At 50.7% G+C, this 138,815-nt stretch overlaps 3 protein-coding genes across 3 annotated transcripts; all 3 read right to left on the bottom strand.

Annotated features, from left to right (window-relative positions):
* Window positions 1–5,208: 5,208 nt before the first annotated feature.
* Window positions 5,209–28,565, bottom strand: LOC135892630 (unconventional myosin-Ie-like). The gene is made up of 28 exons (XM_065420427.1): window positions 28,560–28,565; window positions 26,805–26,942; window positions 25,095–25,184; window positions 21,456–21,550; window positions 20,619–20,706; window positions 20,389–20,478; window positions 19,583–19,714; window positions 19,344–19,478; window positions 18,597–18,729; window positions 17,763–17,959; window positions 17,411–17,491; window positions 16,926–17,012; window positions 16,235–16,321; window positions 15,553–15,720; window positions 14,650–14,735; window positions 14,129–14,210; window positions 13,168–13,274; window positions 12,736–12,834; window positions 12,018–12,162; window positions 11,661–11,775; window positions 10,130–10,299; window positions 9,548–9,693; window positions 9,136–9,282; window positions 8,318–8,475; window positions 7,997–8,077; window positions 7,222–7,417; window positions 6,483–6,664; window positions 5,209–5,285 (listed from the first exon to the last, which is right to left on the bottom strand). Exons 1-28 carry the CDS (start codon window positions 28,563–28,565, stop codon window positions 5,209–5,211), a joined length of 3,318 nt encoding a protein of 1,105 aa, XP_065276499.1.
* Window positions 28,566–49,337: 20,772 nt separating this feature from the next.
* PI4KB (phosphatidylinositol 4-kinase beta) lies at window positions 49,338–103,192 on the bottom strand. The gene is made up of 13 exons (XM_065419844.1): window positions 103,129–103,192; window positions 91,024–91,993; window positions 64,097–64,324; window positions 62,099–62,326; window positions 60,987–61,096; window positions 59,591–59,695; window positions 58,716–58,839; window positions 58,359–58,624; window positions 57,492–57,624; window positions 56,832–56,952; window positions 52,268–53,081; window positions 51,118–51,249; window positions 49,338–49,919 (listed from the first exon to the last, which is right to left on the bottom strand). Exons 2-11 carry the CDS (start codon window positions 91,963–91,965, stop codon window positions 52,900–52,902), a joined length of 2,439 nt encoding a protein of 812 aa, XP_065275916.1. The 5' UTR covers window positions 91,966–91,993; window positions 103,129–103,192; the 3' UTR covers window positions 49,338–49,919; window positions 51,118–51,249; window positions 52,268–52,899.
* A 14,211-nt stretch (window positions 103,193–117,403) lies between these two features.
* Window positions 117,404–138,065, bottom strand: RFX5 (regulatory factor X5). Its single transcript, XM_065420266.1, has 10 exons — window positions 137,777–138,065; window positions 134,765–134,899; window positions 132,002–132,035; window positions 131,396–131,478; window positions 130,800–130,922; window positions 129,822–129,938; window positions 125,879–125,960; window positions 124,742–124,940; window positions 119,398–119,495; window positions 117,404–118,913 (listed from the first exon to the last, which is right to left on the bottom strand). Exons 2-10 carry the CDS (start codon window positions 134,881–134,883, stop codon window positions 117,615–117,617), a joined length of 2,154 nt encoding a protein of 717 aa, XP_065276338.1. The 5' UTR covers window positions 134,884–134,899; window positions 137,777–138,065; the 3' UTR covers window positions 117,404–117,614.
* Between the last annotated feature and the right edge of the window lie 750 nt (window positions 138,066–138,815).

Below are 138,815 nucleotides of genomic sequence, written 5' to 3'. Positions count from 1 at the left end.
TCGGATTGTCATGGGCGGTGGCTTCCCTTCATTGGAACAGGGCAGTTAGTCGTCCCTACCCAGCGTGTCCGCGGGCGTTGTCTCCCAGTTCAGAGGGCAGCGCTCCGGTGCCAGGATGTTGTTTGCAGGCTCAGCTGCTTAACGGTCACCTTTCCTGAGCCGTGTTTCAGCTCTTTCTGACGGGAGCTTCCCCCGCTTACTGGGAGTTTGCCTCTCCCACATTCGGACTTGTCCAAAGGGAGTCCTTTCTCTCCAGGAGCGCTGATGTGGGGACAGGTCGGGGAAGCCCCCAGCCGCCTCCTAGGACAGGGAACCGCCTGGGAATTTAAGTTACTGTGTTAAGATGTTCACAGCAGGATCCAACTTTTTTTGGTAATGTTGCTTATTTTGTATTTTCATCTGGAGCTCCGGGAAGAAATCTTGACCTGACTCTCGGTTAGTTGCCTGGTATCTTAACTGACAGCATCGATCCGAGTTTTTGTGGTTTGTTCACTAACTATATTCACCCACTGAATGCATGTGTTATGAATCCTCTTCACAGGTTCACTTGCACTAACTTAACGCGATTCTGGGTTTTGTACTAACTGAAATATATGTACAGGGTTGATGGCTGCAGGTGGCCTGGATTTAAAAGGAAACATTTGGCTATGACGAGCAGAACTGCACAACTCTGTGTGCGTGTGTGTGTGTGTGTGTGTGTGTCTTGAAAATGAAAGCAATAACCTCAGGAAGTGAGGTCTGGCAGGGAAATGGACTGAGAGTCAGGGCAGTGCAGTTAACCCTGCATGTACTATATAAAGGGTGTCTGAGAAGCCAGAAACAGCTTAGTTTGATCCTTGCCTACCTCCCAAGGCAATCCCTCGAAATCACCGAGGGGTGATTAGTCCTGATTAAGTTTCCCCCACCCCCTTGCTAGCGTTTGTAACAGTCTCTGCTTGTGAGCTTTTCTCTCTTTACCAAGAAGTGAACCAAGTTATCAGTGAATACTAAATCTCTTTACAGCCGCGAGGGTCAAAGAACAGTTGATCAAAAACAGAGATTTTGTTGCAGGTGGGGATTTTATTTTTGGGTGGGTGGGGGGGAAAATCAGCACCCAAAAGGATGCACCCGAACCCCCCTTCCCCCAGATGTTATTGGTTGAGGGCTGGGCTTGAATCTTATCTCTGGGATGAGGTGGAACTCCGTGGGCCCTGATCTGTGCTGCTTTTGCTTGGAAATGCTGTTTGCCCAGGCTGAGTAGTGAAGAAGCAGAAGGATCTGGGAACAGAAGAGGATAGCGACCCCATTTCCTTGCTTGGGGCTGCCAAGAGAACTTGGATCTTCAATCCAAGGGAGTTGAGACTAGTCTGTTCAAAGCACCTGCCAGGGTTTTCCAGCCTACCATGTCCTTAAAAGTCCCAGCTGGTTGTAAATAACCATGGTAATTTAGAGGGTAAGAGAACGTGCTTTGTTAGAAGCAGAAGGGGAAATTAAACCCTCTTCTAAAAAAATTATGCAGAATTCAGTTCTTAGATTGACGTAGATGCTTTCATTCCCCACCCATATGCACCCACAGGCCTGTTGGACCGACACACACTTAAATCATGGCAGCTGGCATTGCAAACTCTGCAGGGCCTCAATCCAAGATCCGCAGGAAAACCCCCACCCCAGGCCAGGTCCATTGATCAGAGCAAGCACTGCCCTGAAACTCCCCCTTTGGGTTCAGCTTTCATCTCCCCCTCCGCTTCGGGTTCTGGGTCCCTCACTGCCACCCACTGACAGCGCATTCCTGTACCATGTGACCAAGATCACAGCCAAGTTAAGGACTCGGAAGCATATTTATAGCAGTTTTGGACCGTCAGTATTGCAGCAACATCCACAAGAGTTTTCAATATTGTGCAAATGGCTGAATCCCTAAATCATGTTTGGAAAAACGATTTCGACTTGTTTCGTTTGTTGCTTTGGCTTCTGTGTTTCAGTTAGGGTGTTGTGTGAGTAATTCTTATTTCGGTAACTTAACTTTGGGTTATTTTTTTTTTTAATGGTGAATAACTTTTAAACTGTGTGTAAAAAGTTCTGTAACATACACTAAAAAAAAAAAAGCTACTGTTGTGATTTATTTTTTCTTGTTTAGAAAAAGGATTTGCTGTTTTTAAGTTCAACGGGATAACTTTCTTCCCCCTCCGAAGATGGTTCGGTTGAAAGGAACAAATGCGGTGGTTGTTGTTGTTTTTAATTCATAGTAAACAATTTTTTTGATCCAAATGAATGTTTACGCAGCAGCATTTGAGGTTTAAAAAAAAAACAAAAAACCCCCACACCTTTTACTGTATAAAACTGCCATCAAATATTCCCAATGCTTGTTGTTACAACCTGCCTTCCAACAGGGTCAGGAGCTGCAGTGGAGTGGTAACTATATTTTTAAGACCTTTAGTTCCACTAGCAAGAGTAACCCAGCTGAAATGAAGGTAACTACATATTTTAAATTTCCTCCCAGTTTTTTGCTTTGTCTTAACTGTCTCTTCTCCCACCCCGAAAAACCCTACACCTTTTAAAAATGTATTCGCTTGGAGCTGTGAACGTGTAAATGCTGTTCAATAATATAGACGAACCTAAAGTTTCTACCGTTTTAGAGAGGAAGAAAAACAAATTGCTTTGTAATCTTATTTCCCATGCACTTCAGTGCCTTTAGATTGACTTCTGTTTTAAAACAAAAAAAAGTGAGACTCTGCATTTTGTTTTTAGAGGGGGTTTGTGAACGGATGATTATGCTACATTAAAAATATGGGCGCTGCAAAAGGCTCTCAGGTATTCTTTATTCTTGTAGTAATAATGCAATTAAAACTTTTAGTGGTTTCACTTCTGCTGTACATTGTGTTAATTAAACGGTTGCCACGGTTTTAACTAGACAGAGTCACGTTCCATGGAGTCGGTTTTGGGGCCTGGTTCTGAAGCCGGTTCCAAATGTGGTTCTACCCCTGTCATTCTGGCGTGTGTCACGTGGCCTGGGTACCAAATGGCTCACTGCCAAAGTGGCTTGGTTTGTGTTGTATTAAGGCATAGAGTGGGGGGCAGTCTTACCTCTTAACACACTATGTAAGAACCTGGAGGGATGTTACCTGGTGGGAACACGGTAATCCGGCAAAGACCATATTTGCCTGGCAATAAGGGTTTAAAAATTGCATCTTTTTTGTATAGGCTTCAGGATCTTCCGGTGAGCAGCAGTACAATAAAAGGAGGGATGAACTTTGGCTGCAGGAAAGTAGACGTGTGTGTTTTTTAAGGGCTAGCAAAGAGCTTGCTACACAGGCCAGCGTTCCCTCTATGCTACTACCGTTGATCTAGTTAAAATTGGATTTGAACTACGGGTGCGTAGCCAGCTGCGGCGCAATCAGGCTGACTTTCGTCACCAGGGCAGGGCTCAGCTGAGCTGTTAAAGACTCTCTACTTACAGGATTTTTTGGAAACTTTCCCCCTTTAACCCAGGTATGTGGCATTTGCACTGTCTACATGTGAGTTTTGTGAGCTAGGGATGGTGTAGGAATGTAGTAGATAAATGTCCCAGAGGCACAGGACAGGTTGTGTATGAAGCTGGATAAAATGTGGCACAGGTTCCTTTAAACTAGTGGTTCTCAAACTTTTGTACTGGCGACCCCTCTCACACAGCAAGCCTCTGAGTGCGACCCCCCCCTAATAAATTAAAAACACTTTTGTATAAATTTAACACCATTATAAATGCTGGAGGCAAAGCGCGGTTTGGGGGTGGAGGCTGACCGCTCATGACCCCCCATGTAATAACCTTGCGACCCCCAGTTTGAGAACCCCTGATTTAAACAGCAGTTTATTACTGGGACGCGGAGGGAGACGTCACAACTATACAAGCTGCTGTCTTCGGTTTTTACAGAATATACAAAACGAGAGGATTTATACTGTCTGGGACTGAGCTAAGGAAGAGGCTCGTTAAAGTCTCTCTTTCAGACAAGTAACGGGGTAGGAAACTTGCTGTTCTTTTAAGAAGATGGGTTTTCATTCTAGATTGCAGTCCGGTGGCTAGACACGTCAAAGCAAACACTTGGGAATGAAAGCTCCCGGCAGTCTCAACACAGGGGAAATAATGTGATAATGCTGCCTTTTAAAAACAAATGAAATCTGGAGCAGCGTCCATCTCCCCTGACACGGGCTTCAGCGTAGGCGACTCGTGTAGCTCTTCCGTTACCGAACCAGCCCAGTTCTGCCATCCACTTGCTGTTGCCTTTGTTTGAAGGGAAAACTCATTCCACTATTTGCCTAGGGTTTTAGGAGCATCTGAGTCTTCCAGCTATTACCTAGCTACCTGGGAACGGAGGGGACACCTCCCTGCAGAAGCCAAACCTCTGCTGGGTCAGGTAAAAAGCACAACACATCAGCTGAACTTAACCCGGGAAACCTGCTCTTCGGTCATTCCACTGATGAGTTTCCTGTGTCCTACTCTGCCTGCCAAAATGGTGCATTTGATTATGCAGCAGTTTTGATTACATGGTGCAATTGATTACATGGCAGTTTTCCTTTAGTAGTAGCTATTACCGAAGAGGAATTGGAGGCTTTCAAGGAAATCTCTTTAAGGTAGCCAGGCAGCCTTCTACTGCCCGCTGGCCTTGTCTGATAACACCTGAGGAGAAGGTTAGGCTCCCCAGTTCAAAATGGGAGCTGATGAAAACATCGACTCAGCTTCCACCAGGCTGGAGGCGTGCTCGCTTTGGTGGTACAGATTTGAGTTAAAAAGCTACAGCTGTTTTTGAAAGTGGAGCAGAGGTTAGTGTAGAAAATAAACCATCAATTTATTCTTTTTATACAGTTATGGAGGAAGATTTTTTTAACCCTGCGTAACAAGACCGAGCGGCTGGTCTTGTCCCGGTGAGTCCAAGCAGTAGGTGCTGATTCCTGAGAAGGGAGGCCCAATGCCTGCTGAGTTACTCCTCGTTCAGGAGGACAGACAGGCTAACCTGCATCCTCCCCCATGCACCCCAGAGCAGAAGGAAGGCAACACGCTAGGGGGCTAAGATTCAGAGGAAGAAGGCTCTCAACATGATCCAATCGTCGTCCTCCCACTCAATTGCCTTAAATTAGTGGCCTCAGTCGAGCCCGGCAGCAATGTATAATCCAGGAGCAAGGCTGATTGGATCCTGCAGACACGTCTCTTCCCTCCTAGATCCCCGGGTCAGAATCGGAGCAGTGAAGCTGGCACATCCATCAGAGTTTTTCCACATAGTTCCCGGGGAACAGCCCTTCTTTCCCCCGTATCCTGCCCCGCCACCAGCCTGAGGGGTCTGAAAAGGAAAAGAGGGCAGGCAGCAGTCACCACCGGCTGTACAGAGAGATTGATCAACCCTGTCATTAGCTGGTCTCAAGTGTGATGGGGCAGCAGCCGCATCCACGTCATACCAAGAACGGGTGCTTGCATTGCAAAGTATGGATAAAATGCTACCCAGTCAGCCTGGTAGTGATTACACGCGGGGCCCGTGGTCAGGCTGCGGGTCCAGACTGGGGAGAGATTTCTGATAGTAGGCACCTCTAACCCTGCAGCAAAAGACAGGAGAGCCAGCAGCTGGAAGCTAGATAAAACCTGACTGGAAATAAGCTGCTCGTTTTGAACCGTGACAGCTCTAAAAACTACACTCTAGTTCAAAGAGGAATTTGGGCCTAGCGTGACGCGAGTTGTGTTACACAGGAGCTCAGCTGAGATTATCATCATCATCATCCAGTGTAGCTTTAAGAGCTGCACCCAGCACTGAGTGCCCGAGTTGGGGGCTGTCAGCCAGGAGCACCAGGCCAGCTGCTTGGGCATGCAAACCCCCCTCCTCAGCACGGCATTGCTGGGGGGCTGGTGTCTGCCCATCCCTTCCTTAGCTTGCCCCATGCAGCGGAGGGGGAGCAAGGTTCAGAGGTTGCGGTGCCGAGGGATCTAAGCTACACATGCTCCCGTGACGGGTAAAGTTCTCGCTGGGGTATTTTTTAACCTTGTTGGGCAGCATCTCTTTGCACTGACAAGTTGAGGGGGCCCAACGCCCTAAGCCGGGTGAGGGAGATGTGGGAGTTGGAGGCCTGGTTCCCAAGCTTCAGTGATCGGAGCAAAGCTGGAAATGGAACCCAGGAGTCCTGGCTCCCAATCCCCAATCTAAGCTACACATGCTCCCGTGACGGGTAAAGTTCTCGCTGGGGTATTTTTTAACCTTGTTGGGCAGCATCTCTTTGCACTGACAAGTTGAGGGGGCCCAACGCCCTAAGCCGGGTGAGGGAGATGTGGGAGTTGGAGGCCTGGTTCCCAAGCTTCAGTGATCGGAGCAAAGCTGGAAATGGAACCCAGGAGTCCTGGCTCCCAATCCCCTTTGTGGCAGCGTAGTCACACCCCTCCTCAGCCCTTACTCTAACCTTTGTACTTTGAGGAGTACAGCCCCGTGCTGCCTCCCCCCATTGCTGGAGGAGGGGTGGGCAGGTCCAGGGGCAGGTGGGGGGAGTCCGCTTACCTTCTCTAATGAGTTCAATGTATTCGTCGGCATTGAAGCTGAGCTCGTCTGTGTCCTGGGCATCGTAGGCGTAGAGGGCGCGGCACTGGGGCAGGCGCGGCTGGGGCTTGGGCTTGGGTTTGGGTTTGGCTCGGCCGCCTCCGGGGATGGGCTTGGCTTCTTTGGAGAGCCTCCGCTGCCAGCTAAGGAGAAGGGAGGAGGAGATCAGCCCGCTGCATTCCTCCACCTGTGGGGGCTTTCGGCAGCCTGCAGGGGCAGGCGCTTTAAACCCAGAGGTGCTCCGGCAGAGCATTCCTGCAGCAGAGCCCTTAGGAGCCAGGGCTCACTCCTGGGGCAGGCTCGGGACCTCCCAGGCAGAGCACCCCTGCCTGGCACCAGCGAGGGGAAAGGCAGTGCCTCTCCCGTCCCCTCTGGACTAGCCCAGCCCGGAGCAAGCCAGGCTCTGTGAGGCTGCCATCTAGCGGGTGCTGGGGGAAGCCAAACACACAGCTCAGGAGAAGGCAGCAGAGGCGCAAAGGCCACAGCTGGGCCAGGCAGGGCTGTGATTCATGCAGGGGGCTGCTGTGCTCAGGCTCCTGGCTTGGCTCAAGGAAGGGGGAGCAGGAGGCATTCGGTGCTGGAGTCTCCCTGCACCACTGGCTTCTGCTGCCAGGTTGGGGCTGGGGACTGGCTCCCACTTGTCCGGGGTTAACCCTCAGCCAGGGCCCCATAACCTGACCCAGCACCCTGGGGCACTTACCCGGCCACGCCCTGGTCCGGCACGTTCATGAAGTCTAGGTTGAGCTGGGCAGGGAAGGCTTTGGCCCTGGGGCTGGCTCCATGCCTGGGCAGGGTGGGCTGTTCCATGCTGCCCTGCCGGGCAATGGAGAGACGGTGCTGGAGAGGGGCCCGGGAGCCAGGGCTGCTACGCCGGCTGGTGTCGCTCTTCTCTCTGCCTGGAAGGGGGGGGGGGGGGGGGAAAGAGAGTCACTTGGAGCTGAAGGAACCCAGGCATCCTGCATCGGGAACCCTCCCTGGCCCGGGGGGGTGGGGGGTGGGGTGTGGGGTGTGTGTGTGTGTGTGTGAGAGAGAGAGAATTAACCCTTTCATTTCCGGGCACCTCCTGGGGCCTCCTCTGCTGTACCTGCTACTGACCCCAAAGGGAAGAGAGCAGCTGATGACCTGCGACCGCCGAACCTCTATTAACCCTTCCTGTGCTGTACAACCAGGCAGCGCTGACCAAGGGGAGGATGTGCCCCGATAGCCTTGAATGCATGGCCCTGGCCGGAGTCCAGCTCCTGGGGGTTGGGGCTTGGGTGGGGTGTCTGTAGGCCCCCTTGGAAAGCAGCCGAGCTGGCCCTGTGGGCACGGTGAGGAAGGCACCCTGTGGCCAGATCTCCTTCCCCCCCGGTGGGGTGATTGACGGTGCATGTGGGGCGATGGGATGCTTGGGACTCATCTGCCCCAGCGATCCCCCCAGCCCTGCCCCAGCGATCCCCTCAGCCCGCCCCCATGCTGCAAGAGGAGCCTTGTACCTGCCACAGGGGGGTAGTTCCGGCCGGCGATGCTGCTGCTGTTCAGGTACCTGCTCTTCCTGGTATCCCTCCGTGTGGGCCCTGCAGTGGGAACGACCACGATTAGCCCTCCCGCGTGCTCTTCCCCTTAGCCCTCCCTCAGCTCCCTTCCCCCCACCCCCAGGGCAGGGTTGTCCCCTGAGGAGTCGTGTCCAGGGCTCTGCCCGCTCGAGATCAGGTCCCATCCGCAGCGGGACTCTGCCCCCTCCAGAGCCGAGGGAGAAAGCCAGCAGCTAGGGCTTGCTCCTTGCAGCCCGTTCCCCGCTGCCCGCAGACACTCACGGGCGTTCCTGGGCAGCCCGGGCCCGATGCTGACGATCAGCACCTTCCCGTTGTTCCGGAGCAGTGCCACGTCGCCCTGGCAGATCTGGAACTGGATCTGGCGGGAGCCTGCTGCCCCCCAGGGGCCCCAGCCGTCCTTCTTGACCTTGAACTGCAGCCTGGGAGAGAGAACGGAGCGGGAGTGAAACCAGAGGCTGAGATAAGCAGACGGGAAAGCACTGGGCTCAGCAGGACCCCATAGGGGCCCCAGCGCAGGGAGGGGGACCGAGAGCCAGGCCCCGGCTCGAGGAAGTTTTGTGGCTTTGGATCCAGGCAGCCCTTGGTACCGGTACCAAGCAACCAGCCGCACATCGCCAAGGTGAGTTGGGAGATCATGTGAGACCCAGCCCCCACCTCGAACCGGGGGCCTGCACTCAACACAGGGGCAGGAATAGAACCCGGGAGTCCTGACACTCCCCCACTATCTCCCCCCCCTTTAATTAGACCCCATTTTCAGACTGTAAGCTCCTTGGGGCAGAGGCTGTCTCTTTGCTCTGTTTGTACAGCGCCTAGCGCCGTAGTCCATGGCTGGGGCTGCAAGGTTCTATGGGTAGATAGTTAATAGGAATAGTTCCCCTCCTAGGGCTGGGAATGGAACCCAGGAGTCCGGACTCCCAGCCACCCCTGCTCTAAGCACCCCTCATTCCAGGGCAGGGAGAAGAACCCAGGAGTCCGGGTTCTCCCGGCCCCTTCCCCCCCCAACCTGCTAATAAGCAAACACTGCGGCCTGGGCCAGCTCTGCCCAGCGGGGCCCCCTGCTGGCGGCAGCGTGGACTCACTGGTTGCTGAACTTCACGGACAGCTGCTGGCGGGTCCTCTCCTCGTAGCGTTTACACAGCAGGCTCAGCAACTCCGTCTTGAAGACGGACTCCAGGACGCTGTCGTACTGCGGCTCGTGGACGATGAGGAAGTCGTCCTGCAAGGTGCTGCCGGGGGTGGGGGAAGCAGAGGCTGCGTCAGCCGCAGGCATACTCCCCACGCTCTCTCCGAGGCCGGAGCCAGCTGGGGGCGGTGCACGAAGCAGAGCGGTCTCCAGAGCAGGCCTGGTGCTGGCCGCGTGAGAGGCGGCTCTGGCTGAGCACAGCAGCCTGGTGCCGCAGCCCCCGGAGTGGGGCTTGGCCCCCCAGCCCCCCTGCAGCTGGGACAGGGCTGGGCCGAACCAGCCCCCAGGGACAGCCACCGGGCTCCTACCTCAGAGACACCGACTGGATCCTCTCCAGCTCCACCTGCCGCTTCAGCACCTCCTTGATCGTCCCCTTCTCGGGTCCCTGCTTCACCTTCTCCCGCCCGATGAGGTACAGGAACCGGGGCGTTAGGATCAGGTCCCGCTTCACCGTCTGCGTGGGGGGAGAGAGGGGCTGAGCAGGGGGCCAATGGAGGGAAGCAGGAGCGGGGGGGAGCCAAGGGGGGCAGGGAGGTGAAGCAGGGAACGTGCGGGGGGCTGAGGGGGAGGTGGGGCAAGCCCAGCAGAGCCTGGGGGGCGGCAGCACACATTGGTGCGTGGCCTGGGGTAGGATGGAGACAAGCACTTGGGGGAGGGCAAAAAAAGTGGGGAGGAGGTGGAGGGGGAAGGGCTGAGAGGAAATGGGGGAGCAGAGCCCAGCCCACAGGCAGGAAGAGGGAGGCTGGGGGGGGGGCTGCAGAGAGCCGGTGCAGGGGGAGAGCAGAGCCTGGCCCTGGGGCAGGAGGAGGGGAGCTGGGGGTGGGGGAGAAGAGCAGAGCCCAGTCCTGCTGTGGGCAACAGAGGGGGCCGCCGGAGGGCCCCGCGCTCACCTTGAAGCGCCGGTCGTACTTGATGACGGTGTCGGCGAAGTCCACACGGTCGCGCCGGCCCACAAAGCGCCGCAGCTCGGGCCGGCTCTCCAGCCCGATGTAGTCGCCCACGAAGTTGCGGTTGAGGCTGTTGCGCCGGCGCTCCTTCTTGTTCAGCAGGATGTTGGAGGCTTTGGGAGGGGGAGATACGGGGGCACTCGGAGTCAGACCTTGTTAAACCTTGACGAGCGGGGTGTATCCCTTCCCCCCCACCCCGACTCTGACTCAGGCCTCGTCCACATGGGGATGGATTCCAAGTGCTGGACTCAGGTCCCAGACAGGACCATTGTGACCAGCCAGTCCGACCCCCTGGCCACCACCGGCCAGAGCCCTGCCCGCAGCTAACTCCCGAAGCAGAGCTCAGAGAGCAACATCCGATCTGGATTGAAAAATTGTCAGCGATACCGAATCCCCCGGACCCTGGGGAAACTGAGCCCAGGGTTCATTCCTCTCACTGCTGAAAACCTACGTGTCCTTTCCGGCCAGAATTTGTCTCGCTTCAGCTTCCAGCCCCTGGAGCGTGTTTAACCTTTCTCTGCTAGACTGAAGAGCCCGTTCTTAAAGACTTGTTCCCCACGTAGGTAATTAGCGACTGGGATCCAGTGGCCCCTTATCCCTCTGTGTTAAGCTAAATCCATTGAGCTCCTTGAGTCTCTCACTCTAATCCTTTAATCCTCCTCGGGGCTCTTCTCTGGCCCCTCTCCAATTTACTAACCTCCTTCTCAAGGGGTGGGCACCAGAACTGGACTCTGTCCTACCCGGTCCAGCTGGTGTCCCAGGGGGGACAAATTTTAGTCCGCAATCACTGATCGAGGCAGCAATAGCGGAGCTGGGGGGGGGAGGGTAATGGGGCATTGGTGGGGCCACTTTCAATTTACACCCACTACCACATGTACACCTAAACGTTACCGGGGGGGCAGTTTCCCATGGTGGACAAGCCCGTACGCCTTTGTCCCACGCACAGGCACTCTCAGTTTGCCTGGAGTCCATCCCTTACCAACAGGAGCCACCTCTGGCCCAGCCTCAGAGCATGGGGGTCATGCCGGCTTACCCAGGCCGGTGTACCTGTGTGCGCCCCCCCCCATGCACAGCGACCAATGGAGGGGATGGCTGCATCGCTCAATGGGGAAACCTCAGGATCGCTGCCACCTCCAGGAGCACAAGGAAGGAGGGATGGGTTTTGGGGATGACCCTGGGCAGGTCACTGCAGCTCCGGGCCTCAGTTTCCCCAACCGGAAAGCGAGGGCAATGCTCCGTCCTTTCTCCCAGCCTGGGTCTATTCAGCGTGTGAGTGCCAAGCTGCAGGCACCGTCTCCAGCCCTGGGTCCGTGCAGCGTCCGGCACATCCGGGCCCTGCTCTCCGTTCAGGCCTCTAGGCACTACCGTAATGCACCTGATATCTAAGCAGTGGCTGGAGGTGGCCGGGCCCGATTCTGCTTTTCCCCAGGGCTGGGCAACCAGAGGGTGTGAGGGGGCGGTGCACGGGACCCACCTTCCTCCCTCATGCGGATGTACTTGCGCACGGCCACATGCTTGCGCCAGGCCTTCTGGATGACCCGGGCGTATCCGTCGTAACGCCGCTCCCGCATCTCTTCCAGCAGGAACAGCTGTAGGGGCAGGGAGCACCGGCTTAGGGGGGCTGCCAGGTGATTCCCCGCCCCCAAATGCACGCCAGGCCCAGCCTCCCTAATCCCCAACTGGAGCCAGCCCCCTGCTCTGCAGAGTGACAGTCCCCCTCCCCCACTCAGCAACTTCAGGGTCTGGCCCCTCCACGACTCCAGGGACTGCCTCTCCCATTGGCCTCTCCCCGCCCCCACAACCAACTTCAGGGACTCTCCCCCCCACTCACCGACTCCGGGGCCTTGATGAAGACCTTGCTCTGGCCCAGCTGGTACTGGTCTGGGTCCATGTTGACAGAGCGCAGCAGGTGCACCACGCCCTGCTTCTCGTCCCCCCGCCAGGCAGGCCATGTCTCGGGGGTGAGGATGGCGTACCTGGGGGGAGAGAGGGGGGACGGCAGGTTGTCCTAGGGGCTCAGTAAGAGAGCAGGGGGGTTGGGGGAGAAGCTGTGGAGGGACATCTCCCAGAGGCAGCAGCTGGCACTCTGCCCTCCAGGGGCAGCCCCCGGGTATCCAGCGAGACGGGGTGCGATGCAGGGAAACCCTGGCCTTGCCCCCGGCACGGTTCCTGGACCAGAGCCTCCCTACTGAGCCCACGTGGCATCACACAAGCCATCAGAGCAGCCACCACCCTCATGGGCTGGCCCCCGGCGCTGGGATCGAACCGGGGGCCTCCAGAGCCCATAGCACGAGCCTCTCCACTGCGGGGCTCCAGCCTCAGCTGCCTCTGACATGGAGCAGCCACGGGGGGCAGAGGTGACCCAGGGCCACTAAAGCAGCCATGGGGAGGACCCCTGCGTCAGCATGGCTCATACCTGCCTCCCTCCTGGTTCCCTATTAGGGGGGACGCCGTCTCCTCCCCCCGGTGCCCCTTCCCATAGCGGCAGCGGCAACAGGCCGAGGCTTGTGCCCCATCTCCTCCCCGGCCCATGGGACGGCGGCTCCTACCTCTGCAGGAACTTCTGGAAGAGCCGCCGGTAGGCGTAGCCGGCCCGGCGCACCCGGATGTTCTCCCGCAGGCCCAGGTATTCCACCTGGTGCTTCACCCTGGAGGAAGCCGGAGGGGGAAGAGAGACAGGTCTGAGCAAGGGAAGGGTAACCAGACACCCTGCTCCCCCACCTGTCTCCTCCTGGCTGGGCAGCAGATCCCATCCATGTAGGGAGATGAGGGCCCAGCCGCCCCCAGAGCCGGGAGCTGGAGGCACTTGGAGAGACCGACCGGCCCTACAGAGCAGGGAACAGTCTGGAAAGGAATGAAGGGGAAACGCCCCGGGGGCCGAGGGTGGAATGGCCAAAGGCTGGGAGTGAGGGGATTGGGGGGCAGGAACAGCAGCTGCCCAAGGGGGAAGGGCGGAGCAGCCCCTGGCTCGTGGCCCCCACCTGCTCTCCTCCCAGTCGCGGGGTCTCTTGGTCTCGTTGGGTTTGATGCAGCGGATGTAGTGGGGGGTACACTTCGTCAGGGTGCTCACCAGGTCGTTTGCTTGTTTCTTCAAAGGAACAAACCAACTTAAGCCCCAAAAGATGGAGGGTTTCTATGGTAACCGGACCCCCCACCCGCACTCCCCACCTCCATCCACCCCTTCCCCCCTTCATCCTTTAAATGGGGTCACAGCTAATATGGCTGCCGAGCTAGGCACTCAGATACCGGGGTGATGGGCGGCCGTATTACCCCTCTGATGACAGAGACATCCCACTGCTACAGCGGAGTCGCATCGTACGCGGGGGTTAGGTTCTAAAGTCAGCGCGTAAAGCGAAAATCGCGTATAGTCAAAATTACCATTGCGTGTAATGGCGGGCGGAATCGCCCGCACTACAGGTACAGTATTTAAATTGTTATTTTTCTTTTCTTTTCTTTTTTTTGCCGAGCGCGTAGAGTTAAAATCGTGTAAGTTGAATTCGCATATGATGCGACTCCCCTGTACTATAATAAAGCTCAGATCTACTGTCCCATGTTTCGATAGCACCTCCCCCAATCTCTCAAACCCCTCTCCCTTACTAAAAGGCCCAGCCAGGGATCGCTGAAATGCAGCTAGCTCTGGGGTGGGGCGCAGCCGCTGTCTGGCAGCGCTAGGCATCCTGTGTCCAATGGAAACTGTAGGAGGGTTGGGGGGGGGGGGCAGTGGGGGATAAGACAGCTGAGCATCATTAGCCAAAAACCAGCCGAGCGGTGAGGGGGAAATCTGCCGAGTGGAGCTCCCGAAGCTGCCCCAGCCCCTCCAGCACAGGAGCCAGAATAATCCCCCGACAGCTCCAACCGGCCGGGGGGAGGCCCAGAGATGAAGCAGTGAGATCTCCATGCTGGGAAGGGACGGGGCTGCCTCCCCCAGCCTCCCTCAGGTACCTTGATCTTGCTCCCAGCTGTGGTGGGGCGCCCTTTCTTCTCGGCATTGATGTTCTCAGGAAAGCGGTCTCGGATGAAGAGGCTAAGGTGGGGAGGGAGGGAAATGATGTCAGTGCCCTGTGGGGCAGGGAGGGACTGGCTGGGATATGGAGCCTTTTGCCCTCTCCGTCGCCAGCTGGAGGCCAGCCCAGGAGCAACCCAGCATGGGACGAGTTTGTTGGGCCTCAGCTCAGGTCCAAGGGGACGAGCGTCCACAGCATAAAACCCACCGTGCCATTCAGCCGTCTCCTCAGCAGCGGGGCCAGGGGCTGCCATCCCCCCCCCACCCCCAAGGGCCGCCTCCAGGGCAGGGTAATTGTAACGGATACATAACCCAAAGCAATGAAAACATTCAGCACTTATCAGCGTTACGTCCTAAAGCAGCAGAGCTGGGGATAGAACCCAGGCGTCCTGACTCCCAGGCCCCCCTGCTCTAACCACTGGCCTGCACTGCCCTCCCGGCCCGGGGAGGTGGCACTCACAGCTCACTGCTCTGCATCAGCTCGATGAGGTCGGTGAAGAGCACGTCGCGGTTTCGCTCACAGAATCCCTCCACGTCGTAGGAGACCTGAGGGCCGGAGAGCCGGGGTCTCAGGCAGCAGCCCAGGGAACAGCCTGGAGCTGGCATGCTGGGGGGGCTCCCTCACACAGCCTCCCCGAGGGGAATGATCCCCTCCCCATCACAGAGCTCACGTCCGCCATCCCCCCCAGAGGGACCCAGCCCGGAGCCAGGCCAGCCACGAACAGGGAGCGCCAGACTGGGGCACGCGCAGGGGTGCCTAGAATATGCAGCTACTGGGGCAAAGCACCAGGTTCCCCCCCCCAATCCAAGCCCACTCCCCAACTATGACAGTCCCCCCAACCCTGACCCCCTTTGCCCTCCAACCCAGCCTCCCCTTCCACTGGAATCAATCCCTCCCGCAGCCCCCCCACATACCCCTCCCCCAGCCTCCCCTTCCACCGGAATCAACCCCTCCCCCAACCTCCCCCTCCACCCTAACTTACCCCCCCAGCCCCCCCACATCCCTCTCCCCCAGCTTCCCCCTCCCCCCAATCTACCCTTCCCCCAGCCCCCCCACATACCCTTCCCCCAGCCTCCTCTTCCACCGGAATCAACCCCTCCCCCAGCCTTCCCCTCTACCCTAACTTACCCCCCCAGCATCCCCACATCCCTCTCCCCCAGCACCCCATCTACCCCTCCCCCAGCCTCCCCTTCCACCAGAATCAACCCCTCCCTCACCCCCTCTATAGTAATTGTACCCTGTCCCCAGCACCCCCCTTCCTTTTCCCCTCTACCCTAATGTATCCCTTCCCCACCCCCCCTCACGCCACCTTTACCCAGCCCCGCCCCATAGCCCACCCCAGGGCACACACCCGGCGCTGACCTTGCCAGCGTAGTGGTGGATGATGAAGCCCTTGTTCCAGCTGTTGAAGTGCTCGTGGGTGCCCACGGCCATCTGCAGCTTCTGCAGCAGGCTCTGGTCGGCGCCCTCACCCTTGGCGTGCATGGTGGCGCACACGTCATCCAGGATGCTCATGAGCCCTGGCGGGTTCTGGGGGGGGGGGGGGGGGGGGGGGGGAGAGACACCAGACTGCTCAGCCAGGAGGGGGCGCCACTCCCCAGCCCCTCTGCTCCCAGCGCTGGCCAGCAGGAGAGCCAGCACCCCCTCCTGGGCAGCTCTGGCGCTGCAATGAGGCAGGGTTTGGGGTTCCCCCACAGCACTGAACAGACCCCGATTAAGGGAGAGGAACTGGGGGTACCCTTGGCTCTGGGGAGATCCCAATTAAGGGGCAGCTGGGGGGGTCCCCCACATTGCTGGGAGACCCTGATTAAGAAGGGGACTAGGAGAGGTCGCCAGGGAGACCCCGATTAAAGGGGAGATTGGGGGGCAGAGCCCCCCCCCACCTCAGAAGGAAGCGGGAGGGGGGCAGTTAGGGGGATCCAGGTTCCGTGGGGATCAGAGACTCAAGGCGGCAGGGGTCCCAGGCTTGGGGGAGGGGTCACACAGGTTGTCTTCCCCCGAGGCCTGAGGTATTTGGAAGGGGGGAGCCCGGCCGCTCGCTCACCACTTTGCTCTCGATGAGGTCGCAGACGATTTTGTTGTTGAAATAATCGATGGGGCTCCACCGAATCCCTTCCTGGACGTACTCCTCCTGCGGGGGGAGGGGGGGGCGGTTGTGAGGGGGGGCTGGGATCGGGGCAGCCCCAGATCTTGTGGGAGAGCGGGGGTTGGGCTCTGCCCATGTCCGAACTCCGGGGGGGGGGGCGCACCCCCAGCTGCGAGTCAGTCGCAGGTGCTGGTAGTTGCAGGTGCCGGCCACCAGAGGCAGACACGAGTGCTTAGACTGCACAGCCCACAGAGACTCCAACAGGGCCGGGGGCTGTGCTGTGCCAGGCGCTGTACAAACACCGAAGGGCCCAGTAGGCAACAGGCGGCAAGGGAAACTGAGGCACAAAGAGGGGAAGGATCTTGCCTCAGGGTCAATGGCAGACCTGGGAACAGCACCCAGGGTCCTGGGCCCCAGCCCAGTGCCTCGTCCACTGGGCCACGCTGCCTCGCAACCCCATTGGCTGACCTCCCCCACCCATTCCCACCCCACACCAGCTCCTCCCCCACCCCACTGCCTACTCCTCCCCCACCCCATTCCTCCCCTTACCCAACCCCTGTCCCTCATCTGCCCCCACTCCCACCTCATCGCCTGCCCCTGCCCCTCCTCTTGCCCCCTCCCTTTTCCCACCTCACCCCCTGCCTCTCACCTGCTCTGCCTTCAGCGTGAGCTCGATGAAAATCTGCTGCAGCTTCTCGTTCACAAAATTGATGCAGAATTGCTCAAAGCCGTTTTTCTGCGGGGTGGGAAGGCGGGGGGAGAGACAGACAGACCCATCAGGCACCCAGGGGCCACGCTGGGCAGGGCCGTGCGGCATGGAGGGTCCCCCACCCGTGGGAGGCAGAGCGCGACCAAAGGGGGCTCTGGCTTGCTCAGAGCAGCGGAAGGGGGTGTCACAGAGAGCTGAGATGGGCCGAGGGCGGCAATGGGGCATCCTTGGCACCGAGCTCACGCGCTGTCTGTCGCCCCCCCATGACCCCCAGCCCCTGGGGGAGAAGGGGTTTGCAAATGGTTGGTGGAGGGGGGATCCCAGATCTTCTCAACATGCTTCTCCTCTTCTGCTGGCCCGAGCCCCCAAAAGCTGGGGAGCCGAAAGCCCAGGATGGTCTCTCTCACGCCCCTGCCCTGTGGTACCTGGAAGATCTCGAAGCCGTAGATGTCCAGCACCCCGACATTATATTCCTCGTAGTCCTTCTGCATCGCTTTGTTGACGGCCTGGGGGCAGAGCAGAGAAAGGGGGGATGAGGAATTCAGGGGCTTGCCTGGAAAATTACAGGCCAAAACTCCAGCCCCCGTGTGTGGGGGGGTGACAGAGACCTGGAAGGGTCACTGGTGTGCGGGATGAAGTGGGGTGAAGGGGGATCAGACACCAAGTCCCCAGAGAGAGAGCAGGTGGGGCCCGGCGGCTGAGCTTGGCAGCTCGACACCGGGTGTAGAGGGTTCGCTGGGCGTGCCAGGGCTGGGGCCCACGGGCCGGGTGACTCACGTCCACCAGGTAGTCGAAGAGCCGTGAGTAGAGCGCCTTGGCGAGGGCGTCACGGGTGAAGCTGGCCTGCTCGGCGTTGAGCGTCACGTCGATCACCTCCGACTTGCCGCCCCACCGGCTGTCCATCTTACGGCTGGTCAGCTTCTCCTTCAGCCGGCCCTGGTCGATGCCCAGGAGGTAGGAGGGGAAAGCCAGGACTGGGGAGGGCGAGGGTAACCGGGGAGGGTGTCAGGGGCAGCACCCCAACCCTGTCTGCCTCTCAGCAGGGCTCCCCCCCCTTCGCCCCAACCCCGGCTGCTGGATTCGCCTCCCCTCTCCCTCCCGCCTGCCTCCAAGGTGGGTGGGGTATCGGCCTCCTTGGCCCCTGCACATCCAGAGGGGCCGGTGGAGCCCCATCCCCACGGGACCCTCCTCCCCAGAGGGAGAGGATGGGAGGGGGGAAGGAAACAGGAGAAGGTGGGGTCCCCCAAAGGATGGAGGCAGATCCCTGGGGCACACAAGTCAGGCCCCACCCCCACATCAGGTGCCCGACAGACCCCCCCACTGAGGTCCCTTCCAACCCTGATATTCTACGATTCTATGATTCCAGATCCACTCTGAGCCAGACCCTGACAGGGCTGCCCCAACCCCAAGCCAGGCCCCAGAGGGGGCACCCCCAGGTCCCGAGCCAGGCTGCAACATCCCCCCAGGCCCCACGGCAGGCCCTGATGGGGACCCCCCTACACCCATCCCCACCCCAGAGCCAGGCCTGACAGACCCCCGCACTCCAGATCCACTCTGAGCCAGACCCTGACAGGGCCCCCCACCCCAGTGCCCTCTGGCCCCCCCACTCACAGTCCTCGCTCTCCACGGCGGCGTAGTTGCCCTCCTCCCGGAAGCTGATGTTGCCTAGGTGAAGGATCCCAGCCACGATCTGCAGCACCAGGGCCTGCTCCTCCCCGGAGAGCCCCACCACCTCCATGGCCGTCTGGGGACAGGGAGCAGGGGAAGGCGTCAGGCTGGGAGCGCTGACGCCAGGCTGGGAATGGGTGTGGGGTGTGGTGGGGGGATGGGAGCTCAGGGGCCCAGGATGGGGAGTTGGGGGAGCACCAAGATGGGGGGAGCACTGGGGGGGGGATGGGGAGCGCCATAGCAGGGGGGCACCAGGATGAGGGTTGGGGGATGGAGAGCAGTAGTGGGTTGGGGGCTCTATGGTGGCAGAAGCAGGGGGCAGCAAGACGTGGGTTGGGGGATGGGGGCACTGAGATGGGGGGCACCAGGAAGAGGTTGGGGGCACTGGATGGGGATGGTGGAGGGCAGCAGGAAGTGGCTTGGGGGATGGGGGCACTGAGATGGGGGGGCACCAGGAAGGGGATGGGGGCACTGGATGGGTGTGGTGGGGGGGCAGCAGGCAGTGGGTTGGGGGATGGGAGCACTGAGATGGGGGACACCAGGAAGTGGTTGGGGGCACTGTGATGAGCGTGGTGGGCAACAGGCAGTGGGTTGGGGGATGGGGGCACCAGGATGGGGGGCCTGGGGACACCATGGGGGGACGTGAGCGCCTTGCACCGATCTGGCTGTGTAAACACCCCCGCCCCATACCAGCGTCTCGTGGAACTCCTGCCGGTCGTTCATGTCGTCCACCTTGTAGGACGCCGACTGGTTGAGGTAGTAATAATAATCCGGGCTGGTGATGCCCAGGTTCTCCCGCTGCTCCGGGGAGGCGCCCTCCAGCAGCTGGGCAGGGAGAGAGGACAGAGCGGGAGGGTCACGCGCTGGCGGCAGGGGGGGGGCTGGGCTCAGCGCAGACCCTGCCCCCCCATCCCAGCCCCCCCACGCACCTGGTAGTAGATGTGGAAGCTCCTCTCGCTGGGGTTCTGGCTCACCACCCGCGACTTCTCCAGCAGGAAGTTGGAGATCTTGCCCCCGTCGGGCTCCCCGCCCCGGCTGAACTGGATCTCGAAGTACTTGCCCTGGGGCGGGAGGAGAGGCCAGGTGAGCTGGACCCCCAGGCTAGGTCCCCGCAGCAGAATCGCCAGAGCATCCCCCGCCCGGGATGTGCTCGAGACCCCGGAGCCTAACGGGCAAAGGGTCCATCTGGCCTCCTCCCCCTCTGAGCAGGGTCTGGTGGTCAAGCCAACTCCTGGGAGCCAGGACTCATGGGTTCTGTCCCCAGCTCTGGGAGGAGAGTGGGAGCTAGTGGGTTGTGGGAGGCTGGGAGTCAGGACTCCTGGGTTCTGTTCCCAGCTCTGGGAGGAGAGTGGTGTCTAATGGGTAGAACAGAGATCTGGGAGCCAGGACTCCTGGGTTCTAGTCCCCAGCTTTGGTAGCAGAGTAGGGTCTAGCGGCTATTGCAGGAGGAGACTGGGAGCCCGACATCTGGGCTCTACTCCTAGCTCTGTCACTGACGCATTGTAACAGGTCCCTTTCCCTCTCTGTGCCTCAGTTTCCCCTTCAGTAAAGTGCAGCTAATGGCCCTAAGCTGCAGGGAGGGGTTGCGAGGCTGAGTTGGTGAGTGGCTGTGAAGCGCTCAGCGATGGCCAGCTGGCAGGGGGCAGAGGGCAGGCTGTCTGCCAGGCCCCGGCAGGTGCTGCCGAGTGCCCCGATCAGGAGGGACTGGCAAAGCCCCTGGGAGCCGGGCACTCACAAAGCGGCTGGAGTTATTGTTGCGAACGGTCTTGGCGTTTCCAAAGGCCTCCAGGAGCGGGTTGGATTTCAGGATGATGTCCTTGACGTGCTGGGGGGAAGCAGGGCGCTCGTTACATGAGGCCATCGGCTCCGCTCCGGTCCTGCAGGAACCCCCACCCCTACTGCTCCCAGCCAGCCAAGGCTCCCGGTCCCCCACCGCTTCCCTGCTGCCGTCACACCCTGTGGTACCTGCACTTTGGGGCCCCCGCCGGACACCTTGGAGATATAGCTCATGATGTATTTGGCTGCCACGGTCTTGCCAGCGCCGCTCTCCCCACTGCAAGAGAGAAAGGCAAACGCTGGCTTCTCCGCCCCGCCAGGGAGGACACCCCACCCTAGCCCAGCCCCTTCTGGAGGTCAGGGAGCCTGGGAGGAGAAGCTGGTTCGTTGCATCTACGTTTTCCTGTCCTGCTCGAAGCCAGACAGCGACTCTCCTTTAAAGGAGGCAGGATGGCCCAGTGGTCAGGGCACCACTGCTCCGTCAGTCCCTTAGCCTCTCGGTTCCTCAGTTCCCCATCTGTAGCCTGGGGGGGAACAGCCCTGCCCCACAGGGGGGGTTACTAGGATAAATACAGTAATGACTGGGAGTTGCTCTGGTAACTAGCCAGAGAGAGAGTCTTCTCCCCGAACGTGGGTGAGGAGGGTGGGTGTCGGGACCTGCCCCAGCAGGCATCAGCTCCTGCGCAGCGTCCACACCCACCCTGCCAGGGCTGGCAGCAGGGACTGCAGGACCGTGCCTCAGTAAAATGTAGAGACCGACGCTAGGTTGTCATGGGGGGACGGGGGAGGGAGGGGCTCTCCCAGAAGTCTCTGCCATTGTGCTGGAGGGCTAAGGCCAGCCAGACACAGAGCCCCCGGTGTGTGACCCGGGCACCAGGAAAGGTCTTAGAGCTAAAACTTGGCACATGCCCAGATGTGGACCCTGTGTCCGTCCCCCTCCCCTTCCGGGCTCCAGATGTGGACCCTGCTTCTGCCCCTTCCCTCTTGCCCGAGTGGATTCTGCCCCTGTTCTCGGCCCCGCCCTACCTGATGATGACGCACTGGTTCTCCCCGTCGATCAGCATGTTGCGGTACATGTTATCGGCCAGGGCATAGATGTGGGGCGGGTTCTCGTACTGGGCCTGCAACCAACGCAGCGGCAGGAGACTTGGTTATTCCACCGCACGGGACGTTTGTACATAGGGAGGTGGCAGGGGAGGAGATGTGGCTAGGCTGGGACCCCCTTCAACTCATTGCACTGGTGAGCCAAGCCAGGAGGCGACCCCAGCTCTCTAGTTATTTGTCTCGGGTGGCACTGGGGAGCCCAATTCTGGGATCCCTGTGGTGGTGGGGGGCTGTACAAACACAGCGAGCACAGTTCCTGCCCCAAAGAACTTACAATCCATGTCAGAGCTCCAGGGACCTTTGGTTCCCTTCGTTCCACCCGCTCTGGTGAGCGCTTGGCAAACAAGGGGACACAGTGACCGCGAAATGACACAGGGCTTTGGGGGCAGAGGACGAGGTCTCCCAAATCATGCTACCCCCTTGCCTTCCTCCCAAGGATCTCAAAGCACTTCACAGACCTTAATTAACCCTTGCCGGGAGGGTAGATCAGTGCCACCCCTATTTCACAGATGGGGAAACTGAGGCCCGGAGCAGGGAAATGACTTGCACAAGGTCAGCGGCTGAGCTGGGAAGAGAACCCAGGAGTCCTGTCTCAGCCTCCCTGCACATCCCTAGGCCAGCCTGCGTCCCCGGAAACAGCCTTGATGGGAACTAGTGGGCTGATCTAGCCAGATCTCCCCGGGCCTCTTGCAAAGCCATTGCTTAGATCTCCGTCTCAGTGCCCCCACAGCTACGCCGGGGGATAGCTCCCGCCACGGATCTGCCCACAGATCTCGAGCCCCGAGCCGCACCCCTGGAGAGGAGACGCCAGCAGATCAGGGGCGTGGTGGGCGCATGGTCCCCTTGCACGGCTCAGCACACTGCCTCTACCGGCGCCCCAGTTCCCTAGGACAGCGACAAGGCTGCTGGGTTTTCAGGAGGGGAATCGGGAACTGCGGTGAACACAGGGGGCTGCTGCTGAATCAGCAAAGAAACCAAGCACCGGGATGCCTCCTTGGGATCTAGGATACTGAGCAGGGAATGTCTCTGCACCTGCCACGAGGGGGCAGGCTGGGACCAAGGCAGCTCCCATGGGGAGGGGCGATGGGGTGCTGCAGGCACTGGTGATCCAGTTGCTGATCTCGCCTTGCTGGAGCAGGGCGTGGATCGCACACGCCCCCTCGGCCTCCGGGCAGCAGGGCGGGGCTCCCAGCTGAGAATTCCTGCCTGGGTGACTCACCAGCTTCAGGAATTATCTTCCCCTCCCAGGGGCAGAAGGGGACTTTCCCAGCCGGGATTCACTCCCAGGGCTCCTTGTGGGTCACCCCGCCGGATGCACCCCCTCGCAGGCCGGGCACTGATGGGGAAACCCTTTTCCAAACTACAGCCAACCCCCACCCTGCTTAGCCAAGCCAGGCTTAACCAACGTTTTCGCTCAGCATACGCCCGGGGATCTGCCTGGAACCTGCTCCGGGAGACACCAGAGCTGGGCGGCCCTGGGTTCCATCCCATTTGGGGAGCAGACCCCACTCTGCTACATAGAATCATAGAAGCTTGGGGCAGGAAGAGATCTCAGGAGGTATCTAGTCCAACCCCCTGCTCAAAGCAGGATCAACCCCAACTAAATCATCCCAGCCAGGGCTTTGTCAAGCCTGACCTTAAAAACCTCTAAGGATGGAGAGTCCACCACCTCCCTAGGGAACCCATTCCAGTGCTTCACCACCCTCCTAGTGAAATAGTGTTTCCTAATATCCAACCTAGACCTCCCCCACTGCAACTTGAGACCATTGCTCCTTGTTCTGTCATCTGCCACCACTGAGAACAGCCGAGCTCCATCCTCTTTGGAACCCCCCTTCAGGTAGTTGAAGGCTGCTATCAAATCCCCCCTCACTCTTCTCTTCTGCAGCCTAAATAACCCCAGTTCCCTCAGCCTCTCCTCGTAAGTCATGTGCTCCAGCCCCCTAATCATTTCCGTTGCCCTCCGCTGGACTCTCTCCAATTTGTCCACATCCCTTCTGAAGTGGGGGGCCCAAAACTGGACACAGTACTCCAGGTGTGGCCTCACGAGTGCCGAATAGAGGGGAATAATCACTTCCCTCAATCTGCTGGCAATGCTCCTACTAATGCAGCCCAATGTGCCGTTGGCCTTCTTGGGAACGAAGGCACACTGTTGACTCATATCCAGCTTCTCGTCCACTGTGACCCCTAGGTCCTTTTCTGCAGAACTGCTGCTTAGCCACTCGGTCCCCAGCCTGTAGCGGTGCATGGGATTCTTCCGTCCTAAGTGCAGGACTCTGCACTTGTCCTTGTTGAACCTCATCAGATTTCTTCTGGCCCAATCCTCCAATTTGTCTAGGTCACTCTGGACCCTATCCCTACCCTCCAGCACATCTACCTCTACGGACCAAGGAGGAGCCAGAGAGGTGCAACCCAATGGCCCATCTAGTCCAGGATCCATCCAGCCCATCACTGGATGCTCCAGAAGAAAGGAGAACTGCCCCCACTGTCTCCTCCCCCCGTGCATGAGCAGGTCCCCTCTCTCTGCCCCACGGCTCTCCCCAGCTGGAACATGGGGCTAACAATACCAACCCACCTCTGCAAAGCACAGAGAGATCCATGGATTGAAGTTGCTACCTGTTATTGGCTCAGGGGAGAGGTGCAGGGGATTGAGGGTCCGACCTCCTCTATAGCCCAGGCCAGGGAACCTCACCCAGCGGTTCCTACATCCAGCCCATATCTGGTGGTTGAGCTAGAGCACAACTTTTAGAAAAAACATCCCATCTTGATTCCCAGACAGCAAGTTATGGAAAATCCACCACGTCCCTTGGTAAATTGTTCCAAGGGTCAATTACCCTCCACTGCTAAAAACCTTATTCCTCATCAAAATTTGTCTGGCTTCAGCACCTTCCAACTACTGGATATGGCTCTGCCTTTGTCTGCTGAAGAGTGGTGTCCTATCAGAAATCTCGTCCCCCTGGAGGTACTTACAGATGATGATCATATCACCCCTTAGCCCTCTCTTTGGTAAACCAAATAGATTAAATCCCTCCCTAGAAGGCAGGTTTTCTAGATACCAAATCATTCTTCAAGCTGTTTTTCTGAACTTTCTCCTATTTGCCAACAGCCCGTTGGAAGTGTGGACCCCAGAACCGGACCCAGTAAAGGTCTCCTGAATGCTGCATACACTATATGCCCGTTTACCCGAACTGCCATGTTACCCCACTCCCTTGTCCCCCAGACTGAGATACAGGATACACTCACGCTGGGGGAGGAGGGCGGGATCTGGACTATGCGAAGGTTTGGATAACAGGGCAGAGACCCCCAGCCAGGACTGCGAGGAGGACGAGCCCCCAGCTGGGGGGAGGCCAGCCTGCTGCTGAATGGCTCCTGCCCTCTCCATGATCTGAATCAAATCCATGTCCCCACACTCTGCTATTTGATAATTACCCTGCATAGAGGCACCCCTGCTCCCACTCGACGGCCCCCGCTGCGGGGAGGGGGTCACAGTGGAATTGGAACCCCTGGTGGGATGTTTTGGGGGCCGTTTCCCCACTTCCTCCCCCCTCCCCCCCCGTTACTTACGGCTCCCTGGTACATGTCAATCTCGCGATCGGTGAAGTAGGGCAGCTGTTTGAAAGGGTTGACGGAGATGAGGACCGGCCCGATGTACGTCTGGGGTTTCCGAGATAAGGATCGACCAGCGACAACAGCAATGGAAAAGAACCCAGGGTTCCTCAGAGCCCGATCCACACAGCCCACCCCGTATTTAAAGGGCCGCACACGGTTACTACATACAATCACAATCACCCCCACACCGAATCTGTACAGCAGCAGACACACGGACATTGCTACCTGCTGGTAAAATGTGCACCACGTCCCTTTCTAGGGTAATAGCCTACTACCTCTTACCAGCTAACAGAATTCCCCCTTTCACTCAAGTGGTGGAGGGACACGCTGTGGTGGGTTCAGTCCCATGCAAGGGGTCATTACAACCTCACAGCAACCCGCCCATCAGCCAGATGTACCTGACGAGCAAGAGCCCCTGCGTTTACAATTAAACTCCCTACCTCACCATTAATAAAAGCACCCAGGATTATTCAACATACAGAAGAAATTTGCAGCAGCTCTGTTACTTGTCCCCATCAATGCAGGTTGATCAACCTCCACTCCACTTTCCTCCTTTGGAGCAGTGAGATCGGCTCTCAATTTGCTTTTGCTCCTAGTGAGTTTCATTATCCAGTCTCAAGGCTGGGGTGTGTGTTTATGGCACAGCAGTAACTAACGTGCCTTCCAGGTCCAGCAGGAAGGGGGCTTCGGAGAGACCTGGATCCAGGCAGAGTTTAGGGGTAGAGCTGGATGGAAAGTTTTCAACCAGTTTTCATCAGAAAACACCATCTACTCAAAATTGAAGGGTTTTTTGCACGGTCCTCTCCATTTCTATTAAGTTTCATGAAAAAAATTGGAAAATGTTTCAAAAATCTGAAACCCATCCCGTTTGGACATTTTCGGAAAAGTTCCGATTTTTCGTTTCAGAATGACAGTCGATTTTGAAATTTTCTCTATTTTATCTTAAAAAAGTAAAAGGAGCAAAACCGACATGAAACGTTTTCATTGACCCCAAATGATTTTTTTTTCCTTCAGAATTTCGTTTTGCAAATTTTTTTGAAATTTTGGCTTTTCATCGTGATTCGGGATGAAACAAAACCCTGAAATCTCCAAATTTTTCGTGAGACAGAAAATCTATTTTCCAACTGGCTCTAATTAGGGGATTCTCTGAGTAAAATACTGAATTTGGTCCCATCCATCCATGCCTGGGTTCTATTCCTGTCTCTACAGCCCTACTGGGTGACTTTGGGCATTCACATTCCTGCTCTGTGCCTCGGTTTCCCCTCCCCACCTTTTGTCTGTCATGCCTATTCAGACTATGAGCTCTCCCGGGCAGCGACTGTCTCTCACTCTGCCTGGGTCCACCCCAACACACTGGGGCCGCTACCAAGATACAAATTATACTAATAATCCGTCACGATACTGATATGATCATTAAAAGCATCTCACTGATCCCTGAGACGCCTCGATTGCTCCAGGTGTTACCCTGGCAATGGGCTGACCCAGAACCAGCCAATCCTGGGGAAGCTGGGGCTTGACCCCCCCACTCCTTTCCCAATTATCCCCATGCAGTTTTGCAAACTGCTGTCCCTTTGGGCCAGGGAACAATCGGCATTTCCCTCCTCCCCTGCCACATCCTCCAAGTTCCCGGCGTCGCTCTCCCTGCTCCCAGCCCGGCAAGGATACGAAGATGTAGTCATCCAGGAAGCGTTTCTTGAGGTTCTCCACGATGGCGTCCTCGCTGATCTTGGCCAGCAGCACCATGTCGTCCACCCCGCTGTGCTTGACATTCTGCGCCTGCCAATGGTAGCGCTCCTTGCTGCCCTGCGCGGGGAGGGGAACACAACGGGACAGGTCACAGCACTGGCTAAGCTCAGGGCGGGGGAGCCTGGGGGACGCCGGTGCTCAGCAAACATGGTGCCCTCGGCTGCCTCCGTCGGGTTCCGCTCCAGACAGGGAGGGGATGGCTTAGGGCTGCTAAGCTGGCAGTTTGGGCTGTGAGAGTCCAGCACCAGGCTGGCAACCAGGAGATCTAGGTTCAGCTCCCTGCCATGGACACCCCATGTGACCCTGGGGGAGTCACGTGATCTCTCTGGGCCTTGGTTTCCCATCCGTGAAACAGGGATCCCCTTCCCCCGCTTTGTATGTCTCAGTCATGGGCTCTGAGGGAGAGGGACGGGCTCTGTGTCTGTGCAGCGCCTGGTCCAGTGGAGCCCCAATCTCATCTGGGTCTCCTATTATTTGTATTACGGTAGCACCAGGACATCCCAGTCACAGCCCAGAACCCCATTGTGCTAGGCACAGTACATTATTAGGTGTATTATGGTAGCACCTAGGAGCCCCAATCATGGACCAGGACCCCATGGTGGTAGGCACTGTACATTATTTATTAGGTGTATTACGGTAACACTTAGGAGCCCCAATCATGGACCAGGACAGCATGGCACTAGGCACTCTACATTATTTATTAGGTGTATTACGGTAGCGCCTAGGAGCCCAGTCACAGACCAGGAGTACATGGTGCTAGGCCCTGTACAAACACAGACCACATTGTCCCTGCCCCACAGGGCGTGGAGTGTAGATGCTACCATGAAAGCCAAAGGCTTGTCCAGTCTGCACAAGTACTTGAGACCCTTGGCCTCTTGCCCAGTGCCCTTAGGCCAAACTCCTCTGCCTTGTCCTGTGTAACTGGCTGCCGTGCTCCACCCTAGAAGAGGCTGCATGATGCCCGGGTGTCTGTAGCTTATAAACTGAAATGCAGGGCGACGATGTTACAAAGACCAAGAGGATGTAAAGCTATGATCAGCCTCTGCCCCCGCACCAAGGCACCACATGCGTCTCTCTCACTCTCTCTCTCTCTCTCACACACACACACACGTACGTTTTAGCGCAGAGACATGCAATGACTTTGGGGTCTTGCTCTCCATCCAGCACCAACAAAGAGCTAGGCTCTCTCTTTTCTTCATCTGGCCAGGAATTCCCACTGTCTTGCCAGCCCCAGGGGTTCAAAAACCAGGAGTCGAGCCCACAAAAAGGGTGAGATTGGCTTAAACATAATGAGATTTAATAAACAAAGAAATGCTGGGACCCTGTTTGCCATGTTTTTTGAGCCTTTAGAGAGTTGTGCTTCCAAGTTTTTCTGCATAAGCACCGGGGCCAGAAACCTGCCTTTAAAAAAATTAATTAATTAAAGCTCAAGATTCTCAAGTGCTTGTATGACTCTGGGAGCCGGGACTTGAAGAAAAATCTAACCATCTATTGCAAGACTCGTGGTAAAATGGCAAAAGGTGGCAAGTGCTGTATCCTGAACTCGGTGCATGGCTCTGGGCAAGTCACACTCCTCCCCCTCCATGGGTGTGCCTCAGTTTCCCCACCTATACAATAGCAACTGTGCAACTGACCCTCCCTTGCAGAGGCTGCTGCAACCCTGCCAGGTGTTACCACCATCCCGGGCGCATCATGGGGGTTTGACTTTCCCCTCTCTGACAAACTCCATTATTAATGGACAGAGACGCTTTGCCCTTGATTTCAGACGGGAGAGAAACTGACCCAGATGGATGGAAACAGAACCCTCCCAGCAGCGCAAACTGCTCACGATCCAGTGGTCTTGCCCAGCGGGCGGGGAGGGCCGGGATGTACGCTGCTGGCAAAGGGAACCACGATTCTTGCCCCCCTGGGTTAACAGCTGGGAGGATCTGGAGCACCCCAGGGTGAGATGGGAGGGAGGGGGGGAAGAGAGAGCGAGCGAATGTGTGTGTTGTTTGGGCTATGTGTGTGCACACAATTGCCCCCTGCCTCCCTGCAAAAGCAGACAACCCACAATCCACTTCTCCCCCACCCCCACTCCCCTGCTGCATCAGCACAGAAGATGGGTGGCTCTGCCCTGCCCCCTCCCCAGGCCGGGTGACTGCGATCAAACCCCCCCATCCCCGCTCTGAGCCAGCGAGGAAACTTCAGACAGGCTCCTGGCTGTTGCCAAGTGCTCCTTCCTCCGGCCCACACAGACAATGCGAGCGGTCAGTTGCTACGCGACCGACGCCGGTGGCACTCACGGAGGGAAGGGATGGCAGCGGGAGGAGGGGCGGCGCGGAGGGAACGCTGCAGAGGCTCTGGCCGAGGCTAGGATGACGTTCTCCTTGCGGGTGCTTGACCATGCCACCCCGGCCTGCGTGGAGCAGGGTCAGACAGCCAGGCCTGACCGCTGATCATAGCCATGGTGCTGCCGGCTCTCCCGCAATATTTGGGGGCTTAATTCAATCCCCAGCTCCCGGAGTCATGTGAGATTCCGTTTCCTTTAAGAAAACCCAAGTTTCTAACCCTTGTAAATTATCTGTCCCCCATCTCCATAGTATCTAAACACCTGACACTGTTCAGCGTGTCTACCCTCACAGCCCCCCAGGAGGCAGGGCAGCGCGATTATCCCCATTGTACAGAGGGGAAAACTGTGGCACAAAATGACTGGTTCAAGGTTCCACAGGGAAGTCAGTGACAGAGCAAGGAATTGAACCCAGGAATCAAGTCCAAAGCTGGCACCCTAACCACTGAGCTCTCCCACCTCTCCGTGGAAAGCCTGGCACGAGCCCTGAAGGTTCAAACAGCCGGTGGCAAATAAAAAGAAACCCAACATTTACTTTTATTTTTTTTAAATCTGCCGATTTTTACAGCCAATCTGGTGATTTCTGGGGACTGACTCCTGGTGCGTGAGCACTTGGGGCTGGCGCCTGCGTGCAGTGACACCGGCCTCGTTCTCCCCTCGTGCTGGCCCAGCTCTAGAGCATGCAGAGTAAATACGAACAAAATATATGCTGTATTTGGATGGTGGCAGTGCCTATGGGCCCCGTGGCGCTAGGCCAGGGGCGGGCAAACTTTTTGACCTGAGGGCCGCATCGGGTTTCGGAAATTGTATGGAGGGCTGGTTAGGGGAGGCTGTGCCTCCCCAAACAGCCAGGCGTGGCCCGGCCCCCTATCCAACCCCCCCTGCTTCTTGCCCCCTGACGCCCCCCCCCCCAGGACTCCTGCCCCATCCAACCCCCCCTATTCCCTGACGCCCCCCCCCCCCCCCCCCCGGGACCCCTGCCCCATGTCCCCTGACCGCCTCCGGACCCCCCACCCCAGACTGCCCCTGCCGCCCCATCCAACCCCTCCTCTCATTCCTGACTGTCCCCCCTGGAACCTCTGCCCCATCCAACCACCCCTTCTCCCTGACGGCCCCCGGAACCCCTGCCCCTGACTGCCCCCTGCTGCCCCATCCAACCCCCCCTCCTTCCTGACAGCCCCCCGGGACCCCTGCACCCATTCAACCCCCCCCGTTCCTCGCCCTCTGACCACCCCGACCCCTATCCACACCCCCACCCCCGACCACCACCCCAAACTCCCCTGCCCTCTATCCAACCCCACCTGCTCCCTGCCCCCTTACCGCGCTGCCTGGAGCACCGGTGGCCGCCCAGCCGGAGCCAGCCAGGCCACCACGCAGCACAGAGCACCGGGTCAGCTGCGCTGCTCGGCCGCCCAGAGCATTGCGCCGGCGGCGCGCTGCGGGGGAGGGGGAACAGCAGGGGAGGGGCCGGGGGCTAGCCTCCCGGGCCAGGAGCTCAGGGGCCGGGCAGGAGGGTCCCGCGGGCCGGATGTGGCCCACGGGCCGTAGTTTGCCCACCCAGTCTGGTCTGAGCTCAGAGAGCTGTTCAGAACTCATGGTGCCCCAGGACGGATTCTGCTCCTCGGCTTCCCCGAGCGGCAGCATATGCCTGGCACGTGGGCAGGGCTGGTGGAAGGGCCTTCGTGCCACCACGGAGCGGGGCAGGTAGCTGGCGAGACCCCAGGGCCAGCAACTGCACCTAGTGACATCAGCCCTGCCATGCCTGTAACAACCCCGTGGCCTGGCCGCTGGTGGGTAGGACACTTAGGTGACAGCGCCTGAGCCTCCCCCACCGAGGAGTGCGTCTCGGGCCGGGCTCACCCTCTGGGGCGATCTGGAGCTCTGGCCATGTTAAGCCTCAGCAGGCCTGTGAGAAGGGAAATGCTATTGCCAGGCTGCAGATGGGGAAACTGAGGCACACAGGAAGGAAGTGACTCACTTGCCCGAGGTTCTAACGTGAGTCAGCGGCAGAGCCAGGAATAGAACTATGGGCCCTTTCTCTCGGCTCTGCGTTCTAACCACTCAACCACACTTGGAAATGAACCCAGGAGTCCTGATTTCCAGCCCCCCAGCCTCCACCACCAAACCCCCCGTCCTCAAAGCAGGGACTAGAGATCAAGGAGTCCCGTCTCCCCATCCCTCCGTGCTCTAACCACTAAACAACGCTGCATTCCTACTGCCTCACCCATTTCGCGTCTCTACTCCCTCAGCCAAGGGCCGGCCCCAGTATCGTATGGTTGTGAAACTGCCTTCTCGGGTAGCGTTATTCATTAATCTGAGCTGGGTGTGTGGGGCTCAGGAAAACTCCCAGGAGAACTTCACTGCACTACAAGAAATGCGCCACCCTGAACGTCACACAGCGTCCCTGAAATCCAGAGCAGCTCCAAGCCTCACGGCCACACAGCCGCGAGTGCAAACCTGCCTACCCGGGGAAGCAACGCCGAGGAGGGCTGAGCCCAAATTGCACCTCGCTTCAGCCTCTGCAGGTTCCTAACCCCGGCAAAACCCCACGCCTCGGGGAGGTCCTACAACAGGGCCAATCCTGCGACAAGGATTAATGAAAGGCAGCACGGTCCAGTGAGTAGAGTGCAGGGCTGGGCCTCAGGACACCTGGGTTCTGTTCCTGGCTCTGGCCTGCTGGGTGATTTTGGGCAAGTCTCACCCATGCTCTGTGCCTCAGTTTCCCCTCCCACCCTGTGTCTGTCTGGAACTATTTGTTATCTTGCTGCTGTAGCGCCTTGGAGCTGTGGTGCCAGGGGCTGTACAGACTTTCCCTGTCCCAAAATGTTTAGAACCTAAATGCATCTGTGCGATCTCGGTTGGGAGTGGGGCATGCAGCACCTGGCACGATGTGGGGGACCAAATTTAGGTCGGGGTTTGTGGGTGAGCAGCGCCCAGCACTATGGGGCCCCAATCTCAGGCGGGGGGAGGGGTCTGTGCAGGGTCCCACATGATGTGGGCCCTGATCTTCGACGTGGGAGGGGAGGCTGTGCAGACTCTGGCCTGATGGGGGCCACTGATCTCAGTTGGGGTCTGTGTAGGGCCTGGCCCAACGGGGGGGCCCCCCGATCTCAGTTGGGGTCTGCGCAGGGCCCGGCCCAACGGGGGGGCCCCCGATCTCAGTTGGGGTCTGTGCAAGGCCCAGCCCAACAGGCCCCTCCGATCTCAGTCAGGGCATCCACATACTACCATAATCCACATAACAAGCCACGTGGGCGACTGTGAAAATCACGTCCCGCTCCCTTTCCGAACCCGACGCGCTCAGACGTCACCAGGCGCGCTCGCCCAGCTGCAGGCAATCGGACCCGCCGGCAGGGACGTGCAGAGGGTACCCCGGTGGCAAGGCTGTGGGAGGGGGAACCAGGCAGAGAGATTTCACTGACACAGGACTAGCCATGACAATTCACACCCGGCTCACGGAGACGGAGCTGCCCCCGCTAGCCAGCAAGGGCAGCGCGAGGAACTGGGGGCCGGGACAAATGCATCCATTGTTTAAGGCACTGGGCTTGCTATGGGCAGCATTATCCCCGCATGGCCGGGCACTGCCTGGCAGCTCTGGGGTGCAGCACATCATCTTGGATGGGGGTGCAGGGGTGAAAGCCAGGCCTCTGCTACCAGGCCAAGGTTTGCCCCAGCTAGCGTATGTAATAATGGCCCCCCCCAGGCCCGTCAGTTCGCTGTGCGCGGGGGTGGGGGAGTTTAGGGCAAGATCTGACCCACTGCGTGTCCCCGCAGTGCACCCACCCGCATGCCCATCCCCCCGATCCACACGCACACACCCACCCCCAGCAGGCATGTCCCCCCCCGGGCCCCTCCCCAGCACGCACATGCTCCTGCCCCTCCCAACACACGGGCGTGCCCACACACGCCCGCCCCACCCCCACACGCTTCCCCCCACACGCTTCCAGCACACGGGACGGCGTCCCCACAAACACAGCCCCAGACCCAGCCGGTACTGCCTGCTCCGCCACAACCGCCCCCCGGCTAACAGCCCCCAAAGGGCCCAGCTGGGAGGAAGGGGGGATCCCCTGATCAGGGCCCGGGAGGCTGGCGCTAAGAATAGCCCCGGCAGGAGGAACTGAGCTGAATCACGGCCCCGGGCCAGGCATTTCAGCGTGGGAGGTTGCTGGCACGTGGCTGCGCAGGTCGGATCCTGCCCCAGGGGCCCCCTGCCCACGGCCAGGGCTGCAGGGGGGCTGTACAAACACCGGGGAAGGGAGCAAGGTTAAGGATTAACCAGCCTGGTGCAGCTGGGGGTGGGGGGGGGGGGGGGAGGTATTGCTGCAAAGCCACGGCCTGGTCAGGCTGGAGGTGAGAAGCCTCATCCTGTTGTGCTGTGAAACATGCCCCTCCCTGATCATAGCAGAGACGCCTCTTCCCCACGCCGCCCCCTCCCCTCTTCTCAAATTGCCTCACCGCGCTGTTCCCATTCACGGGTAGAGAAACCGAGGCACAGGGACTGCCCACCCCTCAGGTCACGGTGACAGATTTGGGAATAGAACCCAGGAGTCCTGGCTCCCAGCCCCCTGCTCTATCCACTAGACCCCACTCCCCTCCCACAGCTGGTTTCCAGCCCCACTCCGGGCTCTAACCAGCAGAGATGACTGTCGCACACACACATTAATCACACTCTATTAATAGATTCCCAGTGACCCACTGGGCGCAGCCGCCTACCAGAGCGATGCCACTCCACGGACTGTTCTGGTCACAGGATAGAAGCCAGCAGGGTCCATGCTCACCATCCACCCCAGTGTGGGTCTCAGCCGTGAACACCGGCCCTGGTAACCAGGATCCAGCCGGGACCCCACCACCACCACCTGGGAAGAGCAGGGTGGTTGTGCTCCCACCAGTCACAAGCCGCAGATGGAGACCCCCTGCCAACCCCAGCCAGTGACCCCTGCACCCGACCGGCGCTTGCTGGCCCTGAAAGGTGGGGTGGGGCTGCACCAGGCACCCCATCTTCAGCACCATAAACCCGCAGCTTCCCCCGGCTGAGGGGACAGTCTCTATAGGTGCGGGGGCAGGGAGGGAAGTTACAGCCGCGGCAGCATTTGGGGGATGGGAAGTGGGGGCAGCAGAGAGGAACTGCCAGGATCTAAAGCCCCATCTCAGAGGAGGCAGGCCATGCTGGTCTGGGCATTGTGCCCACGATGCCCCTCCCTCAGAGCCTCAGCAGGTGGGCCGAACCCCACCACACGCCCTGGGGGGGGAGGGGTGGCTCTGCCCCTCCCCCCAGGCTGGACGGCCACACACCCCCGGGAAGCAGGGATGCACTCTGCTCAGATGTCGTCCCCTTGGGCGCCCCCCCCCCCATCTGAATTTTGCCAGAATTGTGAATGGGACTATAAGCACATCCAAAAAACTCCTCCCACACCAACCACACGAGAGCCGCTGTTTACACAGGCTCTGCAATAAGTCCAAGCACGTTAGGGGAAGGTTTGAAAACTATGCCGCTCCGAGGGATCTGGCTCCTGGAGCCAGGGCCATGAGCAGCAGGCCGGGGCAGGGATGGGCTTGCTTGACCGAAACCTCATTACACAGGAGTGCAGGCAGGGCCTGTTGTGATAGTGTCCTGCGGGAACAGGACGCTCCTGGATCCAAGCTGGGACACTGCAGTGTTGCCACCTCTCACTAGCTGGTACTCTTTGCCAAGCCCCAGCTGCTGGAGTCATGTGAATACAGGAGACTCTCTGCTCATAATTAAAAGGAAAGAACATGTTTCCTGCCCTCATGGTCATAGAGAAAAGCTTAAAAACCCAGCTGGAGTGTAACCTTAAAACCTAAAAACTTTATAACCACCACCACCCACATGTGGTCAGTCGGTTTGTTTTATTCTGGATTTTCGTGCACTTGTGGTTGATGTGGAGCAGAATTAGCTCCTCCTGCATTTTAGATCCTCCTGTTTGCTACAAAATTACCCAGGTGAGAACCAGTAAAACATCATTTAACAGGGAGGGTAATTAACCAGTCAACCAGATTCCCAAGGGTCAGGGTGGATTCTCCGGCACTTAGCGTCACTGATATTGAGACTAGACATTTCTTTCCAAAAGATGGGCCGTAGCTCAACCACCAGATATGGGCTGAATGCAGGGTCAATCGGTTTTTTTGTCTACATGGGGGAACTTGACTGGCATAGCCATTCCAGAGTAACTCCCCCATGTAGACAAACTATTTCCGAATAAAAGTGATTGTACTCAGGAATAATTACTCCACTTTGTGAGTGGCGTCATTACTCTGGAATAGAGCATTCACACGGAAGCTCTTGTGGAATTGTTACACCCGTCAATTTCCTCCCGGAGACACGGACTAAGGGAGAGTCAGTCCCTGGCTTGTGTTACGCAGGAAGCCAGATCAGATGATCAGAACGGCCCCTTTTGGAATTTTAAAAACAAAATAAATCTATTCAACATTGACAATGCAGCCCTTGGCCTGCAAGTCAGGTCGGTGCCCCGTGCAACGGGGCCCAATTCGACACAAATTGCTCCCCCAAATCCCTTGGCAAACCCATCTCTAACTCACACTCTCTCACCACTGCTCTCAGAAACCAAAGCAGCCATTGAAACAAAGCCCAACCCATGTTGGGGGAGGGAATGGCTGAGCCCTCTAAGCATTAGGTTCGAAACAACCAGTTTTCCTAGCACGGTCCTGTTAAGGGAACCCTGAGCTGGGATCTGAACACCTTCCTCCTTCCCAGGAGCCCTGGGACTCACTGCGCCAGGTGCTGTACTAACATTTCTAAAGTGCCTCTCACCGTGGCTCCACACTAAAGCTCCCAGATGTTTTTATGGGGTCCAGTAAAGTCAGTGGCACTCAGAGCCCTTCCTTCCAGCCTGTGCTCTGGCAGAAATTCTAGCTACACCATCAGGCAGCAGGGGAAACAGGCACCTTTCAGGAGTTCCCGGGGTGACCTGGCCAGGAATAACACGCCCATCTTCCAAGCCCTTTAACATACACACACCTCTTAAAAATGTCACCGTCTCCTGTCTAAACCCCTCCGGGACACCTAGCATCAGCTTAAATGTCCATTGTAAGGCCCCAATCCTGCAAAGGGATCTGCGGGGGTGGGGGTGTGTGTGTCAGGGGTCGCCCAGTGCAGAGATCCAAGGGCAGGATCAAGGGCCCAAACCTTCACAAAGGGAAGGGAGCAAATATTCAGGGCAGAACTCAGACAGGGCCGTAAGCACCCGGATTAGACGGAGAACGTGCGGGGACGACACAGGCAGCTGGCTGGGGGCTGGCAATATTCTGCCTGCATTCTATAGCGATGCAACAAGGATTTGGCCCTTTTAAGAAGTCTAGCTCGGAAAAGCAAAACCAACCCCTGCAGAAGCCACAGAGAAGAGAAGCCAGAGGAAAGAAAGAGACAGAAGGTTTCTTGGGAATCCCAAGAAAGGACCTCAGGAGGTCATCTAGTCCAACTGCTCAAAGTAGGACCAATTCCCAGGCAGATTTTTGCCCCCATTCCCTAAATGGCCCCCTCAAGGACTGAGCTCACAACCCTGGGTTTAGCAGGCCAGTCCTCAAACCACTGAACTATCCCTCCCCCCTAGCCCCAGAGGCTATTTCTGACCCAGCTTCTTTCTATCCAATTTGCAAGGTGATTCATGGCAGCTGCTGCTCATTGGGGGCGGGAGGGGGGAGGGAAATGGGGATTTAAGATGCAAAAAAAACTCTTCATACGTCCCATTTGCTAATAATTAATCTGGGGGAAGGGGGAGGGGGGCGGGTGTGAACTTTTATGGGATTTGCTGCAGGGGGGAGGGCTTGGCGCTTAAAGGGACTGAAGCGTCTCCAGAGGGAGCAGGACACTCACCATGGCTGGATCGTGGTGACTTTCCCCCACTTCCTACCTCCACCCCGGGTAGCTCAGCAGGGACCCATGGCCGGCGCCGGTTCTGGGGCTGGCTGGTCCTGTCCTGCTGCAGTTCGGCACGTCCCTGGGGGCGGCGGGCGCTTCAGAGCAGCTCCTCTCTCGGGGGACGGCAGCAGGAGAGGAGCCGGGCTGGGCAAAGATGGAAGGCAGGGACTGGGTGTGCGGAGGGGCAGGTACAGGCAGGCAGGTGAACGCCGGGAGTCTGGCTGGCTGCACCGAGCGCTCCCGGGCTGTGCAAGGCGTGGGGAGGGGAGGGGAAGAGAGGAGCGCGCACAGGCGCCCCCTGGTGGAGCGGAAAGGCAGGTGCGCGCAGCTGAGGGCTCCCTCCTAGTCGCTCCTGGCCCCTGGTGGGAGAAAGGGGAACTGCAGCGTTTGGAAACTGGACTTGGGACGTGTCAGAGGGGTAGCCGTGTTAGGCCTGGTCTACACTAGGAGTTTATATCGAATTTAGCGCCGTTACATCGAATTAACCCTGCACCCGTCCACACCACGAAGCTATTTAGTTCGACATAGAGCTCTTTTAAATTCGACTTCTGTACTCCTCGAAAACGAGAGGAGTAGCGCTAAATTCGAAATGGCAATATCGAATTAGGCTAGGTGTGGATGGAAATCGACGGTAATAGCTCCGGGAGCTATCCCACAGTGCACCACTCTGTTGACGCTCTGGACAGCAGTCCGAGCTCGGATGCTCTGACCAGCCACACAGGAAAAGCCCCGGGAAAATTTGAATTCCTTTTCCTGTCTGGGCAGTTTGAATCTCATTTTCTGTTTGGACAGCGTGGAGAGCTCAGCAGCACTGGCAACGATGCAGAGCTCTCCAGCAGAGATGGCCGTGCAATCTAATAGAAAGAGGGCCCCAGCATGGACTGATCGGGAAGTCTTGGATCTCATCGCTGTGTGGGGCGATGAGTCCGTGCTTTCAGAGCTGCGCTCCAAAAGAAGGAATGCAAAGATCTACGAGAAGATCTCTAAAGCCATGGCAGAGAGAGGATACAGCCGGGATGCAATGCAGTGCCGCATGAAAATCAAGGAGCTGAGACAAGGCTACCAAAAAACCAAAGAGGCAAACCGACGCTCCGGATCCCAGCCCCACACATCACGTTTCTACGAGGCACTGCATTCCATCCTAGGTGCGGCCGCCACCACTACCCCACCAGTGACCGTGGACTCCGAGGATGGGATATTGTCCACGGCCGGTTCCTCGTCGGAAATGTTAGGTGACGGGGAAGATGAGGAAGGAGATGAGGAGGACGAGGCAGTCGACAGCGCTTGCACCGCTGATTTCCCCGACAGCCAGGAGCTCTTCATCACCCTTACCGAGATCCCCTACCAACCGTCCACAGCCCTTACCCCGGACACCGAATCAGGGGAAGGATCAAGCAGTGAGTGCTTTAAACATCTAAACATTTAATTTTAACATAACTGGAATATTTATATTGTTAAGAATGGGCTTTTCAGTCACTCATTTAAACATAGAAACTTTTATTTATAACAAAACAGGAATATTAACTATATTAGCAATTTGTTGATCATGATTTAGTTGGCTTAGTCAACTATTAACTCCTAACTATGTATAGAAAATCAAATAATGTCCGGATATTCATGATTAGGCCACCACAGGACGCTCCACTCTGTAGTCCCTTATGCTGCACTTAAATGAAAAGACGGTCAATGTGCCCGGGAATGGACAGAGAGTCCTCCTGGGATAGCTCGGCATAGCTCTCCTGGAGGTACCGCTCAAGCATGCGCATGAGGTTCCGCGGCAGGGCGATCTTGTTCGGTCCCCCGTGGTAACACACGTTCCCACGCCATGAGTCCATTAGGTAGTCCGGGATCATTGCACGGCACAGCATGGCGGCATACGGCCCTGGCCTCTGCATGGTCTCCCGAAGCATCCTTCCCCTCTCGGTCTCCGAGATCCTCATCAGTGTAATATCACACATGATGCCCTGCTTTAAATTAGGGAGGGGAATGTTAGTTTTGGGACTGCTTTACAGCCATGCGGTGGAGGCGGCAGAGGGGCAGCAGACAGGGATCTTTCCCGGGGACAGCCGCAAGGTGGTGGGACAGGGGCAGAGCTCATGCTTCCCTGATTGCTGCCAGCAGAGAGTGGCCTTGCATTCAGTGCAAAAGGAGCCCAGTGCTACTATTACATTTTTAAGCTGCCACAAGTCTACGGCTTACCATGTTTTCCTGCAACAGAAGTAGAGGTGTCCTGCCACGCTTCTCTGATCGCAACTGCAGGACCCCAGGCACTGAAGGCGAGGGCCGAAAATTCGACCTTGTCCTGAGTGCGCATGTGAAAGGTCCATTGCATGGTGTTGTTCACAGAGAAAGACTATGTTCTTTGTTAGCAACTTCATTTATCTGTCTCAGGAATTTACTCCCTTTTTCCCATTCCCACAGACACATCTGCGAGTGTCTCCCAACCCAGCCTGGCATCACACTCCCAGAGGCTAGCGCAGATTAGGAGAAGGAAGAGGAAGACGCGTGAAGACATGTTTTATGAACTTATGGAGTGCTCACGAGAGCAGGCAGCCCAGACGACACAGTGGAGGGAGAACTTGTCACAAATGCACAGAGCAGTCATGGAACGGGAGGAGAGGTGGCGCCAGGAGGACCAGCAGGCTACTCAAACCCTGCTTGGACTAATGAGGGAGCAAACGGAGACGCTCCGGCGTCTAGTGGATGTTCTGCAAGACCGGAGGCAGGAGGACAGAGCCCTGCTGCTGTCTATCTCTAACCGCCCTCCCCCGCCACCAAGTCCCCCCCCCCCCCCCCACCAAAAGTCCAAAGAAGGAGGGGCGGCAAGGGCCGTTAAAACTTTCAGTCGGCCCCTGCACACTGCTGCAGCAATGGAAGGCTCTCGTTCCAAAGTTTGAAAAGTCCTTTCCTACCCATCTCACACTAGCCCACGTCCAAGTTTCCTCCCCCCCCTTTTCATGTGCGGTTCATAATAAAACATCTGTTTCTGTTAAGTACTGTTTCCGAGAGTGTCTTTTAGAGGGGATTCTGTCTGAAGGGGGGAAGGGGTTTGTTACTTGGACAGGACAGTCACCTCTAGCAGGCTACAGAGGCGGGGGCAGGTCCAGCATCAGGACACATACACAGTACAGTCACCAGGTACCCTGGTCAGTCTGGGAGGCGGTTTTCATGTTCTGGGGTGCGAGGGGGTTGATCTGTGACTTTGTGGCGGGGGAGGGCAGTTAGAGATCTTATGCCGCGGTCCTTATCCTGGATCACAGAGCCACGCAGCAGGGGGTCTGTTACCCTCCGCCCCCTGCCAGAAAGTCACTTGGCCGACACATACACGCAGTCCCGCCCAGGACTGCTGGCAGGCTGCGTTGAAATAACCAATCCAGCACTGCGGAGCCTGTCATTCCCGGAGTTTAGAAGCATAATTTGCATCAAAACACTAAACCCGCCCCCCGCCACAGTCTGCGTCCCCGGTTTAAAACATTCCCGCGAAAACAGTAAGAAAGAGAACCTTGTTCATTAACAAAACGGAACAGATTTTATTTGTTGGGAAGGTGGGGAAGGGGGTATGTAACTTGGAAGGATAGTCAACAGTAACTGGGTAAAGAAACGGGGGCAGGTTCAGCATCTGTGTCCACAAAGTAAACAGTCACTGGAGACCCTGCTCAGTCAGGAACCTGGCTTTCAAAGCCTCCCTGATGCACAGCGCGTCCCGCTGGGATCTTCTAATCGCCCGGCTGTCTGGCTGGACGTAATCAGAAGCCAGGCTATTTGCCTCAACCTCCCACCCCGCCATAAAGGTCTCCCCCTTGCTCTCACACAAATTGTGGAGCACACAGCAAGCAGCTATCACAATGGGGATATTGGTCTCGCTGAGATCACAGCGAGTGAGTAAGCTTCTCCATCTCCCCTTGAGACGGCCAAAAGCACACTCCACCACCATTCTGCACTTGCTGAGCCGGTAGTTGAATAGTTCTTTCCCTGAGTCCAGTGCGCCAGTGTAGGGCTTCATGAGCCAGGGCATTAGCGGGTATGCAGGGTCCCCGAGGATGACTGTAGGCATCTCCACATCCCCAACAGTTACTTTGTGGTCCGGGAAGTAAAGACCTTCCTGCAGCCGTCTAAACAGACCAGAGTTCCTGAAGACGCGAGCGTCATGAACCTTGCCAGGCCATCCAACGTTGATATTAGTAAAACGTCCCCGATGGTCCACCAGTGCTTGCAGCACCATGGAAAAGTATCCCTTTCGGTTGATGTACTGGCTGGCCTGGTGGTCCGGTCCCAGGATAGGGATGTGAGTACCATCTATAGCCCCACCGCAGTTTGGGAATCCCAGCTCGGCAAAGCCATCTATGATGAGCTCCACGTTTCCCAGGGTCACTACCTTAGATAGCAGTAGCTTGACGATTGCCTTGGCTACTTGCATGACAGCAACCTCCACGGTAGACTTGCCCACACCAAAGTGGTTAGCGACGGACCGGTAGCTGTCTGGCGTTGCGAGCTTCCAGAGGGCTATGGCCACTCGCTTCTGGACAGTCAGGGCTGCCCGCATCCGGGTGTCCTTTCGCTTCAGGGCAGGGGACAGCAACTCACACAGTTCGAGGAAAGTCCCCTTCCGCATGCGAAAGTTGCGCAGCCACTGGGATTCCTCCCAGACCTGCAGCACTATGCGGTCCCACCAGTCCGTGCTTGTTTCACGGGCCCAGAATCGCCGTTCAACAGTATCCACAAGACCCAGTGACAGCGAGATGTCCTGGGCGCTGGGTCTCATGTTCTCTGAGAGGTCGGAGCTAGCGTCCAACTTCATGCCGTCACGGTGGTGCCGTAGCCTCCTCTCATGATTGATCTGCAGCTGCCTCTGGTACAGGTGGAGGAGAAGCTGCGAGGCGTTGAGAACTGCCACAACTGCAGCGATGGTCGCAGCGGGATCCATGCTCGCACTGCTGTGGCGTCCGTGCTGTCAGTAATCAGAAAAGCGCGCGAACTGATTTCCCGCCGGCGCTTTCAGGGAGGGAGGGAGGGAGGGCGGGAGTGATGGACGGATGACGACAGGTGCCCAAAAGCACCCTCGACACATTTTTTTACCCAGAAGGCATTTGGGGCTCGACCCAGAATTCCAATGGGCAGCGGGGACTGCGGGAACTGTGGGATAGCTGCCCACAGTGCACCGCTTCCAATGTCGACGCTTGCCCCGTTAGTGTGGACTCACAAAGTCTCACAAAGTCGAATTACTGTCCTTAGTGTGGACACACACGTTCGACTTTGTAATATCGATTCCACATAGTCGAATTAACTAAAATCGAAGTACTCTCGTAGTGTAGACATACCCTTAGTCTGGATCTGTAAAAAGCGACAGAGAGTCCTGTGGCACCTTATAGACTAACAGATGTATTGCTCCAATATGTCTGTTAGTCTATAAGGTGCCACAGGACTCTTTGTCGCTTTGGACTTGGGAAATAGACCAGCAGGGCTGACGAGAGGTGGGGGAAGTCGGTACAAATTACCGGGGCCTGGCAGTCCAGAAGGGGGCCTGGCTTCCCCCCCTCTCGTCGGCCCTGTTTAGCCAGTCCGCCCTTGCTGGGGGGCTCGAAAAAAATTTTTCACCGGGGCCCGAACCCGCTCTCGGCAGCCCTGTAGACCAGAGGTAGGTAGGTAGGTAAGTATGTAACCGGGGGGGTGTGGGGGGGGGAGAGGGAGGAGTGGGGCGCTGTCTACACAGCAACTTGAGTCCAAGCTGCCAACTCAGGCTTGAGTCTAACTCCCCTTCCATTTTCACACTGACCCCTCGAGGTGGGAGGGTCCGAGCCGGAGTCAATCCGGGACCCAGGTTCAAGCCCCAGTGCTTTGCAATGTAGCCTGAGGGTATGTCGGTGCGGCAGTAAAATGCCCACAGCTGGCCCATGTCAGCTGACTCAGGGTCCCAGGCTGCAGGGTTATAAAACTGCAGAGTAGATGTGGGGGCTTGGGCTGGGATCCTTGTGAAGGTCTCATCCCCTCTGCAATGCAGCCCAGGGTTCGTGGCACTTGAGTTAGCAGACGCTGGGTTTGTTAATCTAGGGCAGGCCTGCACAACTCGTAAAGCGGCGAAGGCCATATTACTCCAAAGAAAACAGCTGAGGGCCAAAACCCCCCAGCCCCGCCAACCCCCCCCCCCCGCGCCACCCGCCCCACAGAAACAACCCCCCCAGCGCTGCTGAAACACCCCCCCAGCCCCGCCCAGCCCCCCCAGGAACCCTCCCCCAGCGCCGCCCGCCCCATGGAAAAAAAACCTCCTTCCCCAGCGCCGCCCTGCTAAAACAGCAGTATTGAACCTTGGTAATATGTTATAGCTGGCCCTAAGGTAGTATAATTAAGGTAAAAGAAAAATGTCTTTTTGCTGGAAGTAGAATAAGATCTTCCCCCCACTTTGTAATCAATTGCCCTGTTGAATGAATAAGATGTGAATGAGTAAGGCGTGGAAGGCAGCACCTCCAGACAGCTGCAACCCTTGGAGAGGGGATGGGAGCCAGACCAGATCAGTAGAACAGGTCAGCTACCGACTCGCTGCTCGCCTCCTCAGCCCCCCTCCCCTAGCTCGCCTACTCACCCCCGCCACTGCCCGCCCACCCGCCTCCTCAGCCCCCCACCACCCCGGTTTACCTACTCAGCCCCCCTCCCCTGCCACCGGCTCACCTGCCCCCCCGCCACTGCCTGCCCGCTCGCCTCCTCAACCACCTGCCCCCCCGCCTGCCTCCTCAGCCCCCACCCCTCCAGCTCGTCTACTCACCCCCCGCCACTGCCCGCCCGCTTGCCTCCTCAGCCCCCCTCCCTCACCCGCTGCTTGCCTACTCACCCCCCGCTGGCCGCACAGTGAGCCCACGCGGGCCGCATGTTGTGCAGGCCTGATCTAGGGCTTGAGGGTCTACACTCATTTGTAACCCCAGCTTCGGAACCGTTGAACCCTGGGGTCCCAAGAGGGGGCTCCATCATCTACACTGCGTTATAGGGGCCTGAGTCCAACCCCCATATCCCAGACCTCCTAGCACCTTCCCAAAATGTGGGCGCTCTAGTACATTGTTCATGGTGCACCGTGGGAAAACCTGACTGTCCGCCAACCTTGACTGTCCAGAGAGCAAAGAAAGTCGGCCTGTGGGATTGTGGGATACTTTTGGCAGACTCCCAGAGCACAAGTCCAGGGGGGGCTGCGTTTCCACTGCAAAACAATAGAGCTTGAACCTTGGGTCCTGGCTTGACTCAGGCTGGGACCCTTCACCCCCGTGGGATCCTGGGACCTGGCATCTGAGCTTAGCCTGATTTGTGTGTAGACAGAGTTAGGCTTGAGCCTGAGAGCGAACCCTGGACTCACACTGCGGTGTAGACATACCGTTAAGTTTAGTGCTGCAAGGGGCCTTTTTCCCTCCCTTGTGTGTGCTGGTGTTCACGGGTCCAGGGCTGCGGGATCAGCCTGTTCAGAACTTCAGCAGCCTCTGGGGGGGGGGGGTTCTTCTTTTCCAGTCTAGATTTTTCAACATCTACATTAAACAAACATCTAAAGTCAGCGAGCATTCCCTCTTCTCGCAGGCATGTGCTTTTAAAGTTGCAGCTTTTAGCACTGCAGCGAGCGCTGAGGAAATCTCCCTGCCAAATGGGGAATCTTTAGGGCAGTTTCAAACCTAGGGCTTGGGAGACATCCCTGCTCTGCCATAGACTTACCAGGTGACCTTGGGTAAATCACTTAGCCTCTCGGTGCCTCAGTTCCCCATCTGTACAATGGGGATAACAGCACCGTCCTGCCTCACAGGGGTGTCACGAGGATAAATACATTCAAAGATTGAAGTGCTTTGAGATGTACTTATGAACCATACCTAAGAGTTAGTATTCTTATTTTGCTTTGCTAGTCAGTGGAAGTCACTGGTTGAGCCACTGGCAAAGTTAAATTGAGGGCCAGGCCTCAGAGTTAAACTTAAAAGTTTTCAATTTTCAATGGTAAATATCCACACTCGTCAGTTTCTCCCTCACCACAGCCAGGGATGGGGGAAATTCCTCTTTTAGTAAGTGACATTTTTCAGAGAAGAAATATTTTAAAACGTTTCACCTGGTGTCTCTGCTGTCCATTTTACCTGAAAATTAAAGATTATGATCAAAGATCTGTAGGTAGCTGAATCTCACATTCTACAATCATAATTTGTATATTAATATGATCATTGTATTGATTTATAACTACATGAATTGCAAATGGACTATGATTATGCTTGTATCATGATTATAATTCTAGCACATATAGTATATACAATACATCTATTAATAGGCAAATTATAATATAAATTTAATAGTGCAATGTAATAATGCAATTGTAAATGATTAGAGTATATATAATACATTGTGACCAACTAGAGTTGGTACTATAGTGTATATACAATGTATAGTATATATTATATACATTGTATATACACTATAGTACCAACTCTAGTTGGTCACAATGTATTGTATATACTCTAATCATTTACAATTGCATTATTACATTGCACTATTAAATTTATATTAGAATTTGCCTATTAATAGATGATCAAATGTTTATTAGCTGAATCTTGATTTTCACAGCCATTATAATTTGCATAAACATGGTATTGGAGTTAAAGCTGGTTAACCAAAAAAGGAGAAATTTTGTTTAAATTTAACCCCCCCCCCCATTTTACTCAACATTTCAAAACAAAAAATTTTTAATTTCAAACAATTCTCCGTCTCTAGTTGGTCAAAAAAGAGGGGAGGGGTGAATTTCATCAACATTTTTTCCTAGTCTCTCTCTCTCTAATTTCAAAATATCAAAATTTGAATGATATTCACCACGCTGCAGTCGATCTAACTGCCAGCATAGATGCGGGTAGGCTGACGGAAGAATTCTTCTGTCAACTTAGCTCCCAGAGAGATGGATTAACTACAGAGATGGAAAAACCTCTTCCGTCGATGAGGGAACATCTACACAGAAGGGCCAGGCTGAGGAATCCAGAAATAGTATCTCCTACCACAGTCCAGAAAACCAGCAGGGGCAGGGATGCCTGAACTTGGAGTTCAATGGAAAACAACAGACTTGGCGAAACAAACCCACTTGTTTAGAGGTTAGTTATAGAGTTGGTACTGGAAGGAGAAAAGGGGCTGCAGCGAGGCCATTGCTGATATGACACAGGTAACCTAATTCAGCAAAGTACGTTGCTAGCAGACTAGGGCTCAGGAGACCTGGGTTCTATCCCTTGCTCCACTGGGTGACCTTGGGCAAGTCACTGCATTGCTTTGTGCCTCAGTTTCCCCCTCGGTAAACTGGGGAGAATGTTACTGACCTCCTTGGTAAAGTGCTTTGAAGTCTACTGATGGGAAGTGCTAGGTAAGAGCTAAGGAGTACAGTAACATAAGAACATAAGAACGGCCGTACTGGGTCAGACCAAAGGTCCATCCAGCCCAGTATCCTGTCTACCGACAGTGGCCAATGCCAGGTGCCCCAGAGGGAGTGAACCTAACAGGTAATGATCAAGTGATCTCTCTCCTGCTGTCCATCACCACCCTCCGACAAACAGAGGCTAGGGACACCATTCCTTACCCATCCTGGCTAATAACCATTAATGGACTTAACCTCCATGAATTTATCCAGTTCTCTTTTAAACCCTGTTATAGTCCTAGCCTTCACAACCTCCTCAGGCAAGGAGTTCCACAAGTTGACTGTGCACTGTGTGAAGAACTTCCTTTTATTTGTTTTAAACCTGCTGCCCATTAATTTCATTTGGTGACCCCTAGTTCTTATATTATGGGAACAAGTAAATAACTTTTCCTTATTCACTTTCTCCACATCACTCGTGATTTTATATACCTCTATCATATCCCCCCTTCATCTCCTCTTTTCCAGTATCACCATTAACTTTAAATCACATTGAGGTCCGTGGGAGTTAGGCACATGCTTATGGGCTCTGCTAAATTGAGGCCAGGCCCCTTTTCCTGCAAGGAAGGTGGCCACGCCCAGCAGAGGTAAGGCATGGGACCATACAGGGTTTAAGAGAAGAGCAAACAGAAAAAAAAAAAAAAAAAGAGACTCAGTCAGATTTAGGATATTTACAGCCCCCAGAGGGGTTACTACTCACCTCTCACAGGATCTGCCTATTCGAACAGCAGAAGCCATCACTAGGTCCCACCTATGCTCGAGAAATTATGCATGCAAGCCACTTGCACTGACCAGCAGCTCCCAGAAGCCAGCAGCAGTTGACACAGATTGTCCAGCTGGGGTACGGTCCCATCTACACTAACCCAGCAGGGGAGCTGCTCCCATCAATGCTAGGCAGATGGCAAACATTGCTTCCCAACAGGGCTAACTGCTTGGACCGCTCAGGTTGTGGGTCTGGTACTAGCTGCGGGGTGGATAGAGCCATAGCTAGCACCATCAGGAAGTTGGAGCGAGACCACACGAACGAGAGGGGCAAATGCTGGTTTCTGCAGGGGCGGGGGGAGGAGCAGGCAGGTGGGAGAGAGAGAGGGTCTTATCCTCCATCCCAAAATGTCTCCTTGATGCAGTTTATGGATTAAATTACCCTAATGACCCTGACCCTTTTATGGGGTCAGGCACCCAACCTACCGATGACAGGTTCTGCTCAGGAGAAAGACCCAACCTAGAGTCACCTGGGAGTAGCCAATTACCTAAGTGGCTGGGCAGAAGTTAATTAGTTAAGAACTGCCTGGCTGGCCTTATAAAGGGCTATGGGGACTCAGGCAGGGCGCCCTAGAACACAGAGGTTGCTCTTGAGCAGAGAGGTTTCTCAGAGGAGCGGTTTAGAGGGCTCACCAGAAACGGGGACCTAGGAAAGGTGCTGCTGGAGGGGAGCAGCTTCGGAGATGGCGAAGAGTGGCAAAGCCCTAGGGAGACCTGGTCCCAGTGACAGGACCAGGTTGCTGGGGAACGACGCCCCACTCCAGAGAAGAGCTGCAGTGATTCCATCTCTCTGGAGAGGCCTGAGTCCAGAGAGGGACCCTTCCCCAGGTGATGGCAAGAGGCCTGACTGCAAAGAAGGATCCCAGGTTGATGGGGCCTTTCTGGCCATGAGCTGGGACAGAGGGACTTGGGTGGGGCCGACAGACTAAGTTTAGTTTGCCCCTCCCCGGACGCTGGGGTGAAGACTTGCTGCACAGCTGATTGGCCTTTGTTTAAATAAACCAGACCCCTGAAGGGGCTTCGTTCGCTACGTAAGAACTTCACTGTACTGAAAGTCCACTGGGGAAACTGAGGCAGGGACACAAACTCAGCACCAGGCCACCAGGGGGTGTGCAGGGCAACAGGGAGAGCACCCATACTATTACAGGTCCCTTCTGGCCTCGATCTCAGACTCTGGTGCGCTTGCCCAGTGCACTGAGTGCGCTGCCTGGCTTTCCAGAACACTTCCCCTTTCTTACGAGGGTTCTCCACTCCCCGCATCCAATTCTGTGCAGACCCAGCCGAAGCCGCTCGGCCACTGGACAGCCGGGCTTCATGCCAGTTTAAAAACTGCAGGGTTTGCCGCTGGCAGGGCAGAGATCCCAGTCCGAGGTAGAAGGAAAATGGGCAGCAGCCCCATACACTTCTAATCAAACCCTACAATTTCACGGCTCTCTGCCTGGGTGCCAGGCAGCCGGGGCACATGGGAATGGGATACAGAGCCTTGCCTTAGCTGAGCTGGCTCGGTAGGGCTGCTAACTCAAGTCAAATCTCATCCCCATCACTAGCTGATCTGACTCCAATACCCACCAGGAGAAGATCTACCAGGTAAGGTCGGACCATTATTTAGACATTTCCATTCCCCGAGTCTAATTCCAGCACCTTAAGCACAAGACCATCCTTCTGCTCTGCCACTGACTCACTGCATAGCCTTCATCAAGTCATATCAGGGTGCCTCAGTTTCCCCACGTGTAAAATGAGGATAATGCTTACTCACCTGTGTGTAGTGCTTGGAAATCCTCTGACGAGGATTAGTATTCAAAGGAGGTTAAAAAAAACTAGATCTGTCCTGAAAGCCGCGGTTAAGTTCAAGATCTGCCCCCAGGGGTCCTTCGGGGTCAAACTCGACTACATGCATTTAATCTGTTTTATGCAAGCCTAGGGGTGTGATAGAAAGAGGCAGGCTTGGAATACATAGGAAGCGCAAAGCAATCTTTCCCACCAGAGCTTTCCCCTTGAAGCTTTTTCTTAAGCCGTCAGCAATTAACGAGACGCAATCAACAATTTCTGCACCAGATTTTGTTTTTTTAAAAAGGACATTTTATTAGAAATCAAGTTCTGGTTGTATATTTTATTTCTGAGTTTGGCCCATCCTTACTGAATAGGAAAATAAAAAATCCCCACACATTGAAAGGTTCACATACAGTCCGTGTAGCCAGCAGCAGCTGTCAGACAGGGTGTTCGCTTCCGCTCAAGGAGAGGCCATTCCTATGGCCTATTAGGATCTTATTTTTGTCCCTCTCCTCTTGCGGTCAAGCAGCCCATCCCCTTTTAGCTGTTCAAACGTACTCTCCATGAGGATGTTAAATGAAAACTACATTCCATAGGCTCCCATCCAGATTATGTAGCAACAATCTGCAGAAGTCACCCAACTGGCTGGGTAACTTGTATACAGGGACACCATTTCACTTGCTACTTGCTACTATGGGCTCAGTACATCCGATCATTGGGTATCCGTAGGTCATTTGCTACATTAAAGGGGAACCTGGTTGCCGTTCATTTCCAGGTCAGTATAAACGCAGAGGGGGAAGCTAAGAAGCAAGATGGAGTCATTTGAAGTGTCTGCTTGGGGCTTTTTTACAGCCAAACAAGCTTGAGTCGCGGCGGGAGCTGAAACATGAAGTTAGCAATTAAAGCAGTTTCCTGACAATTCAACAGGCTGTAAAGTGACATACAAATGAGTAAACGAAGCCTCAATGTGACCCAAAAGTTCAATCCCAGTGATCCCCCACCAAAAAAACAAGCCAATTGCTAAGTTTTAAAATGATCCTTTCTCTGCTCCGAAACTTAGTAGTAGCCAAAATGACCAACACGTCATGGGCTGCTCCTACAAATTGCTACCCTCAGAATTACCACTGCCAGGTTGATTACAGAAGTGTAACCCCATTCAACACAGCAGCCTGCAAATCTGCTTCTGTGCTACAAAATGTGACACGTATCACTAATTTTTCCAACATTCATAGTTACTTTTTGTCTTTCTATTAGAGCAATACCACCCCGCCCCACACACTGATCATCCAAACAATTCTATCATTTCTAGCTCCACCCCTCTGGCGCTGCAACGTTGGGTCTTTCCCACAGAAATTCAGATTGTTCCTTAAAATCTACGGCCCCTTTTCCGAGCCATTGCTGGCTGCTCCGGGAACAGCTGGGTCACAACCGCAGTTACAAGGAGGAACTGAAGGGGAAAAATTAAAAAACAGAATGGACAAACAAACTAGGTCAGTGTTTTGTTTTGTTTTTTGTAATGAAACTAGTGCTAGGTCCTTTTCTATTCTGCAAGGATGTGAATATTGCTACCCAAGCGTTCCCCACTCTTCACAAAGTCAATGTTTCAGGAAATGAAGCAGACTCCGTAACACAAACGAAGGATTCAGTCTCAAAGGATCAGTGGAAATTAAAGCGGGGGGGAGGGGTGTGTGTGTGTGTGTGTGTGTGCGCAAACAGAGGAGGAGAAGAGTTTCAGACCTTTCATCATTCCTTCAGCGGACAGTAAAAAGCCATACCTTACGTTTTGCCAATCCATTTCCAAACTGGTAACAAGAATAACTGGTTTTGAGAACAGAGAGTGATGGAAGATTATGCCCCCCCCACCACCTGTGTCTTTTAACTGCAGTTGGGAGACAGTTAAGCCTAGCTCGCTGCTCATCTGTTGGGCTGCAGGAGGGTACACAGTGGTTTGAACTTCTGGTCGCAAAACTTGGAAATACTGCCTCTTCCTGCCAGAAACCTCTATCCCATAATGTTAAAATACAGTTCAAAAAATGCTAAATAATCAACATGGCAAAGTAGCACTAAACAAACACACCTATTAACATGAGAGTCCACAACAGGAGTCAATGGGGGTGGAGGAGAACAAGGACTGAGGTAACAAATCACACACACTCAGGTAGTAGGGGATTCCACCATCTGATCAGCAGCTGCAGGAAGTCTGAATACACTGAGGGGAGACAGGACAAGGGAGGGGACTTGTGTCTGAATAGAGTTATATTAATACAGAGAAATGGAGAAGCTTCAACAAATCAAACCTTGTTGCTCTTTATAAAGTACAGATGCTCTCAGCTGGACAGTAGCGGAAAGGGAGTTTTTAAAATGAAATCAGCCCAGCATAGAGTTATTTCCGTGCCCTGGATCTATATGCCAAACAGCCTGGACTTACGACTTCACAGCTGCGTTCTACTGGTTCTTTGCAATAACATTGTGCTTGTCAGCATCTGCTTTTGACCTGTTTCTGGGGATGAAAAATTAGCACGATCACTTCTTTACTTAAAACTGAAAAAAGGCACTAGCTATGCCCTGCTTGCTGCAAAACTAAAGATCATCCTGTCTCCTGAACTCTAGCTAGGTATGCTAGCAAGGTAAGATGGATAATAAGCCTAGACTGGCCTTCAGTTACCCTAGGGAGAGAACTAGCAACATCAGTCCACGTTTTGCCTCACTCCCTGGGAGCCATGAAACTTGGCTCAGGGCAAAGTAAACCACCGAGGAGGGATGGGACAGGTTATAACCTCCAGGGGAACATTCTGCATTTAGAGGTCCGATCCAGGTAGATGTAAAAACTTATCATCCACGGAAATGTAACCCCTGTGCGGATACCACACACAGAGCGATGTGTAGCCCCGCTGCTGAGTTCAAGGCAGTGTGAGTTCAGGGATCATCAGCCAAGGACAAGACATTCAGTGTGGCACAAACCCATGAAGCATTCAGTCTGATATTATTGCAGGGGAAAGCTTCACAGCCCCAGATTTGCGGAACAAAGTCAAAAAGGTGCCCAAAGAAAGACAGATGGGCATGCGGTTGCATGGCCAGACTATGAGAGATGTGGATGAAAGGAAACAAAAATATCTAAGTCCTAATAACCCTATGCTCCAGAAGGTGAAGACTGTGCTACATGGGTTGTGTCTAGTCACCTATGATCTCAAGACACGTTTGTTGTCTAACTTGCAACTTAAACTTACATTAAAATGTGCAAAGGGTGAAAAAAGCCAAACCAACATCAGGAGAGTCAAATAATGCTGACGATGCTGTACAGGAACATGCAGGGTTGGGGGCTGATGGGGATTCACCTCAACTGCATTCAAGTGGTGCTAGCAGAAGGCTCAAAATATCGGCAAATACCAGACTCAGGGAGGAGGATGGTTTTGGCCCCCTCCACCCCAGGCCCTAAACATTTATGAGATCGTGGAAGAGTTCACAGGACATCAACAGGCATAATACTGAAATAAAGATGGGAGGAACTGATGTACACATGGTTCTGGTGTCTAGCAGATGCTCTGTTGTCCACAGAGCGCTGATGGCTTTGTCTCACCAACGCCTGGACCCCGCGGTCACATTAAACGTGATCGCAATGGTTGCCACATGATCCTTTTTGTTTTAGTCAATTTCACGCGTGGATTTCGCTTCTCTGAACACTGTTTTTTGTTGTTGTTGGTTTGAGAGTCCGGTAAACCTGGCACCCAGGAGGTGCTACTGCTCGGCTCCCTTCACCACAGGGGGCAAGACCTTTTCCCTCAGCCAGGTGGTAGGTCTCCAGCTGGGCACTGTGGCCGCGACAAAAGCCATCCTCGAGTCGGTGGCAGGGGCGCAGCCGTCACATGATGCCATTGGTGAGGTACTGGAAGCCATCATAGAGTTTGGTGGTGATCGACCGCATGCTGCCATCCACCATCTGTTCAATGAGCAACTGCAGCTGCTCCTCCGTCATGTTCATGTGGAAACGCTCCTTCAGGTTGCGGATGGTACTGGAGCCATGGAAACAGGGCAGCTGAGAACCTAACACATGGGGACAGAGGAGGAGACGAGGAGCAGAGTTAATAGCGAATTCCAAAGCAGCGGGAAGAACTTACACAGAATAGTTGAGAGTCGGAGCAGCCTGGTTTGGGAGGCACGTTTTGCAACTGCTGTCTAGTAATGACAGTGAAACCTGCACAGAGGGTCCCTTTAAGGTCTTGTCTGCACTAGGAAGCGACAAGAACATGTGTTCACAACCACAGCATTGGTCCACACGGTCAGCTGGTGTAAAACGGAGTAGCACCATCAACTCCAATGGAGTTGCACAGACATATGCCTGCTGGGGATCTGGCCCCACTAGTTCCAACGGAGCTGCAGCCATTCACAGCAGCTGGAGAGCTGGTCTTCAGTATAAGCAAGGACATACATTTCACCCATCAACTGGGAGTGGCTAACTCGTCCAGGCTAGGGTTAACAGACTGGCTGACACAATGTTATGGTTGTGTGCTGAGTGGTGCTTAAGGCAGTCTAGTTAAGGAGCTAATACAGAAAAGTAGGCAAAGCCCGAACGAACGGACAACCCCTAATTTCTTAAGCGACCACTTTAAAGTCCCCCGAGGATTCCAATACAATACTGTTTGATGTGTAATTGAAAGCCAGTCTCTGCCAGGTGAGGAATACCTCGGTGGATGCTTGAAACAGGTGCCCAGTGGAGGAATGTGACTGATTTCCCATTTCCTTCCCCCACTGCACCACACAGACTTTGAACTGTGATACCCTAAACCCGGGCTCTTCCCAACTCACCCTGCCGTGAAACTTCAGCCAAATGCAGCGGGAGAGGGGAGGGAGGGAGGAAGAGCTGCTGATTCAGGGTGAGGGTTACCAACTAGTTATTCTGCATGTGTGCAGCATCCTTGCTTGGCGCTGGAGGGTTTTACAGTCTGGGAAATAGAACTGCAAAGGAAGTGTTGAACCACACCAGCAACAAGTCATTTGGAAATGGTCCAACAAGGCTGCTGCTAGCTGGGCTCTAGCCTGAGTGGCCAGACAGGCACGCAGAGGTCAGTGTGCAAGTAGAACTGGAGTAAGAGACTGCAACACAATGCAGAGAGAGGGCACTGTGTAGACATCATCAAAACACTGATGTGAACGTCCAGCGAAACAATGAAATAGATTAAGACTGGTGATTGCCCTCTGTGTAATTTTAAAGGGGAACAGACCCAATTCACTTACACCTAGGTGGGACCTTCCACTGTGCAATGGTATAAGATTGGATGGTTATTTCCACTCCTCTAATTTAGGTAGCTAAGTGTGTTATAGTAGGGAAATAAAGTTACAATATCTACAACATTTTTGATTTCCTTTTCCCTCTGCTCTTATGACCAGGCTGGAAACAGAACCCAGATTCCCAATACTCTCTGCTCTAACCATTAGACGACCTGACCATAGGATCCGAGCTGCAAAGCTGTAGCTTGGTGATGCATCCCCTGAATGCTTGCGTTAGGGCAGGGGTGGGCAAACTACGCCCGCGGGCCGGATCCAGCCCCTCAGGGCTTTGGATCTGGCCCGCGGGATTGCCCCCCCATGGCGTTGTGCCGCTCTACAGAAGCGGCTGGCACCACTTCCCTGTGGCCCCCAGGCGAGGGGGCAGAGGGCTCCGTGCATTGCCCTTGCCTCAAGGCACCGCCCCCCACAGCTCCCATTGGCTGGGAACGGGGAACCGTGGCCAATGGGAGCTTTGGGGGAGGTGCCTGGCGGTGCAGCAAGGGCAGCACACGCTGAGCCCTCCGCCCCTGCCTCCCTCAGGGGCCACAGCGCTGCCTGGAGTGGCGCGGGGCCAGGGACAGGGCAGGCGTGCAGGGAGCCTGCCCTGGCGCGCGCCGCTGCCACCCCGGAGCTGCTTTAGGTAAGCGGCGCCGGGCCAGAGTCCGAACCATGCCTGCACCCCGCCCCCCAAGTCCCTGCCCTAAGCCCCCTGCCTACACCTCGCACCCCTCCTGCACCCCAACTCCCTGCCCTGAGCCCCCTCGTACATCCTGCACCCCTCCTGCTCCCCAACCCCCTGCTCTGAGCTCCCTGCTGCACCCTGCACCCCTGTGCACCCCAACCCCCTGCCCTGAGCCCCCTCCCGCACCCCTGCCGAGCCCCCTCCTGCACTCCGCACCCCAACCCCCTTCCCTGAGCCCCCTCGTACACCCCACATCCCTCCTCTGCCCCAATCCCTTGCCCTGAGCCCTTTCCTGAACACCGCAGTCCCTCCCACACCCTGCACTCCCTCACGCACCCCAACCCCCTGCCCTGCATACAATTTTCCCACCCAGATGTGGCCCTTGGCCCAAAAAGTTTGCCCACCCCTGCGTTAGGGACAGTTTCCCTGGTCCTGTAAGGGGAATGTAGTGAATATAATTCTGCTGCAGTGAGGTTGATAGAGTGGAACATTTATCAGACTAAGATCTCAGCTGTCCCAGCCAACCTCTCCCCCCCTCCCACTCAACTGGGGCTGCTCTAACCTGCCACTGTGCTTGGACATTGCCTGGAGCCTGCAAGAGAAAGCAAAGCTCCATGGCAGGTTTGAACATGCACAGCTAGATGGAGGGCAGGCAGCAGTGGCACCCCCGTCCTTGCACAGAGGTTCCCCTCATGAGGATTGGGTGGGGGGAGCTCAGAGTGCCAGTCTCAGTGCATACACTACTAGCTGGGGAGCACTGGGCTGCTAGCCCCTTTAAGATCTCATATAATAGCAAACTTATCTGTGAATATTCTATTCTGCTTCCTGACACTCACAGATGACCTGCGCTACCGTATGGACCTGGCTCTGCTGATTTTCTCCGTAACATCTCTGGCAATCTAGAGGACAAACTGACACACACTCAGTTATTGGCTTGCTTCTCTCCACACTTCAAGCGGCCGCAGGAGCATTATGATTGACCAACAATTTTCCCCATGGCAGGCAACGTTGCAAATTACATTTTAAATAAAGGAGTCAAGATCAGCAAGCGAGGTGCCTGCTCTTCAGAAGCTCGGTCCTGCCAAACCTATTTATCTTTTCACAGAACCCCCACACACACAGTAGTTAAATAGTAGGTTAGACGACATACACAGAATGAGATAGGCTCAAAGCATGCTGCTGTTTCCCAGCATTAGCAATTTGACTGAACGCTTAGTTCTATGCAATGCTTTCAGGAGTGTCATGATAATTCTCCTCTAGTTCTTTTCCTCACAGGAGCTTAAAGGGCTTTCTATGCACTAATCCTCACACCGCCTTCAGATAGGCAGGGACCCCACTTAAGGGAAAATTTAAGTAGAGCACTTGCTGCTCCCATTGACGTAAGCTGGACTTACGGGTGCTGCTCGGCACTTCTGAAAATCAGCCCCTAAATGACTCTTCCAAAGTCACACAGAGTGAGTGGGAGAGCTGAGAACAGAACCCAGGTGACCTGAGTCCCAATCCCCCGCTCTCACCATTACACAAGACCTCCTCCACGCATCCTCAAATCGCTACAATTCAAATGGTCTTATGCGGATGCATCATGGGTCTCGCACGAAGATCTAATATTGTCTGAACTACCACATTTTCATGTGGTGTTGAATGTCTGTTTTCCATGTGGGAACACTTGCCCAATGCTGCGCAATGAAAAGAAAGACCATTTGGAGGGCAGAGACGGGGAGAAAAATTCTGCATCTAGCCTTAGCTGTCTCCCCTTTCACAGCACAGGTGTGTGAAATGCCCATCGGTGTCCTGTCGTGTGTAAGAGCAGGTTGGAGCCATGAGGCCGGAAAGCAGTGCCATACCTTGCTGCATTATCTCCACAATCTGCACGACTTTATCCATGTGCTTTCGGGCAGCGATGAGGCCTTGCAGCATCAGCATCTTGTAGTAGTTAAACATATCACCATCCAGACCGCCCATGACCTGGAAAGCAGATCAGACAGTGAGCACGGGTTCTAGTGACATGCCAAAAGGAAATTCCAACAGCAGCCCTGCCAGCAAAGGCAGCTGGGAAAGCACATCAGGAATTATTTAAAAAGGCACCTTTATTTGAAGGATCTAACTTTATGGTAAGACTTTGCACTTCTATATCAACTTTCTTCCTAGGATCTGAGAGTTCTTTAGGAATAAGAATGGTCTCTTCTATAGTGCCGTTCATTTGAATACTTTGCAGAAATCAATTACAATTCTCGTAACTACTCTTCCACAAGAAGTAGGAATCACCCCTCTTGTACAGATGGGGAAACTGATGCATAGAGAAGAAGGGATTTGCCCAAGATCACAGAGGAAGTGTGTCTGGAAGAGAACCCAAGAGTCTGGGGTTCCAGTCCCCTGCTCTAACCACTAGACCACACACCCTCCCAAATCTGGGAACAGAACTCAGGTTTCCTGGCTCCCGATCCTGTGCCTCAAACCACAAGACCCTTTTCCTTCCTGGCAGAATTTAGCTGTAGCTCACTTACATCAACGAACTCCGTTGTGAGCTTGAAGGCAGATGTCTCAAAGCCAAGGTTCCTGGGGGAGCTGGAGAGAATGAACCCAAAATCTATGTGGATGATGTGTCCATCTGCATCCAGCAATATATTGCCATTGTGCCTTGAAGGGGGAACGAGAACGAGAGAGAAAACTATCAACGAGCTCATATTTCAGACACCACCTCCTTGCCAGCTGGAGAACCACGCACCCACACAATAAAGAGCTGAAAGGTCCTCACCCAATGCGGAGGAGCAACTGCTTGAGCACTGACAAAACAAATAGGTACTGGCTTCAGTTTAAGCCAGCAGCATCACCTGTTAATGTCAAGTACACACAGGGCTGTACATTCTCTGCCTCTTGTACAACACTACCAAAAAAATTACGTTTTAACTAGGTACATATATGGGGGTTTATTGCTTACAAAACAGCCCTGCAATTACACAGCGAACGCTCCAAGCAGCCCAGCTTCAACACAAACGAACTCTCACTACTCAAATTTCAGGTTCCCCTATGGTCACACACCAGCTACTTCCCACTGTTCTGATTCCCCAGCAAGCACCATGAGAGGATGCCACTGCTCTCAGGGATTCCCTGATGCATACAGCGGGGAGAAGGAGAAGACACGGAATGAGGTAAATGGAATCTTGAATAATGTATGCCATTTTGGAAAGTCCTTCAAACCTTACTACCCGCTTTGGGGGGTTTAATACACTTCTCTAAGGGTCAATACTCAAGACAGCAATTCCCTGATTGCCGCCCTACAGGGGTTGGTCCCAAGGCCCGATGGGCAAGGATGGCATGGAAATTCTTTGTGCTCGGACTGCAGCCTCTTCACTCCAACACACAGGGCCCACCTGTCTTTGACCTGTAGCAGGTAGCACACCAGGCAGTAGCCAGCACAGCTCTGCACAAAGTTCCTCTGGGCCGTCAGAAATGCTTCGGTAGTGTAGTTGCCATGCTCCTGGAGGAAGTAGTCCAGCAGCGAGAGCTGGGATTGTTTCTTGACTTGGTGGATGGACACTGCGTTGACAACCGGTTCGATCATGCCGCTGTCTGCGGAGATGACGAGGATCTTGTATGGCTTGATCCACAAGGGCACGCGCTCCTGCTCCCAAATAGACTGAAAGAGAGAGTGTTGTGAGTCAAACGCACCAATGGGCTGCGTTTACAGACCCACAGCACTAGTGGGCGGTGTCTTGCTCTTTTCCTACCTGCAGTTGTTTAAGGACCTGGAACGCTAGCAACTCTTGCCGGAGGTCATCTCCGCATTTGACAATCACCGAGAGGAGGCGCCAGTTTGGAAGATGGCCATAAGGGGAGCCTTCCCTGATCCGCCTGTGGGGAAATCGCAAAGGGTTAAAGACTGAGGAGAGCCTCTGCCTGCTCAATGGGATCTCTGGAAAGAGACTAGCACAACAGCGTAGTAACAAGACAGCAGCTGTAAGTCAGTACCAAGAGGTGGATTTCGATTCAAGAATTTCTAGGCTAGGGATGTTTCTCTTTCACTGCTAGCATGTGCTTAAATGCTTTGCTAAACAGGGATAGTCTTCAGTGCTTTGCTGACTTGGGGCTTTAGGACTGTCAGTTCTTGGAGCCGGGACAGTCATTTATTATGTTTGTACAGCACTGACACAACGGGGCCCTGACCAAGTGCCACAGATCAATGTTAAACAAGCAGAGAAGATGCCAAACTATACAGAGGCAGGAATTAAGCAGCACTGGAAGGAAATAAGGCCCTTTTCTATCACTTCCCCTCCCACCCACAATCACACCCCCTCCAAAAGAATAAGCCAAGCACCAAGCTTGTGGGACTCAGAGCACCCTGGAACACAGAGCCTAAATCAATCACTGCTGTGTACGGAGGACTTTTTGTTTTGAAAATACTGAATCTGAGTCAATATTTGCTCCCTAAAGGCAGCAAGGGCCCAAAGCTGCGGCCCCACATTTACTTACAGAGCAAATCAGCACAGGCAGCCACAAGGGAAGCTATTCCATAGAGACGTAGCTGGGATTTCAACACGGACCTATTACAGGAATGGGGCGATTCAGCTTTCCCATGTACCCCACCCACCTCCTTCACTCATACCTGACTTTCTCCTGCCAGGGCTCCTTCAGGGCAACAGCAGAAGGATCCTCAGGGTCCCTCCTGAAAGCAGTTGGGGTGTGTGCGAGCTGCTCTGAGAGGCGCCGTCTAGAAAGTAAAGTCATTAAAAATACAAGTCTGCTTTCCACAAGAGAGAGGTTTCAGTGACAATGCAATACCATCATACACACGTTAGTCCAAAGCACCTTACAAAGCTTGTCTTGTCAGGGATCACTTCACCCATCACTGACATGGGGACCCCGCTTTGGAGTGGAACGTAACAGCTGTTTAACAGTGCAACAATCCTACACAACAGTTTAAGGTAGGGGATGAAAACGAATGTTGTATCTAACGGAAACAGCAGAGGTTGATTTTCCATGGGCTGAATTTACTCCTTCAAATTAGGAAAATGGGGCTTACACCACTATGTCTTTGGGACACACATGGGCAGAACCACAGTCTTCAGTCTCATTCAAGTGAGCCAATTTTCAGCAACACTGCATCTCCTAAAGCTAGCTAAGAGGCTGCATCAAGTACCATCTCAAAAGAAGAACTTCACCAACTGAACCATCAACTCCAGCTCTTGTAGCTTCATGTTTCCCTTGGAGATCGTGCCTTCAAGTACTGACCTGGCCTAAGCCTATTTAGCTTCTGAGATCTCAAATCTGTTGTAACATGCATGCTCACACCACATATATCACCAAATGGCTACTAAATGGTCAGCTGACTCCCCTGATGAAGAATTTACCTTTTGACTTTGGTCTTGCTCCTAGTTTTCAAAGATACTCAGACCTGACACTGAACTTTGCTTAGGTGAAAGAGAACCCCCTACCCAGCTAATACGTGCATCTGTTTAGAAGAGGCTTTGGAATTAATTCATACTGCACATCCCATTACACACAGCCACTATTCAGTCCTCACCTGCCTCCAGTCCAGGAACATACAGGGCACTTGATGCTCAGGCCTAGTGAGAAAGATGAGGAGTACTGACTAATGGGCTTTTTCTCCAGAGATTTAATGGAGATGCCCTGTGTTACTCCTCCCCACCTGACACAAAGGCTTGTTTTAAATAAAGACAGTGAAACCCATCTCCAGGCTCTGCGGTCTTGAAGAATCCCTGTTACAGCAAGGGAAATCTCCCCGCCACAACCTGCTGCCTATTAATTTCATTTGGTGACCCCTAGATAATATATGGAGATATACCTATCTTATAGAGCTGGAAGGGACCCTGAAAGGTCATCGAGTCCAGCCCCCTGCCTTCGCTAGCAGGACCAAGTACTGATTTTGCCCCAGATCCCTAAGTGGCCTCCTCAAGGATTGAACTCACAACCCTGGGTTTATCAGGCCAATGCTCAAACCACTGAGCTATCCCCTCCCCCCCAAACAAGCTCACTGTTACCTAATATCGCCAGCTGCTATGAACACAGGCTCTTTGCTGTCTTGGCTGGTGATGCTGTCCACAGAGAACTGGGAAATATTGTCACAGCTGTTGGTGTGCATCTCCGGAAGCTGGAAAGAGAGACGCAAGACTGAGTTACAGACCAGCAAGTCTCAGCGTTCTCCTTAGTGCAAAATGATAAAATGTTACATTTATAAACCTTTCAGTCCAAAGGATCCATTAATCATGTTCAGAGCCACTGAAGCAGCCACTTCTAGGGTGAAGGAGATGAGCTTACACACTGTCCAACAGCAGGGCAAACCCTGGCTATGAGAAGTGTCCCATGGGACCTTTCATAGCCATGCAGCACAGACAGGCCCAATTTTTAAGGTCTCATCCAAAAGAGAAGAACGGGCACAGAGTGAACTGCACAGCACTCGATTATCTACCTTGGCAGGATGAATGACTGAGTCTCTGCTGCCAAGATTTGAATCCGGGGCTCCAGGCAGGCTTGCTATTTCGATCTCCGAGCCACGGCATTTTAATGGGTTAGGATGAAGATTTCACGTTGTTGTTTGCACTCAGTGCCTGGGATGTGCTGCACTGTACAAAAGCTTTCAGTGCACAAGAGGCTGCTCACAAGAAAAATTCTCTTGCACACACCTTTCCTTTACAAGCCAGGCAGCTACTCCTACCACGATCACGGCTGGGAAGTCCCTTGTTCACCAACTAGTTCTAGAATGCAGCCGTGCTACAGCTAGCTCAGAGCTCTCACTGCGGGACATACCGAAAGGGACGGAGTAAGACATTACAGACAAAGCTGTAGAGGCATCATGCTGAGCCTGGCAAAGAGACAAACCCTTGTATATTCCACTCAAGCGACTCCGCTCTGGCTGCTCTTCATGTTGGTAGCATATCCCACAGAGATCAGCATCCAGGCCTCCTTGGCTGCAAGGAGTCACCAAAACAGGAGCCGTCTGAGTAGGGGAGGTCCCTCTGAGAACAGACTGCACTATGTGTCCCCTCTCTCCCTTACAACAGGGACACAGTTCTATGGCTGGGACACATTTTCCCCACTGGGTTTCTAGCCTTAGCGACGGGGAGTTTGGCTCCAGCGCCATTGGCTGCCTCACCTCCACCTGCAGTTCCCCAATATCATCCACAGACCAGGCTTCATCATCATTGTCATAGTTGGGAACGGTGGTGAAGCTGCTGGCCCTCTGCTCATGAGTGATCCCACATTCTGGCAGGTTCTCCACAGACCTCGTGCTCCGGATGCGGTTCTCCGGGATCCGGGCCGGCACATTAGTGGTGTCAAAATTTTCACATTCAAGTACTTCAACGTAGATTAAATAGGGAGCCTGAGGGAAGCAGAAACAAATGTCACTCACACAGGGAAACACAACTTACACTGGCCAGGGTCTGAGTCCTTCATTTCTCCCTTGCTTTGCAGTTCACTTTTAACACTGGCCAGTATCTAGCTGTTCCATCATCAAACCACCCTGAACTTAAATCAATCTACCTGCTGTCTCATCTTAGCCTTGGTCTTGGTCCAGGACTAGGGCTCATACTTGCTACCATAATCCTGTGACTAATAATAATCGCTGTCTTCCAAATACTCTGGGGATCAGCTAAGTCTTTTTACAAATGGGAAAACAGAGGTTTGTATGTCACAGACCAAGTTAGTGCCACGTTTGGGAGTTCCTGACTCTGAGTCCTAGATCCTGGTGCTCTCTCTACAATTTTCAGTGGTACCATCACTGGTAGGCGATTAAAGGATGTAACTAATAAATATATCTTTAATTTACATTCCAGATGAAGGTAGGAAGGGGATTATAGTCATTTGTATTGATACTGAAAATCAGAGGATCTAATAAAATAATATTGCAATATCTTGAAACTAGAAGTATCTCAGCTTGTTTAGTGCACAAGCACAGGTGCACAGAGTAAGGTAAATGGAACAAGACCTGCTTAGTGTCAGATGCTAATTACCTTGAGTAGCACCAAAGTGCGTATTTTACTCTGATATTTAAGAGACATCAGTAACATTCACATCAATGCAAAACTAACTTACAACCACCGGAAGAAAAAACGTTGAGCTTGGAGGGCTCAATCCTGCAAGGTACTGAGCATTTTGGCACCGACCTCGCAAAGCACATCAGAACATGCTTAACTTGAAGCACGTGAGTAGCAGGGCCGCCCGGGGGGGGGGGGGGGGGGGGGGCAAGTGGGGCAATTTGCCCCGGGCCCCACAGGGGCCCCCATGAGAATATAGTATTCTATAGTATTGCAACTTTTTTTTATGAAAGGGGCCCCCAAAATTGCTTTGCCCCAGGCCCCCTGAATCCTCTGGGCGGCCCTGGTGAGTAGTGTCACTGGAGTTAATGGGAGCGCTTGCGTGCTTAAGAGCTTTGCCAGAGAGCTCAAAGCCATGCAGAAACAACCCTTTAAAAGAGTGGCCTTATATTCTGCCCCAGATGCCAGTAGCTTAGATATAACCCAGCTATGAATGTTACCCTAATCTCTTTGGTCGATTTTTCTGACATTATTGGGCTGGATTCTCAGGTCCCATTTGTTTCCACGGGAGTTATGCTGCTCAGCCCCCCTGAAATCCAGTCCTTATCACACAGCACTGAAACTACGCCACCATTAAACTTGGCCCTTTTTCTGAAGGGCTGTTGCTAGGGTTTGAAGGTGGCTCAGAGGGACATGAATCCAGGAACATCTCAAACCTAACATTAGAAAGCTTTGGGGAAACTTCCTCTCACTCAAGCCTTCTCTGGACTCTCCCCTCCCCGCTACCCTTGCATGGACTCCTCTTCCTACCTCTCTCGAGTCCTTGACCTTCTTAAGTGATGCAGCCCAGACAATGATAGCAGGGAAGCAAAGGGGCTGCTATGTGCTGCTCTACCTGCTACATCTCTGTACCATATGGTGATGACAGACCCTGCCAGGTGAATCTTATTTATGCCTGGTTAAGAGAAGGTGAATGATTATTTATTTAGCTTAATATCCATAAGATGCAGTGAGCTACGTTCTTCAGGCTGGGTTCTCTGAAGTCAGCTTTTAAGGGAAGTGCTAATTTTACAATGCTTCAAGAGAATTAACCTTCCTTGCTCAGCCACTCTTACCTTGTCCTTGGAGTTGAGCACCACCGCCTGGGTGTGGGGCACCCGCACCACATGATGGTCAAAGCCAGCTGTGGGAAGCCAGATGCGTGCCGGAAGCTTATGGTTAAGTAAAGACAGCTCCGAGATAAGACGCTGAGTCTTCTGCTCTTTGGTGGGCAAAGTGGCTAGTCTCTTCCCGATGGCCATCAGGGATTTGATGAATTCTCTCTCAGGGGCAAGTCTGACAGGCTAAAATGTTTTAAGGAAGCGGGAGAAGAGAGTTATAAGGCAACAGTTGTGTGTGTAAGATACCCACAGTTCTACAATTAGGAGTCAGTCTGAAATTGTTGGGATAAATTGCACATGGAAGAAAAGCTTCTACTACCTGTCTGATGCTCTTGTGAATATAAGGAGCAGGTGATCATCTGTAAAACAGGACACTAAAAAAAAATATGTATATTGAACACAAGAACCTCCCTAGAGCATTTCACTCACCTTGAAACTGGCCATTTCCAGTGGGATAAAATCTTCGCACCACAATCCCATTGTGGTGCTAACTTTACATGGTTATTTTTGTTCACTTATTCATCTATCTGTGCAACAGCACAGATCTGGCAACAGTGTAAAGTCTCTACTCCTTGAGAGCCATTAGAGGGAGCCCAGATCTTTTTCTCTAATTCTACCAGCCTCACACAGTTACTTTGTCAGGGTTGGATTGTTTAAGACAAGTCAAAATCTGGAGAATATTTCTCAGAATTCTGACCATTTTATGGTGGGATTAAACTTCAAGCTTAAAGTGCAGGTTAAAGCTTTTAACCATTAACACATTTGTGAATGTGGCTGCTGTATTTTGCAGGTTAAACAGGATTCTTCTCATTTTGAGCGGCTGAACTGTAACTTGAAATGGTAGAAGTTGACGGTTGAATTTTGCCATTAAAGACAGAGAATTAAAAGCTGTGACGCACCCCCATCACCAAGCATGCTAGAAATGCACATGCAAAAGCTATGTAGCATGGGAAGAGAGAGCAAAGGAAAAGGTATTTATAACCGAGCACCTTTTAGAACTATGAAAGACTAAGTGAAGTTGGTAAAAAAGAAAAATAGCCATCTAGTTAACATTAATGTCCTTTTCCATCCTCTGTAAGAGCAGAGGGGTTTAGTTTTTGTCTGTAGTCCACATCAAAAAGCTTTCATGCTTCAATGTAAGTGTAGCACCTCACGCTATAAAGCAGTCAATAGTCACCCTCCTGAAGACAGCAGCTTTCCCTCACTAAGCTACGCTGGCTAACCAAGTATAGGTGTCCTTGCGATAGGAGGAAATATTTGTATAGAATCCAAGGAAGCGTGATCAATTGCAACCACCAGGCATAGAATGAATATTTAAAAACTCTGCGCCATCCGATGTTAGGTCCTTTAGCATACACACACCAGAACTACATCATGTAGGTCCCATCTTCTATTTTAACAATCCCCATCCAAAGTAGAATAACCCTGTCTGTATGCTACCTTTCAGCCTGGCATCCTGACTCCACTGTCCACTACACAGAAACTACCTCTCTGCACTTCTGGTAGCTTTGTTCCTTCTTGTTCCTGACCACCATCCTGATGCGAACATACTCACTGCAGGGCTAGGTGCAAACTGGTCAAAACAAATATTCTAACCCTCCAGAAGTATCCATGACACTGAAGCCATCCACCTTTTCCACAGAATCTTTTGGGCTGTTTCAACCAAAACCCCAAAATGCTGCAATAGCTTATTATGATTATTGCTACTATTTTAAAGTTCGTTGTGCCTCACGGCTCAAGTCAATTTTCATCTTTGGCGCGTGTGCATCTGATAATTTCACATACAAAAATCAAGCAGCATAGTTTATGCATATTGAAACTTTCATGCATTGCACACGCTAGTGAGATATTCAATAAAACCTAGTTACTGCAGTAGTGATTTATGATTGTGTCCAATAGGAGCATTAATGAATGGAACTCTGAGCTGCATAAACGTAACAGCATGCTAAGAGTGAAACCCTGCTTTCCTCAAGAGGACTGTTCAAGTCTTGATCTGCTAAGGAGAGAGCACTGGTACACCTATGGCAATGCACAATTCAGCTCATCACTTCAACATCTTATATTCTCCTGGTTTTTAAACTGTTTAATACTTAGCATTCATACGATGTTTCTCCTTGACAAAATACTTCGCAAACATTAACCAATTAAGCTTCACAGCCCCTCAAGTGAGCGAACGCGTGGCACTTAAATCACTTTTTATCTATAGCTCAAAGCGTTTACAAAAGTTACATATCATCATCCCTGTTTTAGGAAGAGGGAAGCAGAGTGAGAGAAGGGAAGTGACTTGCACAAAGCTACTGTCAGACAGGAAGAGAACTCAGAAGTTCTAGGCTCTCAGTAGAAGGGCTCTACATAAGCCTGAGAGCTTGTCTCTCTCGCCAATGAAAGTAGGTCCAATAAAAGATATTACCTCCCCCACCTTGTCTCTCTAATATCCTGGGTCCAACACGGCTACAACAACACTGCATAGATAGTTCCTGGAAGTTTGTCTGGATTATGGACCTTCGGCGCAACCTCAGGCCCTCAACTCCTCCAGTCAGTCGTGAACTGCCAGGAAATGGCCTCCCTATTGGTTGTTATTGCTAAGTTCCTGAGTGCCAAGCAGCTCATTGAGATATACACACGATGCAAAATTAATCACCCCCTTGCGTCCTGTTACAGAGGCCATTTTGGAAAATTTAAACACCCAGCTGGATCCACACTGTCACTGACCTTGAATGGTACCAGCAACCTAAGCTCCGTCTCTATATAACAGACACTGAACAGCAGAAAGGTCCGACAGATTGAATTAAGCCGATGCAGCCCTGCATTCCAGCATCAGAAAGTAAACAGTAAGCTTACCTTACACTGGATCATGACATTAAACTAACTTCTGAGGCCAAGCAGAGAGAGGTGGAAGTGAAACCTTACTCCTTCATTCAGGTTCTCAGTATAGTTAAGTATCACTCTAGCACTCCCTTGGCCAATATAAACGCTTACTTGATACTACAGCACCACATTTAACTGATGACGTTTTAAAATCGCTCCGTCCCCTAAAAAAATCTGCCTAAGTTAAACCATGACATTTTAGGTCTGGATGCTGCTGAGTAACCACAATGGGCCTTACTCCAATTATAAACACAGCTCAGATAACTGACATGCTAAGGTCGCTCAGTACAATGTCTTGCAGGGATCAGAACCAGGCTTTTGCTATGCTCAGGTTGTGTGAGGATGAGGATGAGAGTGGGGATGGGGATGGGGATGGGGGGGGGGGAGAGAGAGATAATTTTGGTTTGATCTGGAGCAAGCCCTGTGGTCTGCTCAGGAGTTAGGATGAAAATGAAAATGGTTTGGGGAGCAGTGCTTGGGTCGCCTATTTTAGCAACTGTCCTCTCATAAGCATGTTCCTTCCCTAAGGAATTGTAGGTCATTTTCATCTTTAATTTCACATAAGTACCATCTACTCCAGCCTCTCAGCCTGCACAGAAGGTTGTCCCTTCCCCAGGGTTTTTGCCCAGTTTAGTTTTAGTGTCCCAAGCAGTGGGGGTCTCCCCACTTCCCTTTGGGGCACCTGGCATTGGCCACTGTTAGAAGTCAGGATACTGGGCTAGATGGAGCTTTGGTCTGATCCAGTCTGGCCGTTCTTATGTTCTGCAATTCTAAGAGATCTTATTGTCAAAAAGCATTTCCCGATGTTCCATCTATATTTTCCTTGTCTCCAATATCATCCCCATATCCCCATCCTAGCCCTATCCCATTCGGTCCACTCTAAGCAATTCCTCTCTCTTGCTCCTTGGCGTGTGTATTCAAACATTTGTAGATTGCTATGATCCCACTTAGTCAGGCTATACGGACTTCACACTTAGTCTTTCCTCAATTCAATCCCCCTCCTGTCTCCCTCACCACATTTCTTTGCTTTTTTTCTGAGCTCCCTCCAGTTTATATCTTTCTGGTGCCAGAAATGAGCAACACCACAGGTGCTGTCTCACAGCTATACCCGGCAGAATCTCAGTTGTATCCAGTTTCTCATCATATCTTACATGTTCTTTCACTTCCACTACTAAACTGGTAGAGACTCCTACCTGATGCACTGAAAGCTAGACAATAGTTACAGATGGTGAGTAGTACAAGAAGCAGGCCATGGGCCTTTACAGAAATAGAGCAATGGTGCATAGACTAGAACGGATGTTCTACAGGGCATCTGGACTCTTCCAGCTAGCTGTGCACTGCCACTAGATTTCAAGGTTAAAAATGTTAATTATGAGGAATACCACATATCTCAGACATGTGCATGTGTATAAAAACTATAGGCAAATTAGCTAGGCACATGTGTCTGCAGCTGGTTTATAAATAGGGCATAAATGTTTGCAAAGAGTCTGATTGGCTACGATAAAAGTCTGCCATGTTCAAGCATGACATGAATAACCATGATTAGTGAAGCCTGAAGAATAGATTGATCTCCTGAGGGAGAAAGGCAGAAGCCAACACCACACTGAGTCCCTTCAGGTTACAGAAGAAGCATTTAAATGGTAAGTGGATCTCACAAGCTTCAGGCAACATTGATGTGAGAACTATAAAACTGAAAGCACTGATATGAAGATAACATAACTATCGCTATAAAATATAGAAAACATTTTGCTCTTCTACCGCCCCTTCTATCCAAGGATCTGAAGGCATTTTGCAAACATTAAGCCTTCTAACAACCCTATGGAGATATTTAAGTATTATTCTCTTTTTCAGACAAAATAAGGAATAGAAAAATGTAGCGACCCAAGGTCATGCAGCAATACAGTGGCAGAGCTAGGAACCGAACCCAGGAGTCCTGGCTCCCAGTCACCACTTCTCTAAGCATTGGCTCTTGAGAACACCCTATCATCCTTGGTATATATTTTAAGGTTGGCTTAGTATATCAATAAATGCCAATCCAGTTCAGTGTGTTGCTTCTAAATTGGTTGTACAAGAACAGCATTGAGTCACGTTATGAGCCCACTGTAAGGTTTCATTTACCATCCTTTTCTTACCGTTTCACACACAGCAACTGTGGAAATAATCCTAGAACACGATAAGACTTCAAATCTACTCATTAGAGGAGCAAGATACAGTCAGGTAAATTTCAAAGACCTCATTTACACAGGAGGAATTCAACATTATTCAAATTATTTGACTAACAAAATGGTATGTAAGACACTGTAAATAATTATATTAAAAAGACAAACCCCACAGCGCTCGATAAGTGATTTTTGATCATGGACTACATATTCAATACATGGGAAGCCAATCAGGAATCCCGAAGTGAGAATGTGCACTGTTAGGAAAATGGTACAAATTAGAGAGAGAGAGATACCCTTGATTAAAAATGAAAAATGTTTCATAATAAGAGAAGAATTATTAGGGAACATCAGTTTTGATCTAAAGGAATTTCAGACAGAAAGAAAACTGATTTTTGTGGAAAAGGCAAATTAAATTCCATCTGGCAGACAACTTGTAAGAAAATGTAAGGAAACAGCATTTCCTCTAACTAGAGGGGAGAATACACACAGACGGGTTTGAATGAGTATTCAAAATTCAGTATCATCAGCCAGGTTATTCACCTGCGTTGAAGCTTTTAATTTTTTGTATCTCCATAGCTGGGTATTTATTGACAAATTACAATATCTAACTTACAGGCCCCCTCATGACTTCTTGTTTGCTTTAGTCAAAATTGTACAAGCAAAAATTCCCAAAGCTCTGTTTAACTTGTATTTCACTGCAGGCTATTGAAAAGCATAAACTGGATAAATGTTATTCTCGTGTTCAGATCAAAATGTTATCAACGTCTCTGTTTTGCCTCTGCATAAGACAGGATAGCAGAACTTTGCTACAGCTCAAGAGGACTCAGCCAATAGAATGCATGCACTGGGTATAAAATGCTGGCATAGAACTGCTCTTGCAATGCAGTGTTCTACATGGAGTGGCTTAATATCAGAGCTGTTTAAGGGCCATTGCCAGGTGACCAGAGATTAGTATTTCAGGACACAGAGGAAATGCTGCTGTAAAATAAGGAAGCCAGGCAACCCAGCCACTAGAACAAAACTGGCCAAACTTACGGAACAGAATGATTTATCAAGACTTTCCGTACTCGATGAGAATTCCTGGGAAAAGGATGAAAGGATTTTTTTTTTTTTTTTTTTTAGAAAAATAAAGAAAGAAAGAAGGGGGAGAAAAGGCAATAGTTTAGCTCCAATTTTATAAGACCATTTTTCATTTATTTAAAAAAAATCACGCTTGCTAACCTTTAATAAGAAATTGCAAAATCTGATAAACAGAATCTTATTTTACTATGGTCACTGGATAATACTAGAGTGATTGGGGTTAAGGGATCCTGCAATAAACTTTATGAATCTAGATTTATTACTAGTATAATGCCATATATGTCCATGAAGTTTTTCAAACACACCCCGGGTTCCCTGCTCCAAAGATCTTACAATCTAAGTTAGATCTGATTAGATTAGGTCTGTTATTGTTGAAATCTTGTAAACAGTGTCAAATGACTTTATTTTCATTAGTCAAAATCTTTCCAAAATACTTCATTACACAAAAATGAAGGTCAAAAGTACTCCAGATTCTCCAAAACATATTAGTGCTATCAAATAGCTGTCGTAGCGTCCAAATAAGTTTGTATTATTTAAAATGCAGTAGTGCCTAGAGGCCCAAATCAAGGATCATGGTTCTACTACGCAAGGTGCTGCACGCAAAACAAGCATGCCCAAAACAGTTCACAATCGAAACTACAAAACCTTTCCTCCACCATTGCATCCATCTCTAATTTTCCATTGAGTACTTTAATGTAGACAGTTTTTTCACTAGAAAATTATCCTCATGGTAATTTCTCCTAGAACCAGACTAAAAAAACCCAACAATTAAGCCATTTGCTCAATCAAGTTGGCGAGGCAGAATTATAATCAGGAGACAAGTATACTGAAGAAGTAGATTCACCATACTATCATCAAACCTTCTTTGTATCAGCAGGGCCACAAACACAAACTATTAATCAGACTTCTCTGCAGCGGACAGACAAATTTTGTGTAGCTGCTGTAATGGTTATTTTAGGTTCTATCACAAATCATTCCTGAGTAGATAGATGACCTCAATTTAACATCGGTTGTTTGATTGTTTATATTCATAACACAGTCTGCGCATAATCTTGTAGTTTATATTGCCATGGTCTCTAGTCGTTTTATGGTCCCCATAACTTTCCAATTTCCAAAAGTGAAAAACAAGAGGCAGCAGAAAGGTACAGAAGCGTTAATATAAATGAACAACTAGTCTACCCCACAGAGCTAAGTGCAAATACAGCCTAGATTACACATTCTTGCAGAGCAAGGGTGCTCAAGGCAACTGGGGCACTGGCAGCGACAGATCACCAAGCAGTTCTGGTAATTGAACAGAACTCCTAGTCATTTTTCTCCCCACCTCACACCGCAAGAAGAAATTCCAAGGCAATTTCATGCTTGGAACCCAACCCAGCAGATGGTCACAGGCCTCCAGAGTTTACCCCATTCACTGGAGAGACTGCCCCACGCTTGATAGAAATCCAGACAGCTTCCAAACCATCTCTTACAGCTGCAATAGGAACTTGTTAAAGACCTGGCTAAGATATGCAGTGTCCAGACCATGTGTCTATACTTGACACATGGTCTGGACACGGCATATCTTAGCTGCAATTGGCTCCATTTCATACAAACTCAGTGCAGCCCATGGTCTCCTGGAATGCTGCCAACATGGGCCTCATGAGGCCAAAACCAGGGCAACCTCTCCTCTACGCCGATTCCTGTAGAATAGAAGTGATTTACACAAAGATGTGCTGACACCATCACCCAATCCAGAAATTTAAGATGGTGCAGAACGTGATGACCTGTTTATAAGCAGTGCTTCTCGGCAGCACTGCGTGACACCACCGCTCTGTGGTCTGCACTGGCTGCCTAATGGTTTCCGGGTTGAGTTTAAGGTGTTTGCTTTGGCCTATAAATCCACAAATGGCTTGAGATCTTTCTAATTGAGACACCACCTCTTTCCTCATGCCATACTGCCAACGTTGCCACGAGCAAAGCTGGCCCCCCCTTGATTTAAGAGGGAACCTGAAGAGCACTTTCCATGAGGGGCCTTCAGCTCTGAGATGAGCTCCATACCCCCACCCCCCCGCCAAACAAACCTGGGTCTGTTGACCTTCAGTGCACATCTCAAGAAGTAATTTGCATGGACTGCTGCAGAGGATGGGGTGTAGATTTGTCGGGGGGGGGGGGAGGGGAGTTCTGTGTTTGTTAGGGATTCGGGTCCGACAACAGTAATTTAATTTTATGCCTGTAATTTGTGGCAGAGGTGCCGAGAGTTTTGGCTAGGACCCTCTTATTTATGGTATAAATCTGAATAAATAATAATAAATGTTTATGTTTCAGCAAAACTCCCCCCCTTTGGTTTTCATCTGGCTCAAAGGCAGCAATATTCTGATTTCTTGAATAAAATATGGTTAAGAACAAAACCAGTATTTCTATAGTGCCTCATTTAAAATCCTTCAATCTGTTATTTTCAAACAAAAAGATAGATAAATAATGGAGCCTCACACCCTTGAGACTGGTGTGTAATTGATTTTATAATTCATTTCCCAAAGAGAAACAAACAGACCTGTTTTTAGCATGTTAATTACAGGGACATGCTAATTCCACAAGGCTTAATCTTACTCGAGAAATAATCGCATTTAAATTAATAACTTCCTCATGAGCACATTAAAAAAAAATACCCTACCGATTCTTAGGCCACAATGGTGGGTGGGCATGTGCGTGTGTGCGTATTTTAAGCAACAGCCTCAGAAGACTCATCAGGAAGCAACTATTTGCTTTCAAACTCAGGAAACAAAGCGCAAAATAGGTAAACAATCCAAATATGAATATTAACGAGGGATTTTCACACAAACAAACCTGCGCACAACGAGCAGAGCTCAATCAACTTCATAAGGCTGTGTTTTGCACTTGCTGATTATTGAAGCTCTGTATTTGAAGAAGAGCCTTTCCTTTCATCACGCTGTTTTCCCTGCCCTGGATCCCACAGAGGAGTCGGAGCCCTGAGCTTGTGGCCTGTAAATTAATTTTGAGGTCCCGCATTCAGCATGACAACTTCACTGCAGGATGAAGTTAAATGAACAGGTGAGCTGGGAGGTAGAGATCATTTAAACAGATTACTCTTTTGCAGCAGACAACTGAAAAGAAAGAACTGGATACAAATTGGTGATGGAATGTTTCAATGGTATGTTTTACCTCTACCTCACAAATTCAGGTGCAGACTAAAAGTTGTTACCATCTGAGGCTGTTTCTGGTGCCATGTGTCTCTGTCCAGTTCCCAAGAGATGAATGTCCACATTAAAAAAACCCAGAAGTGGCCCTCTTCGTCTCAGAGGCTGTGTCTTCATTGCAAGATTAGCTCAGTTTTGGGAGCATCCCTACTACAAAGCACTACCTTTGCACCCACTACCTGTGTGGCTGCATCCACAATGGTGCTGTAGTAGCCCATGTGCTGGGATGGATTTCTAGGCTCTTTCATGGTTCTTAGCAGTGCATTATACTGGGCCACTCTATTAAGTTATTCACAGTGTACTGTAGGAAAACGTGTCTGTCCTTCATTGGCTCCTGTGCAGAAATGCTCTCATGGGTCTTACCGATAGCTCACCACAGCTTTACCAGAAGGTGGGGGCCAACTTCTGTCCAACTGGCAGCACAGGAGAAGGATTTCTTGGGTAGCATCTCTGTTCAAATGCTGTAGAAGTGCAGCAGAAATGAAGCAGGCAAATGTGGGGTTGAAGTGCAGTGCAGGAGAAGGGAGGACTTAGACAAGCAAGTGCAGTCCAGGTGGAATTGTAGGATAGATTGGAGGACTACGATCCCCGAGCATGCTCAAATAAATTTGTTAGTCTCTAAGGTGCCACAAGTACTCCTGTTCTTTTTGCGGATACAGACTAACACAGCTGCTACTCTGAAACCTAACAGCACCTGGGTGTTCTCACGGCAAAGCAGGTGGAATACCAGCCTGGGGTTAAAGGAAACCTGAGCTCAAGCATCTCTCCTCAGCTGTGCCTGCTAGCACCAAAAAGCATCCTGGAGCTCATGTGAGAGGTGTTTCTGTGTGGGTGGAAGGGGGGTTAGAGGCAACACCCGAGCTATAGCCCAGGTTAAGTTTGCAGTGAAGACATACCCAGAGAGATCAAGGACCAAACAGACCATGCAGAATGAACTCCTTCCCCTCTCAAAGTTGGCCCTCCTGTCCTAGAAGAGAAGTTGACACTTCCATGCTGTACCTGCTCTGTAATTAGATTTCAATCTCTAGGGCTGACAATACGAGACCTTACATGAGCCCTGAAGTCACAAATGCAAATTTAAAAAATTGGCAAGAGAAACTATTAAACCAGGTGAATTGCATTTGTTTGAAATGAAGCACTCTTCAACACCAAGGCCCCCTCATAGGAAAACTGCATAGAAAATCCTTCCATACACCTCCCTCTTTCTTGCACTTTATTTGCAATTCCAGGCAGGTTTTACAACAGTTTTGCATCTCTCCACAATTTTTTTTGGCTCAATACTTCTTTATGCAATTAGGAAATCAGTGGTAGAAGTAGAGAAAATACGGTTTCTTGATACAGACCTTGGGATAGTTACCACAGAAGATTTGAGCTTGTCTGCACACCAAAAACTGCTCTGGTTTAAACTGCTCTATTTAGTTGAACCAGAACAGACACACTCGTATCTGTGGAAAGTCGTTATCTCTATTTAGCATGCACTGGTAAATTTACTGACAAACTAAAACTGATATAAGCCAGGTCTAAATCAATTTAAAAGCATCACACAAAGTTGCACCAATTTAACTAAAATCAGTGTAAAGTCAGACCTAGTTAACTATGGCAACAGAGTGTGTCGACCTGCCTTGAGATACTGAGCTGACCTAATCCCTGCTGTGCGTCACTGGAGACTTTGGAAAACATGCTATAGAGGCCTTATCACACATTCTATCAGTACGCAAGTAGTCTCACTAGCTTCGATGACACTCCTTACACAGCTAATTTCTGCACAGTAAGGCCTTCAACTGGAATATATCCTTGGTCTCCAGCTCTAATATGGCACTTGTGTCCTGTCTTTTCAAATTAATGAACAAGGAGCCTGAGATTCTCTCAAACGGAGTGCTGCTCAACTCATACGGTTGCCAGGTGCCCGGACACCAAAAGCCTGGTTACCAAGGGTGGGGGGCAGAGATGTGCCAGGTCATCAACCCATGCCAGCCCCTACTCAGCCGGGGCCATCTCCTGCCTACATCTCGTGGGCAGGCAGGCAGCAGGTCCTGCATCAGGCTGCAGCTCCTCTCCCAGCCCCAGAGCAGAGGGAGGCCAGCTGGGGGTTTGGGGGGAGGAGGTGGAGAGGATCCAGCGACCAGGCATGAGGGAGTGGGGACAGCAGCGAGCGATGGGGGAGGGGAGGAGCAAGTGGGAAAGGGGGTCCAGTTTTCGGCAATTAGAAAGCGGGTAACCCTACCAACTCAGTGCAACTAGTACTTGTGGGGAGGGGGTTGTCTGGGCTAAGAGAGGTTAAAGAAAGGATTCTTGTCCTGCACCTCCCGAAACAGGAGAAATCCTATAGCCAATACATCACTTTCCCCCGATGAATGCTCTGTTGTGCCACAAGATCTAGAACAGGGGTAGGCAAACTATGGCATGCGTGCCGAAGGCGGCACGCAAGCTGATTTTCAGTGGCACTCACATTGCCCGGGTCCTGGCCACCGGTCTGGGGAGCTCTGCATTTTAATGTAATTTTAAATGAAGCTTCTTAAACATTTAAAAAACTTTCTTTACTTTACATACAACAATAGTTTAGTTATATATTATAGACTTATAGAAAGAGACCTTCTAAAAATGTTAAAATGTATTACTGGCACACAAAACCTTAAATTAGAGTGAATAAATGAAGACTCGGCACACCACTTCTGAAAGGTTGCCAACCCCTGATCTAGAAGCTACAGTCCATCTAGTAAATTATTAAGTTGGGCTTTGTTCCTATAACTGTTCAGATACCAGGTGCAGGAAACGTTCGTTATTTCAGAAATTTGATGTCAGAGATGCCAGCATCTCTTTACCTTACCAGCTAAATACTGTAATGGGTAGATTCCTTCCTAATACCACACATTACCACTTTTATAAAAGGCACCCTGCTGCCTGACACCACTGCGAGATGCTAGCTTGAATATCCATGGTTTTTTAAATCAAAATGAGCACTGCAGGATATGCCTATGTACTGTTCGCTTCGTTAAGCGTTTAACAGAAGAACTAGCCTGGTGGTGACTTGCTAAAAGCAGCTCTTAGCGCAAGTACCACCAAGCTACTGCAAACTAACAACCTGCGCTGCACAGAGCCAAATCATTTTTGATCTTTTTAAGAGTTAAATAAAACCTTCGTCCAGTAAGAATAATATACTCTCTCACAAGTAGTCAGGATGGAATTACGGCCATGCAGAGGTCCTGAGCAGGACAAGAGTAGTGCTTTAGCCTTTGCACTGGCTTTCTGCAGAGGGGTCTATTTCACCTTTAGAGATCTGTAATGCAGGATTGAGAGATTTCACTGAAACAATGTTGTGTGTGTGTGTTTTATTTATTTATTTTTAAAAGCATTTTTCAAAAGTAAAGCGATTGAAACTTGAATGAAGACTTAGAAAATCAGACTGGAATGACCAGTATATAAATTAATAGGCTCTCGCGTTAAAGAGAAAATCCCACTGCAAAGAAAAGGAGTTTAAATAGCGTTTTATGTGGAAACAGAAGTGCTCCAGACTGAACGCATCCAGGATTACAAAGCAAGATACCTTGCCTCCTACTGAAAAATGTCTCCAATTAACCATTTATAAGCAGAAAACCAGGAACTGCTAGTCTGTGTATTCGGGGAGGAGAGTACACTACACTTTCTTTTGAGCAGAAGGATGGGATCTCCACCTCTAAAGCAAAGCTGCAGAACGTGCTTTGCCCAATTCTGCAAGGCACTGAACATCCTTTGATCCCTATTAGGACCAATGGGAGTTGAGATGCACCCATACCTCATAGGATTAGGTCCATAGTTCCTTTGCAGTAAAGCAGCCCTAATGTTTGTTACCCACAACTTAAATACATTACCAATTTGAAAACCAGTAGTGACTGAACTGCACAATGACTTTAATTATATATTAATGAGATATTTCTGCTGCACTAAGCAGGCTGGAGTATGAATAACTGACTGTTCACGGGCTGTGGCCATAAAGTGCGTTTCTTCCACATTACAGTGATAACCTTTGTTGCAGAGTTTAACACTGGACTCCTTCTAGTCACACAATGGGCCAACTCCAGCAACTGTGACCCAGGTTGAGACACACACAGACAGAGTCTGGATGAGTCAACAAAGAGAATGAAAATTATAATATGGTTGAGTCAGTAGAATTTTTCTCGTCAAAGGCAAAAAGGCGATACTTGCTTAATCCTGGCAAAAATTAAATAGAAGTGATATTTTTTAAAACCAAATATAAACTGAAGCAAATATGCCAACTACAGACACACTCAGAGGGTGAATCGTGGAGTTTCAGAAACTTCTGGGTAAAAGACGGAGGAAAGAAAAAGCAGGCCAGCACTCCAGAGATCCAAATTCAATTCCCATTCAGCCTCTTCGGTCCCATGCCAACAGCAGCTGGGATTGTATTACACGGCTTACAAGTTACCCCATTTCCTCACTCAAAGAATGAAAACTACAGTGTAATCTACAAGATGTTAGTAACTACACCTGTTTACAAACAGCAAGTCCCACTGTTTTTAAAGTGCATTTGAAATGTAATAAAAAGCCAACAGGAATCCTCCTCTTGACAGTCTCACACAACATCCTAGGACCAGACATTTAGATCTCATTGGAAACCATTTTAAATGAGCACTTTTCAAAGCTGTTTTAAAGACAGCTTTGGAAACCTCAACCTTTGAGTAGGATTTAAACACACAACTCCCACTAATTTCAGAGGGGCGTTAGGTGGGTAAATCCCATAGCTGGCTTTTTAAAGCTCAAACAAAATCTATACTTTGACCAAAACATTTTAATATAAAACTTATCAGGTGTTTTTATACGAATTGTTAAATTAAAAGTTCACCTTAAAGCAACTTGGAAAAAAAAATCTGACAGACATAATTTAGGGTTCATCTACACAGTAAAGTTTTACCAGTTATACCGGTTTAATCATACCGGTATAATTAAACTGCTATAGCTCTTATTCCAGAATAAGAGTGGCTTGTTTGGTTTATGTTAAACCCCTTCCAAAGAGGCATAAAATAAACACACGCAAAAAACCACTCTTATTCTGGATTAAGAATATGGGCAGTTATAGCAGTATAACTTTCTGTTTAAATTGACACCTTAGTTTATACAAGTATAACTTTCCCACGTAGACATCTCCTAACTCTGAAGGGAAACTCAACCAGTCTGACTGAAAAAAAAGGGATGCCCAAGATTGCATAAGGAGGAAAGGAACTCAATTCTCTTGGTACTCAGGATTAGAAACCTGTGGATTCCTCCAGGATTCCAGCACACACTAAACTAAGCACACTTATTCAAACAGGCACATTCACGGAGAATCTGATCCAACTCATTTAATTTAATGAACTTTGGAGAGGGTGAAAGAATTTGATAGAAATAAAAGGGCAATTCCATTTAATGCTTATCTAGGAAAGCAATTAAGAGTCGATTCACTTGAAGAAAAGAGAAAATTCCTGTGCTCTACAAATCAGCAGGTTCTATTGGCTTTGACTGAACTATGATACTAATAAAAGTATTACCTCACACCAGCAGAATTCAATAAGTCAGTTACTACTTGCTGCCTTGTTTAAACTATCCAGGCAAATCGGTGCTTCTAAGAAGCAAACTAGATAGACGTTTCACCCTTTGGTTTTGTGGCAAAGCCAGTTTACCATGTGTACTGTCAGCACAGTGTCTAGATTATCTATCAGCCAATTTCCTGCTTCTATTAAACATACATGCATATACAGACAGAAAGAAACTCAAATTAATGTGGGCTCTGTTTATATAAATCTGTGGGTCATGAAATCTTTAAAATCTTATGTATAGGTGCCCTTAGTGTGGGCTTCATTGTTCTTACAAATAACAGAGCAAGTTTCCTGCTTCAAAGAGCTTATAGTCTACAGAGCCAAAACAAAGCAGAAAGGGAATGGATACTACATATAAGCAGAGTGGCTGCACCTTGTTTGGCTTGTGTTCTGTTAAGCTGCAAGATTTTTAAAAAATATTTGGAAGTGTAATGAGAGCTTAATGAATGGATAAATGATATGAGGTCTGAGAAGGGTTGAACTGTTAGATATGGAAAGGTTACCAGAAGAGATGAAGATTTAGGAGAGGCTTGAAGGAGAAGAACAAGTCTTGCTTGGAGTACTAGAATGGGCTTTCTTCCAAACATAGGGGAGCAGCATGACAAAAGAAGGCACAGCGTCACAAGTGGGAGAGGACAGGTTTGGTAAGGCAGAGTTGGCAGAGCATAGTCCATGAGTGGGAAGTTAGTAAGAGCCAACACTTAGGCGGGGTAATAAAAAGGGAGTGATGGTAAGATACAACTGAACCTTATTTCTTAGCCACAGTTATTTGACCCAAGTCAGGATTACAAAGGTCATACAATCCACTGACTTCAATCACTGCTCTTACAAGGCCACGCCATGGTGCAGAATCTTAAAGCGAGGAGTCCTGAGCATAGTACAGAATGGAGCAGAAAGTCAGTCTCTGCACTCCTGCACTGTGGCCTAATTTGACTTATTTACTGATGCAACAGATGTTTGCAACATTTTACAGAAACATGAGCCAATGCTAGTTCAGGGAAGGAACAGCTACTGAACAGTGCAAGTCAACTTCCTCAAAGGCTGAGTTTCTATTTTATTTTTAATTAAGCCATTGCCCTTCACTAAGCATCTCTGCAGCTCATGTTGGTATGACAAGCAGACTACATAAACCACAGGGCTGCCAGAGTCAAATATGCAAACGCACAAACCAATAGATTTATCTTCCCCTCCAGAGGAGGGGTTAGTAAACATGTTTACAAGGCCACCAGTAAGATCTGGTTCTGCTCCCCAAACTAGCGTGGAGGCTGACAACCCCAAGGCACGATGTTATGGTAGCCACGGAAATGAGAGCAGTATGGGATTCCTGTAGCACTACTTATCTATGGAGCTGGACACGTATCAGTTGATGGTGTCACACATGGCAAAAATTTATCATGATGTTGCGTTAATATGTAACAATCAAATGGAAAGTCAAGGAGTAAGTGACTAGACTGATGAACAAAGGGCATAGCAGGGTATGGCTGATGGGTCATTTGGCTGGCTAAAGATCATGGAAGGGTTAGCTTGTGTCATTAGAAATGAGACACAAAGCTGTGACCTTTGTCAAAGCATCACAGGTAGGGGGATCTAGTGCATTTGGACACGAACAGCAGATAAACTGCTGTGGAATTCAGTGCATAGCTTTTTGCTAACCTTACAAACTTTAGGCATGACCCCGAGATGCTCAGAACATCTTAGCACCTACCCTCATTCAATTTTAATGTGCTCAGCTGTGTTTAATAGAAAGGAAATGGTAGAATTTGCTTCTCCAGTTCTAGAGGGCTGCTGAACATGAGATGGAAGGAAGTAAAAGTGGGGTACAGGCCTAAACCCTCTTAGTAACCCCAAACCAACAACAAAATGGTGTGAACATTGCCACAAAGCCTGAACGCGCACAAACCAAATCAACATGTCTGGAGGAAATCAGCAGCACTTCCTCTACCACAGTCACTGGGGACCTTGGGAGATGAGAGGAGGAATCCAGGAACAACCTTCAGTGTTGTATCTCAGTGATTCCACTCTCACCTCTCTGGTTTATCACACAGGTGAAACGAGCTCACAAGAGGCACCTACAGCTCAGCAGCACCTTAGCAGGAAAACATCCCAGCCTCACAACATTCTCATCTCTCTCTGGGTGCATCCTCCGGACACAAAGGGGCACCGAGACTGCAAGCACCCAAACCAGAACTGACAGTTGTATCTGACGTCCCAGTTGTGTGTTCATTCCTGGATGGTGGGTTCTAGCAGGGCAGGCACATTTGGGGCATCACAGAAAGACAGGGGAAATTCTCTGCCCTTCACAGATCGCCAGGCTCAGCCACCAGTGAAAGAGTTATTACTTGGTGCTTCAGTTCGATATCGGTCAGTTTCCCTTTGTTTGTGCTAATGTGCTGTCAGCCTACCTTCAGGTAGCCTGCCAGGAAATTGCTTTAGAAAACAAAACAGCGGGAAAATGAGTGTGTTCAAAGCAGGCCAAAAGCCAACTCCTCTCCCTAGCAACTCAGAGGTATAGGTGTCACACCTGTGAACCATTGGTAAATATCCACATTTGTCACCAGGGCAACAAGAAGCCTTGAACATTAAATTCCCTGGACTTTCTCATAAAAATCTGAAGTTTCATAGCACATTCATGGACACTTGCAGCCATTGACCATTCATTACAAGTGCCTTTTGCCTGTTTATTTTCACCACGTATTTCTCTCTGCACCAAGGGGAGACTCAAAATCAAATTCTAGGTTTATTTTTAATGAACTGCTTATGATTTTATAGCATCAGGCTCGCACTTGTAGAGATTCGCAACATTTAAGAATAATGCTCAGCATAAGTTTTCTACCCAATGAACACAGCTCATCATGATAGTGAAAAATAATGTAAGTGATCTTTGTAAAACATACAAAGCTAGATATGCCTGGTTTCATTTAAAGGACACTTTCACTTCTCAGGAATCCTTCCTGCAAGGATCTCAACATTTATAACTGTGCACTATGTAATCGAGGTATCCAAGTCATCTTACTTGATACCCCTAGAGGTACTTCTAGCACCTTCTCCCCAATAGAAGTGGCCACCTGACCATTATTATTTGTATTATGGTAGCGCCTAGAGGCTCCAACCAAGTGCATGGCATGGCCCCAAGTGCGTCCCCAATTTACAGATGCGGAACTGAGGCACAGAGCAGCTGAGTGACCTGTCCAGGGTCACATGGACACTAGCAGAACAGAACTGAGTTCTCCTGCCCATGCCTGTCTCCTGGACCATAACACCAAGGCACACTTCCTCCCTTTCCTTACTGTTCATATAACCTTTATTGTTGTACTAGCTCCATGTTACGTTTATGATGCACTGCAAGACTAATGTCCTTTTGTTTTAAAAGGGGACGGGGAACCAGATCATGGATGCTAGGACAGCAAGGTGGGGGAAAAGGGAGAGAATGTTTACAACTAATAAAAAGCAGGTTTTCGATTCAGAATACTTCTAGAGGATTAGTTTTTATATAAAGTGCAGAGAGATTTGTATTTACACAACCCTGTAGCACCACTTAAAATATTGCTAATGGTGCTTAAGACACCGATATCAATGCCTGCACATTTAGTTTCAAACTGGTATTATTCCAAAGCTCTGAGCTACTTTGCCATGCACCAAGCTGAAATGTTTCTAACCAGCTGCAGAGAACCTGGCATTTAAAAGCTCTGGTTTTCAATACTTTTTCTTGGCAGCCAGCCTAGATTCTTAACTATTATTCAATTAGCAGTTTTCTACTTAAAATTTTACCTTACTAGTTGAACCAGCTCCAATAAACATTCTGTTTTATGTGCAGCAAACTAAATTAGGAGCAGATTCTGAGAGGACCCAGGAACCATCAACTCCTAGTTCATAGTAAAAGCTTGGGCAGGTCTGTAGTTAACGAAAAAATTTCCATTTAGATTAGATGGTTTTAATTTACTGAATTAGAATGAAAAATCAGGATCCTTTTGCTCTCTGGTTTTTAGAATCGTGTGGGTGGCAGGAGGAGGAGGGACAGGAGCGAGGGAGTGAATGAGCCATACAAAGATTCTAGGAGGAATTTCAGTTGGATCTCTTTTTTGCGTAGCCTAACAAAGTGCAGTACTGTCCTTCATCACAAGCGCTCTCTCATTATGTCACATGATACTGAAGACAAAATACTGCTTAGTAACTTTAGACAAGGCCCAAGTTATTTTTTTTATTAAAACATACTGTCTTTCCAAAAAAAGAGACCCTGTATGAACTCATCTCTGAAAGAAGTAACTATGTTCTTAGTGATTTATGTCCACATCTCTCCCCTCAAAAAAAAAAAAAATAAAAAAAAATCACTGCTCAGTTTGAAGTATCACAATTCAGTGGTGTGATATATATAGATTATTTATTACTTGTATTGCAATGGGGCCCAGGATTCAATTGTACTAGCCGCTGTACAAACTCATAACAAAAAGAATGTCCATCTCTCAAAGAGCTTAGCGGAAATCAGGAGTGAGGTGCACTGGAAGGGCTGGGAGTTTAGAGAGAAGGCTGGAATGGAAGAGGATTGCAGAGGGTCAGGATTGTGGGACAACAGAAGAGCTAACGTGGAAGATCAGAACTTCAATCCCAGTGGATGCTGTTGGGACCCTGGACTGGCAAAATCAAGAGAACTGGCACAGTTGTTGAGAGATGGAGTCCATTTACTTACCTACCTCAGAGGGGAGCTGTATGGCTTAACGTATGTACGGTGTTTTCGAAGTACAAAGATGAAATATAAATAAATAGAAATATTAGGAGGTGCTGAAAACGAGGACTGTCTGCACAGCATTGTCAGCCCCCTCTCTTCGAGCACAGAGTGCAGATCATCAAAAGTTGAGCCCTACCCATTGCCTCCTATACCAAAATATTGTAGAGTAGCACGCTGGACGTGCAGGACATCAGCTATGGAACTGGTTAATGTAGCACTACCACTGATACTATTCACAAAGTATTCGCCAGCTCTAGCTACACGGAAGTTCACGAGGAAACTGATGCAGACATGTTTACATATTAAAAGGGAAGCATTTTTTACTTTTGCAACAAACCCCATTTCTAAGGACACTCAGGAGAATGGTCTGCATCTTTACAGTAAATCCTATTAGACTTATGGCAGGGATTTGAGAAAACAAAACAAAACTTGTTTTCTTCATTTAAACAAAGCCAAGAAATGAAACTCATCAGCAGATGAGACGACTTCCTTCACTCGGGGGGGGGAGGGATAGCTCAGTGGTTTGAGCATTAGCCTGCTAAACTCAGGGTTGTGAGTTCAATCCTTGAGGGGGCCACTTAGGGATCTGGGGCAAAATCAGTACTTGGTCCTGCTAGTGAAGGCAGGGGGCTGGACTCGATGACCTTTCGAGGTCCCTTCCAGTTCTAGGAGATAGGATATCTCCATATATTATTATTATTATTATTATTATAACTTCCCACCTCCCAAAAAAATAGAACACCTTAACTGGGGTCAATATTATTGAAATTTAACCAACTGACATGAGACGTGCTGGTTTCCACTTGCAAACAGTAATAGCTGTTTGCAACACAACACTAAACCCTTGTACAAAAGGCTAGAAATTCCTAAGAAACAGAGCTTTCACTCCAGTCAGCTCTGGCCAGAACTCTCTGTGCAGATTAGTTTTACCAACAGAATTGCCCAAATCCACCTTGTTGCTACTCAGGGGAAACTCTGCTTGGTGAGGAGATCTTACTGCCCCAGTTAATTTGACACATTCACTGAGTCAGCAAGCAATAGCCTCTCTTGACTCTGCCCCACCATGGTGACCTCATTCCAAGAGTTGTCATCACAGCAACTCTTCTCGCAGAAATGGAGCAAGCAGATCTCCCTGTACAAAGGATGCAGAGCCAGAAAAGACTGCAAGACACTTATCCCTTATGTTTCAACTGAGAAAAAGGCGGGGAAGGGTCCTTAAAAAAATTAGACCTAAATTGTGACTTGGAGTGTCTGAGAGCCATTGCCATGGCTGAATAAGCAAGCATGGTTTCCAAATGGTGTTCGATATAGACTGAAATTATCTTGTCAGCAAATACGGTGATGCAAAAGAAACAGATTTCTTTCCACTATCAACAGTGCGCTCCGGTGCTAACAAAACTCCCAGGATCATTTTCCAGCCCAGGCACAAAATTTACTTGCCAACTTGTTATGACGACAATATACTCATCCTCAGCAAGTACAATTTTACAAGGCTGATTTATAGGTGCTGTAGACCGTGGACAATTTGCCCATCAATAAATCATCATTTGGCACCGAGAACTGGTTAGTAGGTTCCCAGTTTGTGGAGGGCACATCACATTGCTTCCTGGCCCCACCTTGGCACCTCCGATTTCCAGCAGGGATAAAGGGGAAGGGAGGAATACTGGACACGACGTAAAAGAAGAAAAAGAGACATCACGGCTGCAAACTCAAGTGACAGGAAGGACAGTGATGACCATGACAAAGGAGAGGAGTGGGGAAAGAAGAGTCCCCTCAAGCAAAAGGAGCAGAGAATCCATCTCTGGTGCATGAACGCTGTTCAAGCAGAATTTTTGTAGCCAGTACTCAATGGAAAACTCCAACAGAGACCTACATTGTGAAGAGATAGATAATAGCAACATCTCTGAAATTGTAGGGCATCTGTATTGTATGGCTTCTTCGCTGGGAAGATTGTAGAAATCCTGTCATGTTACAGGATGTTCTCAGACATTTTGTAGGTTGCATGTGCCCAACAATGGCATTTCAGACTATTTTGTATGAATGGAGCACTGGACAGTATTCCACTGTCTTCTATTTCTGCTTCTGAATCAAGTTACAGCAAGTTGTGTGTCCAGGTCTCAAGTTCTTCAGGTGGAACATTAAGTAACTGTAACCATGCACTTGAAATCATTTAGTTCAAACTGGCCCAAAGTGAAACAAGCACGTATATTTAAATGAACACTTGAAAGCAGGTCTTTCCCACAAGAAAGAGACAGTTCTGGTTAAACAGCAAAGCGGCATGAGGAAGTCACAGTGCTGGAAAATTCCCAACCTTCTACTTTAGAAGGCACCTCAAAACCGTTTGCATGATTGTTCAATGTTAGCGGAAATAATATTTTAATAAAAATCAAATATTTTCAAGAACCAAACCTTCTGAAATCTTTTTTTTGGGGGGGGGGGGGCGGGGGGATGGCGTGCAGGGGAAGACAGAGGGAATAAAGATCTAGTTACAGGATTTCTTGATGACTGACAATTAACAGGATATGTGGTTTATATTCCAGGGAGCAAAAGAACCCATCTGCTTTCCATCATGGCCCCCTAGCCCTATTTGACATGCTCACAAGATACTATGGCATTCATCTGTAAGGAAGCCATTAGGGGGCAGAGACTTGCATTTAAGATGAGGAACAGGAAGTGCTTTCGTATCCCAAAGATAGGCGGAAATGGTGATTTATTACCAACTGGGTTGTAGCACCATGCCTCTGAGCTCCAGAAGTGCTCTCTACCCCAGTCTCTCATTCAGCCCGCACTAGCCAGACCTGTGAAGCATGCTGGTACCAGATTGCTTGGCAACTGATCGGATTATACTAACATCCCGCCTGATTACGTTCTAAAAGGAATGCATTTAAAATAAAAAAGTATTAACGCCTGCTTTAAACTGGACTAGCTTAATCCAGAACTGAAGGTACCGACAGAGGCTTGAGTAAACCAGAAGCAGTATGAATGTGCGTCTCATTTAAGGGTCCATAAACAAGGATGGCGGGGCAATAATAATCTTTGAATTATAGATTCATCCTTATTCAAACCACAAGATCATTAATTATCCCACTGTTTCAGTTCTTCCTACAGGCTTTTTGCTAGTGCTGAAGTTCGTCAGTTCCCATTGTTTTTAGTTTAAATATTCTCCTAGACCAGATTAGAGCTAATGGAATGATTTACTTTTCTCAAAAATCTGGCGCTCCGTTCCATCCCCCACACCTGTTCTCTCCTGAACTGCTGTCCTGAATTTGTCTCATATATATATATATATATATATATATATATATCATGCTTGCATTTAAGTTTGTAAAGCCACGTGTAAGTGTATAGTGCTACAGAAGGATTTTGATAATAGTATAGGCCAATTGGTGAAAGTTGAATACTTTATCCCTGGCCTGGTCCCATCTGAGGTATTTACAGGTTTAAAAATGAGGCAAATCTGAATATTTAATGAATGTCCCCAACAGGATGATGCCAGTGTAGGATCAGATGTTTGGATGAAGGCATCATCAATAAAATCAGAGTTGAAGGAAAGCTCAGTCATGATCCTTCTTAATCTTAATCCCAAAACAAGTTTTCGTTTCATAATCACGTTCTGCAACCTCTAAAAAGAAAGAATGTTGAGGAGTCAGAAAAAAGGCAGAGAAACTTTCTCATGGGGCGTGATTAAAGTATATTTCTTATGGTTCATGACCAAGTTAAATGAGGTCAGCAAGGGCTGAAGTGGAGAGTGACATGTTATTGGTGGAGACTTTGTTGCCCCTGCTGCTCATCCACCTGGTCAGTGCTTGCCGGCACTCAGTACTGGTCAAATTCTCCTAACAGAATCTTAAGAATAGCAGCAATTCACTGGGGCAGTTAGAGCCTCTGGGCCCAATACTCATTTATGCTAATGTCCTATGCTATTCTAGTGGCACAAAGAGGCTGGAAACAACTGCCACCCCCCCTGCACAGGGCTCTAGAAGGACCCTGCACCTAGCGTATGTTGAGGAGCTAGCTGGAGTGCACTGCGCTACAGCTACTCTCAGCTTCCCAGGAGCCATGGAAAACGCTGCATAAGTTAGAGCATACTTGTACCCATGGGGCAGGGCTCTGCACGGCCCCAGAATACGGAGGGGGGGCGGGGGGGGGGGGGGCTTAGAGACCGTAGCCCTATATGCTGACACTGTTCCAAGTGCAAAGATGGAGTGACTGAGAATTACTTAACATTAAATAGCTGCCTCTTAAAACCATCTGACAGTCTGCAGGAGAGTTTGTTTTCATAGGAGTTTAGCTATTTTAACACAAGACAACAATGTTTCTAGGAATTTAAACAGAAAAGGGAGGATCTTAACCAGCCTCTTGAACGTTCTAAAGCTGGGAAAGTTTTTAAAGAGCCTGGATAGCGGAGGCCTCCTCCATTGCCATACACCATTTAAAAGGCTTGCGTGGCCTCTGGACTGAAATAGGTTTTAAACGTTGCCAAGAGAAACTCTTCTCAGTGCAGCTTTACATAAATTATAGATGAAAGCTTCAGTTTCCATTATGTGAGCAGCTGCAGCCAGTATGAGCTAAGGAGACCTCCACGTGTCCTGCTTTCTGTCAGCCAGCTGTTTTCTACCAAACAGTGAACTGTCAGGGACATGAAACATTCACTTACCCTGCCCACATGGTGCCTTCCCCTTGGCTCATGACATGCGAATTCGCAGGGTTGGGAAAACAGGACATTTTTAACCACTAATCGGCCAGGCTGTGTTCAGCTGACATAATTAATACTTCATGTTTCTGTAGAGCCTCTTTCTTGAAGGCTCACAAAAAAACTTTCACAAGTTCTATACATACAAGAATTACATGGCCCCCTCTGGCATTCACAAAACAGACTGCATAACAGAGGGGATGGGGATCATTAGCCAAGGATGTCAGCTAAACTCCCTGCTGTTACAGAAACAATCACAAGATCTTTAGTGTCTAGACAGAGCCGAGAGGAACTTGGTTGTCTATTATTCAGAGGAGACTTTGAAAAACAGACCTACATTCAGAGAAAGCATGGAATTAAATTTTCATCTGTCTTGGAAAGACCAAGGGCTGAGTCAGCCCTGCTGTGATTTGAACCTGTGGAGTAATGTATAGGTGTAACAAGCCTAATTCTCTGCCAGCTGTTTAACCATCCCTTCTGGTTAGATGATTCACTACCCCAAGAGAGTATTTCAACTGCTTGAGTTAAGACAGAGGAAGTGATGCATTGCTTCTCTCCAATTTGTTGAGCACACCTCACAGATCTGCACTCTACACCTCAACTCCCTGGTCTCTCGCCCAGAAGACTTGCACTCCTCATTACCTTGGTTTCCAAAAGAACATGGGGAGAAAACATCAAGGTCATTTGAAAGCAATGTAATAAAGCTCAGATTACCAGATTTTTCCTCTCCTTTCCCTCCCTCAAAAACCAAGGATACAGCTTTATCCTTTTGTTATGAAAGACTATCTGCCAGACCTGTGAAATGGATGTCGGGGAGTCTAGATTCCTTTTGTAAGAAATGTAGCTCAAAATAAAGCATCAGAAATAAACACAGTACCTGGCAAACAGATAAAGCACTCAGAGAGGCAACAATATGGTTGCAAAGGCTATATGAAATCCATGTCTACATGCATAACTTCTCTACACTTAAAAATAACCAGTGTCACCCAGCCAGTCACAAGGCCTGTGAGAGCCATTCAGGTCTGGAAGACGTATGACATGGAAATGTACATGTGCATGCAAGTTTGATTTAGTCCTTATTCAACACTGTTTAGCATTAAACTGCATTAACACAAGACACTGCAAATTGGCATAGCCTCGCACACAGCCTAACTCTTCCAGCATAACACAGTTTGGGTTTCCTCGGCTTTATGGCTGGGAGGAAAAGGAGGACCGATTACAATAGGCAATTTGTGGAACAAGAGAGTCAGCCAATATAAAAATGCCATGGCTCTCTTCTCAAAAGCAAAGGCATTTGCATCAGACATTCATTTTGGACAGTGAATGGGACTAGACCTGGAGGAGTTGTCTGGGCTTATCTGCACACAGGCAGTTTTGTTTTGCACAGGATTATTTTTGAATACCTCGATGGAATCCTCCTCAGAGGTGACTATGAAGGGCAGCCACTCTGTGCTGAAATTGGGGGCCTTCCCTTCCCCTGCCTGATGCATTCAGCTACAGGTGCATTCCCACCGATCTTGGATATTAACAACCCCTCTGTTCTGAATCTCTCTGCAACTCCTTCCTTGATGCAAATGACAGAGACAGGGAATGAAAGTTCAGCAGAGGCTTGACATATTCATTCTGTGCTTTGCATCAAGGCTGCAATTTCATACCAATGTTCCTCCCAAGATGAGCGCTCAGGGTCACCAACAGCAAGCCCTCATGCACCAATTCAAAACAAAAACTTCAGGGAATGAGCAACCCAAGATGAGTCTCCAGCTGTATTTTACAGATGTGCTGATCATATTTATCAGAGAAAAGACTGATCACTGGGAGACTCATTCATATGAACAATGGTCATGAGGCCAGCTACAGTAGCTATAACTAACAAGCACAAAGCATTCCTGTATATATCTGCTAAATTTACAGGGGACTTCCCTGTAATAGGAGCCAGCTAGGGCTCAGAGCTAGGGAATAGGAACCTGGGTTCTATTCTTAACTCTAGCACTAAATCACTATGTACTTAACTACCTACTTATATGGGCCCGTTCTTGTTGAATTGGAACATCTCAAACAATAAGAAGTTTATCTTTCCAAGAACCCTTGTAAGGTAGAAAACAGTTGTCTCCCTTTGTACAGACAACAAAATGAAGATGAAGATGAAATGACTTGCCCAAGGTCATACAGGAAATCTGTGGCTTGGAAACTGAACCCAGAGCTCCTGAATCCCAGCCTACTACCTTAACCATAAGGTCATCCTTCCTTTCCTAGCTTCCCCATCAGTAAAGCAGGGGAACGATACTTACCTATCTTTGTAAAGGCACCTGTAGGACCCTCAGAGAAAAGGCATTAGAGAAGGGCAAAGTATTTTCTTTTATTACAGAAGAGATTTCCTGCACGAACGGGCTCTACGTTTTCCAGCCATGGCTACAGCACATAATACCACTTTGCTTGGGGAAAAAAAACTAAATGAAATTTATACCATTTACACTGGTTAATATAAAAATCTCTAGCAGAGAAAGAGTTATGAGATGAGGCTCAAATGCACATATACTGTTGTGGACACACCCTTCACAGAGAGGGTGCATTTTAAAGAGACTCCAACATTACCTCATCCTCGCTCTCGACTTTGGGATTGCTGGCGGTCCGTTTCAAATTGCTGCTCAGGCTGATACTAGCTGTGGCGTCTGACTTGGACCTCTGGTGAGTCCTTTTGGAAGGTGACAACGCCATGTCGGGCGCCGGGCTCAGAGACGGCAGCTCCCTCTTTTTGTGAGCTGGCTTCAACTCATCAGAAAGAATGAGCTTCCGCAGCTTGGTCCCACGGGAGTGTCGCTGAGTTGAGATGTGCATGTCCGAGGAGTAGGCACCCAGGAGCAGGGCACACTGGAGGGAAAAGTTGATGCTTTGCCGACAGCGGTGTACAATGTAGGGTTTGATAGCATCGCCAACATCTTCATCCATATGGATGTACATGTTTAGAAGCTGTGGCAGGTAGAAGTCCACCTCCTCATTCCTAAAGCAAAACAACCTATTTCCAATATAAGCTTGTACCCCCGGCTCTTTTGAATTGTACAAGTATGAAATGGCCATGGAGATATCAAAGAGTTTGGATTCAAAGAGCCGGAGCAGCCAGGACTGCTTAGCCGAGTTGTTCTTCTGCCGCCTCCGGGCGCTTTTCACTGTGTTGGCCATGGTCTCGTCCTCCTCCCGGATCCTGGAAGGCGTGACAGGTGGGTCGTCCAAGCATTTGATTTCACAGCCATCTCCGACGTCTCCATTGACTAGTTCCAGGTTGGTCCGTGGAGCACACTCCGTTTCGTTGCCATCATCTGATTTAGCCACACTGTCTGAGGAGACCCCATGCATCAGCTTGACCTTCTCCAGGACCTCTTCACAGGCTTTCTTCGCCACCTCAGGGTCGATAACCGCCAACTCCCCAACGCCTTCTCTGATGACGCTGAGAGGAGTCCCTCCATTTCCTTGCAGCACTGGGCCGGATGACTGATCCACCGCTGTCCCAGGGGCTGCGTCTACAATAGTGTCACCCATAGCAGTGGCAGGTCTGCACGCTTCAAAGCTGAAATGAAAGCAATGTGAAAGGTAGTCAATGGTACCATTCTGGGAAGGGGAGAGAGAGCATCTGCCCATTAACCTGCTGCCGAGCCTGCTAGGTGCATGTGGTGCACTCTTTTTGGGATGTACCTCAGAAGATATTTAGAGTTGAGACAATCTGGTGTGAACATTTTTTGACTAGGGTCTTGTCTGCATAGGGATGGCACGCCCATTGGTGCAACTACAATAGGGAAAACCTCTAGTATATGTACAATTTACAGCAATGAGGCTTATCTTGAAGTAGATCACGTTTGGCCTTTAGACTACTTCTCAAGGCCCTTTCTGCCCAGCCTTGATTTGCAAAAAGCAAAAGAAAATAACCAGGAAACTCTTTATACCTCACACTAAAGGAATTTTGCAAGGTTATGTAGCCATTAATGGGATTATGGCTTTATACGCCCAGCTGGGTGTATCCAATGCGCTTTGTTCATAACTAGAATGTAATAAATCCCTCCCCGCTCAGCTTTTATCATGTTAATTTCCCCTTGTGACAGATTAATACTTAGCGCTTACCTAGCACTTTGAACGTTAAGTCGCCTGACACTCCTGGGAGGTAGGTAAGTGTTATCCCTGTATTACACTGAGAAATTGAGACTAAGTGATTTGCAAGAACTACAATTAGAACAAGAATTCCTGCTCCAAGCCCCATATTCAGATGCCTGGGCTATGCCCCGCCCCCTACAATTCACTCATTTTTAATATTACTTTTTTTTTAAATAAAGCTAAAACCAAGAGTTAGAAACACTTCCTACTTTTGTCATCTCAATCATAACTGCAACAATGTATCCTACTACAGTCAACCAGAAATAAGGAAACCCAGTGCCAAGCGGAAATATCTTTTTTTTAAACAGACATTCCTTTCAATAAATGTTTGTTATTGCAGTTCTGACCACTTTCCTTTCCTTGCTTATACTGTACAAGAAGATAGCAATCAATCACCATATAGTAACACCACCTTTTTCAAATGCATAAGTATTTTGGTAGGATACCTATTTCCTGCCCCCTCACAGTCACATCCAAACCCAGTAGAATTATTTGCTGTGGAAAGAGTTCACTGAACAGTTTTCAGCCTCTCCATTCCCAATCTGACCCCGGACTCCATACTTACAGCCTACAAAATCCTTACTGGCAGGGCACAGGGCCTAGGACAAGAGACTTTCCTGCTAATTTAATTACTTGGTTTATTTATTTTTGAATACCATGTTTATCTGCTAATCCATGACATAAACCACTTGAGGGCAACTCATCACATGGTTACATCCACATGCTGCCAGAAGATCTATTCTTCTTCTTCCCCACCCACCTTTAAGAAAAGAGCCATTGCTCTTTGTAGATTCAGAAGATAATCCTGAAACAAATTAACGAGAGGGCCTTACGTTAGTTTTCGTAAGGCAGATTGTTTACTGTAACTGTCCAACCAAAGCTTAGATGTTAAGGCAGAGGTAGTCTATTTTTTGTCAAGGCCCAAATTTCTTGGTCAAGATATAGTCAAGGTCCAAACTCCAGAGAAAATAATGAAAACAAAAACAAAAAACTATAATGATAATAGTAAGTAAATAAAAAGATTTTGGGGTCTGTTCAAAAGGGTATAGCGGTCTGGATTTTCCCCCGTCTAAGGAATTAAAGATAGATCCAGTGCTGCGCCATTAGCATCGGGAGAATCCTTTCAACTTTCTGTACCTCCATTTCCCCCATCTGTGTAATGGGAATATCTACTCACATCCCACTGCTGTTGGGAATATTTTCTATCTAAGGTACTTATTAGGTCCCCTTGTATCTGAGTTCAGTCCCACAGTCTGCATTTATTCTCAACACCCGCGAGGTAGGAAAGAACTAGTCTTCTCATTTTACAGATAAGGAACTGAGGTACAGAGAAGCTAAGTGACTCCTCAAAGTCACAGAGGAAGTCTGGGGCAGAGCAGGGACTTGAATGCAGGTCTCCAAGTCCTAGGCTAGTACCCTAACCACTGGACCATCCTCTCTCTCACTTAGGAATGTAATTATTAGAACTTTACCTCTCTTATTGTCCTTGGCTTGCCATGATGAGAGAGGAGGGATGAATTCATCGGCAAAAATATCCCAGAGTTTCTTTTCAAATACTGGAATTGAATACAAGTAATATAGGGATGCTTAGCCATTAACTTATCTATTTCTGTAAAATGAAGATCTTCTCTTCTTCTTTTAACAGAAGAACTGCTTTAGTTCTAACTTCTGGGTAAATGAAGTTTGACCGAATCTCAGCAAGGTCCTATCAATCTTTCTAGCCATTTGAAGCGATGCAACTGCATCTTTCACCCCTTCTGAACAGAAGTAACATACACAGCATTTGTAAGTTACTTTTCCTGTGTGTGCGCCATTTCCTTTGGTGCCTACCCCACATGCTTTGAAAGTTTGTGGTAATTAGATCCTAACCATCCGGAAAACTCAAGAAAGTTAATTTTCCCTCCTTAATTAGCTCTGCTTTGCCCCATGAAAACTCAACCCTACCAATACATGGACAAGGGAGAGCTCTTCCTCTATATTTCAACAAAGGACTATGACTGTAGCACAAAAGCAGGTATTGTAGTTTGCCTACAACAGGGGGAAGCCATTCCAAGGGATCTCTGCAAGCTGGAATCCTTAAAATGTTAACATCAAGCCAGCTGGGATGACAAACACTGACTAATAAAAAAAAAATCAGTTGTGGCATTTGTTAAAGCCCAACCCCACATGCCGAGTGCAAAAGTACCTTTTATACCATGCTAACCAGTCATCCCTGACTAATATAACAATCTAACATACAATCACAGAGGGCTTTTATAGTCCCAGACTCTCTGGTTTTTTTTGTTTGGTTGGGGGTTTTTTTGATGCAGAGAAATGCTTTTGACAAGTTTCTTGTTAGGTTGCAGAGGAAAAATACTATAGGGATCCAATTAAACAACTGCTTTCCCACAAGCTTATTTTAAACTTAAGTATATGAAAGCTAGGAAGGAAGCCTGGCCATGCGGTTAAGACATTGGACTGAGACTCAGAAGATCTAAGCTCAGTTCCTAGCTGTGTGTGACCCTGAGCAAATCACTTCATCTCCCTGTGTTTCAGTCCCCCTCCATCTCGCTCCCCCTAATGCCCAAAAAGCTGTCTTGTCTATTCTGCACTTCAGAACAGGTATAGTCCCTTACTACATGTACATACAGTATCTAGCACAATGGAGGGGCGCTGTACTACAAATAAAATAACAAGGGCCAGTATTAGGCATAGCAGAGTAAGAGGTATTATTCTGTACTAGCTTTGCAACACATCAGCCAAACGAAGATCTGGAAGGGAGTAAAATACACCATCTAGCAACAGGTCCAGATAAGGAAGCAACTCCATGGTCTGATTTCTACACCCTTTCAGCAGCACCTTCTTCCCAAAACCATAAGATGGTCCCTGGTTAGAGGGTCATAAAGGTGTGCATGCTCAGTGGACCCTATTAGAAATAGAAATGTTTAAGATTTTCTCTTTAATTTATTCAAACGGCCCAGAACACCTATGTCATATTCCAGAATCATTAGAGACAAGAAAACGATCACACTGAAATGCTGAGCTGTAAAATCCCCTTAAAGCTTCCATGACTTGGGCTACTGCACCCAGTGTGTCATCTAGAACAGCTTTATACATGCCATCTAGATTCCCATCAAGGCACATGGTGGCTTCCATCACTGTGTAAATCTCGAAATGCAGCAGCTGCAAAGCCCAGAAAAATTCCCCAAATCCTTTATCACCCCCCCACAGCCCAAAAGCCTTCTCTTTGGGAAGCAATGCTTGCTCAGGAACAAAGCAACAAAAGGCGCTGCTTATAAGCGGTGCTAAATCAGCAACAAAAGGAGAAAGATGGCAAGAGACTTGCAACCGCTCAGTGGGTTCAGTAGGGTGACCAGATGTCCTGATTTTATAGGGACAGTTCCAATTTTGGGGTCTTTTTCTTATATAGGCTCCTATTACCCCCCACCCCCATCCCGATTTTCAACACTTGCTGTCTGGTCAACCTAGGGTTCAGCTTGGATTAGAGAACTGTGAGAGCCAAATTCAACATACAGGCCTACTGGGTCCCCTCCCCATGGCAGTTCTAGCACTGGAACCAGTGCAGGGCATTTCTTTCGTTCTTAGAACTAAAGTTTAAAGCCAGGATTGTCTAACTTCTTTCTGTATCTCCCGGACACAATCTAGATCAACCATCTCGCACCTGCTTTAGTCAGTGATTTGTCTGTAATTGGGACAGTTTGGAGAAAGCCAAAGAAATATCTCCCTCTCTAAATGCTCCATAACATCCCAACTAGGGAATGCACGCATTGTCTGCCTTCATCCTCCTCTATATTTTTCTGTGGTTCTCAACAGTTGGTTAAACATATTACAATGTGCTATTTAGCTCAGTTTGCAGCTTTGAGACCTCAGCGTAGCTCCCCCATTCTAAATCACTGTGCTCATTAGGATAACAAACCCATCAGCTAGCTACACACAATGAAGCAATATAATCTAGAAAGCAACCTGAACTGAATTCTTGTGGTTCCTACTTCACCCACAATTTCCACCCGGTGGAACTTCTCAGAAGTCAGCGATTTAACACAGAAGAAAGGAAAGTGCCCAATTAATATAGAATTTCATACATGAAGCAGTGAAATGTTAACAAAGCCTTTGAAGTGCATTGTTTTTTGTGACTCCTTGTAAGATCTTAGGGAGACCTGGAACAGATTGATGGCATTTAAAAAAAAAAAATGTCCCAGTCCTGCCTGCCTTGAATAAAGACTATTAGCACTGTAGCATTGCAACTGGCAAGGGAACAGGAATACTGGATGGAGAGTCAATAAGACATCTGGTCTCTATTACACAGTGTTGCTTTTTGTTTTCCTCAGCATTCATGATTTATTGCATCTCATTCCAGCTCCAGATATTTTTCAGAACACACTAATCAGGACAGGGAAGGGGGGGAATAAAGCAATTTCAGTATACACTGAATCAAGACTTCATTTTCAATTCTGCCTTCACTATATCGACTCTCTGCATTGCCACTGCGCTTTTCAGTGGATCGCAAAGTGCTTTACAAATATTAATCCTTGCAACTTCCCCCTGAAGATGCTATTCTTACTTTAAAAGGTGGGAAACTGAGGCACAGAGGGATGCGACTAGCCCAAGATCACATAGGGAGGCTGTAGCAGAATGCTATAAGCAGCATTTAAACAAAGACCATTATAAATTATTCCTATCTGAGAATGCATCTTTCTCGTTCTAGTAAGAAATTCCTTTAATAGGAGAAAAATTCTTCTCTCGGCATCAACACAGATGGATTGCCATCCATTTTCACACCTGGCTGAACTGGATTAAACCTGAACACGATATACATGTCTCATCCATTCAAAAGCCAGACATGCTCAAGGGACAGACTCTGCCCTTAAGGCTGCACCCTGTTCTACAACAAAACATCTTCTGTGCTGTTTTTCCTCACAAACTGTACGCACAAAAAATGTAGATTTGGCAGAATTTGATTTTTATCCTTTCATAATTTCAAAGGATAATACTGATATTTATTTTTAAGAATTTTTTCCTACTTTTATCAATTTAAATTTTCAAAATTTCACAAAACTGAGTTTTAAGCATTTCCCCCCCAATTTTCATTCATTTAAATGTTCACAGTTGTGGGAAATTATGGGTGGTCAGACAATTACTTAAGAAGAGTAGATGCTGAGATTCAAAAAGTCACAGCTTTATAATTGTTCAAACACAAAATCACACATCAAATAATACAAAGTAAATAGCCTTAAATCAAACTCTCAAAGTTCTCAAGCAGCATTTTACCTACCCTGCCTAGCTGTCAATCTCTATCATCATGGATGGAAATATTTTTTCCATCAGTTTCAGTGCGTACGATTAAATCAACACGTACCGATAAAAATCTAACCCTTCCAAGCCGAAGAATAAATTTAAATAATAAATAGCAGAGGAAGAGGAAGATTAAAAGGCACAAGAAGGAGAGGAGATGTTTTTCAGTTGAGATTTTATGTGAGATGGGAAGTCAGCGAGGCGGAGAGATGAAGAGAGGCTATTCTGGGGGCCAGAAGACGCACAGACGAAAGGGTTTCCACACCAACGGTGATAGTGTGAATGGGCAGAGGAGGCTAGTATTAGAGTCTTGATTCTGCCTCTGGCCCTGATCCAGCAAAGCACTTAAGTACAGGCTTAATTTATCAACTCTTTGGCCAGTAGGTTCCAGTCAGTCACCTCCTTGTTTCTGAATCTGACCTACATTCCAACTGGTGTTACAATATGGGGTCCTACCCAGAGTGTGACCCATGCTATGACACTTGTAAGGTCCAGGCTAGATGCTGAAATGAGGAGCATGGCTACCTGGAACTAGCTGCATTGTGTGAATTCCCAGGTTTGTTCCTTTCCTCTATAAATCCCCAGAAAAGAAGGACAGATTCTCCCACAATACCCAACGAAAGCATTCACAGTGCAGCACAGTTTTTGTGGTACTAAGAACCACGGAATGTGCCCATGAGAGACAGGTAGAGTCCTGAGTCCCACTAGCCTGCACTCCAGGGAGTACGATGTAAAAACATAGGACAGGAAAAGTAAAGGATGGATTGTCAAGGAGTACTCAGGGACTCCTTAATATAGGAATCGTAGTTGATGTGTCTTTCTGAGCCTTTGTGGTCTGCCACATCAAGGTCAAAGGAAACCTGTAGTTGATAGATCTGTGGACACCATGTAAAATTAATCCAGCTTTTTCCTCACTGAATCAATAGGGTCACCCCACACATGCATCAAAGCAGTACACCAAAACTCTAATGCACCTGCCCAGTAGCTGCTTTTCTCAATCAATAATTGTGCGGGGGTTTTATGCTCTATTGTAGGAGCCAGACAGAGTATCAGCTAAAGAGACTGTTCACCAGTGGCTTAATCCCACTTAGATACTCAGCACCAAGTACCTCATAAAATCCATTTCAGCACAAGCACAGTGGCTGGTTTTGCAAGTTTGCACTAATAATGCACTACGTGAACCTCAGATCAGGACAGAGCTCCAAATAGTTTGACAAGTGGGCTGAAGTTTCTGCTACAGTCTGACTCATAAAAATGCTCGGGTTATAAGCGCTTGACATCTCTTCACGGTTTTGCAAGGTTTCATTTTATGTTGGATTTGATTCAGCCAACTTTGCATTACTTAAATAGTAACAAGTCTGGGGCTCATGCAACCAGGACGAGGCGTTACTCCTAAATTTGGATTAAAACAGATCTACTCTGCAGGATATGCAGCATGGAACAATGACAAATGATATCAAAGACATGATAGAAATGACTTCTAATAAATCACTGCTCCACAATCACATGAGGGATAAAGAATAGCAGCAAACTCCTTGCACAAAAAACTCTGCATCCAAAATCTCTGTTAATAGCAAACTACTAATGCTTTCTCCTTCTGTAGCACTTGTCAGAGGATTGGGGCCCTTTATTCATTTAGCTTCCCTACCCCATTCTGAAGAAAGGATCTCATGCTGGGGTGGAGAAACGGAGGCAACCTGGCCAAGATCACAGAGGAAGCCACATCTCCTGACTCGCAGGTCTGTACCATAAAACCATCCTTCCTTCATTCCCTCTCCATCAGTTATAACTTGTGATGGAAAATAATTAAATCCAGTGACTTATTTTTAAAATTAATTTTTCCATAATAAAAAATGTTGTGGTCTGATTTTCAGAGGTACTGTGCTACCCCAGCTCTCACAGTGGTCAATGAGAGCTGCAGGGGCTCAACTCCTTTGGAAATGGGACCTTAATGTCCAGACTAAGCAAAATTATGAACAAGTCAGATCATCTCAAAAGGCAGAGTCTGAGACCCACCATGAACACATTTAACTGCAGCAGCAACTCAATCAACTTGCTACTCTCAAAAACACTTCAACAATAATTGGCTCTTCTCTAGCTCTTTCATCTCCAAGTACTTTGCAAACATTAATCACAAACCTCTTTTTAATAGGGATAGATCAAAGCCTGCTCTACACAAAGTTAGGTCGACCCAGCTATGTTGCTATGGGGTGAGAAAAATGCACAGCCCTGAGCAACGTCACTAATAACTCTAGTGTACACTGTGCTACTTCAATGGAAGAATACCACCTCTCGGGGAGGTGGATTACCTACGCTGACTGGAGAACCCCTCCCGTCAGCATAGATAGTGTCTACACTGCAGCTGTAGCTTTTCAAGTGTAGACAAGCCCTACGGTACAGTGGTGTAATCTGGTCTGGCAATTCCTATCTAGAGCAGCAGCCTGTCTCCAACAATGATCAGTACCAAACGTTGCAGAGGAAGAAACCCTGCAACAGGCAGTTATGGGCTAAGTTCCCTGTGAGTTGCACGGCTGCACGGCAGCCTTCTTAGCGCCACACAGGCGCTCAGGGAACCTGCCCAGGGACTTGCCACGGCGGGGACGTGCCCGGCCCGGCCCTGGCCCGGCCGCAACCAGGGCACCCTGGCCCGGCCGCAACCAGGGCACCCTGGCCCGGCCGCAACCAGGGCACCCTGGCCCGGCCGCAACCAGGGCACCCTGGCCCGGCCGCAACCAGGGCACCCTGGCCCGGCCGCAACCAGGGCACCCTGGCCCGGCCGCAACCAGGGCACCCTGGCCCGGCCGCAACCAGGGCACCCTGGCCCGGCCGCAACCAGGGCACCCTGGCCCGGCCGCAACCAGGGCACCCTGGCCCGGCCGCAACCAGGGCACCCTGGCCCGGCCGCAACCAGGGCACCCTGGCCCGGCCGCAACCAGGGCACCCTGGCCCGGCCGCAACCAGGGCACCCTGGCCCGGCCGCAACCAGGGCACCCTGGCCCGGCCGCAACCAGGGCACCCTGGCCCGGCCGCAACCAGGGCACCCTGGCCCGGCCGCAACCAGGGCACCCTGGCCCAGCCCTGCCACCACACCCCTTCCCGAACACAGCCCCGGCCCAGACCTCCCGAGGGAGGGACACCTGTCCTGCGGCCCCAGCCCCGGAGTTGCTGCGGGGAGAGAGCTGGGGGGAGTCCTCTCTCCCCACCATAGCCCCGGAGCACCCTCCTGCATCCCAACCCCCTCATCCCCGGGCCCACCCCAGAGCCTGCACCCCCAGCCAGAGCCTTCACACGCCTGCACCCCAACCCTCTGCCCCAGCCCTAAGCCCCCTCCCATACGCCAAACCCCCCATCCCCACCCGAGAGCCCGCAATCCCAGTCGGAGCCCTCACACCCCTGCACCCCAATCCTCTGCCCTAGCCCTGAGCCCCCTCCCACACTCCAAACCCCTTGGCCCCGCCCCCACCACATGAATTTTGCTATGTGCACCAATATGAAGATGAGGTGTCACACATCACCTCCATATTGGTGCACATAAAATTCATTCCACACATTGGGGGGAAAAATTAGAGGGAACCCTGGTTACGGGGGAGCCTGCCCCAAGGGAGTTTCCTCCTAGCCCCCCAACAATTAGAAGATTGTTTATGCCCTGAAGCTTGAGCTTTAGATTCCTTCCAAAGCTCTGTCGTGCGTGTGTGTGTGTGTGTATATATATTTACTATTTTAACAAGAATATCCTGAGTTATCAATATTGGAATTAAGAGGTGAAGCGACTTGCCCAGAGTTAGTCCAAGAGCTGGGAAGAGAACCCAGTAGACCACGCTCCCAGTCCCCTGCTCCGACTGTTATAATGCCTCTGACAGGAGTGGCTCATCTTTAGCTGTTCCAAACATGGAAACCCAAATTTAGCAGCAATCTAAGGACCACGGGACTGGAGTTTCTACTAAAGTCACAGTCAGATTTCCAGAAGAGAAATCAGTCTTATTACTGGAGTTTTCTATCTCCACCGAGTGGAAGCTAAAGTCTTAGGCCCTGATCCTGAAGCTGGATCCACACAGGCAGATCCCTTGCACCCACGTGAACCACTGACTTCAATTATCATTACTAGATATGGAACACAGTCAGCAATATAAAAATAGCACATTGCCCAGCTCATAAAGCCAGAGTAGGTGAAATCTCTCAGCTTTCCTAGACATTAACAAGACCATTAAGACAAAAGAGCAGAATGACCTGAGAAGGGACTGGGAGTAAGGACTCCCAGGTCCTGTTCCCAATTCTGCAACTGACTTGCTCTGTGACTTCGGGCAAATTATTTCACCCAGCTGTTCCTCAAGTTTTACTGTGTGTAGAATGCTTTGAGATCCTCAGACAGAAGATGCTATGAGAGTGCAAAGTATTACCTGTGTCTAGATACCAGATGATGAATGAATGGATAGGGCAATACATATTGACCATTCGACTGTAAACCCGACAGAACTATCAACTTGGAGCATCTTCTGTAGGAACAGATCAGAAGATCATAAAAATGGCTATACTGGGTCAGACCAAAGGTCCATCTAACCCTGTATCCTGTCTTCTGACAGTGACCAGTGCCAGGTGCCCCAGAGGGAATGAACAGAGGTAATCAGGTGATATCAGGTCTGCTGGTATATTGTCTACCGTGAAAATCTAATGTTAATAAAAATTGCCTCTCAGAAGGCCACTTGCCTAGTATATCAAATAATTTTTTAAATTCTTAAGTAGTTCTTTCAGGCAGGAAGGACAAGATGGCTCAGTGGAATGGTAATGGGCTACAAAGCCCTCCACATCTAAGCTGTTCAAATTCAGCCCTGGTCATTAACAACTTAGAGATGTTATCTGAGGGCCGATAGAATGAGCTGGGGGGGTCTCAGTCCAGTCTCTAAAAAACAATTATCGTATCAGAAGACCCAGCACTACAAGGATTTGCAGCAGAGAAGTCAATGACTGACTGGAATACAGGACTGACAAGTCATTATAATGGTTAATGTTGAAATCAGGATTGAAGCAAAGCGTAGGAGATGCTTGTATTGCCACTGTCCACACTGTACCTGGTTAAAGGGATATTCACAGGACTTTGGTCTCTGTGCATCAAATCAATCCAGCATCTTTCACCAGCACCACCATCTGTTTCTCTCTCTCACACACACACACTATATTTCTCGGAGATTATGAAGCGTTTAAAACAGAAGGTCTGATTGCTTGGGGATAACGAATTATGAAACAACAACCCATCAGTCTGTTGCGTACCTGGTGCAATTGTATCCAACACGGCAGCTTCTCCCTCCTCGAATGCACGCACATAAATATGATCGAGCTATTCATCTTTGGCAATGCAGACTCAAGTGGATTCCCAGAGATGATTCTAATCAGCTGTTTGAAGGAGGAGAGAAAAAAAGATGCTACTCAGGCATAAAAAGATTCCTTTGTAACTGAAATAGACCAAACAAGCCCTGGTTGCTGCATGGCTGCATTCGATAATAATCCATAGCTGTTTGAATAATAAATACCAGCACTTGTAAGTCTGCAGCCCAGTTGAAACCATGGTCCCTGGAAAACCTGCTTTGTCCATCCCCCAGTACTCCCAGGACAGAATCCCTCCTCCCCACCTTTACAAGAGACAATTAAGGCTCCTTTAAGCCTTTAAGTTTTCTCTTTTTCAAAAGAAGGTGAAATTTAGCTGCTGCAGCAAGAGACTGGTTACAAATCACATCAGAAAAAGGCAGGGCTAACCACATCACAGAGAACAAGCTCTTCTGGAGTTCAGAGGTCTGGGGGCGGGGGGACAGAATTTATTCAAAGCAATAGCTAGAAATGCCAACACAAGAATCACCACAGCCTCCTCCTCCCAGCAACTGGAAGGAAATTAAAGAGACACCAGAACAATTCCTGTCTCCAGTCCCAGCTTTGGGGAATTTCTTTTTGCCCTGGGCTGTTACTGTCAGTGGCTTAGCACCAGCTATGCCACCATAAAGAATTACAAGCCAGTTCACTAAGTGGGAAGAAGGGGGATAACCACATGAAGTGGGTGCCACCCCAGAAAACAGGAGGATAAATCCCTGGAAAACGGAGATGGTTACACAAGGGCAGAGAAATTCAATCACTGGAAGAAGAATCCCAGAAAGGCTGTCTAGATAGAGGGAGGAAACTGTAACTCCATAGGAGGCAGTGCAGGAACTGGAGAATACCCCAGGAAGGGGGGTTAATAGGGTGGGGGGGACACAAGGGGCTAGTTATGGGGAAATCCCAACAAGAGACAGCTAAGCATGAGGGGCTTGGATGGCAGCCCCAGCAATGGGGAGAATAGGAGCGATTTCACTATGGAAGAAGGAGGCGGCGGCACTCTGTTAGGAGCAACCTGGGGAAAAGGTTTCAGGATGTCCTAGTTGGGGAGGGGGGCAGCTGGGGGTGGGACAGCACAGAGACTTCAAGGGTGGCAGCAACCTTGGAGGCAAAGATGCATGAGGGGTCCTCAGGGAGACACGGACACAAAGTGGGGGGGGGGGGGAAGGAGGGCGTTTGCGTGACCCCAATGAAAAGGGCACCACTGGGCAGGGGGAAGACAGAGGACCTAGAAGGGGGACTCAAGGAGAGGGGGCCGGGGGATGATGAGGGGCTCTAAGAGGGATGGAGGGGAGGCTGGAGCGGGGGCTGGAGGGGACACCGAGTGCGAGGGGGTGAGCAGGCTGGAGGGGGTGAGGAGAAGCTGGGGAATGAGGGGGGGACCCTGCCGGGTGGGGGCAGGGGGAGGCAAGAGGAGTCTGGAAAGGGGATGAGGGGGAACTGGAGGGAGAAAGGGGGAGGGGACCCAGAGAGAGGACTGTGGGAAGTGTGGGGGGGGCAGGGGACTCAGACAGGGGGTTAGGGAAGTGGGGGGGTAGGGGACTCAGACAGGGGGTTGGGAGGAGTGGGGGGGCAGGGGACCCAGCAGGGGGGGGGTTGGGGAAGTGGGGGGGCAGGGGACTCAGACAGGGGGTTGGGAGGAGTGGGGGGGCAGGGGACCCAGCAGGGGGGGGGTTGGGGAAGTGGGGGGGCAGGGGACTCAGACAGGGGGTTGGGAGGAGTGGGGGGGCAGGGGACCCAGCAGGGGGGGGTTGGGGAAGTGGGGGGGCAGGGGACTCAGACAGGGGGTTGGGAGGAGTGGGGGGGCAGGGGACCCAGCAGGGGGGGGGTTGGGGAAGTGGGGGGGGCAGGGGACTCAGACAGGGGGTTGGGAGGAGTGGGGGGGCAGGGGACTCAGACAGGGGGTTGGGAGGAGTGGGGGGGCAGGGGACCCAGCAGGGGGGGGGTTGGGGAAGTGGGGGGGGGCAGGGGACTCAGACAGGGGGTTGGGAGGAGTGGGGGCAGGGGACCCAGCGGGGGGGGTTGGGGAAGTGGGGGGGCAGGGGACCCAGAGAGGGGGGTAGGGACCCAGGGGACCCAGCGGGGGGGTGAGGGGAATGCAGTGAGGAGCGGGGGCCCCTGTGGGGGGGGTCAGGGTGTGCTGAGGGGGGCAGAGGAGCGCGGTGGAGGGCGCAGAGGGAGCGAGGGGTCCCCTATGGGGCGCGCGGGGAGCCCTGCGGGGGGGGCCCGGGGAGGGAGACTCCCCTCCCCCCGCCGCGGAGCCTGCCCTGTCGCTCACCTGCCGGCGGGGGACGCGGCTCCCTCCCCGGCCGGGACCCGCCGGCAGCAGCCGCCGCAGCCTCCGCACAGCAGCAGGCCCCAGCTCCGGGGCTGCCCGCCGCGCCGCCTGAGGGGCCTTCACACACCCCCACCACAGGAACGGAGAGAGGCGCCCCAAAAATTACCACGCCCCAGAGTCCCCTTCCCGCGCGCTCACGGGGGACCCCCTATCCTCCTCCTCGCAGGCGTGGGTGCTAGGACGCAAGGACCCCGGACACCCATAGAAACCTATGCGCTCTGCAGGGGTGGCTACTTCACTGCCTGATCAGAAAGGAGCCCAGGCAGGCTGCAGCTGGGACAGTAGGACTGGGGGCGTTGCACAAGGGAGACAAACTGCACGTGACATAAACGCAGCATAGATGCGTCCCTGGGCTCTGTAGGGACTCAGAGGGGAGTTGTGGCCAAAGAAAGACAATTGTGCACGTTTCAATATTGCACTTCTTCAAAAAAATGGCGTTTCTGCAGTAGCCATAAACTTTGCAATATTAGTTTGGGGGGGGCGGGGGGTTACCCACAGTTTTTCAGGGGAGTTTGGTCACCGTCCATGGAACAGTTCCCCCCCCCCTTGTATTTTTTGTTGTTGTTGTTTGCTCCAGTTTTGTAATTGAAGGTGGCGGTGGGATTAGAAACTCTACAGTTTTTAGTGTTTGTAATTTTTTTTCGAGGGGGCAGAATTTTGGTTTGTTTTTCATTAACCATACATTTCGCACTTTTTGGGTTGGGAAGTATTTTTAGTAGCTAAAGCCTCGATCCTGCAAAGACTTGCACAGTGCTGCGCTATAGGCATTGTGGGTAATAATACTTTAGTTGTTATCTAGTACTAGTCATCAGTAGACCTAAAGGTGCTGTATCATTTCCCTCACTTTGCAGAGGGGGGGAAATGAGGGTAAGTGACTGGCCACCTGGCACACCCCAGAATAAAATCCAAATTTCCCAACCCCAGTTCAGCACTCTAGCCACTACACCACACTGCCTGGTGCTGTAATACTCAATAGGACAACTCACAGTGTGTAAAGTTAAGCACACTAATAGAGCCCAGATCCTGCAAATACACGCATGCTTAACTTTACTATGATGAGTATAATGCTTAATTTGTAATGAAAAAGGTATTGGGGCTCAAGGAATTTTTTTACATTCATAACTGATGCAGCAAGCACAGAGGTGCCGGCGCTATGAACTGCTAAGCCTAGAGGTAGGGTGACCAGACAGCAAATGTGAAAAATTGGGATGGTGGGGGGGGGGGGGTCATAGGAGCCTATATAAGAAAAAGACCCCAAAATTGGGACTGTCCCTATAAAATCAGGACATCTGGTCACCCTACCTAGAGGTGCCGGGGCTTAGCCCTGGCAGGCGCTGGTACAAATTAATCACTGGATGAACCGCCCTAATGAACTCAGTGAAGCTGCAGATAGGAGTGGAGTTAAAGCATGTGTGTAAAGGTTTGTAGGATCAGAGCCTAAATTGCTGGTTTGACTTGCGGTTGCAGCAATGTTTGGCTGGTTGTTATTATTTGTAGTTTCATTATTTTATTATTCATCAACTTTGGAGTTATTAATTATTTGAATGGTGGAGGTTGGTAGGAATATTGCAGTCTCTGGTGTGCATTTTCATTTGTATTTTGGATCACAGTGTTTTACTTTCAGCAGTTTTGCAATTTTGGATCGCTGCTAAATTGGCATTCCGGCGTCCCTAGTTCTTTCTCAGCTCGGGGTGAAATTTTCAAAGGTGACTAAGTGATTTAGGTGCCTGTGTGCCATTGACTTTCAATGACACTGAGCTGCCTGAGGCCCAGAGGACTTAGGTGCCTTAATGCCCTTGAGGATCTGCGCCTCAGGAGTCCGTCTCTTGAAAATGACACCTAGAGCAGTATGCATTAAGTGGCACTAAGTCACTTAGATGCTTTTGAAAATTTCACCTTTAACAGGAATTTGCTCCCACAATGTTGAAGGCTGGGTTACCTCCCCATGTAATGTTTGTTGCTGCAGTTTTCATTGGGATCTTGTGCTTGTCAGAGTTTTGCAAAGTGAATTGGAAATGTGCAAGTGCCAGAATATTATGCTTTCACATGTACTGAGCGGTGGTGCCTAAAGATCAACAAGGTTGGACCCCACTGTGCATAGGGGTTGTATTAATATTAAATGACAGCCCATACCCCAAAGAGTTTACAATCTAAAATACAAGACAGTAGAGGCAAATGAGACTATATATTCCCCCTCTTGTTCCTGTGTAAGGCTGGATGTGGCAGCAGATCTGTAGTAATATTGAGTTCATATACCAGGTTGATAGGCACATTGAAAGTAAGTAGAGACTGAGACATAGATGAGATGGACTGTTCTACTGCTCCTTCTCAAACTCAGGGTTTATTTTTGAATAGGAAGATGTATAGCTAAATATAAAGATGCTTGGTTAGTGGTGAGTCTCTGAGGTCTTTGGATTGCTTTATTATATGGTATTTCAATATATTTGTTGTTAAATGCTGGATGCTGAAGAATACAGAGCTAAGGCCTTGATTCTGCAAAGACTTGCACAGACTTAACTTCATGGGTCGAGTCTAGTCCCAATGGGACTTAAGCACATGTTTAAATGCTTTGCTGAATAGGAATAGATCTAAATATGTGTTTAGGTGACATGGGGCCATGGTGATTTAGTCTCCTACCTTGTAGCCTAGGAACGCACCAAACCACAGTTGCTTTGTAACATCTCTCACTGTGTGAAGCTGACCCTTGTGTGTGTGTTGTTAGGATGGTAACCTCTGAAAAATCCCATAGCCATGGAAATGCAGCCCACTCTGGGGTGAGTGACAGCATGACTACTTGGCTTGGGAAGGAGGGAAGGGAAACTGGCCAAGAGCACAAACCACACACTTTCTGCCCTTATAAAAGGTGCGAGGACAACCAGCAGGATTGGGTCACAAGTCTAACTCACTCTCGGATGTCTGTGAACCCTCTGAGGCATGAATAATGCAATCACACTCCTCAAGAGCCTGATAATAACAATAAAGTTTCCTAATAATACTTAGCTTCCATCTAAGTACTTGACATCAGTAAATCTCACAGTGCTTTAAAGGAGGTCACGGTCATGATCTCCATCCCTTTGTTACCTATGGGGAAACTGAGGCACAGAGGGGCGACTTGCCCAAAGTCATTAGACCCCAGGACTCCTGAGTCCCAGTCCAGTATTCTAGCTGCTAGGCCAGACTGAACCGTGTCTCCCCTGCCACAGAGTGCACAAATGTGTGAGTCTGTTTCTTTCTGTCGGAGAAGATTCCCATCCTGGATCCCCTCTAGTGGGGAGATGGGAGCTTAGTCTGTCCTCGGCCCCTTTGCTGAAGCGGCCAGTGAGTGGAGGAGCAGTTAGAGCCCTTAGTGCTGGTGATCTGGATGGTGTAGATGCTGATTGCTACCAACCCGGGCAAGACTCGAATCTGTGTCCATTTGGCCTGTGGGCAAGATGAGTTCCGTGGGTCTCAGCCCAGTTCATGGTGAAGAGCGGTTCCTGTTGTCGGGGGGCTCTGCAGGGAGTCCCAAGGATTGCATGGAAGGCCAAACTTCCCTCTCCGCCCGAGGAGTTACTCCTGGATGAGCTGGAAAGGGGGGGAAACTGACGTTCCCATTGCCTGCGCTGGTGCTGTACAGTGGCACCTCCCAGCCCAGCAATCAGCCAGCTGGGCCAATCCAGCCCCATGGGCCAGACTCTGAAATGAGCTCAGAACGTCGGGACCATCCAGCCGTGCTGGGAGCTGCTGCCTGCTAAACCCCTTTGAAAACCTGGCCCTTCCCTGGGTGTCTAAATGGGAGCTGAGCTCTGGGAAATCTGATCTTGATGGTGGGAGCTTGGAAAGGAGATCTGAGATTCCAGCGAATGGGACCTCCCCACTGGGCCCCTTGCTCAGCCGACGTGAGTACATAAAAACCCAATCACGCCTGGCCTAAACCTGCCCGGCAGCTCGGGGGTTAAAACCAGCCCAGCTATTTCTGGCTTCCAGAGCGAATTTCCCATGGTAAGTTCAATGGATGAACAGGGCCTGACCCCATCGCATGGGCAGCGGCAGCTGCACGAATTAGCAGAGGCAGCTACCAGCCATAGCAGAGGCAGCTACCAGCCATCGCAATGCTTTCCAGTAATGGCCACACCACCTTAGTTACCCTCCCGAGTCACCTACCCCCAGCAGAAGGTCAGCAGCTGGCATTGCCCTTGGAGTACGCACCGAGCCTCGGGGACTCATTAGCTAATGTTTATGAATGGCTGCAGTGATTCTATTCAGAGTCACTTGGGAGCCGTTCTAATTTTGGTCCGAGGCTGCCGGCTCGTCACACAGCATTGGTAAAGGCTGCGGCTTGTGGAAAAAGCCTGTGTGAAGCGGGTAGCGGGGTCCCTGCTTAACAGAGGGGCCTAGAGATGGGAAGTGACTTGCCCAGGGTCATACTGCACATCAGTGGCAGAGCTGAAATTAGAACCCATGAATCCTGGTGCCTCACCCCTTGCTCTGGCCATTATGCCACGCACCCTTCTAGAGCTGGGGGCAGAACCCAGGCATCCAGCTGCCCAGGCCCCAGCTCTAACCACTAGACTCTTCTTTCCTCCCAGAGCAGGGAACAGAACCCACCAGTCCTGACCTCCCAGCTCCCATATTCTAACCACTAGCTCCCCACTCCTTTCCCAGAACCCAGATGTCCTGACTCCCAGCTGCTGCTCTAACCACTAGACCCCACTCCCAACCCAGAGTTGAGACAGAATCCAGGAGTCCTGGCACCCTGTCCTAGCCTGTGCTTTAAGCCACAAGCCCATCCTCCCACTCGAGAGGTCAGGTCTGACCTACATTCAAAACTTGTTCTGCTGGTTCTCTGGCAGGGATCTGAGAGCAGAGGGGAACTCCACGCCACCCAGGAGACCTGCACTAGGCGATTCACTGGAATGTCCCAGAGTTTCCCACGGAAGCAGAGCACCCCCCAAGGAGAAGGGCTGGATCCCTTTGGAGCAAATACCTGAGGGATCTGCTCCGAACCTGCTCTCTGTCTCCTTGTCTGTGACTCCCTGCAGATTGCACTTCACGGGCTATAGCGAGCTGTGCTCAGACTGGCCCAGTGCTGTCGTTAATAATCATTTGCAATGTTATTAAGTGTATTACGGTAGCACCCAACTGAGATCAGGGACCATGATGGCAGGGAGTGCTTAATTTGTGCCAGAGCTTGCCAGGGCTGAGCCCCGGCACCTCTAAGCCTGGCAGTTCAGAGCCCCGGCACCTCCGGGCCTGGCCGTTCAGAGCCCCGGCATCTCCGGGCCTGGCCGTTCAGAGCCCCGGCACCTCTGGGCCAGGCAGTTCAGAGCCCGGCACCTCTGGACCTGGCAGTTCAGAACCCGGCACCTCTGGACCTGGCAGTTCAGAGCCCCGGCACCTCCGGGCCAGGCAGTTCAGAGACCCGGCACCTCTGGGCTTGGCAGTTCTGAGCCCCCGCATCTCTGGGCCTGGCAGTTCAGAGCCCTGGCACCTCTGGGCTTGCAATATCAGTTATGAAAGTACAAAAATTGCTTGGGGCCTGGCATCTAATTGCTTGAGCCCCGGCAGCTCTTTCATTACAAATTAAGCACTGGTGCCAGGTGCTGAACAGACACAGAGTGAGAGACAGCCCCAGCCCTGAAGCGGGCACCGTGTGAAGAGACAAAGGGTAGGCTGGGACATAGATGTGGAAAGTGACTTGCCTAATGACACAGCAGGTCAATGACAAAGCCAAGACCAGAACTGAGGTGTCCTTGGTCCCAAGCCCCTGTTCTAACCACTAGGTCCCACTCTCTCCCAGAGCTGTGAATGAGACTCAGGGTTCCTAGCCATGACGTGCTTGGCACTTCTAAACAGTATAGCAGGTCCCTGGCAGGCATACCTAGAACATACAGCAGCACAGCAGGTGGCTTGTACTTGAAGTACCTTCCTAGACCATCCATCGGCATGACAGGTGGGTTCCACCTGGACATACCTGGATCATCGAGCAGTTCAGCAAGTGAGTTCTACCTGGACATACCGGATCATCCAGCAGCACGACAGGTGGGTTCTACCTGGACATACCGGACCATCCAGCAGCACGACAGGTGGTTCTACCTGGACTGTCCAGGAGCAGCGGTTGATGTGTGCCGGCAAGCGCTGTGTTTAGACATTCACAGCAGAATTGGGAGCCCAGGGGCAGCATCTCACCCCAGTCCCTCAGGCTCCCTCCACATCCCTGGCCTGATGCAGCAGCAGCTGATCGCCTCTGAGCCGGAGCGTGTCCTCCTGGGCTGCCCTCAGGAGGGGTTTCCAGTATGGGGGAGCCGCCCTGCCCGGAGAGTTCCATCAGATAAGGTGGGTCGCTCCCAGGACTTCGCTAATCTACCTGACTCACTGGGGAAACACTGATTCACCTCCCGTGGCGGATCGCCCCCGGGGGGCGGGGCAGGAGAGTAAAGCACCTACAATTACTAACCTCCCATGCCCTACAGCGCCCCCCCCCTCCCCTTTACGCACCAATCTGCCTGTAAATAACACCAGGGACGCAAATCAGCCTTCCCCACACACCCACGCAGCTGCTTTGGGGAAGTGTCTCCTTGCCTGGATCTCTGCCCTCGGGCACTGCAGGGCTAAGCTGCAGGCAGGGCACAGAGGTTTTTAGGGGCCCAGGGCAAAACCTGAAACTGCGTCACTCGCCCCACACGCACCCTGCAGCGAGAATTCCTGTCACACAGGGCTGGGCCCAGCTCCTTGGAGAGGGGCGGCCGGGCCAAACCTGAGTGGTGCTGTGACACCATGTACCAGCTCACAGTGCGTCACTCACTCAATTTCCGCAGGTTTGGGTCCCTCTCAAACGGGGGGCTGGGGCAAAGTGCCCATGTTGCCCCCCCCACACACACTCCTGGGCAGCCCTGACTGCAGAAAGGGATCAGGATGGAGAGGGGAGAAAACCAGTGAGGGGGCGGTTATTTGGGGATGGCCCAGGTTAAAGGGAGCAAGGGGGAATGGGTAGGGTGGATCTTGGAGACCCAGCGGGATCAATCAGCTGATGGGACATGCAGCGAGGACAGGGGAGTTGGAAGAGGATTCAAAAAAGAACTAGATAAGTTCATAGCCAGGATGGGCAGGGATAGTGTCCCTAGCCTCTGTTTGCCAGAAGCTGGGAATGGGCAACAGGGGATGGATCACTCGATGATTACCTGTTCTGTTCATTCCCTCTGGGGCACCTGGCATTGGCCACTGTTGGAAGACAGGATACTGGGCTAGATGGACCCTTGGTCTGACCCAATAGGGCCGTTTGCATGTTCTTATGAGAGGATGAGCAAAAAGAATGGATCACACCTGACCGCTCTTGGTCACCTGGCTTAATACACGACTGGACAGTACCCAGACAGGACAGTGATGAGGGCGGGGTAAGACCCTATATAGAAAGGAATGGGCCTTGGACTGGACTCAGGACACCTGGGTTCTCTTCCTGGCTCTGCTATGGACCTGCTGGGTGATCTGGGGCAAGTCCTTTCCCCACTCTGTGCCTCAGTTTCCCCTCCCATCCTGTGTCTATACAGACTGTGAGCTTGCCAAGGCCAGGACTGTCTCTCACTCTGTGGCTGTGCAGCACCCGGCGCAATAGAGCCCCGATGTCGGCTGGCGCTTCCCTGACGTCCCACTCATGAGCAGTCTGGGGCCTGGAAGCAACGCAGCCTCCGGCAGAGCCCGTTGCCTCTCCACAGCTGCTCAGAATTGTTCATTCAAAACCTTTTCTGTTGGTGTGGGACTGGGTGGGCGTGACGCGTCTCTGTGGGTGAATATGAGTGAGCGCAAAAGTGTGAGCTAGAGAGAGTCTGTGAGTGAAGGGTGAGAACCTGATAAGGAAGCATGTGCATGTGCACGTGTGTGTTTGTGTGTGCATGCACATATGTGCATGTATATGCATGTGCATGTGCACATGTGCATGTGAGCATGTGTGCATGCATATGCATGTGTGCATGTGCACGTGTGTGTGTGAGCATGTGTGCATGTATGTGTGTGCATGTATATTCATGTGTGCACATGTGCGTGTATATGCATGTGAGCATGTGTGCATGTATATGCATGTGTACGTGTGTGTGCATGTGCGTGTGTGTGAGCATGTGCATGTATATGTGTATGTATGTGTGTGTGCATGTGCACGTGTGTGTGAGCATGTGTGCATGTATATGCGTGTGCATGTATATGCATGTGTGCACACGTGCGTGTATATGCATGTGAGCATGTGCGTGTGAGCATGTATATGCATGTGTACATGTGCGTGTATATGTATGCATGTATGCACTAACACCAGCACCTCGTTCCTCGCAGGAGAGTCAGAGGAGCCCGCTGTATTGTACCCAGTCACCCGCTCAGATCTGCTGTTCTAACACCAGGGAGAGCATGGGGCCTGGCCGCGGTGATGGATCCACCCCAGAGCTGGTTCGGGGGCTTCTTTGGTCAATGACCAACATTCCCCTCCTAAACCCGAGAGCTCTCCCTGCACCAGAGCCGAGCAAACGTCTTTGGCACAACCCAGCCCCCAACTGGAAGAACCAGAAGAGCAGGAGATTGAGCTGCGTGTGTGGACATAGCAAAGTCAGGCAGGTTCCCCAAGTCACTCGGCCCACCTGGGCGTGGGCTGGCTTTGGCCAATACGGCTCCGGGCTCAGCGATGAGGCTCCTGCCCCTCCTCGTGAGTAGTGTTTGCAAAGTCCAGGGAAAGATCATCCCCTTTGGGCCTTTGAGGAAACTGAGGCACAAGGAGGCTGAGTGACTGGAGCCAAGGTCGCACAGCAGGTCCGTGTTAGACCTGGGACCAGGGCCCCAAAATCCTGACTCCCAGACACCAGCTCTAACACTAGACCCACTCATACCCTGCGGGGAGGGGAGCTGTGGGGCAGGCTTGAGAGGCATCGGTAGGGCTGTGTGTGTGTAGCACAGGATTGGAATAGCAGGGGGCTGAGTTTGGGATTGAGGGGGGGAGTGAATCAAGGGCTGGAATGGTGGGCAAGGGCTGTGGGGCAGGATTGAGGGGAGTGCGTGTGTGTGTGTAGCCCAAGGCTTGGGTAACAGGGGGCTGCGGGTTGGGATTGAGGGGCACCAGCAAAGCTGTGTGGGGAGAACTGGGCTGGAAGTGCAGGGGATTTGGAGGTCAGGAGCGAGCTGCATTAGCCGAGCTGTGCAGGAGGGTTTGGGAGAGCGGGGGGAAGTGTGTGTGTGCGGGGGGGGGGGGGGGGGGGCTTGCACAGCCCTCACCCGCACCACACCTGGCTCTAACCTGGGCTATCAGCCCCCTGAATTCACCCCTCCCCCATTGTCACACAGCCAAACACCAGGTGCTCAAATGGCTTATGGTGTTCACCAGGGAGGAAGAGTCCGTTTGCTCCCCGTCCTCCCACCACCCCAGAGCAGCTAAGGTAACGCTTTGGCCTCACCAGCCCTTAAGGGGTGTGTGTGTGTGTGTGGGGGGGGGGGGGCGGCTCCTGTTCCCACCCTGGGTTCCCTGTGCCGCAGCCTGGCAGATGCAGGGGCCCTCTGCTGGGGCCGGGCAGTATTGAGCCCTGTGCTTCAGCTCCATTGCAAAGCTCATTCTGCACAGAGGAATCGCACTGTTAATTAAAGTCCGGGGGCCAGGGAGGTATACATTTAGGATCACACACTCTCCTCAACCCACAGATGATCTCTCGGCCCTAGGATCGAGGTTGGAAACTGACTGTCACGGAGGACCAGAACAAACCTTAATTCAAGGAATCACTTTTCATGCTTTTTTAGACCAAAACCTGGGTCTCAGATCCACAGGGGGAGCCTACTCACCGCTACTCCGCTCTCCTGTCTGGGCGAAGGCTGGAAGAACAGTTTCCAGTCCCCCTCCCCTCCTTCACCCCCATGCAGGACAGTATGGAGGACTTTATTCATGATGCAGACAAAACATCACTGTCACTGGTTTGGTGTAGCCCCCACGCTGGGGCTAGCGGCAAGTACAGGGGCACCAGATACCAAGCACCCCTCTGCATGGCGATGCTAGAGGCTGCCTAATGCATTTGGAGAACGATTGCTCAGCCAGCCCATCACTTAAATCTCCTGTGGAGCAATGAGACACCTGGGGAGGGTGTATCAGACAGAGAGAATCCGAGAGGTTCCTCCTTATTCCCGCTGTTAGCTCTGAGCGCAGGCCGAGCCGGCTGGTGGTGGAAATGCCAGCTGTTCAGCTGTACTAGCGCTTCCCGCTCTATGCAGCTGGGGAAGCTGCAACAGTGCTAGGGGATAAATAAAATGTGAATGCAGACAGGGCCTGGGTGGGCACGAAAGTTAGTGAAACAGGGACAGCAGGAGAGCGAACACTGAGCTAGTGAGAGGGGTGTAATCAGTTTTTTTTAGGGTGAGGCCTATTTAACTCCAATGGCTAACTAACAGTTTGGATACAGGACATCTTTGTTAAAGAGCGAACATCCCAGGTCTTTCGGTTAAGGGAGAAACCTCCTCGCAAAAGCCAGGCAGACTGGATTTGACATCCCTGATTGTTCCTAGGATTGAAAAACAAGAGACGCCTTCTCTACGCTGTTCTGCACAACCAAAGGTTGTGGGGGATTCTCCATCACTGATGCTTTTTTAAATCAAGATTGCTGTTTGTCTAGCAGACCTGCTCTGGGAATTAGTTTAGGGCCTGTGTTATGCAGGAGGTCAGCCTAGATGGTCACACTGACCCCTTCTGGCCTTGGAATCCATTACACCCCAGCCAGCAGCAGGAGAGCCCAGTTTTGTCTCTTTGAGCCCTTTCAAGCAGAGATCTTTGCTCCCTAGTCCCAGGGTGGCTTAGATTCATAGATTCCAGGGCAAGAAGGGGCACAGGCCAGAGACCCTCATGCATCCAGCTCATCGCTTAGGTTAGCGATGCTCGTGGGCAGATCAAAACACGGACCAAAAGGGAGAAATTAAAGGCGAGACACATCACAACAACAACAACGTCACCCAACGCTTGAGCTTTAAAATCAAACCTGGGATCAGCGGGAACACCAGCTTCCATCCTGCGGGGTGCTTAGCGCCTGTGAGCTGGGGCAAGCCAAGGGCACACAGCCCTACACAGGAGAGGAGCAGCAGCAAAAACTCCCTCTAGATGCAAGACTGGCGGTGTACCCCAAAAGCCTCTGCTTTCAGCAGCGCAAGTGATGCTGCGTCGGGGCGAATGGCATTAACTCCAGGGGTTTGCTTTGGGGCAGTTACACGAAACCAGCCGTGCTGTCCAGTATCCAAGAGCAGCGTGATCTACAGAGGGCACCGTGAACAATCTCTTGGGTTACTTCTACACTGCACGCTTAACCCGGGTCTGTGGGACCTGGGCTTGTGGACTCAGGCTGCGTTTGAGCCACCACACTGCACTGCAAACCTGGGTTTCCAATGGTTGGACCCGGGTCTCAGCCGTGTGAACATGTCTGTACTGCACTGACCTTCTGACGCGGGTCTGCGGCTCACGCTGCATCCCCACTGCAAAATGACAGGGCTTGGACCCAACTCGCAGCAGGGCTTAGATGCTGACCCACCCCCCAGCAGGGTCCTGAGGGCTCGCTGACCCAAGTCACTGGTTTGATGTGGACGGAAGGGGTCTGGGGCTTAAACCCGAGTCGGAGCCTGGGCGCAGTGAGCAGTGTAGACGCCCTTGCTGGCTGAGGTGGAGAGATGTTACCCAAGTCATTTCTTGACCTGAGGGCTTCCTACTCTCCAACTGGAGCTTTTCCACCCCTGGAAGCAGCAGCCCTTTCCTTCCGGAGGGGGCAGGAGTGAGGGTGCGTTGGCCTGGCCTCCCAATGCAGCAAAACCAAATTGCTGGGCCAGAGGAAAGGTGACGGTTGCCGATCACAAACAAACCGTTCGTGGCAATGATTGGCTTTATTTAATTGCATGGCAACAGGGAGGGTGGGGAGGAGGGGTGTTATTCTGCAGCCCTGGGAAGGGACGGAGGCAGTTAGCAAATGAATATCATTTTTAAATCTTCCCTGCAAGGCAGCCGGTTGCGGCAGAGCGCCCACTCCTGGACGTGGGCAGAGGACGAGTTCGGCTTGCTGAGGCGTGGGCGCTGCACACAGCGTGCTCAGGGGCGATCCGCTGTGGACTGGGGGCTGTGGAGCCTTTTGGAAGCAGGGCTGCGCTGGCGCCTAGCGGCTTTGTCCTCGCTAGCGCCGGCAGAGTGCAAACCCGCCGGCGGCGGCGACGACGCGTCCGAGCCAGACGCGTAGCACAGCAATTCGGGAGAGCTCCCGGAATCGGATGGCTGAGCGCGGTCGTCAGGGGCGGAAATCGCTGACAGCAGGAGCAAGGCCGGGCTTTTTCCCGGGTTCTCCCGTTTGGTGTCTCCCAAGGGAGAGCGGGGGTGAGGTCTCCCCTCCTGGGGGCCGTGGGATCCTGGTACAGAAGCCTCGCCTGGGTTCATCTGCACCTGCAAATCGTCCTCCAGCTCCGGCTCCTGGGCGCCAGCTCTCAGCTGGCTCTGACCACTGAACCGGCTGTCCTGGATGACGCTCACCTGGGAGGTGCCCGTGGCTCGGTCAGTGTCCAGCGAGCTGCCTCTGTTGTCAGCACCGGGCAACACTCCCTTAGCCCAGCTGTCCGGGCCTCCCACACAGAGCCCTCCCGGCTCTCCAGGACACGGGCTGGGTGACCCTCCATTCCTGCCCGAGACGAACGAGCTCCGTGATGTGCTACCCTCGTGGCCGGCGTCGCCCCCTCCTCCGGTCTCAGGGGCACCCCCCTCCTCCGCGCCGCTACATTTACCCGGCGAACAGGCCTCCGCCTCATCCAGCCTCTTCCGGGGCCGACCGCGCTTCCTCTTGATGGTGGCAGCCTCACTGGGCGACTCCAGGGGGCGTTTGGCCCCTTTGGCTCCCTGCGCCTCCTGCTGGCTGCCGGCCGGCCCCTCGCTGCTTTTGGCGGGGCCGTGCCTCTCGCTGCCGCCCCCGGCTGCGCTCTTGGAGTTGGCTGGGATTTCAGCCACAGGGATGCTCATGCTGGCTGGCACGTTGGGCAGGATCATGTTGATCACTGGCACCGCCGCTTGCTGGCTGACCAGCCCCGCCGCCCCGTTCACGCCTGGCGCCAGGTTGATGGGCAGGGAGGAGGCGGTGCCCACCGGCAGCGGCAGGGCGGCCATCTTGACTGTGCCCCCGATGGGCGTGGCCGTGATCTTGGGCGCCAGGATGGGAGGGGAGGAGCGCACGGCCTGGGCACCCGGCGGCATCAGTCTCTCGCTGGCCTGGATGCGAGGCAGGAGGAAAGGCAGGCGAGCCACCAGGGCGTTGACTTGAGGGCTGCTCACCGGCTTGGGGGTCTCTGGGGTTTTCTTCCTCTCGGCTCGGGGCGGGACGGAGGGTTTCGAGTTATTCTCCTTTTTGTTCTGACAGGCAAAGACAGACGGACGGACATTGGCAGAAGGGGCATCACCACACACCCATACTGTGCCCATCTCCAGTGCCTCCGCCAGACACCTACACCCGACTAGGGCTCAGCGATAAGGGCCCACAGCCCCACTCCTGAGGCTACTGCCACCCCCATTTTATAGGGGGAGACTGAGGCACAGAGAACTGACTTGCCAACAGCATGAATTCAGTGGCAGAGGTGTGAAAGAACTCAAGAGTCCTGGCTCCCAGCCCCCCAGCTCTAACCCTAGACTCCACTCCCTTCCCAGATCTGGGTCTAGAACCCAGGGGGCCTGGCTCCCAGTGCCCCCCCTGCTCTAACCACTAGACCCCACTCTTCCTTAGATTAATAGTAAGCCGAATTCCAAGCAGGGGCTGACCATACCAGCCTTTCAGCTCTTAGGGGAGGAGGGCCCTAGTCATGGTGGGAAGGTTTCTCCCCACCACCCAACACTTTCTCACCTGGGCCGGGGTTTTGACAGCGCTGTCCGATGTTTCTAATCCATTCTTCCTGGCAGTTTGTGACGGTCGAGTGTCTCGGTGGATATTTTCTGAACTTTCTATAAACAAACCAACCAACCAAAAAGAAATTCATGGACTTGACTGTTCTTAAAAGAACACCCTCTTTCCGTTTAAAAAAAAAAGAAAAAAAGAAAAAGTCCCTTCCCTTAAATTATTAGTGCTTTGAGAGCCACCGATGAAAAGCACTGGGGATTATTTATTATTATTTATTTGGGAAAAATGCATTTACTTTCCATCCTGGATATTATTTATTATTGTCACAGGCCAGGAAAGCCCCAACTCTGCTCTGCTTGACAGGTCTATACAAGAGAGCTACCCTGGTTTAATTCAGGGTTTGTCTACACTTGAAACACTACAGCAGCAGTGCTTCAGAGTAAACACTACCTACATCAAGAGGAGAGGTTCTCCCATCGTGGTAGGCAATCCACCTCCCCAAGAGGCAGTAGCTAAGGCCTGGTCTACACTAACCCCCAAATTCGAACTAAGGTACGCAACTTCAGCTACGTGAATAACGTAGCTGAAGTCGACATACCTTAGTTCGAACTTACCGCGGTTCAGACGCGGTCCACACGCGGCAGGCAGGCTCCCCGTCGACTCCGCGGTACTCCTCTCGCCGAGCTGGAGTACCGCAGTCGACGGCGAGCGCTTCCGGGATCGATTTATCGCGTCCAGACCAGACGCGATAAATCGAACCCGGAACTTCGATTGCCAGCTGTTGAACTACCGCGGTAGTGTAGACCTGGCCTAAGTCAACAGAAGAATTCTTCCGTCAACCTAGGTACTGCCCCTCGGGGGGGTGGATGAACTACAGCGATGGGAGAACCCCTCTCATCACGGTAGTGTCTACACTGAAGCGGTAAAGCGGAGCAGCTGCAGCATTTTCAGTGTGGACGTGGCCTTAGTAAGACTGGTGCAATCCCCTACTTCAGTTTCAGGGTGGGTTTATTCTGGTTCCGCTTAAACCAGCTCCTGAGGGCTTGTCTCCACGTGAACGCTGCACCAGTATAACTTTAGGCTGGTCTTTAAATGGACATTAAACCAGCAAGCGGCTGCGTACACGGCTATGTCAGAAAGTGGTGGGCCCAGTTTATTATTAAAGTTGCAGGTTTGACGCAGGCACACCAAAACCGGAACTCCCCCCCCCCATGTCCAGCCCTGTTCCCCCCTCTACGCCCCACATCCAGCCCCGCTCCCCCCACCCAGGGTTCCAGGGAGGGAGTTGCCATCACACCTCTGTGTACCTACACCACCTACACCCCTGGGGCTCCCAGGGGCTACTGTAATACACCTAATAAATGATCCTGTCTCAAAGACCTTATAGTCTAAATACAGATCATACAATAGAGATAATAAATAGGGATGCACCAGTATTACCGCATCAACATTAGGGCATTGTATTGCTTTAACTAGGCCGGTATGGTTCGAGCGCTACCACTATTGGTTAGCCTAATCGAGGTGGGCGCTGTCTACACACAACAGCCGTGCCATTTTAGCCACACTGGCACAGTTCGAACGGTGCAGCTCCTCCCCGTGAGTTATACTGGTGTAAACAGTCTGCAGAGGCACTAATGGAAACTGGGCAACTGACTTCAAATGCTCTCGCTAAGGGCTAAGGGAACGTGCCACTGAGTTCTACAGTGAATCACAGCTGAAAGGGTTAATCTCAGGTGATGACGGGCTCCCTGCTAAGAGCAGAGGGAACTTTGCCTGTGATTTCCCCAGGAGCAGCAGGACCCAGTCCTCTGTCACAGGGCGGCCGGCCCCTTTAAGGGAGATGGGTCCAGCCCCACCTGTCACATAATTAGCTCACCTCCCTAGGTGGGGAGGATGAGAAAAGTCACATGACCAGCAGGTCATGTGGCTAAATCAGGCTTCTGGGATAGAGATGAGGCAAGGAGGTGGAATGGGGAGTGGGGCTTTAAATTCTCATCTGACAAAACTAAGGGAACAATAGTCACTAAAAGGAAAATTGAACGAGATTATAAATTGTATCTATACGGGGCCGCAAAGAAGCGTAGTTAAAAGCTTCAAATTTTTACAGGTGATATTTAGCAGCAAGCTCACACGGAAGGAGCATATTGAAAATAACAGAGACAAGGCAGAATCAACCTACTTAAAAGTATTTCTGGAACTTCCCAGGGTGGAGAGCAGCAGTAACGCTGCACAGAACGCTAATAAGACCAGTTACTGATTACGGTGCCAGGATTTCAGTTCGGCATCAAAAACCAATTTGAGAAGGCTTGACTCAATCCAAGCTCAGCAGACTGTAGCATACTGCATGTGGTGCCTTCATCACAACGCCGCTGTGAACGGCAGATAGCTGGGGGTGAAATGCCCATTACTTTAAGAATTAAGCTTTTAGATGTAGCCTTTGGGGCTAACATCATTGGAAACAGTGAAGAGAAACACTAAGCTAATATATGATGAATGCTGGGAATTAAATGGTCGACGTGCAGGGCAAAAACTCAAAATGCCTCATGTAAGGAGGGTTAAAGCGTGGACAAAGGATCTTAGCATAGAGAAAGACCCAGAGGAGGTTGAAATCTATAGCTTTGGGAAAATGCATTAACATTGGAAAATTATACCTTCGGAGGTAGATACAGAATTGTCTAGTGAAACTGAAAGAGGAAAATATAGCAAATCAATACGTCTGTGATAAGTAGGGGGGAGGGATAGCTCAGTGGTTTGAGAATTGGCCTGCTAAACCCAGGGTTGTGAGTTCAATCCTTAAGGGGGCCATTTAGGGATTTGGGGATTTAGTTGGGGATTGGTCCTGCTTTGAGCAGGGGGTTGGACTAGATGACCTCTTGAGATCCCTTCCAACTCTGATATTCTTTGATACTAGCTACTGCCAAAAATGTATGCTGCCGGCTCCAAAGATATGAGAACAGGAAAAGTGGGAACAGCATTCTGCGTTCCAGCATGTGGAATCAAGAAAGGTGTAGAGCTATCAAACTTTGGGGCCGTTTCAAAGACTGAACTGGCAGTGAAAATGCTGGCGTTCAATTGGATCATAGATGTTCGCCCAGCCGCTGTGGTCCTCCTCTCTGATTCCTTATCAGGACTCCTGGCAATCAGAAACCACTCTTCGGATAGCGGCAAGGCGCCATGTAATGAAACGTTACCGTTAACAACAGAACTGATGAAGCTGGGTGTAATCACAGTGATAGCACGGATCCCAGCGCACGAAGGGGTGGTGGGCAATGACAATGTGGCAAAAAATGCCGTTAAACACGAGCAAGTTGATTTAGACACCCCTGTAAGTAAACTGGAGTTTAAAAATCTAATTAAAAACGAGTTAACGGCAGGAAATATGGGCCCAAAGAAACAAAGGGGAAAAGATGCTGTGAAAAGGTTGTCACAAGAAGGAGAGAAAAAAATTGTTCTTCTTAACCTCTGAGGGCAGGACAAGAAGCAATGGGCTTAAATTGCAGCAAGGGAGGTTTAGGTTGGACATTAGGAAAAACTTCCTCACTGTCAGGGTGGTTAAACACTGGAAGAAATTGCCTAGGGAGGTTGTGGAATCTCCATCATTGGAGATTTTTAAGAGCGTTAGACAAACCACTGTCAGGGATGGTCTAGATAATACTCAGTCCTGCCATGAGTGCAGGGGACTGGACTAGATGATCTCTCAAGGTCCCTTCCAGTCCTGTGATTCTATGAAACGTGCCCAAGAGTCGAAAATACTCATGTACTCCAAGGCCCTGAGAGAATGAGTGAAATGGCTCTATTTAGAATTTTAACTGGTCACTGTGGCTCAAACAGTAATTTCTTTCTAATAAACAAACATGAAGACAGAACAGGCAAGGTCCAGGAAAGAGGTGATCAACTCCTTTGGGAGTGCAGAATGTACCATTGAAAGGGGATATACAGAAAACTTTAAGTATCTTTAAGTATCCAGACCTTTAAGTATCCAAATTTTCACTGCAACACCTAGTAAGCGCATCAGGAAAACGGAGACCTATTAAAAGCAACACTGCAATTCTTAAAGGACGCTGGGGAAGGGGAAAGACTTGAATTATTTCTGGTGTCCAGTGCTTGGCTGTCATAGGCCAGGGCTACCCTAAAAAGTTCAGTCAAACCAGCTATGTCGCTTAGGGGTGTGAAAAATCCACCCCGCCGAGAGACGCGGTGAAGCAGACCTAGCCCCCGGCAAAGACAGTGCTAGGTCGGTGGAAGGGTTCTTCCTCCCGTGGCGGTGGATTAACGTCAGCGACAAGAGAGCCCCTCCCATCGCTGTCGCGAGGGTCTATGCTGAGGCGCATCAGCGGCGCAGCTGCCGTGGTTTAAGTTTTGGCAGAAAGCCTGTGAAGACTCAGAGGAAGGAGAAGGGTGACTCAAAGGAGGAGGGGGGCTGCATGAGCTGCTCTGCACGGAGCGACCCCACCAGATCCCAGCCAGAGAGCCCAGGGGTGCAGCCTGCAGGCAGCAGGAGCCTGGTAGGGAGACCAGAGAGCAAGTCTGCTGCTGACGCAGTGGGGACAGGACGGCTGGAGCTGGGACACCGGACGGGGAGGGCCATGCTCCGAGGTGGCACCGAGCATTCTTCCTGTCAGCTGCTCGGCTGGCTGGCTCTTGCTCACATGCTCAGGGTCTAACCAATCGCTGCCATATGTGGGGTCGGGCAGGAATTTCCCGCAGGTCAGCATGGCAGGGACCCTGGGAGTTTTTGCCTCCCTCTGCAGCACGAGGTGCCGGGAATCTCTCACTTAATTCTCTGCCATTGCAGAGGCCTCGGGCATTGGTGCACCGGGATCCTTCCCCTTCTCTGCCTGCGGCACAAAACTGTCTAGTCTCCTGCCGGCTGGGATACTTTGGTCTCAGTCTGGTTGCTTTTGGGGTGCGGGTGCTGGGTGGGGTTGGTGGCCTGCGATACACAGGTGGTCAGGCTGGATGATCTCTATGCCTAAGAGGCTTGCGTTGCGGGGTGGGAGCCAGCCGGGAGGCTGGGGTGGAGGGGAGTGCTTGAGTTTCCTTGGGAATCTGAATAAACCCAGCCCCACGAAGGGGTGTTACTCAACACACGCAGCCCTATGTCCATTACTGGGGAATGGATGAAGAGGAAACTAAGGCAGCAGCTAGGCTGAAGCCAGCCTGGGTAGACAGGCCTGCGGCACCCTCAGTAGCCCCAACCCTGAAACGAGCGCTGCACGGGAAAGTCCCAGTACTCCACCGAGCCCCACGCTAGGAAATGGGGATCCCGCCTGCCCCCCCCCCCCCCACACACACACACAAGCACAGGAGCGGGTCCTGCTAGGAATCCCCTTCTGAGCGCCCGACCCACCTGAGACCACCATGGCCATGACCAGGTCCGCGCGGTCGGAGCGCGAGCTGATGAGGTGCTGCTGTATGAGGAACTGAGCCACCTCCACGATGCTGTTGAAGGAGCGCTTGAGGATCTTCTCAGCCCAGTGGCAGGTCAGAGCGCAGGCCGCGTCCACCAGCTCGTCGTGGTACGACTGCACCAGGTCTGTCAGCTCCGACTGCATCAGGGAAGGGGAGTGAGGTCAGAGACTGGCACTGGGCCTTGTAGCGCTTCTGCTCCCCTCCCTGGGCACAGTCATCGGGCGCCCAAAATTCCCGGGGCGCTCCCGACGTACGCCCAGCGCTCAGTCATCTGGCGCCCGAAATTCCCGGGGCGCTCCTGACGTATGCCCAGCGCTCCCGCCTGAATTCACAGGGGGTCATCATGAGGACAGCTCCCACGGATGGGTCACGTTATATGCCAACATACAAGAGCTGGGGGAGAAGAATCGATTTTCTGGCAACGGATGCGCTAGCATTTCCGAAAAGTCAAAATCAATCCGTTTTGGGTCGAACAAAATGTTTGATTTTTGACCATGTTTAAAAGGTTAAGAAAACGGTATTTTGAGACGACATCATTTCGAGCCAAAACACCAAAAGGTCAAATGTTTAACTTTTTTCTTAACCTTTTTTTTTTAGGTTTTTTTCAGTCGTAACAATTTGGCGGAACTGAGATGAATTCATACAATGGTTCCGAGTTGCCAAATCTGCATTTTTTTTACAACAAAAAATGTTTTGGGTGAAGAGTTTTGCCCAGCTCTATGTACAAACCCCTCTACACTCCTGCCAGCCCCAGACATGATAGGGGGACAAATACCCCAAGATTCCCAGTGCCCACGGTAGGGGGAATATACAACCTCCCCACTATCCTCCTATAGCCGATGGGGCTGAGCTAGGACCTTCCCATGGCCAGTGGCATGAAGGCAAAACAGACTCATCGCTAGATCTAAAATTCAGAGCAGGTGTGTTAGGTAGCTAGGGCTGGGGCAGTGACATGGCAGAAATCGACTGAGACACCCCCTAACCACGGAGGGCTTTAGAGTCCATGAGCACCAGGATGGCCCACTAAAGCTCAAGAAGCCTTCACACTAGGAGACCGTGCTTCTGAGGAACTTACAGTATCGGTAACTTTGAGGTCCAGGCTGGGCAGGGGTGGCATGCTGACCACTGTCTTCCTCCTGATCCCGCTGTAGCAATACGTTTGGCAAGGTTAAGGGATTTCAGTGGGAAGTTGAAAGGAACTAAATAAAGCTGCAAAAATGAGAAGTTAAAGCTTGAAAAGAGGCAGTTTATGTCCTTAGTGTGACTCCTTCCACCTCCAGTTAGAGATCTGGGAATCACAAATCCTCTTGCTTTTCACTGCTGATGCAATTTATACTTCACTGTGCTCCAGACTAGTTCGGTCCACTTCTCAGTTCCCATCAGCTAGCCCAGATCTGCTTGACGCCCACCATGAGTGGAAGAGGAAAATAAACTTTCCTGCTTTTTCAACTCCCAATCTCAACTTTGACAAATATTCTCTCTGGACTTGCAGAAGAGGCTATTTCTGTCCCAAGCTGGATTAGTAGGTCAACAATTCAGACTGGAAATGAGGCATCCCTGTTTAACAGTCGGGGTAATTAGCCATTGGGACAATTTATCAAGGGCTGGATGGATTCTCCATCACTGGGAATTTTCCATTTAAGACTGGATGTTCTTGTAAAAGATCTGCTCTTGTTCAAACAGGAATTATTTTGGGGAAGTTCTAGGGCTAGAGTTATATAGGAGGTCAGACTGGATGATCACAGTGCTACTTTCTGGGCTTCAAATTTGGGCTGTCAAGAGATTAAAAACATTAATCTCGATTAATCGCTCTGTTAAACAATAATAGAATACCATTTATTTAAATATTTTTGGATGTTTTCTACATTTTCAAATATATTGATTTCAATTACAACACAGAATACAAAGTGTACAGTGCTCATTTTATATTTATTTTTATTACAAATATTTGCACTGTAAAAAAGAAACAGTATTTTTCAATTCACCTAATACAAGTACTGTAGTACAATCTCTTTGTCATGAAAGTTGAACTTACAAATGTAGAATTTTGTACAAAAAAATAACTGCACTCAAAAATAAAACAATGTAAAACTTTAGAGCCTACAAGTCCACTCAGTCCTACTTCTTGTGCAGCCAATCACTCAGACAAACAAGTTTGTTTACATTTGCAGGAGATAATGCTGCCCCTTTCTTATTTACGTCACCTGAAAGTGAGAACAGGCACTTGCATGGCACTGTTGTAGCCGGCGTCGCAAGATATTTACGTGCCTGATGCCGTAAAGATTCCTATGTCCCTGCATGCTTCGCCCACCATTCCAGAAGACATGCGTCAATGCTGATGACAGGTTCTGCTCGATAACATCCAAAGCAATGCGGTCTGACGCATGTTCATTTTCATCATCTGAGTCAGACGTCACCAACAAAAGGTTGATTTTCTTTTTCGGTGGTTCGGGTTCTGTAGTTTCCGCATCGGAGCGTTGCTCTTTTAAGACTTCTGAAAACATGCTCCACACCTTGTCCCTCTCAGATTTTGGAAGGCACTTGATTCTTAAACCTTGGGTCAAGTGCTGTAGAAATCTCACACTGGTACCTTCTTTGCATTTTGTCAAATCTGCAGTGAAAGTATTCTTAAATCGAACATGTGCTGGGTCGTCATCCGAGACTGCCATAACATGAAATATATGACAGAATGCAGGTAAAACAGCAGGAGACATACAACTCTTCCCCCAAGGAATTCAGTCACAAATTTAATTAATGCTTTTTTTTTTTTTTTAAACGAGTGTCATTGGCATGGAAGCATGTCCTCTGGAATGGTGGCCAAAGCATGAAGGCGCATACGAATATTTAGAATATCTGGCACGTAAATACTTAACAATGCCAGCTACAACAGTGCCATGCAAACACCTGTTCTCATTTCACTGTAAGTAAGAAGCGGGCAGCAGCATTATCTCCCGTAAATGTAAACAAACTTGTTTGTCTTAGTGATTGGCTGAACAAGAAGTAGGACTGAGCGGACTTGTAGGCTCTAAAGTTTTACATTGTTTTGTTTTTGAGTGCAGTTATGTAACAAACAAACAAAAAAATCTACATTTGTAAGTTGCACTTTCACAATAGAGATTGCACTACAGTATTGTATGAGGTGAACTGAAAAATACTATTTCTTTTGTTTATCAGTTTTACAGTGCAAATATTTGTAATAAAAATAATATAAAGTGAGCACTGTACACTTTGTATTCTGTGTTGTAAATTTCAAATATTTGAAAATGTAGAAAAACATCTAAAATATTTAATAAATTTCAACTGGCATTCTATTGTTTAACAGTGTGATTAAAACTGCGATTAATCGCAATTAATTTTTTTAATCACAATTAATTTTTTGAGTTAAATCATGTGGATTAACTGCAATTAATCGATAGCCCTACTTAAAATCTATCAGGGGTTTAAAGATAATACATTTCCTTTTGTATCAGCTTTCATTAGAGGATCCCAAAGTGTGTTCCAGAGTAACGGTATTGCCAATCCCACATGTTCAACCATTATGAGTCAGACACCCCCCAAAAAAATCACCAGATCTAAAAAAATAATAAACTTGGGTTCTTTTTTATTTGCCTTCTGGTTTTTGAGCCTTTAAGGTTTGCATTGACACGCTTTTCTTTGCAACCATGAGAGCTAGAAACTTGGGGTGGGGGTTGTCATAGGAAAGCCAGGTTTCTCATGGAATCACATGATTCTAAGAGCTGGGGCTTTAAGGAAACTGCCAAATACCATGAGAGTTGGCAACACTGTTTTCCTAGATATCAGAGGGGTAGTAGCCCTGTTAGTCTGTATCCAATGGACACAAATCAGACATCAGGAATGGTAACATACAAAAGCCAGGAGGAGAAGACTTCAATCTCCCTGGACATTCAATAACAGATTTAAAAGTAGCCATCCTTCAACAAAAAAATTCAAAAACAGACTTCAAAGAGAAACTGCAGAGCTACAATTCATTTGCAAATGTAACATCATTAATTTGGGCTTAAATAGGGTCTGGGAGTGGCTGGCTCACTACAAAAGCAATTTTCCCTCTCTTGGTATTGACACCTCCTCATCAGTTATTGGGAATGGACCATATCCACCCTGATTGAATTGGCCCTGTATCTGTAATTTTCACTCCATGCATCTGAAGAAGTGGGTTTTTTACCCACGAAAGCTTATGCCCAAATAAATCTGTTAGTCTTTAAGGTGCCACCGGACTCCTCGTTGTTTTTGTTTTGCTAGAGCACTGGTTCTCAAACGGTGGGTCGTGACCCCCTTTGAATGGGGTCAGCAGGGCTGGCTTAGACTTGCTGGGACCCAGGGCTGAAGCCCGAGCCCCACTGCCCGGAGCTGAAACCAAAGCTCGAAGGCTTCAGCCCTGGGTGGCGGGGCCCAGGTTGCAGGCCCCCTGCCTGGGGTTGAAGCCCTTGAGCTTCAGTTTTGGCCCCCCTGCCCAGAGCAGTGAGGCTCGAGCTTTGGCCCCCCCCCACCAGGGGCAGTGGGGCTTGGGCAGGCTCAGGCTTCGGTCCCCGCTCCTGGGGTCGTGAAGTAATTTTTGTTGTCAGAAGGGGGTCGCGGTACAATGAAGTTTGAGAACCTCTGTGCTAGAGGATCCCACAGCACTTTGTTAATGAGAGCTGGGAACAGAACCCAGGAGTCCTGACATGCAGTTTCTTATTTCAGTCATTCACTACCACCCCCGTCCCAGACTCCTGTCTCCCAGCCCCCCTGCTCTAACCACTAGACACCACTTTCCTGCCAGAGCTGGGAATACAATCTAGGAGTCCTGCTCCCAGTTCCCTGCTCCAACCGCTCCATTCCCCTGTGGTGCTGCAAAAGGTAAGGACCAATCAGTTAAAAACAAATCATTCCCATTCATTCTCGTTCTTTAAACTTTAAAAGAAGCCAACCCTGTCCACACAAAACGAAGCTGACATCTTCCCTTTGCATGGGCTAGTTCTCTGAGGTGTAGACAGTGGTTATTTAGCGTACAAGGATATTTCGATTGTCCTCGTCCTCCCAGTCTTCTGGCTTTGATGTTTGGGAAGATCTCCCGGATGATCTTCCCGAAGTTAGCGGCACTCAGAGGGCGACAACAGAGGTTATCACAGTATCGCCTGCCGGGTGAGACAGAGAGAGGGGTCAGAGGCGAGAGAGTTTCATCCCAAAGCCAAGGTCCTGCACTTGATACTATTGTCTTGGCCGTGCATTCAATTGCTTCCCTGTGGATTATCACCAGCAGTTCTGAACACTGGGTGCTGGCACCTCTTCTAGTTAAGTCATATTACGTTTATCACAGAGGGTCTTTGTAAACTCAGCCTCCGCAAACTCAACGTGATCTACTCCCTATACAGAGGGAAATCACTCTCCACCTCTGAAATGCAACCACCTCTGGGTGAAACGGCATTTTAACAGCTGCCCTACACATTACAGCCTGGTGCTACAATTCTGACTCAGGCAATGGATTTTTTGCCCAAGTAAGAACAGCAGGGTGTGGTCCTATACTGACGTGGAGGATAATATTGGGGTGTGTATCTGAAACACCATTGGGAATTAGTAACGCTGAGCATCACTAGCAGAGTTGGCATTTGGTCAGGATTATTTATTAGGTGTATTATGGTAGTCCCTAAGCATCCCAGTCATGGAGCAGGAAGGATCCCATTGCGCCAGGCGCTGTACATTATTTATTAGGTATATTATGGTAGCACTTAGGAACCCCAGACATGGACCAGCGCTAGACATTGTACATTCGCAGAACAAAGAGACAGTCCCTGCCCCCAAGGAGCTGGTAATCCAGGACGTTATGGGTACAAACTGACAATGAATGAACTGAGGCTGGAAATCAAAGGCCTTCCTTGGAGGCCTCCCAGTCAAGCACTGATGCAGCCAGTCCCTGCTTAGCCTGCAAGTTCCAGAGGGCTTGCGACGCGAGGCCGCTGGCTGCATTGGATCCCGCTGGGCCCTGTGCGCACGCTCACTTGTAGGTGTCGTAGACATCCTGCTTGGGGAGGCACGTGTCCGTGTGTTCCTCCAGGTGATTCCGGATCCAGTTACACGCATGCATGTGCTCAGCAGTGCTCAGGGAGCTCAGGTCCAGGCTACTGCTCCCAAGGGGTAAGCAGACATGATCAAATTAGAGACAACATTAATTAGCACAGAGATAGCATCAGTGGGGGCAGACTGAGAAAGGTTGCCAGGCCAGGCCTACATTCCTCTCTGTAGCAACTTTCAGAGGATCGTAGGCGTTATTTGGAGACTCCCTCCCTCCCACACCCACGAGGCTGGGAAGTAATATAAAATGGGTGGGGGGTAATACACGGGAAAACTGAGTTACAGTGAATCAGTGGCATCAGCTTGAAGAGAACCCAGTCATGCTGCTTAAATCACCAGGCCATGATCCCTCCAAGAACCGGCAACAGAACCCAAGGGTCCAACTGCCCAGAACTCTTGCACTCCCTTCCCAGAACTGGCAACAGTCCCCAGGAATCCTGATCCCCAATCTCCTCCTGCGCTAACCACTGAACCGCTCTGTAGTGAAAGACAAGGCACAATGGTATCTCGGTCTGTTCCCTACCTTTTTTCCCCAGAACTCGGACCAGACGGCAGCTGTAGGTACAGGTAGAGTTTATCGTTGTCGGAAAATTTCTGCACATCTTGCTATTGTCGGCAGGGACACGGGACGGAAGGGACAAAATGGTTAGCGACTCAAAGGAGGCGGCAAAACAACTAGATGTTAAATTATTTTGCTAATTGCCATGACTAAAAAGACTTCTTAGCAGATATGATTCTATGACCAATAATGATGTTTGCTGCTGTGCAAGGCAAGGTAAATAAAATCTTATGCATCAGGCCATGACTTGACCAATGAAGGGACCAAGCTCCCACCCCTCTATTTAGCAATACAAGGGCTGCCTGGGGGAGGATGGTCTGACTTGCTCTGAAAGATCATGCATTGCTCACTGCTCCTCCTAGAGATCGGATCCTGGACCGACTGAACCACTGAAGGATCCATTATGGCAGGATGACAGGATTAGGTAGAACTGAGGGACTGAGCCAGTATGATGAGGCAGAACAGCATGGGATGTTGCCATTGAGGGACGATCCAGGGTTGACACTCACTTGCGCTGGTCTCTACGCTACAGGGCTTTTAAGCAATGCAAGAGCTGCTCAAGACACTCACCAGAATGCTGTCCACTTTGTTCTGCACGGATTTGCTGTTTAAAACAGGAGAAAAAAATAAAGCGTCAGTTAGGTTACGAAGCCGCAGAGCTTGGACTGGACAGCACTCCCTGTGCTAAGCAGAACCACAGGGATGGAAAACACCCCTTGGGTGCCCAGCCAAACCTCACTGCTGCCTCCAGTACATTGGCGTCAAAGCACAGCCTCTGTGCATAACAGAGAAAGCTTTCATGAGCATCAGCTGCTGTAACATAACGTCTTCTCAGTCAGCAGCTGCTTTTACATCCATCCCACAGATCCACTTCCCCGCCAAAGACGCATACGCTTAAGGATTAAAAAACTAGGAAATTAACAGGCAAAAAGCTTTGTTGGGAAACGTTTAGGCTTGCCACACACACACAGCCTACCTGACTCATACCCACACGAGCAATGAAATGGTAAGCCACCTAATAGTACATCCCCTCTATTCCTCCACCCATAGGCATATTCTTTTCCCTTGCTACAACTACCATCCACCGTAACCCACACACCTTAACACTGCCCTGCTCGCACCAGCAGGGACAGCTTAAGGCATGGGCAAACTGGGCATGTGCCCAGGGCCCACAACAGAAAGGGAGCCCCAGCAGTGATGTGTAAGAATTTTTTTTTTTTTAAATTGAATCTATGATGAATATTGAGTCTGGAGTGATTCAGGAAACTGGATTTTCAGAGGTCAGTTGTCGCTTTGCTGCCTGCAGATGTTTTTAAATCAGCAGAATACACTCAACACTTTTTCTGTTACCGCTACATCGTGTTTTAGTTCCCAATAACATTTTACAGGCAAGAATTACTATTTATTTTCTACTGTAACGTGGTAGGGTCCCCCCTCCCCCGCCCCTCCCCAAGATACACTGTGCCCAGGGGACTCTGAAGTCATTAAGATGGCCCTGCACACTCGGGGTGTGAGCCTTCTGTCACCCCCTTTACCAAACTGCCCTCCCCCAACACACCACCACTCACGGAGTCACGGGTTCTGGGCTATGTCCCAGCCTGTAAGTAGTCTCCCGGGAGTGACCCCCAAGGACCCACACAGATCCACAGAGGCAGGCCCGTGGGCTCCAAGACTGGTTCTTTAGCCCTAGCGTTCCCTGTCTCTCTCCATGGCTCCCTGGAGCGAATCCAGTCAAGCCAAACTCCTACGGGAGGCTTGTACTGGGCCTGCAACGTGCTTTCAGGGAGTATTTACAGCGACACAGGCAGCCTTTTTCGGAACAAGGGAACCATTGATAAGTCACCTGGCTACGGAATCTGAATGTCCTTGGGGTAGCACAGAGAGGCAGAAGTTATGCCATAGTCCACTCTGGTTAAACCAGTGCCCTGATGAGCCAGCCAAGCTGTGATGGACTCCACCTCTGGCTCTCGTCCCGTGTACCCTCTTTATCTCCCCAGCTCCAGGCTCCTGAGTCCCTCCAAAAGGGTCTCCCTTCCTCCAGTCACCTGACACCTTGTTCTCCAGCTCAGTCCCCGGTCCAGCCTGCGGGGGTTTCCTGCTGTTAGGTGTTCAGTCCTGAGGGCATCTCTTTGTCTTGCTGGACACTCTGTTGACTTGGGTTGGTTTGAGCCAGTTCTTTACTGACTCTATTCATTCCCCCCCCCCAGACAGCGAGGTGATGCACACCCCTCCTGCCCTGTTCCAGGAGCAGGGTTAAACCACTGGGTAGCAAGAGGGAAACTGAGGCATACCTAGGATTCATAAAAATATTACAGAAACTACCCACTCTGTCACACCTCTGCACCAAACACTCACAACAAATAGTGTCAGGAGGGGATCAACAGGTAATCAGAGTCCAGGGTCTGCGTATCTGTCTGTGTATCACTCTGAAGCCTAGAATGTTGGCTGAGTCAGCGTCACCAAATCATCACACGCCCAGGGTCTACTGAGGACCAGAGTGGGTGTGAAGCGACGGACACAGCCACAAACATGGCTGAACAGCTCTTTTTGTTCAGCGTATCACCCGGTTGAATCATCGCCTGTTACCTTCCAATTTTTAAATTCTCAGCCACTTTCAGGCTTGTTTGTTTTTATTCTTCAGGAATTATATCCATATGACAACGCGGGCTTTCACCTAGCAAATAACAACACTGACTAGTTTTTATATAGTGCTTTTCATCCATCGATCTCCAAGCACTTTACAAAGGAGGCCAGCGTGAAGGAGGGGAGGCTATGTCAGGGCAGAGTTAAGGTTACCATGTGTGGGCTGGGGTAGCGGTAAGGGAAAGCAGCGTGTCTGTGGGTGGAGCATGTAGGGCCATGTGGCTTAACTTTTTCCTTTCCTTGCTCATGTGGATTTCAATCAGGCATGTTGCATGTGGACAGCAACCCTAACTGCTCCACAGCAAAACACTTTGCCTGTTAATATTTAAAGACCTTGAGCATCATTTACATCTAACTGACAGCCAGATGTGGGATCAGGAAGGAATTTTCTCCCAGGCCAGATTAGCAGGGATGTTGGGGGGTGGGGGTCCCTGTGGGCTGTGATACTTTGGTCTCGTTTTGGTTGTAGGGTTTAGCGTGCGGGTGCTGGAGTTGGCCTGTACTAATCAATCGCACACAGCACCAAGCACTACGAGATCCTGACACTACCACAATTCAAAGAGATAACAACACCCAAGGTGCAGAGCAACGCAACGTCTCCGGGGCTGGGCGGCCAGTCCCTTTCACTACCACTAAGAAAACAACTAAGAAGCCGGCCATAAAAAAGCGAGAGGGAGATGCTGCCCTTACGAGATGGTGCTCTTCAGTTTCTGCAGCAGGGTGCTGGGCTCCGTGGCATCCCCTCGGGAGTTTCCAGACTGCGAGCTTCCCTTTTTAGAGACCTTGGGACCAGCTTTGTCGTCAGCCATGACATTCGGCGACTGCCTAAAAAGACAAGAGCCATGAAAAAGCAGCCCAGAACGGATCGCCCCGCAGCAGACGGCCACCCGACAGGTGCAGAAGTGCAATTTGTTATTACAACCAAGCGCTCGGCCCCTTCTCCCTGCTGCTTGGGGAGAAACCTGACAGCTTAGGGTGAGTCTGGTGTCGCTGACGAGGCAGAGGTCCAAAGGCAGAGTCCTGTGTTTGTGCAGCACCTCACACCTTGTGTGCAACTGAGGCTTGTAGATGCTGTCACAATACAGGGAGTCATTTTGCAATTAAATAAATGCGTGAAAATACAATTCACGCTTGTAAGGCTGGTCAGGAGAGCTGGGAGCAAAGGCTGATGCCATCTAACTTGGGGGCTTAACTCTAGGGCCCCCACATCTACATTTAGGCCCCCAAATAAGGTGTTCAGCACCTTCAATGCCCATCAACTTAAACAGAGCAGTTAGAGGGTTGCATTGCGGGATCGGGGCCAAGGAGAGGAAGCGTGAGGGAAGGAGAATCCCACTGAAAGCATGAAAGGGAATTTTGGCTCCTAATTCTGAAAGGAGAGTAGCACAGACAGACATGAAAGGCAGAGGCGCTCCGCGTGGAGACAGAGCTCTGCCTGGAAAGAGGTCCCTAGCCTTGAATGAATGCAATAACCCCTGCTGGAATTTGACACCGGGGCCTAGATTCTTGCAAAAAAAGTGTCATGTGGTCATTAAAAACTCCAAGCAGTTAGGATCTCTCCCCACCCCAACACACTTTTCCTGGTAGGTCCCGACCCTGGAATCAGGTCTGTGGGCTTAGATTGTAAACCATTCCTATGAGTTTGTACAGCACCTAACACAAATGCTGACTGAGGCCACTGGACACTATCGCAATATTAAAATAATCAAGAAGTAAAAAAATCAATGTCAATAATACGGACATAGAACTCAAGCTGAGCGCACTGAAGAAATAACGCTTTCTTATGTCAAGTGATTTTCCCAAGGTCGCCCAGCAAGTTGGTGGGTGTCAGCGCTGGGAACAGAACACTGCAATCCCAATGCCGAGTTCCCCTGTTCTGACCACTAGACCACACTCCCTCCTAGGGCCAGGAATTGAACCCAGGAGTCCTGACACTCAGCCCCAGCTCTGACTACCTCCGCCAGACAGTGTTCTTCTTATTCATAGATTCTAGGACTGGAAGGGACCTCGAGAGGTCATCGAGTCCAGTCCCCTGCCCGCATGGCAGGACCAAATACTGTCTAGACCATCCCTGATAGACATTTATCTAACCTACTCTTAAATATCTCCAGAGATGGAGATTCCACAACCTCCCTAGGCAATTTATTCCAGTGTTTAACCACCCTGACAGTTAGGAACTTTTTCCTAATGTCCAACCTAGACCTCCCTTGCTGCAGTTTAAGCCCATTGCTTCTTGTTCTAACCTCAGAGGCTAAGGTGAACAAGTTTTCTCCCTCCTCCTTATGACACCCTTTTAGATACCTGAAAACTGCTATCATGTCCCCTCTCAGTCTTCTCTTTTCCAAACTAAACAAACCCAATTCTTTCAGCCTTCCTTCATAGGTCATGTTCTCAAGACCTTTAATCATTCTTGTTGCTCTTCTCTGGACCCTTTCCAATTTCTCCACATCTTTCTTGAAATGCGGTGCCCAGAACTGGACACAATACTCCAGCTGAGGCCTAACCAGAGCAGAGTAGAGCGGAAGAATGACTTCTCGTGTCTTGCTCACAACACACCTGTTAATACATCCCAGAATCATGTTTGCTTTTTTTGTAACAGCATCACACTGTTGACTCATATTTAGCTTGTGGTCCACTATAACCCCTAGATCCCTTTCTGCCGTACTCCTTCCTAGACAGTCTCTTCCCATTCTGTATGTGTGAAACTGATTGTTCCTTCCTAAGTGGAGCACTTTGCATTTGTCTTTGTTAAACTTCATCCTGTTTAACTCAGACCATTTCTCCAATTTGTCCAGATCATTTTGAATTATGACCCTGTCCTCCAAAGCAGTTGCAATCCCTCCCAGTTTGGTATCATCCGCAAACTTAATAAGCGTACTTTCTATGCCAATATCTAAGTCGTTAATTAACTTAGATATCTTCTTGTCCTATTTCCTTCCAAACAAATAAATAAAAAAAATCAAATCAAATTAGCAAGACCATAAGGTTTTTGCTGAGTTTTTCCCCTGTTTAATTGCGAAAGTGAGGATTCAGCAGAGCTCAAGGAGGCTCCATTAATAACCCTGCATTCAACAGAAGACTGGAGCTAATTTCATTATTAGTTTCTACAAGAAATTTGCATGCAATGCTACAATTCTGCAAACCTCAGCTCGGGAGTAGCTTGGTTAGTGACAGATCCTAGATCTATATTTCCTTCTTCAGGGAGAGGTGCTACCACTGAGAGGAAATCAATTAACGGCTGGAATGCCCCAGGGGGGAGTGTGGGGGGGAAATCCCACGAAGAGGGAGATTTAAATATCTGCAGTTAGACTGGGAGCCGCAGCTTTAGACCTGCCAATTCGCGCTCTCCCCAGGATGGGGAAATCTCCCTCCTCTGGTCTCAATTTTTATTTTGCAACATGTGTTTCCAGATCTCATCATTTATTTTCAGGGGGGGGGGGGGGTGAAATTTCGCACATCCACGCGGTCCCAAGGTCGGACAGCAGCCGCAATGCCCAGACACCGCTTGGCCCCACTAAGACGATGGTTTTCGGTTTGAAAAAGCAGATTCTTGTGCGTCCTTTGATTACGATTTTGCAAGACCGATTTCCTCTCTCAGGAAGCGCCCAGCACTTTGTAACCTTCCCATTCCCCCCCCCCCCCCCCGCCTTGGCTATGTTGCAAAGCAAGAACGAGATTGGGAACAAAACAAAGGCAACTCACCTACTCTCAGATCTCAGGGTCAAAACAACCCCCCTCTAGAGCGAGGCAACTTGCCAAAGGTGCGTTTGCAGGACTGGAGAAGGAGGCACGCACCCCGGCCGCTTCGTCCACCGCCAACCTGCCCTTTCAGTCCCAGCGTTGCGGCCCCGTTTTGCGAGAGCGCCCCTGCAACATGTTTTCAGCACCTGGCTTGTTTCCTTTTAGCCACTCGGGGTGGCTTCCCCCCCTTGCCAAGCACCCAATACAGGCATGTGCAATTGCAAAACAGAAAAAGAAAGTACCTAAGCACCAACTAGTCTTGCGGGGGGGGTGATAAAAAAAACCACCCCAAAATCCCCTGATTGCCGCTTTGTTTTTCTGATTGGCTCACACACCTTGGATCTGCCTGGATACTTCGGCCTTTCATTAATAGGATTGGCTGCGGCTGGCTTTTCTACCCGGATACAAATCAGATTTGTCTGTTGATTGGCCGGCTGGATTTCAACTCTGCCTAGTAACAAGCTGCGGATTGGTAAAGGGAGGGGCCGCTGGAGGAGGAAGCTGGGAGGGAAAGTTGCAAGGCAGGCTTGTGGGAAGGTTTTGCTCACGGGGCTGCTGGGGGGTCACAGCTGCAAGGGCTGTCCCCTGGCAGAGGCCGAGCCTGAGCCTGTCTGCAACGCTATGCACTGACACCACCCCATCCCTCACTATAAAGCAGATCTCTCTGATCCTGACAGCAATGCCTGACCCGCCATGGACAGCACCATGCATCCAAAACCGGCGTTATCTGGAGTGGTTTTTAAAGCCCCAGCTCCCGGAGGCATGTGATTAGGGGAGCCGCTCAGCTTTCGTTCCAGCTCTAGCTCTCCTGGTTGCAGAGGAAGGCATGCAAACGTGTCCGAAGTGCACCCGAAAAGCTCAGAAAGCAGCAGATGAATAACGCAAGGCCCAAATTTATTATTTAAAAAACAAACTCATTGTTTTTACGCAAATCTCATTATTTTTGGAGGCTTGACTCAGGATTTTTGAAGGCTGGGGGTGAGGGGTGGGAGGTGGTACA

This window comes from Emys orbicularis, chromosome 20 (genome assembly GCF_028017835.1).
Source record: "Emys orbicularis isolate rEmyOrb1 chromosome 20, rEmyOrb1.hap1, whole genome shotgun sequence".
Lineage (NCBI taxonomy): Eukaryota > Metazoa > Chordata > Testudines > Emydidae > Emys > Emys orbicularis.
Note: the sequence above shows the minus strand (reverse complement) of the source record. Positions and strands in the feature narration are given on the sequence as shown.

What these genes read in the sequence shown, in the direction of transcription:
- LOC135892630 (XM_065420427.1), bottom strand. An exon ending in TCCACCACTACGCTGGCAAG is followed by an intron (nt 14,736 to 15,552) that starts GTCAGCGCCGGG and finishes TCCGGCCCTCAG; the next exon opens with GTCTCCTACGACGTGGAGGG. An exon ending in CGGGCTGCCCAGGAACGCCC is followed by an intron (nt 8,078 to 8,317) that starts GTGAGTGTCTGC and finishes TTCCCACTGCAG; the next exon opens with GGCCCACACGGAGGGATACC.
- PI4KB (XM_065419844.1), bottom strand. Translation starts at nt 91,965, where the DNA reads ATGGGTGACACTATTGTAGACGCAGCCCCTGGGACAGCGGTGGATCAG. An exon ending in AGGTCCTTAAACAACTGCAG is followed by an intron (nt 58,625 to 58,715) that starts GTAGGAAAAGAG and finishes TCTCTCTTTCAG; the next exon opens with TCTATTTGGGAGCAGGAGCG. An exon ending in TGTGGAGATAATGCAGCAAG is followed by an intron (nt 53,082 to 56,831) that starts GTATGGCACTGC and finishes CCCATGTGTTAG; the next exon opens with GTTCTCAGCTGCCCTGTTTC.
- RFX5 (XM_065420266.1), bottom strand. Translation starts at nt 134,883, where the DNA reads ATGGCTGACGACAAAGCTGGTCCCAAGGTCTCTAAAAAGGGAAGCTCG. An exon ending in ACAAAGTGGACAGCATTCTG is followed by an intron (nt 131,479 to 132,001) that starts GTGAGTGTCTTG and finishes TGCCGACAATAG; the next exon opens with CAAGATGTGCAGAAATTTTC. An exon ending in CATGGCCATGGTGGTCTCAG is followed by an intron (nt 119,496 to 124,741) that starts GTGGGTCGGGCG and finishes GTTTGTTTATAG; the next exon opens with AAAGTTCAGAAAATATCCAC.